Below are 144179 nucleotides of genomic sequence, written 5' to 3' on the forward strand. Positions count from 1 at the left end.
TTGAAATAAAGGTGATTTAGCAATGTCTTAAAGGTTAGTAGTATTTCCAAAATACGTGCTGTGGCACAAGAACAAAGTCTTGAGTATGCTAATACTTACTTAGGTTGCCAAAAAGAGAGCCACGTGGGGTGAAAACTAACTTGGAAAATGAAAAAGGCTGGTTTTAGTCTCTGCTGTTGGCCCAACACTTGCAAAACAGTTTGATGCTATCTGTTTTCCTGACAGAAACAAAGAACTTTGAAAAATTGGCCACAATGTTACAAGTCCCCCAGGGGCCCCAGCACTTCTCCAGGACAGCTCCGCTCAACCAGTGGGGCTGCCTGCTCACCCGACAAGCGGAAGGGCCCTGCGAGCGTGAGCCCTCTGCTCACCCAGTCTGACTTCAATGCTGGAGAGTCTCAGTCGCCCCGTGTTTAGCAGCATTGTCATTAAGGAGGTGCCTGTTTCTATGCAGATTCTTTAAGCAGAAGTATATCTTGAGTGAAATGCACAAAAGACAATGGTGTGAAACAAATGGAACTCATTAAACAAAGTAAGATGGCAGACAGCCTAGGCAGCTGCACATGAAATGCAGCCAGAAGTCAGAACCTTGTGGTAAAACAAAGAACGATCTCGTGGGCTGTGTGTGGGAACTGTTTAGTTTCATGTTTTCCTAAGGCACGACCACAGTTCTTCTACATTTGTTTTGGCAAGTGCTTTTTTGTCTGGAGGATCATAAAAGCAGGCAGAAGTATCCACCTAATGGCATGTTAAGGTAAGGAAAACACTATTTGGATTAAAACTAAGGCAAGTAGGTGAAAAAAGGACAAAATTTGTACTGGTTTTAAATTTGTACTAAGGCTACTTACTGAATACTGGGAAAATGACAGAAGTGTTTAATATCTTTGCATAAGAAAAAATGAGCTTCCTTTTGAAGCTCATGGCAACAATCTGAAGTTTATAATAATGTATAAGCAAGAAAAGTCATAAAAATGCTAATGGTGTAGAGCTACAAATATGGTAATATATGAGCAAAGGGGTCAAATTAAGTTTTTAAACCTGGACAGGTGTTATGTTTGTGAAAAGTGATATGATTTGTTATACATTCAAATTCAAATTAGCACGAGCTGCCTTACAGTGAGATTTCTGTTTAAACTGCAGTTTAAAGTGCTGTTTTTCAGCACTTTAACTTTTGGGAGTTCTGTTACAAGTTCAAGTAAGTTAGAACTGTTCTCAACCCTTAAATCTATTTCCTTCAGAAAATGAAGGAGCAGGTATTCTAAATAATAAGTTTATGTAAATAGGATCCTGACCATTTAGCTCTAGTTAACACATTTTCTCTGAAAACTGGAAAATATTGCATAATTTAAAATGTCAGAGTATAATGACATTCACTGGTAACCTCAAATAAGTTATGCTGGGAGGATGGAATATGGGTAGACCAGACCATGTTTGCCTAACCATAAAAACAGTAACGACTCGGAGATCTGCAAAGATCAAAGGAAACAGAACAACCACCTTCAATGTCTGCAGACACTGCATTCTGCATAGGTGTCCTCATCGCCTTCATAAAGGCTGTAAGATGACCCTCCTGCTCTGATTGGCTGTGGCCACCCACAGACAAGCCAGAGCAAGGATGTGACAACCCAGTGGCAGGTCTGAGCTTGCTTATGACACCCTCTGATTAGCACAGAGGCAGACGGTAAAAAACTACCAGAATCCCACTGATAGCTCTTTAAACAAAACAAAACAAAACAAAACAACCTTGGAAAACCAACTGTCATGAGGTTACTTGGACAAAAATACAAATCAAGGCTGACACGGCTAAGTACTAGCTCATAGCTGGTCTTCTGGAGACGGGTGTTGCCAATATAGTGATTTCATTATTTAACCAAATATTAGAAAGTATAATTTACATGCAACCCTTGTCAAAAAAAGAGGAAATAGTAAATTTCCTATGATCAGCACAAACTGTTAACCTGTTAAAGAAAAGCCCAATTTTTCTAGCATTCAAGTATACACAGACATATCACGTCTGTTTCTTTTTAACATCTTAGGGTGAGGATGAGGAGGACAAAGGAGATAATGACGTAGGCTAAGCATCCAGTGAGCCCCATTCCTCATTCTCTGTGTGGCTGGCAGCACCAGTCAGAGAGTCGCTCCTCGGCTGTGATGGTCGTGATGTATTTGAACACGTAGATCTTTAAGGATCTCCTCATTCCTTTGACCAGGCCTACGGCAGGTATGTTTTTGTTTTCTTGGTGGAATAATTTATCTGTGCTTCCTGACAGGCTCCAACAGGATCACTGGCCAGATTCCGAAGAGAAACTGTTTGGAAACAAGTCAGGACAAAATGAAAGAAGGTAAAAGTGTTCCATATTATCCCTGAAAAATGGGGAAAAGCGCACGGGCTAGGCCCACAGTGCCTGGTAGGTTTGCTAGTGATTGTCTTGGTGGAAGTACCTGAGCACAGCATATTTTTCAGGCTTGCACCAGATTTCAGAAACTATGTTTATTTAATTTATTTAAATGTATTAAGCATCTATTTGTCAAGCCTGGAGCTGGGAATTAAAATAATCTCAGATCCTTAAAAACAACTCTGCAATGTAGCTATTAACAAGTCCATTTTACTGTTGAAGAAACTAAGGCTTAAAGAGAAAAGTCTCGCCCAAGGTCATAATGCATTAAGTGGAAGAATTAAGATTCAAGAGTATCTGGTTCTGAAGCTTGTACTCACTCCCCTACCTTTCCACCCTGTCCCTTTCTTCCACTCCACCCACCTTCCCAGTATCCCCTCTCTCCCAGTGCGCGCACACACACACACACACACACACACCCTGTGAAGTAGACTCACCTTCACTTTTGGCCTGCATCTCAGGTAAAGTGTTCTTGTATATACACTGAAAGAAAACAGGAGGGGAGAAAGCTCTTCATACTGATTTTTAATCCATGCAAACTGGTGTACTGACAAATTTAACCATAGTGTCTATGTATAAATAAAGAATAAGAAACATTGGTATATCTTTTATTCTTTTAGCAAACATATATATATTTAATCCTCACCCCTCACCTGAGGACATGTTTCCATTGATTTTAGAAAGAGAGGAAGGGGAAAGGGAGGGGGAGAGAGAGAGAGAGAGGGAGAGATACCAAAGTAAGAGAAAAACACTGACTGGTTGCCTCCTGCACGTGCCCCAGCTGGGTCTTAAACCCACAACCTAGGCATGTGCCCTGACTGGGAATTGAACCAGCAACCTTCCAGTGCACAGAACAATGCTCCAACTGAGCCATGTGACCAAGGCTTAGCAACCACTTTTTCTGTGCACCTACTCTGCACAGGACACTTGGCAACATGCTAAGGGAGACAGAGGAAGGATCAGCTCTCAGACTGTGACCTCAGGATGTTGGCAGCTCACTAGGGAGCATTTCATTCACGCCACATAGGATGCAGGTTATGGTTGCTCGTTTCTTCTTTGAAGATATGTGTAGCAAGGATTAGAATATTCTTAGAATATTTTGGAAATGGTTATATCAGCTCTACAGGATTACAATACAGGTATAAAATAAACAAAGATAACAGAGCTTTTTTCATAGTATCCTTTAAAATTAATCATCTCTGAAAATATCAGACTCTAGTATCAGTGCACACAGCAAAGGTAATTTTAAATTTACTGTGAAAAATTCATTAAAATGTCCATAAATACAGCATATATAGTTTTGTGTACAGCACACTATTTAAATGTGTTTGAATAATAACATACAGTGTATCATGTATGAATGTGTAAGACATAATGTCAGAGTGTGAAAAATGTTCTCTTTTATCTAAGATTTTACTTATTTATTCTTAGGAAGGAAGGAGAAAGAGGAGGAGAGAAGCATCAATGTGTGGTTGCCTTTCACATGGCCCCCACTGGAGACCTGGCCCACAACCCAGGCACGTGCCCTAAGAATCGAACCAGTGACCCTGTGGTTTGCAGCCCAGTGCTCAATCTATTGAGTCACACCAGCCAGGGCAAATTTTCTCTCTCTCTCTTTTGAAAGATTTTATTTATCTATTTATTTATTTAGAGGGGAAGGGAAGGAAAAAGAGAGGGAGAGAAACATCAATGTGTGGTTGCCTCTCATGAGCCCCCACCAGGGACCTGGCCCTCAACCCAGGCATGTGTCCTGACTGGCAATCAAAACTTCAACCTTTTGGTTCACAGGCCCATGCTCAATCCACTGAGCTACAGCAGCCAGGGCCACATTTTTTCTTTAAGAGAAAGAAAAGGCAAAAGAGCATGTATAGTTGAATTTGTGCAATTTCATGCGGCTATAATGTCACCCTACCCAAAACTAGAACTGTAAAGAGGAGCATCAATATTATGAAGAATACTCTACTATCTTAAAATATAACCCCTCTGGCAGTTAATCTCTAAAGGAAAGTTCCCACCTTTTCCCTTTTCTTTAGGAAAGAATCCTGAACTGGAGCACAGAAGCCCAGATTCCAACGCTTGCTGTTACCTCCACCGCTCCCAACAGTACCTACAGTAGTGGGGCAAGCATTGACCCAGAGCTTTCTATACATTTAATTCTTAAACAACCTACCAGGTGGGCATTATTGGTCTTGTTTTGCATATGAGAAACGGTCTCAGAAAGGTCAAATATTCCATTCAAGGTGCCACATCTAGTAAACGCTAGAAACAGGACTTGAATTCAGGTTCTGGCTCCCTGTAAACCAGGAGAGTACACTCTGGTTGGCCAGTGACCTTGAGCAAGTCGCTTCTCTGGGCCTCAGTTTGCTCTATCATCAAATGAAGACACTGTATTGATGACTTCTAAGGTTTCCTAGACTGACTTGGGGAGACAGAGAAACTCTGGGCTCAAGTCCAGGCAATGAATGACATGAAGATCACGTGTGAGGTACGTGACTGCTCTGAGCTCATCTTTCCTCATGTATAAAACATTTCCTGCCTTACAGGACTGTCCTAAGGGTTAAAGGAGGTAATATTTATCAAGTGCCTAACCCGGGTGAGGTTATGAGCATAAAGTTCAAACTTTTTATTATGGAACACTTCAAATATAAATAAAAGCACCTATCACATAAAATTGTTAAAAATCTTCTTATCCTCTCAAATTTGTAGCATCTGGAATGACATTTCCTTTTACATTTCTGATACTGGTTCTTTATGTATGGTCTTCCTCTTCTCTTCTCGTTTAATCTTACCAGATATGTCGGTTACTAAGTTACTGTACCTCAGCTCCAAATCTGCCCTTCCACACTGTGTGTGTGAGGCAGGAGCTGAGTCCACAAACCATGTTTCTGCACTGACAAATCTGACAAATGCTCCCTGACAGGCTCTTCTGAGAGAGGGCACTCAAGAGAGACTGCAAAGCTACAGGAGAGAGAAGGGACTTCTTCCTTCCTGTTTTATTTGCTTTTTAAAAGTATTTTTTTAAATCCACATCCATTTTTTTTTCATTGCTTTAGAGAGAGAGGAAGGGACAGAGACAAACATCAATGTGAGAGGGGAACACTGGCTGGTTGCCTCCTGTCTGCACCTGGACTGGGGACTGAACCTGCAACCTAGGTATATACCCTCCCCAGAATTAACCCCACAACGCTTCGGTTACAGAACGATGCTCCAGCCAGCTGAGCCACACCAGCCAGGGCGTTCCTGTTTTATTTTCACGAGCGGCTGTTCACTTGTGGTTTCTGTGAGCGCCATCCTGACAACACTTTGTCACTGTGGCAGCAGCTCTTCGTTCCTGTAGCAGCAGCGTCCTTGAGAGGCCTGGGTTCCCTCCCAAGGGGGTCTCTCCTCTGAGCTCAGATACCAGCACCAGCTGAGCGGTACCTCCTCTTCAGACTTCAGTGTGGAGACCCTAAAATCTTCAGCATTCCTCCTCTCATAGGATCTGTGTCCCTTCTATTTAAATGTGTGACTTTGACCAGTAGAGTATGGAGAAAGCAACACCACATGTACTCTGAAACTAGGTAATAAAAGGCCCTGCTGCTTTCTCCTGGTTCTCTTGACACGTTCCCTCTGGGAGAAACCATCTGCCAGGTATGGAGGCCGATTACACTGAGGATGAAGAAACCACGTGCAGGCAGCTCTAGTTTATAGCCACAGCTCCTAGATGACAGCCAGTATCAAATGACACCCCAGGTAAGTGAGTCATCTTGTACATCTGTCGCACCTGGAACTCACAGATGACTGCGTCCTGAGCTGACATCTGACAGCAATGCTATGAGAGACTCCATATGAGGACTGCCTAGCTGAGCCCTTCCAAATTCAAGACCCACACAACTGTGAGCAAATCAAACTGGTTTATCTTTAACTGATAAGTTTGGGGTTATTGTATGACATTAATAACTGAGATGTGCCACCCCAACTTTTTTTCCTGGAACTCCAATGAATCTCATTTTATCTTCTACTTCTCTTATCCTCAATCCCATATTTTTGTCTCTGCTGCATGTAATTTTTCCTGATCTTCCACTTCACTAATTCTCTCTTCAATTGAGTTTCATCTGCTATTAGTCATGTATATTGAGTTTTGCATTTTTGTTACTTCAGTTTTCATTTCTAGAGATTCTTATTTGGTTATTTTAAAAATCTGATTGAAAAAGTTTCCTTTTCCTTGAATTCATTTTTTAAGTTTGATATATTTCTTCAAGCATAGAAATCAATATTATTTTTATAATCACTGATAATTCTAATATATGATTTTTTGCAGGTCTCTTTCTATTATACTATTTCTGTTGGGTTCTTGCTCACGGTGTCTTATTTCCTTGTGTGCTTGGTTATTTTTGACTGTGCACTAATTACTTTTCTTAAAAATAGCTTCTGAAAGTTCTTTGGACACTGTGATGAAAGAGTCTTTCTTCAGAGAGATTTGCTATTTGCTTTTGCCAGACACCTGGGGGAATAACGCAGGTCTAAGACAGCCTTCACGGAAGTTAATGGCGCGAGGTTCTCCAGTTCACTTAGGTAGATGGGCTGCAAATCTTTGTAAGAGATGAATGATGGCCATGACTTCCTTCTTTTTCTTGCTCTGCTCCGTACCAGAACAACTTACTTTTCAGTCAGTTGAGGGTGAGGTAGAAAGTAAGTTTACTCCTGTTTCAGTCAGCCTGACGTGAGGAGGTCTTTCATCACTCTCTTCCTTGGGCTAGCTCCTTCCCTTTGGTTATCCCTAGGCATCGATTTCTGTTCCCTTTGCTCCACAAAGCCATCAAAATCAAAGCTTATATTTGATGGATTGACAAAAATTCTGCTGGTCCAAAGCAAGTGTGGTGTTCCTTTTTAGGTATCTTCTTTCTCTTGACTTTGATTTATTAATTTCTTTTAATCTTGCCAATCTTTGATGCTTTGAATATTTTATCCAACACTTTTAGTTGTTTTTTAGGAGGATATTTGTCTAAATAACCTAGGCTGGCATTACTGCAAGAAGAACTCCCATTCAATATAATCATCTGAATAATCTATGGAGTAAGTAGTATTATTCTTATTTAATAGATCAGTAAATTGAGGCTTAAAGCCAAATAAATAACACAGTTAGTTCAAGATTGTTACACAATTATGAAGTGATGGAGCAAAGATCTGAACTCATATATTTTTATTCTACTGTGTTAACTGTCTGAAATAAACATTTGTACAGTAGTCAAGTCTTTTAAAAAGAAGATTTTATTTATTTATTTTAATCAGAGGGGAAGGGAGAAAGATAGGGAAAGAAACATCAATGTGTGGTTGCCTCTCATGCACCCCCTAGTGGGGGACCTGACCTGGCCTACAACCCAGGCATGTGCCCTGAATGGGAATCGAACTGGCAACCTTTTGGTTCAGAGGCTGGCGCTTGATCCACTGAGCCACACCAGCCAGGACTGAGGGCTAAGTCTTAAAGGGCATGTGTACTATACTATTATCAAATCATCCCTTTGAAGTAAATATTATTATTCACATGCTCCATTCCATGTACCCATAGAATCAAAATTTCCATATAACTAATGTTTAGCATCCATTTTTAGGTTAGTTATTTAGGGTGGAATATATTCTATTCTTTCTTTCCTCCTTTAAACGTCACAGTAAAAATATTTTAATGTTAATAGAAAACAAAGAAAAAAATTAACTCAAAACCCTGCTACCAAATCTAATCAAAATGCTTCATTTTTCTGCATTTACATTAAGTGTTGTCAACATGCAAATTAATGTTTACACAGATTTAAATATTGTATACATAATTTTTGTTTCACTTAAAAATGAAAATATCTTTCTATGTTGCTATATATTTTTCATATTTATAATTTTAAACAGCTGAGTAAAGGACATACTTTAGTTTATGATTCTGCACCACTGGGTAGTTTCTTTTATTTTTCTCCTATTATTTGTTGTTATTATTATTTTTTAAAGTTTTTAAAGGATTTTATTTTATTTTTAGAGAGAGGGGAAGGGAGGGATAAAGACAGGGAGAGAAACATCAAATGGTTGCCTCTCACACGCCCCCACGACTCGGGCATGTGCCCTGTCTGGGAATGGAACCAGCAACCTTTCAGTTCACAAGCTAATGCTCACCCCACCAAGCTACACCAGCCAGGGCTATTATTGTTATTATTTTCTTAAATTAAATAACATTGTGATCATTTCTTTTGTGTTTACACACCCATGTTCATCATTTTGGGTTATTTCTTTAGAATAAATTCTGAGGATTACAACTGGGATAAAAATATAAACATTTAGCTCTGGCTGGCGTAGCTCAGTGGATTGAGCGTGGGCTGTGAACCAAAGTGTCGCAGGTTTGATTCCCAGTTAGGGCACATGCCTGGGTTGCAGGCCGTGGTCCCCAGCAACCGCACATTGATGTGTGTGTGTGTGTGTGTGTGTCTCTCTCTGTCTGTCTCCCTCCCTTCCCTCTCTAAAACTGAATAAAAAAAATTTTTTTAAATCTTAAAAAAAAATCTTAAAATATATATAAGCGTTTTATTTTCATTTATACATGTAGTGTTAAATTTCTTTCCAAACAGGTTGCATTAATTTACACTGACAAGTGATGTGTGATCATACCATGTGCACTGCAACTCAAGCATATCCAAGGGAACTTCAAAATACTGTATGGATATAAAACAATCCTGTTACCAGTTAGATGATAATTTTTCTATTTGCTCTTTTACTACAAATACCTAAAAAGAATGATCTGGAGGCCTGGCCTTATCCCCCACCTTTTTTTAATTTAAAAATAGTTTCAAACTTATAGGAAAGCTGCATAATTGGTATGAAGAATTCCTGTATCCTCTTCTGTAAGATCCCTAATTGTTATCACTTAGCTACATTTGTGTTATACACACAAACACAAATATACGTGTATACATGTGTATCTATACCTTAGAGAGTCTTTGTATGACCTGATGCCCATCAGCCCTAGACATTCCAACGTGTATCACCACAAAACAAGGAAACTCTGCTAAATTACCACAGTACAACTGTTCCAATCAGGATAGTAACATTAACACAATACTACCATCCAAGTCAAGGCTTCATTCAAATTTTACTATCTCAACAATTTCTCTTTTTTCTTTTTGATCCATGTTCCTATCCAGGAACATGCATTGCACTTAGTTTTCAGGTCATGTCTTTAGAAGTCTTTCATTGTCACTCATGTACTTAATGGTCTTAAAGGAGTACAGAACTTTCATTCTGCCGAAGAACCTTCAACCCGGGTCCATTAATGTTTCTCATGTCCAGACCCTGGCCATGCACTTTTGGCAGGAATACTACAGAAACGATGCTGAGCTCACCTCAGCGCATTACATCAGTTCATTACTATATTCTCCTGCTCCATCACAGGCATTGTTAACCTCAAGTGCATGGTCAAGTTGCTTGCTGCCAGTTTTCTTCACTGTAAAGTCACTGTTTTCCCTTTTGTATCAGTATGTCACGGGGAGACATTCTGAATTATGCCGATATGTGTTCCTCATCAAACTTCCACCTACCAGCCAGAGCACCCGCTGATAACTAATGCCTATCAGCTATCGCGAAGATGGTTGCCAAACGGCGATTACCTGTTTCCATTGTTCCTTCTACATTTATGAGTTGGCATTCTTCTTTAAGGAAAAGCTTTTGCTTCTCCTCATTTTTCATTTACCTATTTATATTAGTATACACTCATGGATTCCCATTTTATTCAATAGAAACTCTTGCTATTTAATTCTGATACTCCAATTATCTTAGCTTTGGCCAATGGGCCAAAGTTTGCTTTCCGCTTTCATAGAGGACACAGCTAGGTAATATATGCATGTGTAAACACAGGTATACATACACATTTATAATACATACAGCATGTATACATCTAACTTTTTCTGTATCTGAGAGAATGTGTGTGTGTATAAATATATACACACACACATACTCAGGGTGGGACAAAAGCAGGTTTACAGTTGTTCGAATGGAAAATAATACATTATCAAATAATAACCATTATGTGTATGTGTGTCACACATTCATTAATTTATATCAATACTTTAAATTCTAATCTTACACCCTCAGAGTTCCTTCTAGCTTTTTCTCTTTCATATTTGTAAGTCCCTTCTGAGACTGGAGAAAACAAGCTTTTGTTATCCTCAATATATTCACTTATTGTTAAATTCACTGATTTCCCATCCCCAGCCACCTCCTCCATCTACCTCCTCCACACACCTTCTGCTCGTCACCCTGCTTCCTTGCCCTACACAGTGGCTCCTTTCCCATCACCACCACATTTTCTTGGAAGCTCGGCATGCTGCTGCCACGGACCCCTTTTCCTCATTCCTTGGACATTGAATGCGACTGTGTCTGCACACCACTCCTCCCCCCTCAGTGCTGCCTTGAAGGGTTTCCACACCAGCAGTGAGGGAAAAGTGAAAGGAAATGGGAAAGTGGGAAACCCTAGTCTTTTAAAATAGAATATAATGAGTATAATTTCATTTCTTCTTGAGTACTCATTATAGATTCTATTGTATTATACTGTGATAATGCCCTTGGGGCTTCTTGGGCAGTGTAAAGGTGCTAGGTTTTTAATTCTTGGGTTTTATTTATAGTTATTCTTGTTTTTGCTTTTCTATTCTGTCAATGTCCACAAGCATTTCCTCCCATATCCTTTCCCTTTTAGATTAGATATGTCTCATGTGCTATGGGTTGAGAATCCAAACAATCAATGCAGTAAGAAGTTGCCAAAAGTGAAATAAATATGCTTAGAGTCAGAGTTTAAAGAGCTCTTCCATGATTAATAACCTTGAGCTGTTCACGGCATGAATTCGGTAATTCCTATTGAGCTGCACAGATGTTTTATTTATATCATCCTCGGGTAGTTAAATTTTTGATAATTCAGGTTGCCTAAACAAGTAGTCTCCCAGTAGTTGAAATGCAAATGTTATTTTGAAGAGGTGTTCTAAAAATTTCACTTGAATTAGAACTGCACCATCTTTTCACTCCATGGTCTTACCAAGATCATGTCCCTGTGTCATCTGAGTTAAATATTTATTAATCTGGATTACAAAATCAATTATGGAATGCAAATTGAGTGATCATATCAACAGTAATATAGATGAATCAGTTTTATCAATTAACTGATAAAATCAGCCAGGCTGCTTAAGTACATTTTCACATTGGTTCAAAGAAATAATTTCTTCCCCTTTCTACAAATATTTCAGCTCTCTCAATTCTTGAGAAGAATTTCAGATTAAACAGCCTGATCTCCTAGTAAAGAGATCAATATGTACACATTCACTCATTAAATCATTTAACAATATATACCAAGCACTACTACATGACAGTATTGTTCTACACATCTGGGAGTGTAGCAGGGAGTAAGATAAATTCCCAGTTGCTCTCAAGGAGCTTACAGTCTAGTTGGGGGAGATAAACAATTAAATAAATGTATAACTGGTTATAAATGCTTTGAAGAAAAATATGGCCCTGGCTGGTGTGGCTCAGTGAATTGAGTGCCGGCCTGCAAACTGAAAGGTCTCCAGTTTGATTCCCAGTCAGGACACATGCCTGGGTTGTGGGCCAGGTCCCCAGCTAGGGGCGTGTGAGAGGCAACCGATTGATGTACCTCTCACACATCAATGTTGCTCTCCCTTTCTTTCCCCCATCTCTCCCTCTTTCTAAAAATAAATACATAAAAATCTTTAGAAAAAAAAATATGGCCTGATAAGGGGAGAGAGTGACATGGAAGTACTGTTTGAATAGGGTGATCCGAGAGAATTTTCATTTCATTTTTGCTGTTAGTGGCTGACCTCCAGTAGACTCTTCACGGGGGAGCAGGGAAAGAAAAGTAGCACCCAACTTATTTCAGGGAGGGAGACGAATTAAGCAGGGGACTTCAGATACTCACACTTTTCCAGACCTCTACTCAGGGGATCCAAGTGCTTTTCTTTTCTCCCTAAGTGTATTCTTTAATGCTGACCAGTAAGAAATGGAAATATTTATATCCTACTTGTGTTAAGATGCAGATCCTGTGTCAGAGGGGAAGGGGCTTGTGTAAGGTCACCCAGTGGCAGGGGCAAAGCTGGAACTTACGTTCCTGCTTCTGTCTCCAAGATCCTATTTGAAGAATATAAAGAACAAAACAAAACAAACAAAAAAACCCCACTCAAATACTAGGGTTAAAAAGTCTATTTCCTACCTGAAAAGGATGTGAAGATATGAACCAAGGCCAGTCAGAATATGCCACCATGCATGAAACTGGGTGGTCACACCTACGATAGGTGGCACCTTCTTTCGAAAGTCCCTGTGAGGAGAGAGGGAGAAAATCACCATTTAAATTTTTTAAAATATTCAGTAACTAATGCTGACAGTCTTAGGGCATTCTGAAATACTGTTCTCAAATACAGCGATTATTTAATTCCCTCAAGTCTGCTGTAGTCTGCTGTACTGTTTTCCAAAGTGTATTTTGAGGAACAGTATTCCTAGCAAAAGTCCCACGAAGAAATGACTCTGTGGTCAAAATAAATGTGGGCAATAGTACAGAGTTCATTGTCCTCTTGGAGATCTGTGATGCATATTAACAGATTAAAATTTTTGAAACATTCTACCAATAACTAAAAGAGTTTATCTTCATCTCCCCCCTCCCCCGCCCCAGGTAACCTACTTATCCACGGGACCCATCCTTCAGGTGTCATCTTATTTATGCCGTACGGAACAAACGTGCCCTGGAGCACACCTCGGGAACCACTGGTCTACGTGGCTTTTCACGCAGTTAAGGAACTAGATACACGCTTTTCCTATGCTCTGCATACAACCTTCATCTTAGAAGTGCACCACACAGACTATAAAGTCCTTTTGTATCTATTATTGTACTTCACAGTGAATTTCTGAGGTGGCTATTATTAGCTTTGTCTTACAGATTAAGAACCTAAAATTCAGAAAAATTAACTGAATTGTCCAAGTCACTCTGCTAGTGGCACAGTCAAGCCTAAAATTCTAGATCTTTTGATTAAGTGTATATACTATGTTAATATTCTCATTTATTAGAAGGAAAAATCAACATGAAACACTAAGTTATTTCTCTAGATACCCCATGAATTTTTGGGACAATTACCATCTCTAAGAACCTACTTTGTTTCTCAGTGGCTCTCGCCCAGGGGATGACGACTGACTTACCTCAGCAGTGTAAAGGCTCTAGTGGGGCCCCTGGTGGGTGTTACCAGTTCGGAACCATTCAGTTAAATTTCAGTTTCTAAGCAAGTTGTATTACTTGTTTGCTTACGTACAGTAAAGTCTACATTTACTTATCTAACTTTGTATTATGAAGAATTTCAAGTGTGCAAAAGTAGGCAAAATAATAATGTACCCATTATCCAGCTTCAACAATAACTTATGGCCAATATTGTATTAGCTGAATTCTTGGCCACTTCTCCCCATCACCCTATATTATTTTGAAGCAAATCCCAGAATTTGTGTCATTTATCTCTAAATGTTTAATATGTATCTCATAATGATTAAAACAGCTCTAAAATAATACCATTTTCATATCTAAAATATTAATAATATCTTAACATCACCACATCCTCAATTATCAAAGTCCAAATCATCTCAAACTTTTAAAAAATATCATTGCTAATTCATTTCAACTTTTTAAAAAATGTCTTATTTATTTACTTTTAGAAAGAGGAGAAGGGGGGAAGAGGGAGAGAAACATCGACCTACTGCCTCTCGCACACCCCCAACCAGGGGACCTGGTCCACAACCCAGGCGTGTGCCCTGCCTGGGAATCAAACTGGGGACCTTTTGTTTCACAGGCCAGGTGCTCAATCCACTGAGCCACAACAGCCAGGGCTCAATTTTTTTTTTTTACAGTTCGTTTGTTTGAATCAAAATCCAAAACAGGTCTACCCAGTACATTTGGCTGACATATCTCTTAAGTGTCTTTAAATCTCTATGTTCCTTCTCCTTTTTCTCTCCTCTCTGCAATTTATTTGCTGAAGAGACCAAGTCATTCGCCCTGTAGATCTGCCACTGTCTGAATTCTGTTGATTGCCCCCCCATGGTGCTGTTCAATACATTCCTCTGTCCCCTGTGTTTATGCAAAACCATTAATTCACAGAATTTTGAGTTGGAGGGACCCACTATTTTAATTTATTTTACATGTTCATTGTAATAGAAATTGAGGCCTAGAAAGATAATGTTTTAGTAACAGACCAGAGACCCAAGATGCAAACTCCAGTCAATACACAGTTGCTGACAAGATGAAACAAAAGAAACATGTGCCTTTCTTAGAAAATAACATCAAGCATATTAAAGTACAAAATTATATACATGTATTTCATATCCTTATTTCAGAGCATTCTAATTTCTTCAGTAAAGCAAATTGGGCAGATTTCAAAGACCCAGTCAACATTTAATTAAAAATCCCTGCAAATGTTACAAAATATTCTCAGGTCTAAATTTTTAATTTAAACAAGTCTTCCCAGAATTTAACTTTATTGTATTATACATATCTTTTTAATTTCAACAATGGTAAAAATTCACGTTGGGACACTAATAATTCTATATGCCTATGAAATTCTGCTTAATAGATTGCTCCCAAAATATTTCTCAAAGATTGAAAATATATCTTACCTCAGTGAATCACAAAAGATGTTATCTACGTTCCATAATAAAAATCCAAGTAAAAATATACCCAAGGATGTATAACCCAGTCCTCTAAGCCACGGGTAAACCCTATGAGAAAATAAAAAAACACAATGAAATTTTGCCAGCTCATGTCATGACCAAAGCTTGAAGTCATCCCTTTCATGGGAAAGGAAAGGTTTTTGTTAGTATTAAATGCAAACCTCTTTATTAGATTCTCTAATACACTTGGCTATTACATTTAGACATTAAAAGGTGTGGAGAGAGAATATGCCTCTAAGATTTGGCCAGGTGCACCAAGGAGGAAATCTGAGGGCCCCCAGTAACTTCTAGTCCCACCGAAGTGCAAGGGGAGGGGTGAAACAGAATTAACACTGAGTCACCTGTTCTGTGTCAGGCACTGGTAAATTAGACACACACTACACACTACACACACACACACACACACACACACACAAGTAAAATCTTCAAATAAACCCTGTGAGGCAGGTGTTCTTTTCATTTCACTGATGAGAAAACTGAAGCTTGGTGAGTTAACTAAAATATTAGCAGCTTACACACACACACACACACACACACACACACACACACTTTATAGTTGCAATGAGGTTTCATTGACTCACATTAAAATGCACACATTTAAAGTGCACGTTTGATGAGGTACATCCATATGTACCCAGGAAACCAACATGAAGCTCAAGATGATAAATATATCCACCACTTTCAAAAGCCAAGTTTGCATTTCTTTTACAATGTGACATAAATTGAATAATACAGTATATCCACGTTATTGTGTGTTTTTTTTCCGTTTGGTGCAATTATTTTGAAATCCATCCATGTAGTTACATATATCAATACTTCAGTTCCTTTCATTACTGAGCAGTACTCTACTGTATAGATACACCATAATTTGTCTGTCCAAATATTAGTGGACACTGTGTTTGTTCTTTTTTACTGTAACAAATAAAGCTGCTATGATCACTTATAAATAAGTCTTTTTATGGATATATGCTTTCATTTCTCTTGGGTAAAAAGCTAGGAGAGGAATGGACGGCTTGTAAAGCAGGCGAATGTTAAACTTTCCAAGACGCGCTAAACTGTATTCCTAAGTGACTATCATTTTACACACCTAACAGCTGTGTACTAGTGTTTGCTGTTCTACATCCTCACCAACACTCAGTATGGCATCAGTCTTCTTTGTTGTTCTAGTAGGTGTGTGGTGTTGTTTCACGGTGGTCCAAATTTGCATTTCCTTAATGACTAATGTAACTGAGCATCATTTCATGTGCTAATTTGATATCCATATATCTTCTTTGATACTTTGTTGAATCTCTGCTCATTTAAAAAATTGTCTGCCTCACTATTGCATTGTAAGAGTTCTTTATATATTCTAAATATAAACCTCTTGTTGGATATATATTTTACAAATATTTTCTCCAACTCTGTGACTTGCCTGCCATTTTCTTAAGTGTCATTTGAAGAACAAAAGTTTGCTATTTTAATGAAGTTCAGTTTATTAATATTGTCATTAGAGTTGGTCTTTTTGTGTCCTATTTAATAACTCTTTGCTTAACCAAGCCTACAAAGACTTCTATATTTTCTTCTAGAAGTTTTATAATTTTAGATTTTACATTTAGGAATATGAATCACTTCTAGAATATTTTTTTTTAACTTTTAGAGAAATGGGAAGGGAGGGAGAAAGACAGGCACGGAAACATCAATGTACGAGAGATACATCGATTGGTTGCCTCTTGCATGCTCCCAACTAGGGACCTGGCCCACAACCCAGGCATGGGCCCTGACTGAGAATTGAACTGGTGACCTTTTGGTTTGCAGGCCAGTGCTCAATCCAATGAGCCACACCAGCTGGGGCCATTTGTAATGGTGTGAGTTTAAGTTCATTTTAAAATAAGAATATCAAGTTATTCAGCACAATTTGAAAAGACTATCTTTTCCCCACAGAATTACCTTAGAATTCTTACTTAAAAACTGGTCAGTATGGATGCATGGGTCTATTTCTGAATGGGTCTATTTTTGGATGTTCCATTGATCTATAATTTCATTCTTACCAGCAATACCACATTGTCTTAATGTAGCACTGAGGAAAACAAGTAGTATAAATCCTCTAACTTTATTGTTCTTTTTTCAAAAGCTGTTTTGAAGGACAAAAGGACAATAGCTGTTTTGGCTATTCTAGATCCTTTGCCTTCCCATGTATATTTCAGAATCAGTTTCTCAGTTTTTTCCCAAAATCCTGCAGAGATTTTATGATTTGCATTGAACTTACACATTACTTTGGGAAGAACTCATATCTTAACAATATTGTTTTCTATCCATAAAATGACACATCTCTCCACTTATCTATGTCTTATTTAATTTCTCAGCAAAAAAAAAAACAAAACCCAAAAGCTATGTTCATAATTTCCAATGTACAGGTTTGCATACAATTGCTAAATTTAACCCCAAAACATTTGACATTATTTGATGCTAGTATATAAAGGTATGATTTGTGAATACTGACTCAAATCTTGTGACCCTGTTGAACCCCACTTATTGCTTCCAGTCTTTTGGTACATGTCCTGGGATATTTCCCGTACATGATCATGTCATTTGCAAATATTACATTGGATGGGATTCTCACCAGTATAATGTTGAACAGTAGTGGTGATAATATATATCCTTGTTTTATTCATGACTTTATAAAGAGGCTTTTTTTAAAACATACAATGACTACAGGAGTTAGATGCTGTAGAGTTTACAGCTTAGAAAGTTCTCGTCTATCATGAAGTGTGTAAAGGGTTTTATTTTGTTTAGTTTTAGAGTATAAATAGCTGTTGAACTATAAAAATGTTTTTTCTAAATATATCATCATGTAGCTTTTCTTTTTTAATATGGTGAATGACAAGGTCAAATTTTCTCAAATATTTTCCTATAACGATAAATATTCATATATAAATGAATGAAAAAGGTAATAAAAATCATCAGGAAAGCACAAGTCTGACTGATAAAGGTTCTCACAGAAGGTGAGGTTCAGAGAATCATACTCTGTCTTCAGCTTATTTCAGGGGTTTTATCACAGCCCCATTTGGGGACAGCAAGAATGAGTTCCAGGAAACAGAAGGCATCTGGTAGGGCTGCCGTGTGGACCAGTGCTGAGACATGACAGAGGTATGATCAGTAAGAGCTGGATACTATTTCTGCTTCTAAGCTTACTTACCAGGGCCAATCTTCAGCTCTCAGGAGTTCAGAGCAAGCTCTTCTGTGGGGTGAAATGCATGTCTGGTTATCTGGGCAGCAGGGTGCGCAGGAGAGAGCGAGAACTTGATCAGCACATGGTTGGTGCCAGCTAAGTACAGATATGATTCTGGGGACAGACTACCCATATACTACCAGGTATGAGTGTATAATAAAAAGGCCCTCAATGCATCTGTCAAGTTACACCACTTCCTTCTTGACTGGCTGCCCCCTAATGAGTACCTAACACCTGACAAATCTTTTCCCTTTGCCTTCAAAATCGGCTTCACCTATCTCTGTGTTGAATTTTCTTATATACCATGTCTTCCTCTTTTCTGGTTTATTCTCTTATTTTTCTCCAAGTTCCTGAGCAATAGTTTATGGGATATACTTTTTTTGAAAACTTGAATGCAAGAAAATGTATTTTGTCCCATATTTCATTGATATTTTGGCTGGCTACAGAATTCTAGGTTAGAATTCTATAATTCCAGCTTCCGGTTTTGCTTTGGGAAGTCCAAAGCCGTTCTGATTCCTGATCCTTTGTATGTATATCTACCTTCTGACTGTAAAATTTATGAAACCTTCCTTGTCTAGAATTCTGACACCTAAATAGGTATGCTTTCACTATTATGCTGAAGAGCCAAAGGGTTCTTTCAGTGAGAGAATATTTTCTTGATTTATTTGGGTGACATTTTCTTCCCTTCTATACTCTCTGCAGCCACCCTTCCCTTTTGTTGGCACTTCTATTCTGGCCCGGTAATATTTCTAGTTTCCTCTACTCTTCACCTCTTTCTCATCACCCTGAAGGCCCCCAGGGAGTGTGTGTTTCTCTCTCGCTCTGCTTCTGTCCTTTCCACAGTGAAGCCCATGGACTTGAGGAAACACCCTGCTGTCTCCCCACAGCAGTGGCAGAGTGAACCCAAGGGTCCTGAGGTCTTGCTCCCTGTCCGGTACCATGGTTTTGATGCCCGTCCTGTGGGTGGGTGCTTGCTGGTAAATGGGGTGGTGGGAGTGATGGGGGCTGCTAAATGTGGGAGGGGGTATAATGCATTCACAATGTGTGTTCAGAAAAAGGGATTCTAGTGGCTCTTGTAGTTGTACCTTTCAAACCCTTCAGTACAATTTTTTGCTTTATATTTTTAAAATTTTGGGGAAGGAATTATCTGAATGTTCCTTTTTTATAGCATCTTACTCTTGATACAGTATATTTCTAGAAATATTAAGGAGTTAACACTTGTTCTTGTTTTATCATTTTTGAAGTCTTTTTCCTTCGTGCATAATTTGTCTTCTCTATGTTAATTTTTCCTCATTATGTGTTTTGACCTCTATCTTTCATACTGGATGCATTCCTTATATGTCTGACACTGTTTCCTCGTTCCTAAGAGTCGGAAACTAAAATGGTGACAACAAGCTTTAAGCATATGGTCGAGGACTTGAGACTAATATCCTTCACCGCAGAGTTAAGTTGTTAGGCCCATGGTTAGTACCTTCAGGTCTTCCAGGATGCTCACATTCCCTAAAATAAGCAATCTTCCAATTTTCTGCCCACAGGTCTTGGCATTCAGCATTCAGAACGCATAAGGTCACCCAGCTTCCCTTATTTCAGTATGGTATTCACAGGCTCAGTTGTGCTGGTAAAGTCTAACCTGGAGACATCATTCACCCTTTCCAGAGAATAAACCTCCAGACTTCTGCAGTTGCTCAGTGATACTGAGTGGGTGCGGAGACCTAGTCATTTAACACTTTCTTAAAGCTTTTAACCAATCCTCTTTATTTTAGGTCTCTGCTCCATCTCCTTTTCTGAACTGCTTGTTGCTGTTAATGCCTGATGCTTGAGAAAATCCTCTGATGAAATTGGGGGATCTTGGCTTGGGATTTGGCCTTCTTAGGTTAGTTAAGGCAGTTAGCAGTAATTCATTTACTTTCCAGCTTCTGCCCTTATAGGTCCCATTCTTTATTTCTCTTTGGGTTTATTCTGTTGACCTATTTTCTAATTACTTAAGTTGGATGCTTAGTTCATTATTCTTGAGCTTCTTTGTTTCTAATGTAAACAACTAAGGCTATAAATTTCCCTCTAAGAACCACTTTAGCTATACCCTACTTTGATTTTTGTAGTAGTTTCATTATGGTTCCATTCTAAGCATTTCAATACCTGTATTATGATTTCTTTTTTTTACTTCCATTGAAAGTGTTATTTTAAGTTTCTAAAATGTATGGGCTATTTTGACTAATCCTGCTTTAAGTAACTGTATGACAGTCAGAATTGGTATGAAAGATACCAATTCTTTAAGGCTTTTTAACCTGTTTTATACCTAGCATCTTTACATTTATAATCATTCCATGCATGCTTGTAAAGATCATGCATTCTTTAATTGTTGACTGTACTAGATCATTTTGTTATTGTTACTCAAATTTTATCTATATTCTTGTTTATATTTTTAAAAGTATTTTATTTATTTTTAGAGGGGAAGGGAGAAAGAAAGGAAGAGAAACACTTATGTGTGGATGCCTCTCACTGGCCGCCTGCCGGGAACCCAGCCTGCGACCCAAGCATGTGCCCTGACTGGGAACGGAACCAGCGACCCTCCAGTTTGAAGGCTGGCACTCAATCCACTGAGCCACACCAGCCAGGGCTTGTTTATATTTTTTTATTCCGAGTTACTGTGTTAAAATAGCTCAGCATAACAGAGCACTTATTTCTTTTTTTAATTGCGTCAAATTTTTCTTAAAAATTTCCATTTTTTCTAGTAAACAGGATTTAACAATACACGTTTTAAATGTCTTAAATATTTTTGTCTTTTGTTAAAATGGCTAGTCCTTTTTGTCAGTATTTGTATAGTATATATATATATATTTTTTAAAGATTTTATTTATTTATTTTTAGAGAGGGAAGGGAGGGAGATAGAGAGAGAGAAACATCAATGTGTGGTTGCGGGGGGTTATGGCCTGCAACCCAGGCATGTGCCCTGGCTGGGAATCAAACCTGGGACACTTTGGTTCCCAGCCCGCGCTCCATCCACTGAGCTACACCAGCCAGGGCTGTATAGTATATTTTTAATATCCCTTTCTTTTAAAATTACTGTCTACTTATGTTTTAACCATGTGTCTTATGAATAGCACACTGCTGAACATTTTTTCCTGTTTAACAGTCTTTCTTTTTAATTGCTTAGCTTTGTCCATTGATATTTACTGTGACTACCGATATAATTTGAATTATTTGTAATCCTTTATTTTCTGCTTTACATCTGTCCTGACTTTTCTTTGCTTCCCTTTTCCCACTTCTCCTGATTTCTTTTGGCTTCAGCTTTCATAATCCCATTTAATTCCTTTGTTTTTTTTTTTAAGTTATTGTAAAATCAATTACTGGTTACCAGAAATGGGCATGTAAAATCTAAAAATAATCACTGTAGTACCCTCTTCCTAAATTAAAAAAAAAAAAAAACCTCAAGAACCATGTAACTAAGATTATCCCCTTGTATCACATATTATTATGTCCACCCTTTAGTTCCATTTTTAAAATCCTTCAAATTAGGTTATTATTTTAAACAATCACAGTATTTTGTTTAGAAGGTCCAACAGGTTACTATATTTTTTTCTCTCACTGTTCTTTCTTGTATCTCAGATCTTTCTCCTAAAAAAATGTCTTTCAGAAGGTCTTTTAGTGAGGTGTATTGGAAAACTTTATTTTTTGTCTCAAAATATCTTTATCTTACACTTGTTCTTAAGAGATATCTGGGTATACGATTCTGAGTTGATAGTTGATTTCTCCCAGCACTATGAAGGTAACAGTCTACTGTGTTTTCACTTCCACTGTTGCTGTTGGTAAGTCTGCAGTAGACTATTTGTTATTCCTTTGTTAGTAACAGGGCATTTATCTCTCCACGTTTTTAAAATCTTCGACTTTGGGATTTCAGCAATTTCAGTATGCTTTTTTAGGATTCAACTCTATTTAAAGCAGGAAAGATTTTAGTAGTTTCAATTCCAACAGAAATGCTGAATGAGCAAGATTTCATAAAATCACTCTCCAGGAGTGATTTATGAATAAGATCACAGAATTATCTTGCCAAGGAACATTTGTTTTTTTCACGCTTAGAAGCTGGAAAATTGGGAAGCCTTTGGACAAACCATTGCATCCAACATCATGCCATTTTAGCTATGATTCACAGATCAGGAAGCTGCCATCACACCTGCTTGTTCCAGAGCCACACTATGCACACACTAGAGACACAACAGTAAACTGGATGCCCGTCATACTGCCTCTTCTCTCCCCCAACTGGACTCGGTTCTGAATATCCCAGTCACAAGTGAATACATGTAAATGGCAGAACCTGAATGTACCTGGAACCATCCCTGCAAAGGAAATACTGGAAATAAACGTTTAGCTCTTTAGCATCTACATTATAAGAAGGATGAATGATGCTGAGGGAACTAATCTATCACACTTGCCATACCTGAGAAAGATTTCTTTTCATTTATCTTGCTTGGAAATTGTTCTTGGAGCTGGAAAGTCAAGTCTTTTAGCCGTTCTGGAAATTTCTCACCTATTATCTCTTTATTTCCCCAATTTTGCTACTCTCTCATTTTGGAACTGCAGTTAGAGGTGTTATTTCTCTGTGATGCTTTCCAGATTACTTCTGTAGACTTGTCTTCCAATTTAATTAATTCTCTGTTCAATTCTGGCTACTTTTAACTTATCCATTGAGATTTTTAGCTCAATGATTTCTTAAATGTTAGAAATTCTTTCATTCTTTTTCAAATCTGGAATTTCATTTTTGATAATCTACTGTTCCTTGATCACCTTTTCATTTTCTCTTTTATTTCATTAAATATCTTTAAAATACTTATGTTCCAGCATCTGATTTGGAGAGTTTATTTCTGCTGTTTTCTGTTGATGACTTTTGCTTATGGTAGCTTACTTCCTCCTCCAGATTTGGAATTACTAATTGTGTGCACATGTCTGGTCACCAATTTGTTAAAATCCTGAGAGGCATACATCAGGGGTACATTTCTTGGAAGATAATTTGCTTTTGCTTCTCTAAGATACACTTTGGTTCTATGAAAGTTGGATCACCCTGAGTTAAAAGTTTACACTTGGAGGTGTCCCAACAATGAAGGTTACATTTGAATCCCAAATTTGTCTCAATACAGAATAGTGATTATGAATTTTCAGGAAAGTAATTTTTTCCTATCTAAAATTGAGGATGAAAGACAAGTTACTAAAGGGTGTATTTTTTTCTAACCCAGCCTTTCACTAACAATTGATCTCTTTGGTGGTCCTGGCTTTGTGTCTGCACGTGCGGCGGTGGGGAAACAGTCCCGACCGACCGCCCATCTGGTGTGCCCCAGGCTCTGTCTTCTCCCTCTCTGTGAGCCTTTCAATCTAAGCCTGATTTCCTGGTATCCGCAGGTGATTTCAAGTTGATCACGATCTCAGAACTCATTTGTCAGCCTAGTTTGCAGCTCCTTCTTTGGATCTGATGCTCCAGAATTTCCTTTATGTTCTTTTGAGTTCAGCCATGAATTTAACAGGACGTTTTATCATTTATCCAAAATTTCTAGATGTTTTGTTACATGAGAGATTTTCAGATATCTTATCAAACATATTAAGAGAAACAACAATTTTAGAGTTTCAATTTGACTTAAAAAGTCCTTACTAATAAACATTATTCTGAGTTCCAGGGGTCGCCAAGATAAACAAGACTTCAAGGAACGTACAGTGTAGTCACGCAGACAGGTAAGTAATCAATGAACAGTGCTAAATGAAATAATCACCAAATAGAGATTTAAAGAAGCTGTGGCAAGGCAGATGGAAGAAAGATGTTTTCATTTAATAGGATTTACACTGTTACATACTTTTTATAGGTCTGTCATTTGTGTTTCTAAAAGTATTTGTATCCTATCTATCAGACATGGTTTCTCTAAGGTGCCTAGATTAGGAACATAATAAACTGGGAACTTGTGCTTTTGAGATGGAAAAGTTATACTTTCCCCTTTTCTTCCCACGAAGCACAATTATATATAAACAAACATAAGACTCTGAAAGATGACGAGAAGAAGGCAGACTGGTTAAGGATTCTGAGTAACACCACAGTAATACGTTCCAAGCATTTCATTTTTGCCTCACATACCTCAGAGTTAGAACTGAAGAAACGAGAAACCCAGAAATGCCACTAGCCACAGACAAAAAACCTATTACTGTAGCCAAAGGAGCAGGAAAGAAGCATTTTAGCAAGACAGAAACTTTACTTGCTCTTCTATAGCCAAATGCCACAGAAAAAACTATGGCCCCACCACCATCCACGCTGCAAAGTCTGACTGGAAGCCCAGATTTCCCTCCTTATCTGCTGTAAGAAGGTACTCCAACCTCCTTCCAGGCTAAGATCAAGCAGGGTGGGGCTGGGACTTTCATCCCCATCCCGCAGTAATGAGCTCCCCACTCCCTACAGAGTCAGTGGAGACCACATGGGGAGCCTGGACTTCCATCCTCATATGGCAACAAAGGGTACTACTTCTCTCTCCCCATGGTGATATGTTGGGGAACACATGCTGGAGAATCAGAACTTTCACCACCGGCCAAATGTAACACAGTCATATCACTGAGGTGTCAGTGGAGGCCACATGGTGAGCAACAATTAGGCACCCCTGCCCCTCCAAACCCGGGTGGTATCAGAAAGGCCTAGTAAAGAAATGGGAATTCTACCCCAGCCCAACAGTAATGAGAAGCTCCTTTCCCCACTGTGTGCCCAGAGAGGCCTAGGAGGAACCTGACACCTACCAGTATTTGGCAGTAACGGGAGGGCACTCAGAGACCTGTGGGACTATAACAAAAGACCGAACATTCATGCTATTGGTGTCCTGGAAGGAGAGGAGAAAGAGGGTACAGCTGAAAAAGTACTTGATGATATAATGGCTGAAAACTTTCACATTTGCTCAATGCCTCCTACTCCCCAAAAGAACAGCTATTTTAAAAACTATAAGCCCATAGATTCAAGAAGTTGAGTCAACCTCAAACAAGTTAAACCCAAAGAAATCCACATCAAGACATATCATAGTCAAATATCTGAAAACTAAAGACAAGGGAGAAAATCTTAAAAGCAGTGAGAGAAGCCCTGGCTGGCGTAGCTCAGTGGATTGAGCGCAGGCTGCGAACCAAAGTGCCGCAGGTTCGATTCCCAGTCAGGGTACATGTCTGGGTTGCAGGCCATGACCCCAGCAACCGCACACTGATGTTTCTCTCTCTCTCTCTCTCTCTCTCTCTCTCTCTCTCCCTCTCCCTCCCTTCCCTCTCTAAAAATAAATAAATAAAGTCTTAAAAAAAAGAGAAAGCAGTGAGAGAGAAAAAACACCTTGCCTGTACAACTGGAGGAAAACAATTTGCACGACAGGATTTCTTACTAGAAAACCTGAAGCCCAGGAGGCAGTGGCATACCGTTTTGCAAGTACTGCAATAAAGGAACTCTCAACGCAGAATTCTACATGCAGTGAAAATATCCTTCAGGAATGAAACAGAAGCCAAGACAGTCTCTGGTGAAGGAAAACTCAGAGGTTAAGTTGCTAACATATCTACCCTAAAAGGATGACTGAGGAAGTTTTCTAAACACAAAGGAAATGGTGAGAGGATGAATCTTGGAATGTTAGGAAGGAAGACAAATGAAAAGAATAAAAATATCAGTAAATATATTTCCTTTCTTGTTTGGAGTTTTAATATTGTTTTTTTATGGTTGGGGCAAAAATCATAATACTGTCTGATGAGGTTATAAATGCATATAGAGAAAATAGTTAAAATAATATATTTTAAATGGAACAGGGAAAAGGCACTGCTATGAGTTGAATTCCCGCCCCCCTCAAAAAAGGTATGTTGAAGTCCTAACCCACAATATCGCAGAATGTGACCTTATTTGGAGTTAGAATCACTGCAGATATAATTAGTTAAGATGAAGTTATACTGGAGTAGGGCAGGCTCCTTACCCAGTATGACTGATGTCCTTATAAAGACATGTGAAGACACAGACACAAAGAGAACACCATATCGTAACAAAGGCAGAGACTGGAATTATGTAGGTAAAAGTCAAGAAATGCCAAAGGCTGACAGCAAACCACCAGAAGCTAGGGAGAGGTACGGGTGGATTCTGATACAGGTTTCAGAGGAAGCACGGCCCTACTGATACCATGATTTCTGACTTCTAGCCTCCAGAACTATATGATTTGAAGAAGTATTCTATAGCTATGGTAAATAAGAGAGGGTGGGATTGGTGAAGAAACAGACACATAGATCAATACAACAGAATAAAAAAAACCCATAAACAGATCCACATAAATACACCCAAATAAACTGTGAAGCCCTGGCTGGCGTAGCTCAGTGGACTGAGCGCAGACTGGGAACCAAAGTGTCCCAGGTTCGATTCCCAGCCAGGGTACATTCTTGGGTTGCAGGCCATAACCCCCAGCAACCGCACATTGATGTTTCTCTCTCTCTCTCTCTCTCTTTCTCTCTTACTCTCCCCCTTCTCTCTCTAAAAAAAATAATAAATAAAATCTTAAAAAAAATAAAATAAAATAAACTGTGAGAAAGGTATAAGAGCAATTCAATGGAGAAAGGATAGCCTTCTCAGCCAGCAATCCTGGTGCAGCTGGGTACCAATAGGTAAAAAAACAGACATCGACCTATACCTCACATCTTGAACAAAAACTAACTCAAAATAAATTATGAACTTAAATGTGAAATATAAAACCATACAAAACTTTTAGAAAAAAACATAAGAGAAAATCTAGGATTTGGCACAGAATCCTTAGACTTAACACCAAAAGCATGATCCATAAAAAAAAAAAATTGATAAGCTGGACTTCATCAAAATTAAAAACTTCTGTGAAAGATCCTGTGGAGACGGTGAAAAGGCAAAGTACTGGAAGAAAATATTTGTGAGCCACACATCTGACAAAGTTTCAGTATCTAGCATATGGAAAGAACACTCAAAATGGAACTGGAAAAACAAAGACAGAATCAATCCTATTAGAAAATGGGTAAAAACACAATGGACATTTCATCAAACAGGATATATAGATGGCAAATAAGCACATAAAAATACATTTGACATAATTAGAAATTAGGGAAATGAGAATAAACAATACAATGAAATATCAGTACATACACTTAAGAATGGTTAAAATAAAAAACAGCAACGACACCAAATGTTGGCAAGGATGCAGAGAAACTGGGCCACTCATACACTGCTGATGGGAATGTAAAATGAGAGAGCCACTCTGGAAAATAGTTTGGCAGTTTTGAGAAAAACTAAACATACAATTACAATACAGCCTAGCAATTCCATTCTGGGCATTTATTCCAAAGAAATAAAAATGTATATTCACATGAAAACATGTAAACAAATATTCATAGCAGCTTTATTTATCATAGTAAAAAACTGGAAACAATGGAGGTGTCCATTTAACAGGTGAATGGTTAGACTGTGGTATATCTATATCATGGAATACAGCTCAGCAATAGAAAGGAATAAACTATTGACACACTCAACAATTTATGTTAATCTGCAGTGAATTATGCTATGTGCAAAGACCAATCCCAAAGATTACATATTATATGATTCAATTTATATAACATTCTTGGAATGAATACAAACTAGAAATGAAGGACAGGTTAGTGGTTGCCAGAGGCTAAGAAAAGAGAGTGAAGGGATGGGTAGGAGAAAAGTAGATGTGACCATAAAGGACAACACAAGCATCCTTGTGTTGACAAAATTATTCTGTATCCTGGACTCTATCAATGTCAAACGCTGGTTGTAGTATTGCACCATAGTTTTGCAAGATGTTTACCACTGGAGGAAATTAGTAAAGGATATGAATTTCTTACAAATGCATGTGCTTTGCTTCTACAATTACTCCAAAATAAATAAACCCATAAATCACACTATTTATTGAGCACCTACTATATGGGCAGGACCTATGTAAGGTACTCAAATGAATACATTATTTAATCTTCATAAACTTTATAAAGATTATGCCTATTTCCTAAATCATTTTTCTGTAACACTGGTTCTTTGTGACATTAACAGCCTTCTTTGAGAGGTGTTCTATAAAAAGGGTTTCTTAGTCAAGTAGTTTGAGAAACAAAATTTTTTTTAGTGTAGGATGTTTTTTAAAAGATTTTATGACAGAGAGGGAGGGAAGGAGAAAGAGAGGTAGAGAAACATCAATGTGTGGTTGCCTTGTGTGCGCCCCCTAATGGGGACCTGGCCTGCAACCCAGGCATGTACCCTGACTGGGAATCGAACCAGTGACCCTTTGGTTTGCAGGCCTGCACTCAGTCCACTGAACCACACAAGCCAGGGCTAGTCTAGGATTTTTAAAAGCCTTTAATATAACAATGTACATTACAAACAAAAGGAGGCCATCAGATATAATTTTCCTCAAATTTCTTTAATTTTGGAACTCTTGTTTTCACATGATGCCTATTAATAACTTGCTTAAAGAAGTAGTATTCCTTGTAATTATATTATAATAAATGTTGGGTTATAATTTTCAATCAATATCCCTGCTGGAGTTCGGTTTTAGCTATTATTTTAATTTAGGCTATAGATTTACTGCCTGAATGTACTCTAACCATAGTGTTGATGATCCAAACTACTTACCATGTAACAATATAAATAGATCGGAGTACTAATGTGAAGACCAACATTCCATACATGACCTAAATAAGAAAGAAAAAATGGAGTTAGTAAAATCATTATTCTTTTGCAAATGAAGTATATTTTGCCTACAAAAATAGCCCTCCCGATTAAATGTAAACATCATTACGTTTTAAAGAACAGAATTTCAAAAACTATGTAATTATATAATTAACAGTCATGCTAACTTTTGAGGAAAAATTAAGAGCCTTCCTTATGAATAACCAGAATCAGCAGTTCTATGTCAATTTAAATATCTGCTGAAACCTGAACAAATGCTGTAATTTTGCTTCACACTTCCTAGACCCTTCCCTTCTCTTTCGCTTCACTTTCAGCAAATGATTCTACTTCCCATTTTATAACAGTATAAATATGAACTCTTTTAAACTCTTCTTCCAAATGTTTCTGTATTCACAAATGTGTCTTCTCCCTGCTCTCTTTCTCCCATTCCAAGTCTGGAAAGAAACTGGTGCCCGTTTCTTCTTAAGTAAATCTAATCTGGGTTCTTTATTCCATGTATGTGCTCCCACATGTTCCTAGACCTGGCTCCATCAGCTAATCTCTTCTCTCTACTGGGCCCTGTGTAAGTACTACTACCTGGAAAACCGAACCCAGTGGAAAAAATCAAACTTTTAAATGTGTGAACTAGTAAATACAAAAATTACATGGAATACAAGTTACATGTACTTAACAAATGCTTATAAAGACACCAGCCGGGAGAGTGTCACTCAGGACCCCGGTGAACACCCAGAGTGCTGCCGGTGTCCTTCCCGGTGCAACCCTCTTCCCTCCTCTTCAGAGGAAACCGTTTTCCTGCCTTTTATGATAAGCATTTTGCTTTTCTGTACATATTTACTAACTTAAACTTGTCTCCTAAATATGCATTCTTAAATAATATTTGTTTTGAATTTTAATTGAATTTCAATTTACAACAGAATATTGTAAATAGACATGTCTTTGTCTTTTTTAAAATCCAATTATGTTGTGTATGTAGCCTTAGCTCATTCATTTTTGGAGTTATATGCTATTTAATTGGATAAAAATGCCACAATTTATTTACCCATTCTTATGCTGATGGACATTCTTAGGTTATTGCCAGTTTCATTGCTATGAACATTCTTATTCACATATCCTAGTGCACATTTACACAAAAAAACTAAGTAAAAACAGTATTAGATTAAAGCCTCTTAGAGTCTGACTACCAGCTGAAATCCATAACTGCACCTGTGCTGCTCTAGTGATGGACACGAAAGGCCTGATCCCTGCCCTCACAGCAATTACAATCTAGAGAGAAGAGAGAAGCAAGCAATTAAAATGCACTATTTTAACTCTGCGATGGGGACTGCACAAAATCCACCTAAAAGCGTAGAAAGGCTGCCTAATCTAGACTTATGCAGATCAGAGAGACTTTCATGGAGGATATGATGTTTAATCCCGTAACTGAAGCATTTTCAGGAGAAGTATTATCGATTAAAAAGGAAACATTAAGAGAAGGTGGAAGAGTGTAACTAGCTCAGCTCATATTCTGGGGACTAGAAGAAAGTAAGGATGTCTAGAATATATTTTTGAAACAAGAGTAGGAAAAATGAAATCTGGCTCTTTAAGTCATGTTAACAGTTGGACTTTTACCCTAAGAGCAGTAGGAAGACAATGCAAGTTTCAGCAGTAGTCCAGCATGACCACTCATGTATTTGAAAGAGGTTCCTGTCTTGCTGGGTGGAAAATGACTTAGAGGAGGCCAGACTGATGGGGAAAAAGCCAAAGACAAGACATTGCAGTAATGTAGGTAAGAGACAGGGCCTAAACTAGGGCAGTGTCAATGGGGATGGAGAGAAATGTACAAATTAGGGACAAGCCCTAAGGGACATATTTAGGGCTCAGACAGAAATTTTGATATGGGAGTTAGAAAGAGTTGGGAAAGTCAGTGATGGCCTGATTTATAACTTGAGCAGCTAGGTACACGGTGAAACTGTTCAGCAGGCTAGATAATATCTGAAGAGAAGAAAGACTGAGTGGAGAAAAACAGTGCTTTCATTTTTGGGCATGTTCGGAATTTGAGGTACCAGTGAGATATCCAAGTAGAGATCTCTAGCAGTAGTTGGATATCTGGGTCTGTAACTTAGAAGAAAAATCTGAGGTGAAGAAAGAGATGTATGAGTCATCAGCATACAGAAATCAAGAGGAATAATTCATCAGGAAGTATGTTAAATGTATCAGATATTGGATAAGGAAGAACCTGTACCCTACCAGTACAGTGGAGCTTTTTCAAATTAATTTTCTTCTTTCCACAAGCACCTCCACCCTATATACATTCTGCTTCTCCCCAAGGAATCTGTGGCAAACTCTACTAGTGGCAATAGTCCATATCCATTCTCTGCTTCTGTTTTTTCTTTTTTAATCCTCACACAAGGACATTTTTTCATTGTTTTTAGAGAGACAAAGGGAGGGGAGAGAGAAAGACATCAATGTGAAAGAGAAACATCGACTGGTTGCCAACCTTCATCCTTTTGGTGCATGGTACGATGATGCTCCAATCAAGTGAGCCATACTGGCCAGGCTCTCCTTCTGTCTTTATGGAAGACTGATTTTATTCATGTGGCAATATGTCTAGCTATAAAAGCTTGATTTCCCAGGCTCTCTTGCAGCTAAAGGTGGTCATATGACCTTCAAAACTTTTTCTATACAAATTCTAATATTAGCCATTTTAAAATTAAAAAGATAATAGAATACATACTTTTCTGCTCCTTGTAATTTTCATGTAAAAATATTTTACAAGGAATTTCTTTATCTTTCCATATTTAATAAATTTTTCAGCCTTCAAGTTCCAAAGACTATAAAATATTACTAGTGTTTTCTCTCTGCTAAAGCATCCTAGAACTAAGCTGTGTGTAAACTGGGATCGGGTATTTATCCTCAAGAAACCTATCACCCTAGGAAAAAAAGCAGGTTGTGTGTTTGTTTATCAGTAAAAAGAAAACTAAAGTATTTTAAGAAAAGCAGAAAAAAATAAATGTTGTATTCTGTGAGTTGCACTAAGATGGAAACATTTGAAGATGGATGAAACTGAGAGGTAAAAGGGGGCAAATTAAGTGGGACTTTGGAAACCACAGAAATATAGTAATTATTTTGATGATAATGAGGGAGACCAACTTTCATTATTTCTTCAGAGTTAACATTATTCTCCATGACTCATTCCTTATGGTCTTCCATTCCATAGATTAAGCCAAAACACAGGCAAGAATTCCAAATAAAGAGCTGGTTTATTTTTTTACCAAGTCCTATTGAACAATGAATGATAGCCACTAGGTGGTCATCATTCAAAGATGAAAAGACACATTACTCTTTTCTTCAGTGGGCCCAGTCCAATAGAAACATGTTTAATCAAATCAAGCCCTTGGATCTGGTTTCTAACTTCCATTTTCCAATAAAAGGGATCAGGGCTCCATGGAGATTTGGCTGATTCCAGGCCTGGTGCAGAGAAAGAACAAAATGGAGTATCTTGCACTGAAAAGTAAGAAATACTCAAAGAATAATGAAAATACGTCAAAAAGATACAGAAACCAGCTTGAAAGGGCTCCAAGGCCAAATCTGAGACAGTTTGTACATCAAAAATCAATAATGATAGTAACAAATCATAACCCATTGGATAAAATAGGAATGTAGAAGTCCATAAAGATAAAATAAATACATTTAAAGTTTAATAATTAGAAGAATGTTCATCACTCTGAGAGTCCTTTTGTACAAAGCTCTTGTTAACTGTGAAGGTACAAGAATAACTTCACAGTGGAGAAGGCTGGTAGACAGCATCTTAAGGTCGCGCCCCAACATGTGTATGACGCACTTTCAAGAGGCTCGGGCAGGGGGAGCTCGTTCTACTCTTCTAGCAGTTTTTCTGTAAGTTTGGTGTTGTTTAAAAATAAAAGTACAGTTAAGTCCTCACTTAAAGTTGTCCATAGGTTCTTGAAACTGCAGCAAAACGATGTATAACAAATTTTACTATAGGCTAATTAATATAAACAAGAGTTAAGTTCCTATAGCATCTCATCAATATTATCACAAAAAGACAAAACAATGTTATTTGAGGACCCGCTGTAAACAATAAAGAAAGAATTCCATACTAACATACTAGAAAAATTCTTAGCTTCACGTCTGAACCTCCTGAGGGAGCTCAAGTCTCTCACTCTGGGAGAAAGGCACTCAGCCCACCTGTGGTCAAGAAGAATTCAGCAGAAGGGAAGGTGAGGTAGGGATTTGTGCATAAGGTCCCTAGTTAAAGTCAAACTAGGCTAAGAGGCATTTTATTTGGGGACTTAATATAAGTCAGTCTGACATGATAAGGTTGGTGTTTCCTATAAAATTAAATGCTGGTTTAAATACTAATAAGCTAAATGTAGATGTTACTACACTTAGTAATATAACTATAAAATAATTGCACGAGTCTCATAAGGCAATGTGGTCTATTAGTAAAAAACATCGTTTTTTCTAATTCTAATTCTAATTCTGCCCCAAGTATACAGCTTCCTAATTCATCCCACTTTTTTTTCTTTAAAAAATTTATTTATTTTAATATATTTTATTGATTATGCTATTACAGTTGTCCCATTTCCCCCTTCACTCCCCTCCACCCTGTGCCCCCTCTCCCACCCACATTCGTCCCCTTTAGTCCATGTCCATGTGTCATACTTATGAGTTCTTTAGCTTCTACATTTCCTGTACTATTCTTGCCCTCCCCCTATCTATTTTCAACCTACATTCTATGCTACTTATTCTCTATACCTTTTCCCCCTCTCTCCTCCTCCCACCCCTACTGCTAGCCCCCCCTTGTGTCCTCTATTTCTGTGGTTCTGTTCCTATTCTAGTTGTTTACTTAGTTTCTTTTGGTTTTGCTTTAGGTGTGGTTGTTAATAATTGTGAGTTTGCTGTCCTTTTACTATACATGTCTTTTCTTTATCTTCTTTTCTTAGATAAGTCCCTTTAGCATTTCATAAAGTAAGGGCTTGGTGATGATGAACTCCTTTAATTTGACCTTATCTGAAAAGCACTTTATCTTCTCTTCCATTCTAAATGAGAGCTTTGCTGGATAGAGCAATCTGGGATGTAGGTCCTTGTCTTTCATGACTTGGAATATTTCTTTCCAGCCCCTTCTTGCCTGTAAGGTCTCTTTGGAGAAATCAGCTGACAGTCTGATGGGAACTCCTTTGTAGGTGACTGTCCCCTTATCTCTTGCTGCTTCTAGGATTCTCTCCTTCGTTTTTACCTTGGCTAATGTAATTATGATGTGCCTTGGTGTGTTTCTTCTTGGGTCCAACTTCTTTGGGGCTCTCTGCGCTTCTTGGATTTCTTGGAAGACTGTTCCCTTTGCCAGTTTGGGGAAGTTCTCCTTTATTATTTGTTCAAATAACTTTTCCACTTGTTGGTCTTCCCCTTCTGGTACCCCTATAATTCGGATGTTGGAACGTTTAAAGGTGTCCTCGATGGTCTTAAGCTTTTCTTCGATTTTTTGAATTCTTATTTCATCATGCTCTCCTGCTTGGTTGATTCTATCTTCCTTCTGGTCCACTATGTTGTTTTGAGACTCAGATTCCTTCCTTTCACAATTGGCTCTCCTCCGTATGTCTTCCTGCATCCCTTTTATGGTAATCTGCATTTTTTCATGTAATTTGGATCCAAAGTCAACCAGTTCCGTGAGCTTCCTGATCACCAGTGTTTTGAACTGTGCATCTGATAGATTGGCTATTTCTTGGTCACTCAAAAGGATGAGTCCTGGGGGACTGATCTGTTCTGCTGGAAACATGTCTTATGTCTTTCCCTGTCTCTCCTATTATTTTACTTATTTATTTATTTTTTCTCCGGTCTGGTCGCTCTTGTTACGGTGGGGGGCAGAGCCTTAGGTGTTCACCGGGGCTGGGCGCCCCAGTCGCTAGCTTGTGACGTTGCATGTGGGGGCAGGGGCGGGAGCGGGGACAGGAGGGATCAATGGCGACCCTTCCGTTCTCCTGGAGTCAGACACTTCCCTGGGCTTCTGGGCCGTGAGCTCTGCCCTGGTCCCCAATCGCTGCCCCACTGATTCCCCAAGCCGCTGCTTGCGTACTCAGGGATCACCACTGCACCGCTGCGCTCTTGCGTCCCGGATTGCTATCGCGCCGATTTTGCGCCAAATTTCCCGACCTACCCGCGCCTGCGACCTGCGCCAGCCCCGCGCCCACTCGCTCGGCTCGTCGTCCCCTGCCAGTCTGGGTGTACGGGTCTACTTCAACTTCTTGGCTGTCCGACTTCCATTTAGATAAATCCTCTGACAGTTCTGATATTATGACTGCAAATCATTGTTGTAAAATATTGTAGTTCTGTTCTTGGTTGTGCGAGGAGGTACGGTGCGTCCACCTATTCCTCCATCTTGCCGGAAGTCCTCGTCCCACTTTTAAGTGCCAAAATTATTGAAATAGACCTTATCATGTCATGCCTTTGTCAATGGCAAAAGTGTAAGATCCAAACTTTAGCACAACATTTTCACAGTCAGGTTCCAGTCTTCCTTTCTCTTCTCATGTTCTGCAGGATTTTATATTTTAGCATAGGATTTCTCAAATAGTCCCCTGAATACTACTGTGCTGGGAGATGTTAAATGATATTCTATAAAAAAGAATTCTATAGTCCAATAAATTGTGCTCAACTGGCATCTGCTGTGCGAAGTCTTCCTGAAATCCTTCTATAGATATTACTTAATCTCTTTTTATTCCCAAAGTACTTCACTTATATTTGACTTTGGACAGTTTTTAAAGTTGATAACTGAATTCTGGTTTACCTACAGCACAGGCAGCAAACATGAGGCCGAATCGGCCCTCCACCTTGTTTTATCCAGCCCAGAACCTTGGTTCTACTCGGTGACAGCACCGAGCTCCTTGCGCCTAGTTAAGGAGTAGTTACATTTGCACAGTCCTAGAATTACATTCGGCCCTTTGAAGGCAACTGAGAAGCTGATGTGGCCCCAGTGAAAACGAGATCGACACCCCTGAGTCCTAAAGTAAAGCAGAGCTATACTTAAGTTTTACATATTCCGTCTTTACATTTTTTCTAATAAATTCATCGTTGCATTAAAATCTAAAATATGTAATAAAATTTAAATAACATTTTTCATTCTAATAACATATCTTTCTGATAATAAATTAGATTCCACAGTATACTGCCACAAGGACATCATCACATCATAGAAGACATCTGGGTTTTAATATTAAAAAGACCTGAGTTAAACTCCCAGCTCTGCCGCTAACTAGGTGAGAAAACATGGGCAGATAGACTCAACCTTTCTGACTCTCAGTTATCGTACCTACAAAATGAAGATGATAATTTTATACAGTTTGCTGATATTTTTAAGATAATAGGTAAGTCAATCCATATAAACTGTATGAAAGAATATATAATACTCAGCACTTAGCAGATATTTAAAAATGTCAGCTTCTTTTCCAAGTGTGCTTACATATTAATTTCCTTACATCTCTAATTTGTAATAAAATGGCACAAATGAAACATAATAAAATTAAACAAATCTGCTTACATTTCTGCTTTTCAAACTGTTGTGTCCTTTCTTAAAAACCATGAAGGCCAAATTAGAAGGGAATAAAATACTGACCTGTCCCCTCTAGAAACAATCTCTAGGAGACATCTACTTTGGCAGGAAGACTTTAAGCCACAGTACTCTTTGAAACATTAGATGAGCTTGCATCTGAGATACTCAAGTATTGATGGGTCAATTAGCTGCTCAAAGAGGGTCCACTGACTTCTTAAATGCTCAAATGCTCTTTTAATCTAGTTTCATATATGCTTTTTTGTTTCCTTAAGATACATTGATATTTCTATTGAATGTGGCATATTTGTGTATTGTACCCTTGGCACAGCTATCAAATTAAATAAATAGCATTTGGCTCTCTTTTGGAGATGTTTGGACTGCCTTATATTTAATATAGTAAAGTAGAACTGTTATCAGTATTTTCTCCTTCTGGGAAGCTAACCTGATTAGCAAGCCAATCATCCCAGTTGTGGCAGATACTTTTAAAGTGTTTATTAACTTTCCTTCTAATAGCATGCCACTACATACCTCTCTAGGTCCAACTCACATATCTCCTTTCGAAAGCTTTCCCTGATTATCACAGGCAAAAACTTATGCATGTCATCTTATGCCTCAATATGTACTTTTAGTACCACACTATATTGTTTATTTTTGTGCTTTTGTTATTTTATATTAATTATTTTTATATTACCCTTGTGAAATAACTTCTATTTTTTAACACTTTACAGTTGAGGAAATTGAAGTATAGGCACAGTGAAATTTGTTCATGGATAACAAAGTATCAAGAAATCAAAGTGATAAGAAATCAAGATTCCAAACTCTCAAGACAGAGCTCCTTTATATTAGACAATATTGCTTTCCCCTCCTTTTCCATTATGTTCAAGATTTTGAAAGTTATTGTAAATCCGGTCACAAACTCCAACACAATTTTCCACTTAAGAATTCCAAAATAACTTTTCTAAGTTTCTATACCTAAGAACATCAACAGTTAGAAGCCTGTCAGCTTAGTCTCCAGGCAGCCTCCCTTCCTCCTGCCATCCCGGCCCAGCCTGGCAGCCACCATGAGGGTTTTCTATGTTTTGCTGCAGCCTCTCTGCTTACTCTTCTCCCAGATGGCCCCAGGCATTGGCCTTCTGACAGGCTATCCTACAGGTATCCAGGATACCAATGTGCCACTTTTCCCCGTGCCCACTCTACGCTGGGACTGAAGGCACCTGTTACAAAGGGAGGGCCAAGTGTTGCCTCTGAGCTGGGAGCCATGGGACAAGACCAGACGCCATGCGAACGATTTGTAAGCATTGTTTTACTTTTAAAAAAGACCTTTAACACATTGTATGCGGGAAACGTATTTATACGTTTTACGTTGACTGGTAGTAGAGCGCGCAATAAAAACTACCCGCAAACAATGTGTTAAAATAAAAACACCAACAGTTACATGAAAGAATAAAAGCCATACTCCAAACTTTGACAAATAGAAAAATCTCAGAAAATGCAATTTTCTTTAAAGAGCAATACCTTTGTTGTTTTTAAACACTAGAATAAGTAATAATTTAGCTGTATGCAATAGATGTACCTTGTAATCCTCTCCTGAGTCATCTAAGCAGACAGACCGTGCCCTTGTCTACATTAGCACTGTTTTTACATGTTTATTACAAGGTATATATACCACAAATATTATTTTACAAGTCTGTTTTCCTGACCAGGTAGTGTGCACCTTGAGACGAGCAACTATATCTTATTTGCCTCTGTATATCAGTATTACTTAGTGTTTACTGAGTGTTTAACTATGTGCTAAGCATTTCTTGTATGCATTATCTCATTTAATCCTCGGACAATTTTAGGAGATTACTATACCAATTTTAGGTTGTATAATAAGCTCCTTAAGAGCAGGGACCTCTTTATTTCATTTACTAATATATCTCCTGTGCCTAGTATAACACCAGGCACTTATAAAGCTCAAAAAGTTCTGTAACTTACCCAGGGCATACAGATAGTAAGAGAACAGACTAGATTGGAATCCAGGTCTGCCTGACTTTAAAGTCTTACTTTGATTTCAACTTCTAGCTCGGAATTTAATACTGAGAAGGTACACAGTGGACATCCAATGAATGAATTAATGTGTTCTACCTTCAGGCTGCTTATCCACATCACCCTAGCATCCCTCTGCTTCTTCACTTCTCCTAATTTTTAATCTCTAAGCCTAGGATATAAGTCATAGCTATAAGCGTTCATTCTGCCTCCTTCCATATCAGCAAACATTACCATTCTACACAGAGAAGAAAATATTTACTAGTGGAAAAACACATGGAAATTGCAGCATAGGAAATTATATGAATAGCTTGTTACTTTTATTATATAAACATAATGTCAAATAGGTTTAAACACAAAATGGAAAACTGATGGTCATAAACTTACAAAAATTAACCTCAAAATTTCCAAAAAATTTTCTGGTAGTTGATTTGTCTTTCTTATAAATGCAAATAAAAAGTTATAAACACTGAGCTATTTTTTTTAAATAAATAAACTTACTTGATTTTTTTACACTATATCAATAAATCTTTCTAAATAATGGTATCACTTCAAACTATAATAAACAGGGAAGTGAGTTGGAGGTATCCTCTCTGTCTGTAATACCTACTTTAGTATGTCTACTTTCAGCTGGCCTGTAGAAAAGCAAGGCACAATAATGTGGTTTTGGAATTTATTTTAACAAACCGATTTCTGCCCTGGCCAGGTAGCTCAGTTGGTAGAGCATTGTCCTGATACACTAAGGTTATGGGTTTGATCCCCAGTCAGGTCACAAACAAGAATGAATCAATGAATGCATAAATAAGTAGAACAACAAATCTCTCCCCGCTCCTTCTCTCTCTCAAAAATATAATCAATAAATAAATGTATATAGTCTGTTTTAAAAATAAGTGAAAGTTATAGAAACTTATTATATAAGCACAAAGCATTCTAAAACTACAAGGGCTCTGATAATCCTGAAGTGTGTACTTATTTCTTTATTTTTATCTGCTAGTTTGTTAAAAGAATGGTGACAGGAATTGAAGAAATCTAGGTTACAATCCTCCTGGCTCTGCCTCTTAATAACTGTGTAACCCTGGGGCAAATTTACTTATTATTTCTAAGCTCATTTTCCTTATAATGTGGACAATCCCTAATTTGCAGGACTGCTGGGGAGATGAGTCTGTGTAGTAATGAGCATAGTGCCGGGCGCATGGTGGCACTCAATAAACCGTAGCTAGCTCTCTTTAGTTAGGGTCTGCTACTTTATTTCATTCTGGTTTCATTATGAGATGCATTTAAATCATTATCTCCTACAGCAGAGTTTCCCATGTTTGCTCCCCTCAATTTAAATAAACTTCCACCTCAAAAAACTTATTAAAATATATAATAGGGGGAAATATTCAAAGACTTTTCAGTCTACCTTTCCTACAAAAGAATGTCACAAAAAAGACTTTATATATTTATGTGCACCTAAGGCTCCCTGTCCCCCCCCCCCCCCCCCCCCCCCCTGCTTATAAGAGCACCGCTGTGGCTGCATTACCGACTTCCAACAGCCAGGTGGGCCTGGGCATTGATGGTTCCAGGTGGATTCCTGTTACCTACAGCTGGCTCCTGTAGGCACTTGAGTTTGCAACCTCTGTTTTCAACACTGAGTTTTCTTAGGATATCTACCATTTCATTTTCAAAAGTTGTATCTATTTATTATTTACCAGAAAAGGAAAATAGAAGGCAGAGAAGTATGGTTAACCAGTCAAATTTGTAATAATTTTTAAGAATTACCTGATGGAATACAGGCTCCTTTACCTTAAGGTAAACCTGTAAAATATTAAAACACATGTAAATGAAGCACATTATGGAGGGGGAAAGAAATCCTACTGCAACAATTCTGCATATCCCAAACCTCTCCTGCTTTCCTAGTCCTGTTACTTAGACCCGACTCCAGCCATATCAATCCAATCAGATTAGGTAGCATGCCACAAGAGAGCTAGTACCTACAGGTGGGTCTCCCCTGGTACTAGCTCTACCATGGTAAACTACGTGTTTTAAAAACGGTTGCAGATGACTCGGGCCTCTTGGCCTCTGCATCAGCATTAAGGAGGGGCAAAAATGCAGATACTCATGATGGCTGAAGAGGTTATGCCTGACAACCCTGTTCTGCAGCAGGAAGAACACTGACTTTAGAGTTAGAGACATAAATTAAATTTCAGACTCTACCACTCACTTGCTGCAAGCAAGTATAAGTGGCACCACAACCTAAAGACTAATTTTCCCTTATTATAGTGGGAATAATAATGTTATGAAATAAGAAGGTAAAATACATGGAAGTGTCTAGCATAATAGGTGCTCTATAAGTGAAAACATCTAAAACAAATCTCTTGTGCTTCTGCTTCCCAAAACCTCTAACTCAACTCACCTAGATGTGTTCCCAGTTACACAAAACCTAGTTTTAGGCTCCTGAGTGGTTAAGTTCAATGTTTATTCAAGATTTAGCATGCATTTATTGCATCATAGGAGTATGCCTTTAAAATGACACGGTAAAGAGGAATAAAAATTCAAATCATAATCTTGAAATGACTCCCATCACTTACAAGACAAAGTCTAACTTTCAAAGCCTTCTGTGATCTCACTCCTGCCTTTCTGTTTGGCTTCACTGCTTTCCTCTTGTTTCTTTTTCATTCTAGGCTCCACAAAGCACAGTGCTTCCCCAAATGTGCTATATTCATGTTTCTGTATCTTTAAACAAGATGCTCTTCACTTTGTTCAGAAATCCTCCCCTGCTGGCAAACACTCATCTTTCAAGATTCAATTCAAACTGCACCTCTTTCTTGAATGCTTTTCTGATTCTGTCTCAATTCAGCAAAAGCAACCACTTGTTTTCCTCTGTACCCTCATTGTCCAGGTATACATGGTTCTATGCCTACAGACAATGTCATATAGTCTATTTAGAAATGTTTCACCATGCTCTTGCCCAAGAGCCTCGCAAGCTTCTAATCATCAGTTAAAACCCAGTTTAACCCCTGGCTGGTGTGGCTCAATGGATTGAGTGCCGGCCTGCCAACCAAAGGGTTGCTGGTTGGATTCCCAGTCAGGACACATGCCTGAGTTGCGGGCCAGGTCCCCAGTAGCAAGGGGCACATGAGAGGCAACCAAACACTGATGACTTTCTCCCCCTCTTTCTCCCTCCTTCCCCCTCTCCCTCAAAATAAATGAATAAAATCTTAAAAAACAAAAACAAAAACAGCTTAAGTGCTTCTCTATGGTACGTTCCTTGACCCACCCAAGAAATCTTCATTGAATATTCCTTCATTTCATTCTTATATAACTCGTTTTTGCCTCTATTACTGTAATTGATCATCTTTTGAAGCAATTCATTATTTATATGTTTGACTTCCCTACTAGAATGTACTCCTTAAGCAAAGCAACTGCTTCTCAGACATTTTTGTATTTTCTACTGCCTGATATGGTAGTCTGCAATAAAAGTTTGTTGAAACGAGTATCTCTCTAGATAAAAGGCAATTAATTCACTTGTGGGGGAAAAGAAGCTATCTCAACTTATTAGGAAAATGTTAAAAAATAGACATATTAGGCTCACCAAAGTAGATCTAATCTCTCTCTCTTTTTTACCAAATAGGAGGTAATATATCTATGAGAAAAAGTTTATTTTTTCCATTGCTACTGAACATTAGCCTTTTTATTTTTTCCCTTTTTAAAAAAACAGAGTTTAAAAAATTTGTTTCAACTTTTTGTTGAGAAATAACACCTAAATAGGAATTTAAAAAGCAGTATTTGTGAGCTGTGTATAGAAACATTTCAGTTTGAACAGCATGAAGCTAACACTGGAAGCAAAATGTGCCAAACTTCATAAATGCCTAGTTGACATGCTCAATCTACTAGATGAAACATGACTTACTGTGGTTACTATTAAACTGAATAGACCTAAGGTAAAAAGCAGGTGGTAGTTTACTGAGCTCTTGATCTTGAAACATTCAAACCTTAAAAACAAAAAAAGAAAATGGCTTTAGAATATATAACTAGGAAAATAAAACACTGTTTTACCATCTGCACATGAGCTTCTGAGTCTACTGATGCCCATTTCTTCCACCCATACCCTCACCTTAGAGAACCTGTACTGTCTACAGCATCCAAGAGTCACGGGGACCAGGAGAAGGAACCTTCCTTAAACAGGCCAATGAGAGGCTCTCCCCTGAAAATTTGGAGTCTGGTGGCTGGACTACGGCATACTATTATAGAAAATATCATTCTATTACAATTGTCTATTTACTCACCTGTCTCCCCAACCAGACCATGAATTCCTTGTGTGCAGGGATAAACTCTTTTTTCGATATATCTAGTCACTGGGATAGTATATTCAGTAAGTAAGTATGAACAAATACATGACCATCAGTTAAGTGTCCAATGTTTGAACCCACATTTCAGTACAAGCAGCAGGAGGGTTCTCTCAGTTTACTAATTAATTGGCTGTGGGAATTGGACCCAACTCCTATTTCCTTTCCTGCAAAGAAGGGTGGTAGCCCAGGTGATTTCCAAGATCTCTTTTATCTTTAAATTCTGGAACTTCATGACTTAGTAATAAGAGCTCATCTGAAAGTATTTTTTCTAGATCAGGGTAGCAAACTACAGCCCAAGGGCAATTTCTCGGGCTAAACCTGTTTTTTTCTAAAATATAATTTTACTGGAACAGTCACACTCATTTGCACATCTAAGCTAGAGAGCAAAGTTGAAGAGTTGCAACAGAGATCATAGGCACAGAAAGGCAAAAATAATTACTATCTGACCCTTTACTGAGAAACATTTCAGAAGAACTTTTAAAAAAATATATTCTTTGAACTATTCTGAATTTTACATATCTTTGGAAGATATTCTTGAGCTAGCAATGATGATCATATTGAAAATAATCAGATTGCTATCACATGAGGGGCTCACAGATGTCTTAAGTATTAGTGCTAGGGAACAGAACATATACTTAGAAGGTAAAGCTATTAAACTTATAGCTCAGTTTCCAAATCTGACACTTACTAATTACATGACCTTAGGTAAGTCACCTAAGCAAAAGTTCTACTTATATCTGTGGGCGGAAAAGAGGTCCCACGGAAAGTAACTTCATGGGGAATCTGGTCATAAACTCCTAAGTGATCAGGTCATGGTGGGTGGCAATGCCCCAGGCACATGACTTTTTAGTAAAAGGTTTATCTTTGCCATAAGCAAGCCCTGTCCATTGTTTCTGCGCACCTAGGTTAACACACCTTCGAAATAAGCTTAACCACACTTAAGAAAGCACCTAATCTTGTAAACTATCCAATCCCTGCCTTGCTTTCTCCGATCTTTATGTAATCTTCCCTCGTTCCCTCTTTAATTACAAATGGATAAAAGAAACTGCAAAACCGTTATTCTTGGAGCATCTGAGATCTTGCTTTCCAGCAACTGTCATCAGTTTGGGCTCAAATAAACTCCTAAAAAACCTCTTTACAGGCTTGGACGTTCCTTCCGTCAATATATCCTCAGACCTAAGTTACTAAATCTGCCTGTGCTTCACTTCGGCACCTGTAATATGGGAACAATACCCATTTACCTTACGCAGCTGTGAGACTCAGAGATGATTTGGTATCACTAAAACAATTCCAGGTACAAAGTAGATGAATATTATTTTTATGGTATAAATATAGAATATTTATTTAAACATGTATACAATCATAACTCAAGGAAGGGCAAATGATATAGCTTAAGTCAAACTTAAGTAAGAGTCTAAATTGGCTGTAGGGTATTGAGAATAAAAGTTAATAAACAACATTGTAACTTCCCAGAGACTATACTCTCCACATTAATATCACAAGTATCATAATCTACACTATTACAATCTCTCAGTAATATTAACTGAGTTATATAACTTAATTCGCTATGAGGCCAATATGAATTTTACAATATATCAAACAATAGAATTTTACACCTAAATACTTACATGCAGTACACAAACATACAACAGCTGTAAATCATTGGGAGTTCATCCAATAGCTATAAGAAACAAAGGCAAAGAATAGGACATGAATACTGTAGAGCTGTAATTATATAAATCAAAGTGAAACATGGTTAAAATGGTCACCTCATTATCTATTATGTTTTACTAATTCTTTTATATACTTATTATTGTCTAATTTACACTGTTCATTTTTTTGAATAAGCAAGCTTATCCACCCAGCCACCTGTCCTAATATACATATCCAAGTATAATGCAGGACTCATGAGGCAGCTCAGATCATTTGGTATCACAAACTATAATATCGTATTTCCAGGAAAGAATGATGTCCACCACGTAGAGGTCTGTGGGTCCTATCAGTATTCTTTTGCATTTATGTCCTTTCCTGCAGGACTTAAAATCAGTAAAATGTCCACTAACATACACAGGAAGAGGTATTGATGGTCAGGGAAGTCACTTAATCTGAGTAACCTATGTCTCAGGAAAATAATATTATTATTAGCAATAGTAATTATAGCTATTATGATTAAACTAGAGTGAGACACTAAGCTAAGTGTTATAGATAAGTTATTGCTAACCCTTAAACCAATCCTAAACCCAATCGTACATGTGGGGAATGCCCTGAAGGGAAAAAGCATAGATGTGGGAGGAACAGCCACTCGGCTACAGCAGTCCACACTAAGGAAAGTTGCCACTTGAATTCAGGTAGCAGAACTGGGAACAGACATAAGTGAATAGGCTTGAGAAATACTTAGGAAGTAAAGTAAACATGGAGTTGTGGTTGATTTGATACAAAGGTGAGGGATGCCAATGATGACTCCCTAGTCTTTTGCCTAAACATTTCAGATGATGGTAATACAATTTACTCAGATTGTGAAAACAGAGAAAATTACAAGAACAATTTTCAATATGTTGAGTTTGAGGTATCTGTGAGGCAGCCAGGTGATGTCAATCAGGCAACTAGAAATACAAATCTGTAGTGGAAAAGAAAGGTCTGGACTCCAGATTTTGACTGCATGTTTATTTGTTTAAAGAACTAAATTGAACTGAGTATATGTTCAATATGTTCTAAGAACACAGATTTTATTTTTATTTTTTAAAGATGTTATTTATTTATTTTAGATAGAGGGGAAGCGGGGGAGAAAGAGAGGGAGAGAAACTCTATGTGAGAGACCAACATAGATCAGTTGCCTCTTGTACACATCCCAACTGGGGATAGAACCTGCAACCCAGGCCTTTCCCTGATGGGGAACCGAACTGGCAACCTTTTGCTTTGCGGGACGATGTTCAACCCACTGAGCCACACTAGTCAGGGCAAAAAGAGCACAGATTTTAAAATCTGGGTGATACAAGTAGAATAGTCTTATTTTAAAACCATAAATAGCAAAATTAGGACTGGTAAAAGAGCACAGGGTTCCAGAGCAGGGAGGGGTATGGATCTGAAGATGAATCTGGAGAGGTAGGCAGGGGCCAGATCACAGAGCCTGAGGTTCACCTTTATAGGCTTGAGCTATAAAAAGTGACATGATGGGAGAGCAGAGACTACATTTTACGTATCTAATCCCCAGCACTTAGGCAAAGCCTAGCAAATCTCGCCCAAAGAATAAAAGCAATTAGTTTTGTTTGTAGGAAGAGTTACTTCTGTTCCAGTGTGACAAATGGATAAGGAAAAGTGGGAACACCAACGACAGGAATCTGGATTGGAGATGATGGACTAGGGTAGCGGCAATAGAGAGAGCCAGAGGCAGATGTATCCGAGAGTGAGTATGAAGGTTGAATCAAGAGGTGTTAGTGGTTGTAGAGGTGAGACAGGAAAAATTAAAGATGAATCATAGGTATCTGGCTTGGGCTTTCAGCGTAAGATGGTTTTATTCACTAAGATAGGGAACAAAGGAGAAAGAAAGGTGGTATTTATAAGTGGAACATCTATTGTTTATAAAGTCTGAATTAGCTTACATTATTACCTAACATTTATGCTATTTTTATTTTTGTGTTATAAATAAAGTTATAGGTGAGCAAGCATTTTTCTTTGGTTTTATTTTCTAGGATAAGTAAAATTTTCTCATTATGAGAAATAGCTAAATGCATTCTTTTTTTACTAGCATTTATGTTTTTTAATATCAAACATATGTTCCTTACAGAATACTTGGAAAAGGCAGAAAAACACAAAGAAAAAAATTAAGAAACTGCCTTTAATTTTACCCTCCCCAAGATTATCAATAACTGTATATTTTGATTAGTGAAAGCAAAAAGGAATGAGTTGAATGAGTAAATAAATGAAAAAGGTCTGGGAGAAGACTTCAAAAACTTAAGATCTTTATGCTCCTGCCACGCTCAGCACAAGACACCGTCCTAAGTCAGATAAAGGAAAAAAAGAATACAAAGCAAAAGTCAGACCCTAATCTTGTCTTTAACTTCCTGTGTAACTTTAGTCAAGTCACTTTCCCATGCTTAGGCTATTTTTCATTTATGAAATTTGTAGATTGGACTAAATTTTAAAAACCTCTTCTCATATTAAAGCTCAATGATTTTAAATTGTCCTTTGGTACCTTTACACCCCTGTATTTGAAGGCCATCTGTTCACTCTACCCCATCTCTAATATTAGTTTTCCTCAACCCCATCTCCAAATGCATTGCTCCTGGCTAGCTGCCACAAGAATATAACACATGAATACTGAGAAAGTAGGTAGTCGTGCTCAAAATGTTACCTTTCACAAGGGCACACATAACTCAATAGTACTCAAACGATTGAATCACTAACAATGGGTCAGTAATGGTGGTTTCAGATGTTTGGACTGGCTAAAGAAAATTGAAGGGAATTATTATTTACTAAACATTTATTTACCAGCTCCTATGCTGGTATTGTACTTTCACATATGCCAATCAACTGATCCTCATAATACTCTTAACAGGTATTATCAGATCCATTAGATAGATGAGAAAACTAAGGTTCAGCAAGATTAAGTGGCATGTCTACACTCAAACAGCCAGCAAAGGGGCAGAATCAGAACTGGAACCTACGCAGCCACCTAAACATAATAAATCTGAAGAAAATGCCATTCATGCTCTAAATCATTCTCAAGACAGAACTGTCAATATTTTGCTTGAGTTCACTTTAGGCAGAGCTGGGCTTCTAATACCTCTATAGCTATGACAAGCTAAGTTCAGGCTTGCAGAATGGTTTATTGATCACCAGAGCCAGGTAAGTGGCAGCACTGTCATTTCTTACTTTACTTCAGTGACTTTGTATAACAAATGATGGCCTAACATAGTCGAGTCAAATTTATTCTGAAAGGAGGCAACACAGGGAGCCATTAAAGAGATGGAGAAGTCCTTCGATATTGATGATTCTTCCCTCCTCCTCAGTCACTGGGAAAATGGGTCATGTCATTTCTGCCTAGTTAGACGAGCACATAAAACCATAACTTTGTAGTCCAAAAGGGGAAGAAAATAAGGCATCTGTATAAGTTGCCCATGATAAAGTAGTATTATAGTGATGACAGAGCACAGAATCAAAGATCTCAGGATCAAAGGCCATCTTGTCCATCCAAATGTGTGTTATCCTGCTAACAACCTTGCCAACAATTAAGATTATATGCCAGTCAAAGTGTGTCCCACCTTTGCTCAAAATCCATTAATGGCTCACAGAGGATAAAGTCCAAGAGGCTTAGATCTGTCCTCTGGTTAGTTTTCCAAAGCACATCTTCATGTTGTTCATGCCTGTCCCAGAGCAGGTACTGGATAATTTAATACATATTAGCTATTATTACTGGCAGCACTACTGCCATCATCACCACATACTGCCAATTCCACGGCTACAACCATAATGTACTACCTGCAGTACCCTGAGGTACCAGCCATGCTCTCACATCTCTGCACGTTCTATCTAGATGGCCTAGCAAATTCCTACTCATCATTGACAGTGCAACTCAAAACACATGTCTGAGTCATCTGTGTGAAACCCATTCTCTGCTCTTCCTACCCTAAACAATTCATTTCTTTTTCTATTGCCATAGGACTTTGTATGGCCCTTTATCACTGCATTGTCTTCGCTCCTAGGCAAATAACTCCCTAAAGAAAAAACATCATCTTTACCTGTGCATACCTGTTGCTCAGGTACCAAATACAAAATTTTGAACTAATTAAAGTGTTTGTTCAGCCTGTGCTTGGGCACCTCCAAGCACAGAGGACTCAAGATCTCCCAAGGCAGTCTTTGCCATCTACTAGCTCAGACAATTCTTCCCTATGCTGATCAAGATGTCTCTTCATCTTTAATGCCCCTAGGACCACACGGAATAAACCTAATACTGTTCAGCAAGTCAACCTTTAAACACCGATTCATAAAACATTTATGCAGTGCTATATGGCAACCTGTGATATAAACAGGGGATATACCAAGGTCAACCAGAGAGAGTCCCTGCTCTTATATAACTCACATTTTGATAGAGAAGTCAGGCACATACATAGTGTATTTATAAAATAACACTGATAGAGCAGTAACAGAGATGCACAGAGTGTTATGAAAGAACATATGACAAGAACATGTCCTGCCCTGGGGCCATGGAAGGCTTCCTAGAGGGGCTGCCACCTTGCCTGAGACTTTAAAGAACAAACAGGAATTGTCAATGGGAGAGGGAAATGCAAGAGGGCCAGGCATGAACAAATGCACAAAATAGAGAGACTAGTGATTAAAGCTCAGTGTGGGTCACTGAGCATGTCTTCTGTTCTTCCAGCTAAACACAGTCATGTACTGACCACACAGTGACATTTCCCTCCATCATGGAATGAATATATGACAGTGGTCCCATAAGATTATAATGAAAGATTAAAAATTCCTATCACCTAGTGATATTGTAGCCAAAGTTAGGCCTTAGCACACACATTACTCATATGCCTGTGGTGATGCTGGTATGAATAAAACTACTGCATTACAGCACACACAATTACAGTAGTAGGCTATACCATCTAGGTTTGTGTAAGTGCACTATGATGTTTGCACAAAAATGAAATTGTCTAATGCATTCCTCAGAACATATTCTGATGCTAAGCAGCACATGACTGTGTTCCCAGTTCCTTCCCCTCAGGCATCATGACTAGGTTTTTACTGCTCTCACCATTCTGGTGTCTTTTATCCAAACACATGCTAGGTTAGTCCGCAGAACTGGAAGCACTCTTCTTGCCACGATCTGATTAGCACACAGTAGGCGAGACTTTCCCTTTGCTCACTCAAATGCCTAGCCTTGCCTGACGTCTTGTCTCAGCACATTCATCTGGTTGTTTCTTCATATACATGGGACAGATAAATAAATAGATAATATGGGCTTCAGCAAAACAGAAAACCTTTTTGCTTCAAAGGATGCTAGTAAGAAAAAGCAGACCTGGCTGGTGTAGCTCAGTGGATTGAGCGCAGGCTGTAAACCAAAGGGTCGCAGGTTTGATTCCCAATCTGGGCACATGCCTGGGTTGCAAGCCAAGTCCCCAGTGGGGGCCACATGAGAGGCAACCACACATTGATGTTTCTCTCTCTCTCTTTCTCCCTCCCTTCACCTCTCTAAAAATAAATAAATAAAATATTTTTTAAAAAAAGGATGCTAATAAGAAAAAGAAAAAAAAAGCCCACAGAATTTGCAAACTATACATTTGATAAGGGTCTAGTATCCAGAACAAAGAACTCTTACAACTCAATAAAAAAAGCAAGTAACCAATTTTTAAAAATGAGCAAAGGGCCATCTGAACAGATATTTCTCTTACGAAGATATACAGATAGCCAATAAGCACATGAAAAGATGCTCAACATCTTTAGTCATTACAGAAATGCAAACCAAAACCACAGTGAGATACCACTTCGCACCCATGAGAACAAAATAATCAAAAGGATGGACAATAACAAGTATTGCCAAGGATATGAAGAAATTGCTGGTGGGAATGTGAAATGGTACAGCCACTTTGAAAACAGTCTGGTAGCTCCTCAAAAGGTTAAACATAGTGTTACTATGTGACCTAGCAATTCCACTGCTAAGTATCCGCCCAGGAGAATTGAAACATATCCACAAAAACTTGTATATGGATGTTCATAGCAGCATTATGCACGAAAGCCAAAAAAATGGAAATAATCCAAATGTCCATTAATTGACAAATGGATAAACAAAATGTGGTATATCTATACCATGGAATATTAGCTGGCCTATATAAAAGAAGATAGACACAAAGGTCACATTTTGTATGCTTCATTGCTAAGAAATGCTCAGAATAGGCAAATCCATAGAGGCAGAGAGCAGACTAGTGGCTGTGAGGGGCCGGGTGGTAGGACTAGTAGAGAGTGACTACTAGTGGGCTTCTCTCTGGGGTGATGAAAGTGTCCTGGAATCAGATTCTGTTTGAATGTCTTTAATTTTTATAGATTTTTTCCAAGCTCCTTCATGTTGCCATAGATTCTTTGTACTTCTTTAAAAATAATTTTAGTATTTATATTGTGTTTTCCCAGCCAGAAAACATAAGATTTTTCTGTGCTTGATTAGGTCAGCCCAGTATCTTATCATTTGCATATTCTCTAAGTCCAGCGTGGCATGCACGACAGACATGATACTTTCTTATAAACATGTGTTGAATATTAAAATGAATCTAAGAATTCTTATACATTTAATATAGCTACAATTAATAATTCATAGACTGCTGTATATACAGACCCTTCCAGAATTAACACTGTCCAATACTAGCCTTACGTGGCTACTGAGCACTTGAAATAAACCTAATCTAAGATCCACTGACACTATGAGATATAGATCTGATTTTAGGGTATGAAGCATTTCATTAATACATTCATATTAACTACAGGTGGAAGTAATCCTTTGGGTATATTGGATTAGATAAAATACATTATTAAAATTAATTTCACTTATTTTTACGTGTTTTTTTATTAGCGTGGCAACTTGAAAGTTTTAAATTACATATGTAGCACACATTATATTTCTATTAGACAGTGCTGTTCTAGAAGTTTCTGGGTTAGTGATGAGGAAAAGAGAGGTCAAAGATTGAGGACTAGATATATAGCGTCCTTAGAGAACGGGCAATAAATAAAAATGCTTGCATTAGCTCTAAAACTTTGCTAGCTAGAAGAACCAGACCATTCAAATGGACTCCATAAGAGTCAAACATGAGGGAATGCAGACATATAAGAATAAAAATATATTATTTTGAAGAACTGATTATGTCTTTTTAAGATGTCTCTATCGAACTCTACTCTTTGATCTGCTCTAAAATTGTACATACCTACTCAGAGGGATCAAAAAGTTATACCCTCACTTGTCATGGACCACTTTTTGCTTGCCTCCTTAACTTCATTTAGTCAAGCTGGATCCTTTGGCCTGAAGTAAAAATGCCAGAGATTTCATTTTTTTCCCAGTCTCTTGTCTTAATCATCCTCTAGCAACATGATCTTTTCTCAAATCTGAAGTGTCTCTGGATTAGGAGAAATAAGCATTTCATCAATTTTGTCATTACTGACCTGCATTTCATATTTCAGAGTCATGTGGAAGCACCAGGATCCCATGCCTACCACTGAAATTAAAACAAACAAACAAAACAATTAGCATTAAATTCTTTGGAGGTGGCCAGAGTGACTTCAGAAGACAATAAGACATTTCAAAGCACTGAGCTGTTTTTTTAAAAAATTTTATTTATTTTTAGAGAGAGGGGAAAGAAGAGAAAAAAAGGGAAACATCCATGTATGAGAGAAACATGGATTGGTTGGTTGGTTGCCTCTTCCATGCCCCTAACCAGGGACCTGGCCCATAACTCAGGCATGTGCCCTGACCAGGAACTGAACCTGCAACCTTTCGGTCTATGGGAGGACATCCAACCCACTGAGCCAGCCCAGCCGGGACTCAAAAGCACTGAGTTTTAGGGAGAATAAAGTTTACGAAATCTATGGCAGGATATAGTAGACTGTGTAGAAGCTCTATAATTAATGACATTTTGGTGTAGAATAAAAGAAATACGGTGTAAGTTCTCTTAAATTCCCTCTAATACCTGATTTACTAGTTTAATCAATATTCTCCATCCTTTCTTTAAAATATATTACCTGATGCTCAGGGTAAGCTTTAATGCCATGGATGGTTAGCTATTCTTCAGTACTTTGCACATCTGATCCAAATAGCTGAAATGTATGCTTACTGGGAGTCAGTCAGCTGTGTTTATTCTCAAACCTGTTTAATGCCACTGTATTTAATTATCAGAACTATGACTGCAAAAAAAGCTACCATTTCTACAAAAACTATTTTGAATGCTTAAAATGCATTCAATACAAGTAAGTTGCTAATAAAAATTGCTGTTGAAATTAGCTGTGGGTAAGATATATGTCACAGATTAGGAAAAATAGTAAAAATCTAAGATTCTACATTCATGTCTCAAAGTTCTTTCCAAGTGCCTCTATTTTAAATAAACTGCCTTCATTTTAGGGTTTAAAAATGTTTTTTAAAAGACTAAGTAGTACTCTAATTAGAATCCTATATTCAAATCCCATGCCCCATACCATATAATTGTCAAAGATGGTACAACTACGTTTTAATGAAAATAAACCTTGAAGGTGGGTATATATATATGTTTTCAATAATTATATGCCTTGACTTTTTAAAAATCAACTGACCAAATATCAGCCCCTATCACTTGTGGTAATTGAGCTTCTAATATGATTTCTTAGCTTCTGTCAACACACGTTTACTAAGCACCTCTTATTTGTCAAAGTCAGTTACAGACACTGCAGGACAAAGATAAGGCCCAGCCCTTGGCCCTAGTGAAGCCTATAGTCTAATGGAGGGTACAGGCTGGTAACCAGAAAAGGCCAGTACAAGGAAGGAGGTATGGTACAGAGATACGCAGAGTACCACGGGCGCACAGAAGGCGGGCACTAAGAAAGTTAGAGTCGTGCAGATACCAGGAGACTTAGCCTCAAAGATGTACAGGGGTCAGTCCGACAAACACAGCAAATGTGGGCGTCACCAATAATTAGTACAAAGCCACTTGAGAAAAATTTCAAACTCTTTGTTACTCTTGCTTTTTTTTCAAAAAGAAAATCACCACACAAATGATTAGATTCTTTTTAGTGCTCAAAATGAGACAAGAGAAGTAAAATGTTATTGTACTTGATTTATTAAAGAAATGGGGAAGCAGGATGGTTGGTGTCTTTTTGCGAAAGGAGAAATTAGAAGGTGCAACGGTAGGTAAGCTAATGGAAGTATAAAAATAAACACTGTGAATTATTTAAAGTCATACAATATACTATGAAGTAAAAAAATAAAAATAAAGTGAGGTGACTATGCACCCTGTACGGGAGACTGGCCGCTTAATCACACCTCACTCAAGAATCCAAACCTTTTCAAATGTTCTCTTGGTATTGTTTATATATAGTGCAAAAGTCTGATTTTTTCAGCACTCTATAAAATTTCTTTTCAACAACCCATTTAAAATGCCAAGTAATGTAATAGAACAGCATCACCTTCTTCCACACAATATTTTATAGTTTGATACTTTAAAGCAAACCACCAATATTTGCTAAAGTTTACCAGCTTAATGAAGATACCATTTATATACAAATTAATTTATTGAAAGTGCACAATTTTTTAGTATGTTCATAAAGTTATGCAACCATCATACCTAATTTTAGAACATTTTCATCACCCCAAAGAGAAACCTAATACCTATTAGTAGTCACTTTCTATTTCTCCTGATATCTATCCCCTCCTCAGCCCTAGAAAACCATCAACTTACTTTCTGTCTCTACAGATTTGCCTGTTCTGAACTTTTCATATAAATGAAATCATACAACAGGTAGTTTTTTCTGTCTGCTTTCTTTCACTTAGAATAATATTTCAAGGTTCATTCATATCATAGCATGTATTGATAATTCATTCCTTTTATGGATGAATAATATACCATTGCATAGACATACTACATACTACATTGCATGGACATACTACATTCACTAGCTTATGGACATTGCTATAAATTGCATGTTTGTGTCCCCTCTAATTCATATGTTGAAGCCCCTAACCCCCAACATGATAGTGTTAGGGGGTGGGGCCTCTGGGAGGCAATTAGGTTTAGATGAGGTCATGAGGGTGGGGCCTCATAATGGGATTAGCGTCCTTGTAAGAGGAAGAGAAAAGACCTCACTCCGCACCTGCAGGCAAAAAATAGGCCATGTGAAGACAGGGAAAATATTCATCTGCAAGCTAAGAAGAGGGCTCTCAACAGGAACTGACTAGACCAGCACCTGTAACAAAATAAATGTCTGTTGTGCAAGCCACCCAGACAACTTCAGCTAAGCCAGATGTTTAGGATTTCACATTTTGGCTATTATGAATAATGCTGCTGTAAACATTCATATATAGGCATACCTCATTTTATTGTACTTCACTTTATTGCCCTTCACAGACATTGCATTTTTTACAAATTGAAGGGAAGACCCTCCACCAGTGAAGACTACAACTCACTGAAGGCTCAGATGATAGTTAGCATTTTTTTAGCAATCAAGTATTTATAAATTAAGGTATGTACATTGTTTTTTAAGACATACTGTTATTGCACACTTGATAGGCTACAGCACAGTGTAAACAAAGCTTCTATATAAAGCTTTGCTTTATTGACTTGCTTTATTACGATACTTGCTTTACTGTGGTGGTCTGGAACCAAACCAAACCAACAGTATCTTCAAGGTATGACTATAATCTAGACATGATTTAAAATATACAGGAGAACTGGAGTAAAGACAGTTTATTTGATAATTGTTGCTGGAAAAATTGGGCAGGAACATGCAAAAACATGAAACTAGGCTACTGTGTGCCATCTACAAAAATAAACTTCAAAATGGATTAAAGACTTAAGTGTAAGATTTGAAACCATAAAGCTCCTAGAAGAAAACATAGGCAGTAAAATCTCTGACATTTGTCTTAGCGATATTTTTTCTGCTTTACATCCTTGGCAAGGGGGAAAAAAAGGAAAAAAAAAAAGAAATGGGACTACATCAAACCAAACTTTTTGTACAGCAAGAGAGACCATCAACAGAATGAAAAGATAACTTTCTGAATGGAAGAAGATACTCATCAATGATATATCTGATAAGGGGTTAATATCCAAAATTGATTAAAAACTCATACTACTGAACATAAAAAAAATAACCCAATTAAAAAGTGGATACAGAAGACTGAATAGACACCTCTCTAAAGAGGCATACAGATGGCCAACAGACATATGAAAAGATACTCAATGTTGCTAACTATCAGAAACGAAAATTAAAGCCACAATGAGAGTTCACCTCACACCTGTCAGAATGGCTATCATCAATAAATCCACAAATGACAAGTGTTGGAGAGGATGCGGAGGAAAGGGGACCCTCGTGCTCTGTTGGTGGGAATGCAGACTGCTGCAGTCACTGTGGAAAACAGTATAGAGGTTCCTCAAACAATTAAAAATGGAACCACCTTACAACGACCCAGCGATTCCACATCTAGGTATTTATCTGAAGAAATCCCAAAAAAAACAAATTTGAAAGAATATATGCACCTCTATGTTAATTGCAGTGTTATTTATAGTAGCCTAGATATAGAAGCAACCCAAGTGTCCATCAGTAGACAAGTGGTTAAAAAAATGTGGTACATATATGCAATGGATATTACTTGATTATAAAAAAATGAAATTTTACCATTTGAGACAGCATGGAACGACCTAGAGGGTATTATTCTCAGTGAGATAAGAGAAAGACAAATACCATGTGATTTCACTTATACATGGAGTCTAAACAACAAAATAAATTAACAAAATTCAAACAAACTTGTAGACACACAGAACCGACCGGTGGATGCCAAAAGGGAGAGGGGTCAGAGAATGGAAAGAGGTGAAGGGGTGTAGAAGTACAAATCAGTAGTTTCAAACTAGTCACGGAGATGTGGGCCACAGCAGATGTGGGGAGTACAGTCCACAGTGCTGCCGTGACTGTGTGTGGGGCCGGGCGGTGCTGGAGGTATAAGCTGGGGTGGGGAACGGGGCACTTTGTGAGATGTGCAGTTGTGTGACCATTGTACTGTACACCAGAAATCAATATAAAATAATGTTAAACATAAACTGTAACTGGCAGAAATAGTACACAGGAAGATGTGCAGAGGCTATATGCAAATACTAATGCCATTTTATGTTAGGAACTTAAGCATCCTCAGATTTTGGTATCTGAGGGGGATCCTGGAACCAACCCCCATGGACACTGAGGGACAACTGTGTGTGTGTGTGTGTGTGTGTGTGTGTGTGTTAACGTGACCGGTTTTTCATTCTAAAATACATCACTCTGGTTACAAGGGAGAACAATGTATATAGGGGTAGTCTCCCAACTTTGACAGTAAAAAAAATTTTTTTAGCAACCCCATAAATGTATAGTATTTATAAACTGCATACTACTGTGGCCTATGGTAAGGGACCTGCATAATTTGGCCTCTGCCTAAATCTCCCCAACCTCATATTCTGCCACTTTTCCCCTTCACTACTAAAAATATTAGGGGAAAGTGAACAGGTAATTATAATATGGTATATTAAGTGCAACAACAGAGATGTACATTGTATTGATTGGGAGTACAGAAAAGGGTCATCTAATTCTATCAGGGAGCTGAAGAAGGTTTAAAGAATGGCTTTCTAGAGGAAATAACACCTAAAATGAATCCTGAATGACAAACATGGTGAGAGCTTAACAGACAAAAGAGGCAGAGATGTATACAAATATGTTACTAAAAACAGTGAGTAGGTGGACAAAGCTAAAGTATAATGCACATGTGAGAGAGTTGTGGAAGATGTGGCAAGGCAGAGAATCCAGATTGGGCTCAACCTGCCAAGAAATACAGATTTTCAAATTGGTTCTTTCTTTAAAGGAAAAATGGCTGAATTGAAAGAGGCCTACCTGGCTAGAGAAAACTGGTGAAATTTAGCACAGTAAACCAGTTTTCAGCATTGGCATGCTATAATTTATCAATAGGTGCATATTTTCTGAAATGTTATCTAAATTGACACAAATAAAAAAAAATTCAAGAATGGAGAAGGTGAGTTATTTAGGCCAAGAGAACAAATGTGAAATATGTGAAAGTTAAACAATAGTCATTGATCCTTAAATTACACAAATTACAAATTCTGGAGATACACAAATCTAAGCATTTTTCTTTTTTTCCTCTTGCGTGCAAATTGATTGACCCAATCACATGGAGAATTGACCCAATCACATGGAGAATTAACATAAGGGTGACTGCTAGCCAGCATTTTATATAATGTTTCCCTTGAAAAGATGGAGTCATCAAAGTTAAAATAAATTTCACACTTATAGGAATTATCCAGAGCATTCCAAAAATCAAGTAACAGGGACAAGTTTTCTTCCATGGCCATGGCTGGAGAGAAAACCCAGGCAGTCAAAACAGTAATGGAATTGGAATAGAGGTCAATGTCCCATCTGCATCTTCTAATTAAATGTTCATTTCACAGCACTTGACTGCAGTTTTAAGAGCCTCTCAGGCATATAATAGAATTTCACTGTGTTGGAACCTCTTGATTAAAATATTTTGGCATGCTACCAGTCAAAGTTTTCAAGGTTACAACAGAATAAAGATATGTTCTGGTACATATTTATTTTGACTGTAGAAAGAGTACAGAGTGGCTCTGGAATCAGACCTTAACTAGAAGCCCAGGTCTATCACTTTACTACTTATCAACCTGAGCAAGTTGCTTAAATCTCTTTGAGACTCAGTTGACTCATCTGTAAAGTAAGAATAACGATGTTGGACTTGGAAGATGGCAGCTTTGTTGAAGGGAGTGTAATCCCCTTCCTCTATGCAGGGGAGAGAAACTATGCAGCGGCTCTGTGGAGGAACAGAGCAAGGGGCCTAGGATATCACAACATTTATGAAAACAGGACATCAAAAATTATAGCGGACATTGAAAAACCAGCCGGTAAGGAGACTGCTTCAGGATAATAAGGACCCAGGGATTAACGCTGGGACCAGGGAGGTTGCAGCCCCCAGGCCTGGTGCTCTCCAGTCTGCCTCAGGGTACCTGGGAGAGGGGAGTCACTGCTCTCTCCCCAGACAACAAGGACTGAGTAGCACCAGGGAAGGCCTTGTTGCTTGAAGGCACAGAGAGGGAAGTGAGACTGAGGGACAGTCACACAGGGGCTGAGAGTACCCACCCATAGCTCTGGGAAGAGTGAGTGCCCCAGCCTGGGCGACCAAGGGCAGCCTGGCCCTGTGCCCGCGCCCCCAACCCGGTAAGAATGCGGATTTGTGGAAGACCCAGACCCCACAGCCCTGAACAAGGAAAGGGCACAGATGTTCGCGGGTCTCTGGAGCCTGTGGTGGTGAACTCGGGGGAGTGCATGCCCCTTCGGGATTCCCAACTCGCACACTGTGAACCCAGAAAAGATGCAGCGCTTCGAGGGTTCCTGGAGCCCACAGCAGGGAATTTGGGGGAAGGGCGCAACCCCTCTCAATCCCTGGAGTTTACAACGTGAATCTGGAAAAGACTCGGGTGCTTCCCAAGAACACAGAGCCCGCCACAGAGAAATTTGGAGGAAGGGTGCAACCCCTTGCGATCCCCAGAGCTTACATGGCGAACCGGGAAAAGACGCAGGTGCTCTGCAGGCCCAGAGCCCAGGAGACCGCGGTAGTGAGCTCTGGAGAGCGTGCTTGGGAGCGCCCATACCCATACCCAGGGTCCTGTGGGACCTCAAAATACAAAGGATTGTAAGAAATTACTACAAAGAACTGTATGCCAAGAAATTTGAAAACCTAGGGGAAATGGACAAATTTCTAGAAAAATATAATCTTCCAAAACTCAATGAAGAAAAAGTGGAAAGCCTGAAGAGACCAATAACAGCCAATGAAATTGAGGCAGTAATCAAAAAACTCCTGACACACAAAAGCCCTGGACCAGATGGTTTCACAGGAGAATTCTACAAAGCATTTAAGGAAGAGCTAACACCTATCCTCCAGACTATTCCAAAAAATCCAAAAAGATGGAAGACTCCCAAACTCTTTTTATGAGGCCAACATCATCCTAATTCCAAAACCAGATAAAAACACAACAAAGAAAGAAAACTGCAGGCCAGTATCGCTGATGAACATTGACACTAAAATCCTCAACAAAATACTGGCAAACTGCATCGAACAATATATTAAAAAGATCATACACCATGACCAAGTGGAATTCATTCCAGGGATGCAAGGATGGTACAATATTTGCAAATCAGTAAATGTAATACATCACATAAACAAAAGCAAAGACAAAAACTACATGATCATATCAATAGATGCAGAAAAAGCATTTGATAAGGTACAGCACCCATTTATGATAAAAACACTCAGCAAAGTGGGAATAGAGGGAGCATTCCGCAACATAATAAAGGCCATATATGAGAGACCTACAGCCAACATCATATTCAATGGGCAAAAATTAAAATCTTTTCCACTAAGATCAGGAACAAGACAAGGTTGTCCACTTTCACCACTTCTATTCAATATAGTACTGGAAGTTCTAGCCACAGCAATCAGACAAGAAAAAGAAATAAAAGGCATCCAAATCAGAAAGGAGGAAACAAAACTGTCACTGTTTGCAGATGACATGATAGTGTACGTAGAAAAGCCTATAGACTCGAGCAAAAAACTGCTTGACCTAATAAATGAATTTGGCAAAACAGCGGGATACAAAGTCAATATCCAGAAATCAAAGGCATTTCTGTACACCAACAATGAAACAGCAGAAAGAGAAATCAAGAAAAAGATCCCATTTGAAATAGCAAAAAGAAAAATAAAATACCTAGGAATAAACCTAACCAAAGAGGTAAAAGACCTGTATTCAGAAAACTATATAACACTGAAGAGAGAAATCAAGGAAAACACAAACAAATGGAAACATATACCGTGTTCATGGATTGGAAGAATTAATATCATCAAAATGTCCATACTACCAAAAGCAATTTACACATTCAGTGCAATACCTATTAAAGTACCAATGGCATATTTCACAGACATAGAACAAACACTTCAACAATTTATATGGAACCATAAACGACCCCGAATAGCTGCTGCAATTTTGAGAAAGAAGAGTAAAGTAGGAGGGATCTCAATACCTGACACTAAACTATACTACAGGGCCACTGTAATCAAAACTGCCTGGTACTGGCATAAAAACAGGCACATGGACCAATGGAACAGAACAGAGAGCCCAGAGATAAACCCAAGCCTCTATGGTCAATTAATATTTGACAAAGGAAGCAGCAATATAAAATGGAATAAAAATAGCCTCTTCAACAAATGGTGTTGGGAGAACTGGACAGCTACGTGCAAAAAAATGAAACTCGAGCACCAACTTACACCTTATACAAAAATAGATTCAAGGTGGATAAAAGACTTAAATATAAAACGTGACACCATTAAAGTCCTAGAAGAGAACGTAGGTAGGAAAATCTCAGATATTTCATGCAGAAACTTTTTTACTGACTTATCTCCTAGAGCAAGGGACATAAAGGAAAGAATAAACAAATGGGACCTCATCAAAATTAAAAGCTTTTGCACAGCTAAAGAAAACAGTATCAAAATAAAAAGAGAACCAACTGTATGGGAAAACATATTTGCCAATGATACCTCAGACAAGGGTTTAATCTCCAAAATATATAAAGAACTTACACGGCTCCACTCTAAGAAGGCAAGTAACCCAATTAAAAAATGGGCAAAGGACTCGAACAGACACTTCTCCAAGGAGGACATACAGAAAATCCAAAGACACATGAAACGATGCTCAATATCGCTAGCCATCAGAGAGACACAGATTAAAACCACAATGAGATACCACTTCACACCAGTCAGAATGGCCATCATAAACAAAGCAACAAACAACAAGTGTTGGAGAGGCTGTGGAGAAAGGGGGTCCCTAGTGCACTGTTGGTGGGACTGCAGACTGGTACAACCACTATGGAAAGCAGTTTGGAACTTCCTCAGAAAACTAAAAATGGATCTGCCTTTTGACCCGGCAATTCCACTGCTGGGACTCTATCCTAAGAATACTAAAACACCAATTCAAAAGAACCTATGCATCCCAATGTTCATAGCAGCACAATTTACAATAGGTAGGTGCTGGAAGCAACCAAGATGCCCATCAGTAAATGAATGGATCAAAAAAACTATGGTACATTTACACAATGGAATTCTATGCAGCAGAAAGAAAGAAGGAGCTCCCACCCTATGCAACAGCATGGATGGAGCTGGAAAGCATTATGCTAAGTGAAACAAGCCAGGCAGTGAAAGACAAATACCATATGATATCACCTTTAACAGGAATCTAAACAACAAAACAAAACAAAACAAAAACTAGCAAAATATAACCAAAGACACTGAAATAGGGGATAGTCTGACAGTGACCAGAGGGGAGAGAAGAGGGAATTTCAGGGAGGAATGGGTAGGGTTTACAGGAACAAATTTGGAGGACACATGGACAAAAACTAGGGGTGGGGGGGGTAATGGGGGGGAAGGGGGGAGGGTTGGGTGGGTGGGCTGGAATGGGAGTAGGGGGGAGAAAACTGTACTTGAACAATGATTAAAATTAAAAAAAAAAAAAAAAAAAAAGAACAACTAGCTCACTGGATTGAGCGCTGGGTTGGGAACCGAAGGGTAGCAAGTTCGATTCCCAGTCAGGGCACATGCCTGGGTTGTGGGCCAGGTCCCCCTATGATGTTTCTTTCTTTTTCTCACTCCCTTCCCCTCTCTCTAAAAATAAATAAATAAAAATAAAATCTTAAAAAAAAAAAAAAAAAGAACAACAGTAGCCAAATGAGGAGAATGTTTGGACTGCCTTGCCTTGGTAGGTTAAGGTATGTCCAACAGAATGGAGCTAAAGCAATGACAGACATGATAATAACAGAAATGAGACAATATCATGATTTCATAATTATCATTCAATTATTGTCTTATTCTGGCTCTAGTCTAAAACACTGAAACATAAGCCACAATTGAGGCCACCTTCCTACTTTTACTTTCCTGGCCAACTCATTCGCTCACTTCCTACTCACTGACTACATGGGTGACTTAGCTGTCTGTTGTTCCTGCTTCTCTGGTTGGGCCTGTTGCTGGGTTTGGCTACTGGGTTGGACATGTTTAGTCAAACTGCCTTCATAGGAAAATCGTAACAGCATACGCACAAAGATTGAGAACTATTAACTAAAAATGAAAATACTGTTTCTGTTGGGTGATGGGATGACAGGGATTTTACATTATTTTCCTAATTTGTCTTTAATGTTACTGTCACATACTTTTTTAAAATGTAGAAAAAAGATCATTGATGTTTTTGGCAATGTTTGGAAAACTGGGACTAAATAGGGGGAATAAATAAATCAGTAAGCAAGTAATAAAATGATTTCTAAAGGTACTTTCCTCAGCACATTGATTTTATATATATTTCATTACTGTATAATTGCTATAACCTAAAATGCTATTAATCTAGTATGAAGTATCTCACTTATCTCTTGACAAGAGGCATAATGTTAAGATCATTTCAAATGACTTTGATAATAAAAATCTGTAATAAACTCTATCCTGCTCTAATTTTTTTACTGTTTTACAACTCATTTTTCTTGTTGCCCATTAACTACTCATTTAAGTATTGTACAACAAATAAGTTTATATAACTACAAATAGGTTTCATTGTTTATTTACAGATCACCTGCCCTCAATGTAACATAAGGTCTCTGGGGACAAGGAACCTGTCATTTTTGCTTTCACAAAATATGTACCCAAAAACATTTGTAAAGAATAAGTAAACACATTTCTATTTGAAAGGAATAAGATAAACCACAATTTGTGATTTGGGGAGTAAAGAGAAAAATTAAATCACATGGAAAAGACTTCGTTTGGCTTGGTTCTATTTTAGATAATGCAGTTTTAAATTACTAGTGTAAAGCTCAATGATTTCAGCCATGTGCCATCTAGTGATGGGAATATGTTCTGAGAAATGTGTTATGCAATTTTGTCCTTGTGCAAATACCACAGAGTGCACTTACACAAACCTGTATGATAGAGCCTGCTACATACCTGGGTTATGTGGTATAGCTTATTGCTCCTAGGCTATAAACTTGTACACATTGTTATTGTACTGAATACTGTAGGCAATCTTCACAGAATGGTATTTGTGTAACTAAACATATCTAAACATAGAAAAGATACAGTAAAAATATAGTATAAAAGCCTTTTTTTATATGGTACCTGTGTAGGGCACTTACCATATAAGGAGCTTCAGGACCGGAAGTTGCTCTAGGTGAGGCAGTGACTGAGTGGTGAGTGAGTGTGAAGGCCCAGGGCATTACTATACACTACTGTAGACTTGATAAACTCTGTGCACTTTGGCTACACTAAATTTATAAAAAATAGTTTTCTTTCTTCAATAATAAATTAACTTTGGTTTCCTGTAGCTTTTTACTTTATAAACTTTTTAATTTTTTTAAACTTTCAACTATTGTAGTAACATTTAGCTTAAAGCACACACACTATACAGTTGTACAAAAATATTCTTTTTTTAAAAAAAGATTTTATTTATTCATTTTTAGACAGAGGGGAAGAGAAGGAGAAAGAAAGGGAGAGAAAAATCAGTGTGTGGTTCCCTCCCAAGTGCCCCCTACTGGGGACCTGGCCCACAACCCAGGCATGTGCCCTGACTGGGAATTGAACTGGCAATCCTTTGGTTCGTAGTCCACTCAATTCACTGAGCTATACCAATCAGGGCCGTTTTCTTTTTTTTTATATCTTTCTTTTGTAAGCTTTCTCTATTTTTAAAAGTTTTACTTTTTAAAATTTTTTGTTAAAAACTAAGACACAAAAACACACATTAGCCTGTACCTACACAGTGTCAGTAACATCGATATCACTTTATTCCACCTTCACACCTGGTCCCTCTGGAAAGTCTTCAGGGGCAATAACACACATGGAGCCGTCATCTCCTGTGACAACAATGCCTTCTTCTGGAACACCTACTAAAAAACCTGTCTGAGATTCTCCTTGGAAAATATATCTGTGGTGGTTTGCTTGGTTTGTTTCTTTTTTTCATTATAGATTTGTTTATAAACAGATAATGTGCTATGAACATTTCTCTCTAAAAGTGAAAAACTTTTGGTGTTGGGGTCCAAGTTTTCAAACTTTTTAAGGAGCTTGTTGAGAGCTGCAAAAGGTTCCGCTAAATCCTTCACTGTGAACTTTCTTGAGTGTTCTTTTTCTCCTCCTGTGGTTTCTTTCCCTTCCTTTCTCTAACTATGTGTTCCTATTTCAGTTACAACAACTTCTCATTAGTCAGTTCCTCAGGAACCACCTGTAGAAGCTCCTCGATGTCATCCCCATCCACAATCAGGCTTAAGTTATTAGCCATCTCAACCACAGCCTTGTTGATTTTTGCAACCTTCTTACCCTTGGAAAATCCTCTGAGGTCATGAATGAACCTCCTGAGTGTCTTCTTCTACGTGCAATTCATATTTTCCTTGGTAACATCACTCCTAGCCCAAGTACTCATTGCTTCAGTCAGAGATGTAATCCTTCCAAAATTGCATTAGTGTCTTCCTCAGTTGCAGCAATAGCCAGGGCAAAAGTCTGCCTCAGATGGCAGGCCTTAAAAGCTGCTATAACTCCTTTATCCATTGGTTGGATCAAAGAAGTGATGTTTGGAAGGAGAAAAGCCACTTGAATATTGGGTTAAAGATCACCAGTAGAAGGAGGATGTTCAAGAGCATTATCAATAGCAAGCAAAATCTTGAAAGTTATGTTATTCTCCAAATGGTACGTCCCCATTTCCCTGGCACAGCAAATCAGGAGGGCATCTTGGAAAAGGAGCTGGACTGTCCATGACTTGCTATTGCCTCTGTAGTACAATGGCAGTGTGTGCTTACTGACATGCTTGAGGCCTTGACATTTTCACTGTGCCGGACTACAAGCAGTTTCAATTTGTATTCTGCAACATTGCTTCCAACTGAAACTATTATCTGGCTTAAAAGCCTTGAAACCTGGCATTGACTTGGCCTCCTTATAGATGAAAGTCCTTTCAGGCATCTGTTTCCAGAATAGGGAGGTTTTCATCCATATGGAATATTTGCTCTGGCAAGTAATTTTCCTCCACGATCAGCTTATCTAGAGTTTCTAAAAATTCTTCCGCTCCCTTTATATCAGCACTTGCAAACTCACCACTTACTTTCACATTATATAATGAATAATGATTCTTGAATCAATTAAACCCTAAAGCTAGCAGTAAATTCAGCATCATAGTCTGGTCCAGCCTTTTCTTTCATCATCACTAACAAATGTTTTACTTTGGCCATGAACGCCATGGTGCTGAGGAAGGTGTACTTCTATATTTGCTCTTCAATCCTGTCTATTAGAGCTTTCTCTAGTTCTGATGTAGGCCCTTCTCAAACTTTTGTTAGTCTGGTTGCCTTCAATAAAGCAGATCCTTTGACAGTTTCTGTCACTCTGTTCTTAAAACTGTAGCTATTGTGGAATGGGACATGCCTGACTAGCAAGCAATAACCGTCACTGCGTTTCCATCTTCATAGCCCTCGATCACTTTTAATTTTGTTTCCAGGTTAATCACTTGCTGTAGTCATTAATGGTAACAATACAGCATGAGGTTAAATCAATCACAAGAGAAAATGATGCAATCAAGAGACTCAGTAAACACAGGATGAGGCGGCTGACAGTGTTAACACAGCATAATGTTTGACAGCAAACTCCTTTTTTGAAAGAGTACACTGTAAAATAACCATAAAGCTATAGCCCTGACTGATGTGGCTCACTGGGTTGGGTGTCATTCTGCAAAGCAAAAGGTTGCCTGTCGGTTCCCAGTCAGGGCACATGCCTGGGTTGCAGCCCAGGGCACATGCCTGGTTGGGGGCATGTGGGAGGCAGCTGATTGATGTTCCTCTTGGTTACACATCAATGCTTCTCTCCCTTTCTCTCTCCCTTCCCCTCTCTGTAAAAATAAATAAATAAATAAATAAATAAATGGTCTTTTAAAAAAACCATAAAAATATAGTATAATAAATACATAAACCAGCAACATAGTCATTTATTATCAAGTACGACAGTTGTGTGTACTATATTTACAACTGGCTGCACAGCATCGACACAGACATGTGAGCAATGCTTTGTGCTCCATTATGATGGTCACAATGGCATTAGGCCTAGATGATAGGAATTTTTCAACTCCATTATAATCTTATGGGACCACTGTCATACATGAGGCCTGTGTTGACCAAAACATTATGTGATGTATGACTGTAAAATCATATAGATCCGGGTTCGAGGTATGTCTTCACTATTTACTAGCTGTGTAATCTTGGTCAAGGTACTTCTCAAACACTGTATTTATAAAGTGAGATTGAAGAGTTCTTCATAGGTTATGAACAGTTAATATAAATTAATGTACTTTCCACAGAACCTGGTATATAATAAATGTTCTATGAATAATAATTGTTGTTTCTTCAAACCCCAACAATGTTAATAGCAAATGTTATGGCCTCATAAAAATTAAGGACTAAGCCAATATCACATGAAACTTGCAAAATTCAGAGTCCTAAAGTCAAACACTAAATAATCTTAAAAAGAAACAACATGAAGACCCAAAATGGAGTCACTTGTGCTAAAGTAAAGCCCCACTGAGACTTAATACCTAACCTAAATGCAACTTCAGCCTCTTCCAGGAGTGGAATTTTAAACCTAGCAGTCTTGAATTTCCTGGTCAGCACTACTGAGGTAATCTGCCTCGTAAGACACCCGCTGCCTTCCCCTTTGGGAAGGTGACTTTGCCTGAGGTAATACACTCTTTTAACTTTCTTGTCCTCCCCATGACCATTTCTACCTATAAAAGCCTTCACTTTGTGCAGCTCCTCAGAACACCTTTGTATTTACTAGACAGGGTGCTGCCCGATTCATGAATTGTTTAATAATGCCAATAAGATCTTTAAATTTACTTGGTTGAAGTTTTGTTCTTTAATAATCGTAATCAGGCAGGCAGAATTTAGCTCTAAACAACTTGTCTTTGCTTTCAATTAATTGTCCTAGTTTTATTATGGATCAGGGAATAGTAAACTCATTTGAATTCTTCATCATCTCTCTGTATACAAGCAGGGATAATTTTGCTGGTTTTAAAATATTTACTTAGCCCTGGCTGGTGTGGCTCAGTGGACTGAGCAACAGCCTGCGAACCAAAGGGTCGTTGGTTGGATTCCTAGTCAGGGCACATGCCTGGGTTGTGGGCCAGGTCCCCAGTAGGGGTTGTGCGAGAGGCAACCACACATTGATGTTTCTCTTCCTCTCTTACTCCCTACCTTCTCTTCTGCCTAAAAATAAATAAAAACTTTTTAAAAATGTTTACTTAAATACTAGGTTCTTATTCCTTCTTCAACTTCCTAGTAAACTTTACTGAGACCTATTAGAAAAATAATCAGAGAAGGTATCTTTGATTCTTCTGTTGATCTGTTATGAGTACCTCTTCCTTTTATAAAGTGTGTATACCTGGGGTATAATACAGTAGAAAAATAAAGAAGAAGAGAAAGATAGACAAAGAGATTATGTGGTTTCAAAGCAGCTCTAACTGGGATGGTGAATTAAATTGAAATCATGCTTACTGGGAGAACTGGCAATTGCTATGAGACACAGGTGGGAAAAAATATGAAAAAATGTTTTTAACTCTTAATTTCCCTAATTCTTTCTCATTTCTCAAATTGAACCATTTGAGAACAAATTGCAGGGACTATGACCTTTTACCCCTAAATACTTTAGCATGTGTCTCCTAAGCAGCGACATTCTCTTATATGATCACAGTACAATGATCAAATTTAGGAAATTTATCATGAATGCAATATTATTATTTTATATACAAACAGGTCACTTGTTTCATAGTGCCCTCAGTTTGGGTCTCTCTGAGTTTTTTCTCATCATCTGATGCATGTTGTACACTTTCAGTAGTAATACTGTACAAATGGTGTTTCCTTTTCAATGCCTCACTCCAGGAAGAACCAGTTAGTTTATACCATCATTAATGACGTTCAATTTAATTACTTGAATAAAGTGTTATTGGCCAGATTTCTGCATTGTTACCATTTTTTCATTTGTAATTGATGAGTCATCTGTCAGAAGATACTTTCAGGATGTATAATTATCATGTAATTATCAATCCACATACTTTCACTCAAAATTTTTAACATTCACTGATGACACTTATCTGAATCAGTTACTATGATGGTAGTTGCAAAATGGTTATTTTCCTTTTTAAAAAACCCTGTCATTCTGTTTATATGTATAGTTGGTAATTCTACTCTTTAAAAAATGCTTTTCCGACTTCCAGCAAGATGGAGGCATAGGTGGACACACCGTACCTCCACACACAGCCAAGATTGGAACAACAACAATTTAGAGGCAGAAAAACACCCAGAACTGACAGAAAACTTACCTGAATGGAAGTCAGATAACCAAGAAATTGAAATAGACCCATTTATCTAGACCGGTAGGAGGGGCAGAGACAAGCAGCTGGGTGTGGGTTGCGGCAGGGAGAACAGGGAGAACTGGGCACATAAGGCAACCAGGAGCGCGTAAGGCATCTGGGGCACGCAAGATCGCAGCAGGTGGACCCTGAGCATACAAGCTGCGGCTGGCAGACCCAGTGAGCTGGCAATTGTGGAGCAGGGCAGAGCGAGCAATCAAGGATCCCAGGGAAGGGACTGAGGTCCCACGGAGAAGGGAGCTACCGCCATTGTTCCCTCCCGCCCCCGCCCCCGCCCCCACATACAAAGTCACAATCTAGCAAGTGGGGTGCCCAGTCCCAGACCACCTAAGGCTCCGCCCCTCCCCGTAACAGGAGCGACCAGACCAAAGGAAAAAAAAAGAGAGAGAGAGACAGAGAGAGAGAGTGAGATGGCTCAAACAGAAAAACAAATCAGTGCCCCAGAACTCTTCCTTTTGAGCAACCAAGAGATAGCTAACCTATCAGATGCGCAGTTCAAAACACTGGTGATCAGGAAGCTCACAGAATTGGTTGATTTTGGTTGCAAATTAGATGAACAAATGCAGGTTACCAAAAAAGAAATGAAGGAAAATGCACAGGGAACCAATAGTGATGGGAAGGAAACTGGGACTCAAAATAATAGAGTGGACCAGAAGGAAGAAAAAAAACAACCAAACAGGAAAGAATGGAGAAATAAGAATTCAAAAAAACAAGAAGCTTAGGAACCCCCAGGACATCTTTAAACATTCCAACGTCCGAATTATAGGGGTACCAGAAGGGGAAGAGGTAGAGCAACAGATTGAAAATGTATTTGAACAAATAATAAAGGAGAACTTTCCCATTCTGGCAAAGGAAATAGACTTCCAGGAAGTCCAGGAAGCTCAGAGAGTCCCAAAGAAGTTGGACCCAAGAAGAAACACACCAAGGCACATCATCATTATATTAGCCAAGGTAAAAATGAAGGAGAGAATCCTAGAAGCAGCAAGAGATAAGGGGACAGTCACCTACAAAGGAGTTCCCATCAGACTGTCAGCTGATTTCTCAAAAGAGACCTTACAGGCAAGAAGGGGCTGGAAAGAAGTATTCCAAGTCATTAAAGACAAGGACCTACATCCCAGATTGCTCTATCCAGCAAAGCTTTCATTTAGAATGGAAGGGCAGATAAAGTGCTTCTCAGATAAGGTCAAGTTAAAGGAATTAATCATCTCCAAGCCCTTATTTTATGAAATGTTAACAGGACTTATCCAAGAAAAGAAGATTAAAAAAAAAACCATGTATAGTAAAAGGATAGCAAACTCACAGCTATTAACAACCACACCTAAAGCAAAACCAAAAGAAACTAAGCAAACAACTAGAACAGGAAAAGAACCACAGAAATGGAGATCACATGGAGGGTTAGCAACAGGGGAGTGGGAGGAGGAGAGAGGGGGAAAAGGTATAGAGAATAAATAGCATAGATTGTAGGTAGGAAATAGACACGGGGAGGGTAAGAATAGTATGAGAAATGTAGAAGCTGAAGAACTTATAAGTCTGACACATGGACATGAACTAAAGGGGGAAATGTGGGTGGGAGGGGGGTACGGGGTGGAGGGGAGTGAAGGGGGAAATGGGACAACTGTAATAGCATAATCAATAAAATATATTTTAAAAAATGCTTTTCCTTCTCACACCATTTGTTTGTTGATAGTTAATATGAAATTGTGAATTTTTTTTTACCATGTGCTATAACTTGATACTGTCATTTTTTATTTGGAAGCTCAAATTATCCCAGTTTTGCCAAACTGCCTTCTATGTCATTTTAACACAACCCCCTCATTTTTTGAGCACTTACGTACTTTCTGGCATGACAAAATGTTCCAGGCTCATCTTGTACTTTCCCTGCCTCATCCCAAGAATCAGCCATTCAGCCATTTCTTCAACAAAACTTGATTCCTTTTAGTGAGGAAAAATGTTTACAAACCAAGGCCTCGACACTAGATGTGTGCATTGCTACCTAAGCCTCATTGTTTCTAGGTCCTTTCAGAGTACAGAATATGTGGAATCTTTATTTTTTTTAATCATGCTGATATCTCTAATTCCAATTTAATACCACAGAGTTCTTCCTGGCCTTCCTCCAACCAAATTTATCTCATTTCTTCCAAGAGAAACAGCCTTCAACAGTATCAGTACATTTCCTCATTTGCTTAATCCTAAAGTGCATACAAAAATAACTTCAGAATTACTATACTCATACCACCAACAATAACTGTACAGTAAATAAAGTTAGAAAAGTAAAGTTCAAGATTTCACTGAATTTCCTTTTGTATTCAAACTGGAGATGAGTAATGAGACTACCATGCCAAAGTTAACTGAATTAATACTTTCACTTTCTCCCATGTGGTTATGTTTTCCATTTGATAAACAATATAGTACATTTTTATCAAGATTTTATATTTTTAGAGCAGTTTTTAGGTTCAGAGCAAAATTGAAGAAAAGATACAACCATTTTCCTTATAATCCTTGCACCCCCAACATGCATAGCCTCCTTTATTACCAACACCCCCCACCACAGTGGTACGTTTGTTACAAATGATGAACCTACATTATTACACCACTGGCACCTGAAGTCCACATTTTGCATTATGGCTCACTCTTGGTGTTGCACATTCTGTAAGTTTGGACAAATACATAATAACACGTATCTACCATTATAGCATAACTAATAATAGTTTCATTGTCCTAAAAATCCACTATTTATCTTTCGCTCCCCAGTAACTCCTGGCCATCACTGATCTTTTCCCCTCTCTGCATGGTTTTGCCTTTTCTAGAATGTCATCAAGTTGGAATCATACAGAATGTAGCCTTTTCAGAGTGTCTTCTTTCACTTAGTAATATGTCTTTAAGGTTCTTCCTTCATTTTTTCATGGCTTGATAGCTCACTTCTTTTTGGTGCTAAGTAACATTCCATTGTCTGGAGGTACCACAGTTTACTTACACGTTCACCTACTGAAAGACATCTTGGTTGCTTCCAGGTTTTGACAATTATGAATAAAGCTGGTAAAACGTCTGTGTGAAGGTTTTTGTGTGCACATAAGTTTTCAGTTCTTTTGGGTAAACAGCAAGGGGCATGCTTGCTGAATCACGTGACTATAAGTTTAGTTTTTTTCAGAAACTGCCACGGTGGCCACACCATTTTGCATTCCCACCAGCAATGAATGAGAGTTCCTGTTACTTCACATTCTCACCTGCACTTGGTGTTTTCAGTGTTCTTGATTTTGGCAATTCTAATAGACATGTAGTAGAATCTCACTGTTATTTTAATTTGCATTTCCCTGATGACAGTTGATGTGGAATATCTTTTCATATTTTTTTATTCATATATCTTCCTTGGTGAGGTGTCTGTCTGTTATACAGGTTGTTTCATTATTGTTGACTTTTATATTTATATTTTATATACAAAGAGTTTTGTGCATATTTGGGATAACAGACCTTTATCAGGTGTGCCTTTTGCAATTCGTTTTTCTTTGTATTCAAGTTTAGCATCTCTCCCTTAATTTCCCCTACTCCTATTCTGGTTGTTGTAATTATATTTTTTGAATATGTAAAATTGTAACATGGTTCCAAAAATAAAAATAATACAAAGGTATACACAGAGAAGTGTCACTCCCTCCTCTATCCTTTCTATACAGCCCTTAGAGTAACCAATTTAATTTTTTTGTGGTTCACCTTTCTATGTCTCTTTCTAAAAAACTAAGAAGTTAATTAAATATATTGAATATTTAGTAAGGGCTATTTAAGAAAGGCAGAAAAACAAGCAAGAGAATCAAAATGAGATAAAGAAATAAAAAGGGTCAGAGAGAAAGGGATTGAAATGGAAGACAAGCAAAGATTTAATATATATATAAGTGGAGTCTCTGAAGAAGCAAAACAATGAAACAGAACTTAAATTTAAAACTAATTCTAGAAGACTTTCTGAAAATGAAAAAAGACCAGACTCTATACATTGAAAGGTCTGTTTTTGCCTTATAAAGCTGACTTGGAATGGTCAACTCTGAAATGCAGTCTAATAAAACTACTAGATTTTAAAAGTGAAAACGTCCTCAAAGCTCTGGGGAAAAGACAGATGACTTCAAAGAGTAGGAAGATGAGGCTCCCTGTAGACCTCAACAGCAGCATACAAAGAAAGGTACCCGTGGAACAGCATTTTTAATGCAAGACAAGGATTTTATATTCCAACCAAGTTTATCAATTCTAATTTTATTTATTTGGGGGGGGGTGATATATATGTTATTAGTTTCTAAATTTTTGACTTATTCTTTGAGGCTATTTAATTCAGAAGTATTGTGATACAATTCCTTTTTGCTTTACAATTACTTGTGGAGGAAGAATGTCCATGAGGCAAAAGGTTTTGATTCTCATTTTCTCTCCTTAAAAATTTTGTATGGATGTAGACTGCTTTATTGGGGTCCATTTTGTGAAAAGAATAAAGGTTTGGGGTGGCTTAAAAAATCTGTAGTTCAAGACTGCCCCCTACTGTCAGAATAGTGAAGTTCAGTATCCCTTTTCACACATGTACTTATTGATTCAGGGTATGTGTAGGGGAAGGGTCTGATGTATTTTGTAGTTCTTTTGTTTCAGCAGTATCTTAATTCCTCCCTCTGACTTCCTTCTTTCCCTTTACTAACCCATCTCCAAAGGGTAACTCCCCTTTTCTATTTATCTCTTTCCCAGAAGTAATATATTTCCCAAATTGCCACCGTAGGCCTCAAGACTCTTGCCTTTAGCCAGTACTGTGATCTATCAGGTCTTAGACAGCTTTCAGAAATTTTGTATTTATGTGAAGTTTTATCTTTCTATTCGGTATTTCTGTCAGATTTAGGCCCTCAACTCCTTTCTCTTCTTTTCCATGTAGTTTTCAAATCTCCCTAAGTCTAAAACATCAAATACAGTTCTGTTAAACTGTGGTGTTTATTTTTTATTCAAAAACATTTTGAAGTTCATAGTCTTCTTTTTCTCCTAGGAAGGCTGAAAGTGTGGGTTAAGTACAGTTTAATTTACATTATTTCTTTTTTTTTAATTTACATTATTTCTTAACCTGTATGGTTTTCAGGGAAAATGAGTGGACAAATTCTAACTAGGGAGGCCACCATTATCCTATGACAACCTGGAAATCTGTCAGATCTTTTTATCCCTATTGTTATTAATTATTGTGATTGTGATATTTTATAAACATCCTTAACATACCCCAGGATTTAAAGCAAAGGGCTAAATTTGTGGACAAGTCTTCCTTTTGAAGAAAAACCAAGTAATTTTCTTAAAACACCATGCAAAAACAAACAAATTCAGAAATCAAAGTCTCTCATATCGCCCTGACCGGTATGGCTCAGTTAGTTAGGCATCCTCTGGCAAAATAAAAGGACACAGGTCCAATTCCCATTCAGGGCACATGCCTGGGTTGCGGGTTCAATCTCTAGTCAGGGCACATATGACAGGCAACCAGTCAATGCTTCTCTCTCACATCGATATTTCGCTCCCCTCTTCTCCCTCCCATCCCCTCTCTCTGAAAATAAATAATAAAACCTAAAAAAAGTCTCTCATACTAGTAAAGTGGAATCTGATATGATACACTATAGCTTACAACTTTGTGGTAGTTAGAAGTCCTTAATGCTCACATGTAAATAAAGTCTACTTTGAGCTAAAATAAAAGAAATTGTGTTTATTTAGAAAGTTATATAAAAGAAATAAACTAGAATCCATGTTCTTTGCTATTTTTGTCTTTATGGTGATAAGGCAATAACATGACACAGTGATTTTCCCATCTGGGGCTCTAGTAAAGTTCATTCATCCATCTACCCAACATTTATTGAGGACCATGAAATTGCCAAATAATAGGGACACAAAGGTAACTAAGACAAGCCCTTGCCTCACAGGAAGTAAAGGAATATATGGAAGTTGCAGAAGATTAGATACAGTACAGTGTTTACAAAAAGTCTAAAAATATGTGAACCATACTATAAATACTTTTAACAATACATATGCATGCAGTATAAATATAAAAATGTGGGAAAATGATAATTAGATTCAGTATAAAAGTTCATTCTGGGAGGTTGAGGTGGGAGGATGAGGGGAATAAAATCAGGTAGAAAAAATAAAGGAAGCTCCAATTTTACCTATAGTGTATTTCTTTAAAAAAAGAAAGAGTAAGATCTGAAATAATTGCAAAGTGCTAAGATGCAACAAAAGTTGATAATAAGATACATGGGTTATCTGTTACATTACCTCTAGTGTTTTCTGTATGCTTAAAATAGTTTGTGATTTTAAAAATGTGTTCAACTGATTCTGGGCACAATACTTTCAAAATTCCAAGTAAATGATTTTTCAACATTGGAGCTGAGGTCCAGACAAATAGCAAGATTTGTGAAGTTGTAATTCAGAAGTTTCGGAACATGTTGTGTAATGACACAAAATTGAAAACCCATATTAGGAATGAGTGAGAAAAACAGCCTGAACACTGTACATCATTTTGTAGATGAAGTGTTGTACGTACCTGTGAGCGCTAAATAAGAAGCGATGTACCGCTTTTCCAGTCCATCTCTAACACTTTGAACTGCACCAAAAATCGGAGGTATAATCATAATCAGGTTACTCACTGTATTCCCTATAAGAGAAAACCACAAGGAGTTAATTATGTTAATCAATACTACTTTAAATAAAGATATATATACTTGGCCCTCAACAAAATTAAACAGATAAGTTCTCAGAAAGATAGTGGAATGACATTTACATGGTGCTAAATGAAAATTTCTTAAAAGAATGCAAGTAAAATAAAGATACCTTCAGACAAAGGAAACTAAGAATTGTCAACCTGATCATCCACTAAAGAAAATTCTAAATTCTAAAAGTAAAAAGAAAAAATATCTCAGAAAAAAACCTCAAAGATACAGCAGAAAATGAGTTGGGGAAGGCAGCCCACATCAATGCCAGTGAAAGAATGGTCCCTGGATACACAGTATGACAAGATAAAACACAGGACTGAGTTAGTTTTGTCTACCGAATTAAACAGCAACAAATCACGGCTTGCATTTTGCATTTCTTTTTAAAATGTCATTTTTACGGTAATGTTTTTAGTTTCTAGTTTCTGTTTCTAGTAAAGCACGAAAGGCAATGACTCTTAATCTGATCTTTGTTCTTCTCTTTACAAAACAGAGCTTAACCATGAATAGCAAAGAAACAATTAAAAAACAACAGCCCAAATAAATAGTAAAATGAGGAAGGAAATGGCTAAACTATTTTATAAATTGATTCTGGGCAGAATAAGTAGCACAATACATTCAAAATTCCAAATAAATAATTTTTCAACATTGGAGCTGAGGTCAAGACAAATAGCAATTACTGGACACACAGAGAACACTCTACCCTACAGCAGCAACACATACATTCTTCTCAAGTGCATATGGGACATTTTCCAGGACAGTCCATATGTTAGGCTATAAATTAAATCTCAACAGACTTAAAAAGATAAATATCATCTAAAGTATCTTCTCCAGAGAGAAGAGGAAATTTCAGGGGAGAATGGGAAGGGTTTACAGGAGCAAATATGAAGGACACATAGACAAAAACTGTGGGGGGAGGGCAGGGAATGGGAGTAAAAGGCAGAAAACGGTACTTGAACAATGATTACAATAAAATAAACAAATAAAAAAATAAAGTGTCCAGCCACAACAAAATGAAGTTAGAAATAAATAATGAAAGGAAAACTGGAAATTTTCACAAACTTATGAAAATTAAACAACATATTTTTTAAACAACCAATGGATCAAGGAAGAAATTACAAGGGAAATCAGAAAATAGAGAGGACTTCAAATGAATACACAATAGAACAACATTGATAGAACACAACAAAAGCAGTGGTAAAGGGAAATTTTATAGCTATAAACACTGACATAAAAAACAAGGATCTTCAAGCTGATTTGAAAGAATGCTCTTTAGGAACATGAAAATATACAACACACTGGTAGAGGTAACTATATAGTCAAATTCAGAACACTCTAATACAGTAATATGACAGTGGATTAATCACTCTAGTATAAAGGTAAAAGGAAAAAATTATTAAAACTAACTAGAGCTTACAATAATTTGTTAATGAATACACAATAAAAAACAGGTAAACTGTGATATCAAAAACCTGCAAGGCTAGAGTTTTAGTATGGGAAGTTCAGTTATCAGCATAAAAGAGGCTGTTATATGTCAGCAACATGGTAATCACAAAGAAACAAAAACCTAAAGTAGATACACAAAAAAATTAAGAGAGGGAATCAAAGCACACCACTATAGAAAATCACCAATTCACAAGGCATCAGGAGATGAAGAAAGGTGTAAGGGAACTACAAAACAACTACAAAGGCATTAGGAGTCCTCAGTAGGCATTAGTAAATCCTAACCTATTAATAATTATTCTAAATGGCCCTGGTTGGTGTGGCTCAGTGGATTGCGTGCCGGCCTGCAAACCAACAGGTTGCCAGTTCGATTCCCAGTCAGGGAACATGCTTAGGTTGTGGGTTCAGTCCCCAGTCTGGGAGTGCACAAGAAGCAACCAATCAATATCTCTCTCTCACATCAATATTTCTCTCCCTCTCTTTCTCCCTCCCTTCCCCTCTCTCTAAAAATAAATAAAATCTTTAAAAAAATTTACAGAATAAATAAATGATTGGCTGGATAAAGAAAACAATTTTAAAAAATAATTAAATCTCTAAATGTAACTGGATTAAATACTCCAAGAGGTTCACTTCAGCTTTAAGGACACACATGGACTCAAAGTGAAGTGATGAAAAAGATAAGCCATGCAAATGAAAACCAAAAAAGATCAAGAGTAGCTACTCTTATATCAGATAAAATAGACTTAAAATAGACTTTAAGCCAGAAGCTGTAACAAAAGACAATGATCACTATTTAATAATTAAAGGTTAATTCATCAAAAGAATATAATAATTGTAAATATATACGCACTCAACATATTAAGCAAATACAGTTCTGAAGGAAGAAATAGACAACAATATAATAGTAGGGGACTTTTAATACCCTACCTTCTACAATAGATAGATCATCCAGACAGAAAAGCAATGCAGTAGACTCCCTTAAATTCCAAGACACCTCCCTCCCAAAACCACGAACACTATGTTTTTTTTTTATACATATATACCTACGATAAAGTTTATAGCTACTCTTTGGCATATCCAAATTGCTAGCATCACTACTCTTGTGCTTTGGGGCCACTATTAAGTAAAATATGGATTACTTATGAGGCAGAATAGTAAGATGGGTAAGTAGAATGGGGAGACTGAGACAAGAAAATTAAACATGGCCAAACAGCGTGAGCAACTTACAGCCAGCCGGTGAATCGCAACAACTTACCTCCCCTAACCAAGGGTCAATGGGTTATACCTCTTCTCCCTAACCAAAGAATACATAGCTTAAATCTCTCTGGTCTAGGAGACAGAGAACAGAGAGCCAATTAACATCATTTGTGCCAGGTAAACCCAAGGACAGATGAAGTCCGGGGAACAAATAACAAAAACCCCATTAAAAGCCAGAGAGACTCAAGACAAAAGTAAAACAGTATAGCAGATCAAAAAATATTCCCAAAACCTCACTATGTGCTCATTCTGACACATCACCATATTAAAAATGTACCTGGAATCCTGGCTCAAGTGGCTCAGTGGATTGAGTGCTACCCTGCGAATCAAAAGGTCACTGGTTCAATTCCCAGTCAGGGCACATGCCTGGGTTGCAGGCCAGGTCCCCAGCTGGGGACATGCAAAAGGCAACCAATTGATGTATCTCTCGCACATCGATGTTTCTCTCCCTCTTTTTCCTTCCCTCCCCATCTTTCTCTAAAAATAAATAAAGTCTTTTTTTTAAATGTACCTGGAAATCTAACAAATATTCTGTCAAAACCCTCCCCTAAGATCCTCACTCACAGAAAAAAGATAAGAAGCTCTCAGAACAAAGACGTAGGGAGAGCTCGCTCTAGAGCATACCCATGCTTCTTCTTGGGCATGAACTTTTTATTTCCTCCTCAATTCCAAGGGTCTCAAGGAGACTTGTGGCCGGGGGAGCAGTGGGCAGTGGCAGCTCGACCGGGCTCACCCCCTGATCCTGTCTCCAGGGCGCCTTTTTCTCTGACTTTCCAGTGAGCTAGCAGCAGCCCCACCCTGGCTCACTCCTTTCCTATATAATGTTTCTAGGGAGCCAAAGCAGACTCACCTAGGCTCTCTCCTGTCACTTCTTCCACCCTAAATCCTTCCTTGGTTTCACTGTCCACAGCCTTAATAAACATACTCTCAAAATCACCCGGATTTGTGTTGTGAAAACTTTCCTACACTAAGTCAAGAATCCACACACTACCGGCAGGCCAGAGGCAGACCCGCTCCTGGCCAGTGCCTGTCTGGTAACATATGAACACAAGCAGTGCAATAGCACCAGAGTTGATCTGGTAAGTGAGACGGCTACTAAGTGACTAATGGGCGAGGAGCCTATAAAGTGCAGATATGCTACATGAAGAAATGATTCACAGAGCAGGAGAGTGAGAGTTTTCATCATCATGTTACTCAGACAGCATTCAACTGCAAACTTATGAATTGTTTATTTCTGGAAATTTATTTCCAATATTTGCAGACTGCAGTTCTGAAACTGTGGAAAGCAAAACCACAAATAAGAGGGAACTACTGTACAGAAAAGCTGGACTTCAACTATACTTGAGACCAAATAACCCTAACGGACATACAAAACATTTTACCTAAGAGGAGCAGAATACACATTCCCATCAAGCATGTATGAAACATTCTCCAGGATAGATCAGATACATCAAATGACAGATCATAAAACAAGTCTTAGCAAATTTAAGAAGACTGAAATTACACAAAGTCTTGAGTTAGCCAAAAAGTTCATTTAGTTTTTTCCGTACAGTGGCTCTAGTAGTGCTCAGTTGCCTTTAACTTTAGTCGAAACAATTTTGTTAGAGTGTATCGTGACAGCTATCATATTAGTGTTTTTTAAAAACATCAAAATTGGTGAATTTTTGTGCAGCCATTTTAATATTAAAGAGTGAAAACAGGTACACAACATTTTCAGCATATTATACTTTATTATTTCAAGTAAGATAAAAACGCAACTGAAATGTAAAAAAAAGATTTGTGCATGTATGGAGAAGATGTCTATGGAGAAGGTACTGTCGCTGATCGAACGTGTCAAAAGTGGTTTGCAAAGTTTCTTAGTATTATGGACATTTTGGCCAAATAATTCTTTTCTGTGGGACTGTTTAGCTGCACCCCTCTACCCACTAGTAGCAACATAGCGGGAGATAACCAACATACTCAAAATATCCAAATCAATAAAGTTACTGGTGAAAATGAAAAATGTCTTTTATTTTACGGAAAAAACTAAATAGACTTTTTGGCCAACCCAGTATCTTTTCCAACCACATGATATAAAACTAGAAATCAGTAACAGGAAGAAAACTGGAAATTCATACATGTATGGAAGTTAAACAACATAATACCTGAACAACCAATAGAGCAAAGAAATAAAAATGTAAATTAAAAAATATCTTGAATCAAATGCAAATGAAAACACAACATACCAAAACTTAGAGGATATAGCTCAAGAGGAAAGTTTATAGCAATAAATGCCAACATTAAGAAATATCTCATTCCCAGTCAGGGCACATGCCTGGGTTGCAGGCCACGGCCTCCAGCAACCGCACATTCATATTTCTCTTTCTCTCTCTTTCTCCCTCCCTTCCCTCTCTAAAAATAAATTTTAAAAAAATCTTAAAAGAAAAAAGAAATATCTCAAATAGACAACCTAACTTTACACCTCAAAAAACTAGAAAAAGAACAAACTAAGCCCAAAGTTAGGAGAAGAAAAGAAATGAAGATCAGAGTGGAAATAAATGACCTATATCAATTTCATGTCTTCAAACTAAGAGATGATTTTTTGGAAAGATAAACACAATGAACAAAACTTTAGCTAGACTGAATCAGAAGAAGGACACAAATAAATAAAATCAGAAATGAAAGGCGGCATTACAACTTATACCACATAAATACAAAGGATCATGAGAGACTACTATGAACAATTATATGCCACCAAAAAACCTAGAAGAAATGGATAAATTCCTAGCTATATACAATCTACCATGACTGATCAGGAAAAAAAGAAAATCTGAATGGACCAATAACAAGTAAGGAGATTGAATCAGTAATCAAAAACCTCCCAACACAGAAAAGCTGAGGACATGTGGTTTCACTGACAAATTCTACTAAATGTTTTTTAAAAAATTAACACTGAAACTTTTCAAACTCTACTAAAAAAAAAAAAATAGAAGACGGAGCCGTGGTCTGGTGGCTCAGTTGACTGGAGAGTTGTCTTGTACACCAAAAGGTTATGGGTTTGATCCCTGGTCAGGGCATATACCTAGGTTCCAGGCTTGGTCCCCAGTTGGGTCACATATGGGAGGCAACCAATCGATATTTCTCTCTCTCACCAATGTTTCTGTCTCTTATCAATGCCCCCCCCCCGTCTCTCTGTCTCTCTCTCTGTCTCCCTCTCATCTGTCTCCCCTTCTCTCTCTCATACTCACACATTCAATAAACATATCCTTGGATGAGGATTTAAAAAAAAAACAACTAGAAGAGGGAATACTTTCAAACTCAGTTTATAAGGCCAGAAATACCCTGACACCCAAGCCAGATAAGGATACTACAAGAAAATTATAGGCTGATATCCCTAATAAAGGTAGATGCAAAAATTCTCAACAAGATGTTAACAAATAGAATTAAACGACACATTAAAAGAATCATACACCATGATCGCCTCGGATTCATCCCTGTGATGTAAGGATGATTCAACTGTGAAGTCAATAAATGTGATACACATGTTAATAAAATTTAAAATAAAATTAATCTCAATAGATGCAGAAAAAGCTTCTGACAAAATACAACATCCATTTGTGATAACAATGCTCAACAAATTGGGCATGAAAAGAATACACCTCCCACAACAAAGGCCATATATGACAAGCCCACAGGCAACATTATGCTTAAGGGTGAGGGGCTGAAAACTTTTCTTCTAACATTAAGAACAAGACAAGGGTCCTGACTCCCTCCCACTAGTCCAATTCAACATAATACTAGAAATGCTTGCCAGATCAATCAGGCAAAAAAAGGAAATAAAAGGCATCCAAACTGTCTTTGTTTGCAGATGATATGATCTTACAGATAGAAAACTTAAGACTCCAACAAAAAACTGCTAGAACTAATCAACAAATTCAGTCAAGTTGTAGGATACAAAATCAAAATGCAGACAACAGCTGTTTCTATACAATAAAAATAAAACATCTGAAAAGGAAATAAAGAAAACACTCTCATTCACAATTTCATCAAAAACAATAAAATACTGCCCTGGCTGGCGTAGCTCAGTGGATTGAGCGCGGGCTGTGAACCAAAGTGTCGCAGGTTTGATTCCCAGTCAGGCCACATGCCTGGGTTGCAGGCCACGGCCCCCAGCAACTGCACATTGATGTTTCTATCTCCCTCCCTTCCCTCTCTAAAAATAAATAAATAAAATCTTAAAAAAAAAAAAGCTTCCGAGATTGAGACATGCAAAATAGCATAACTTAAAAAAAAAAAAACAACAAAATACTAACAAATTTAACATTTCACTAAGGTGGAGGCAGATCTGTATACTTCAAACTATAAGACTTTGATATCCCATGTTCACAGATTGGAAGAATTAATATTGTTAAATTGTCCAAACTTCTCAAACCCAACTATATATTCAGTGAAATACCTATCAAAATTCCAAAGGTGTTTTTTATAGAAATAGAAAAAAAATCCTAAAATTTATATGGAACCACAAAAGACCCTGAATTGCCATAGAAATCCTGAGAAAGAACAAAGCCGGAGGCATCACAACTTCCTGATTTCACACAATACTACAAAGCTATAGTAAGCAAAACAGTATGGTACTGGCAAAAAACATGCATACACCACTGGAACAAAATCAAGGGCCCAGAGATAAACCATTGCACATATGGTAAACTAATATTTGACAAGGGAGCCAAGAACACTCAATGAGAAAATGATAGTCTCTTCAATAAATGGTGCTGGGAAAATAGGGTAACCGCGTGCAGAAGAATGAAACTGGACCTCTATCTTACAATACTCATTAAAATGAACTCAAAATGGTTTGAGACTTAAGCATAAGACCTGAAACTAAGATTTCTAGAAGAAAATATAGGAGAAAGGCTCCTTAACACTGGTCTTGGCAATAATTTTTGGATATAATACCAAAAGCACAAGCAACAAGAGCAAAAATAAATAAGTAGGACTATATCACACACAAAAAACTTTTGGATATTAAAAGAAACACAGGGGAAAGTAAAGGGGGGGAAGAGGGACAACTGTTACTGAACAACAATAAAAAATAAAAAACCCTATAGGAATGACCAAAAAGAAAGGAAACAATCAACAAAATGAAAAGTCAACCTACAGAATGAGGGAAAAATATTTGTAAATTGCCTGATACAGTGTTAATATCAACTCAATAGAAAAAAAAAAAAGCAATCCAATTAAAAAGGGACAGAGGATCTGAATACCCATTTTTCCAAAGACAACAATAGATGACCAAAAGGTACATGAAAGATACTCAACATCACTAATCAACAGGGAAATGCAAATCAAAAGTGGCTACCATCAAAAAGACAAGAGACAAGTATTGGCAAGGGTGTGGAGAAAACGGCTCACTGTGCATTGTTGATGAGAATGTAAAGTGGTGCAGTATCTATGGAAAACAGGATGGAGGTTCCTCAAAAAATTAAAAATGGGACAACCATCTGATCCAGCAATCCCACCTCCTGGTATATATCCAAAGGAAATGAAAACAGGATTTCAGAGATCTGTAACCCCATTTTCACTGCAGTGCTTAATGAGGTAAAAAACACAGTATCTAGCATCCAATCAAAGATTACCGGGCATAATCTTTGGATAAGATTAGATAAAGAGGGAAGAAACACACCCATAATGAAAAAAATAATCAACTGAAACCAATCCACAATTGACAGAGATGTCAGAATTGGCAGACGGATTAAAACAGTTCATATAAAAGTCTAGAAAAACAAACTAACCCAGAGCATCAGAAAACAGATCAATAGTTGTGGGGTAGGGCTTAGGAAGGGGAGACAGTGGACTGAAGAAGGAGGACTTATAGAGGGACATGAGAAAACTTGGAAGTGGCCCTGGCTGGTGTGGCTCAGTGGACTGAGTGCCAGCCTGTGAAACAAAGGGTCGCCAGTTCGATTCCCAGTCAGGCCACATGCCTGGGTTGCAGGCCAGGTCCCCAGTAGGGGTAGCATAAGAGGCAACCACACATTGATGTTTCTCATCCTCTTTCTCCTTTCCTTTCCTCCTCTCTAAAAATAAATAAAATCTTAAAAAAAAAAAGAAGACTTGGAGGTGATACATATGTTCACTATGTTGATTGTGGTACCATATTTTTCAGACTATAAGATGCACCCCCTCCCCCCGCTATTTGGGAGGAATAATGGTTGTTAATGCTGCTGTTGAGTTCTGTTTACATTTACATTGGTGAAATATTATGTTACTTATATTATTAAATATTTTACCGCATTTTTTGCTTCAAAATTTTTTTTCCTATTTTCCTCCTCTAAAACCTAGGTGCATCTTACAGTGTGAAAAATATGGTAATAGTTTCACATGACATACATCAAACTTAATTTGTACACTTTAAATATATACATTCTATTGTATATTAGCTATACCTCAATAAAGCTGTTTTGGGGTTTGTTTTTTTGTTAGTTTTACTTCTAGAGAGTAGAATTGGAGGGTAGGAAGAAAAGAGTCATGGAAAGTACTGCTTTCTGGATGTAACGAGTCTTAACACTAGTCAGATTTTTATCTACTTTTTAATATTTTACTTTGATAAAATAATTAAATAAATCTTTAAGAAAGGGCATAAAATAGTTGGAGGTAGTTTCATAGATGTGATAAAGATTTGAGCTAGACCTTGAAAGGAGTGAAAGGAACTAAAATCTACTGATAGCCTAATAAATACCAGGTACCAGGCCTCACATTAGACATGTGCTAACTTATTTGCTCTTCACAACAACCTTGTGACGTATTATTATCCCATTATACAAAAAATAAAGTCAGGCTACAAGATTATATAATTTACCCAAGTTCTCACAATAAGCAAATGGTGGAGCCAAGCTTTTATTCCAGGTCCATCTGTCCTTACAGCCAACGGTGCTCCCCCTAAATGCGCTAGCACAAAGTTTGCACAAAAATGTCCTTATTAATATGTTTTACATTATATCAAAGAGTATTCCAAATTCTACAAATAGCAAAGTAATTTGCCTAACTGGAGCATGAAAACATAAGGTGTGGACCCAGACAGATTAAAAGTTATATTTCCAGCCCTGACCAGTGTGGCTCAATTGGTTGGGCATCGTCTCACAAAGCGAAAAGTCACCGGTCTGATCCCCAGACAGGGCACATGCCTGGGCTGCAGGTTTGGTCCTGAGTTAGGTGCAAGAAGCACCCAAATGATCTCTCTCTCTCACATCAATATTTCTCTCCCTCTTTTTCTTTCCCTTCCCCTCGCTCCAAAAGTAAATAAATAAAATCTTTTTTAAAAAGTTATATATCCAAACAACAGTTATCAATGGCTTTAAGTAAACCTGTAGAACACAGGTGGCAAACAAGGCCCATGGGCTGAATCTGGCCCTCCACCTTGTTTTATCCAGACCGGCACCTTGTTGCAGCCACCCAGTGGTGGCTCCGAGCTCTCACTTAACTGTTAAGGAGTAGTTACACTGATACAGTCCTAAAGTTACATTCGGCCCTTTGAAGGCAACCACGAGGCCAGTGTGGACCCCGGTGAAAATGAGTTTGACATCCCTGTTGTAGAAAATGTTGAACACTGTGTCATTCAGGAGAGCCCCAGGAAGCAAACTAATAAAAATCTGCCCTGGCTGGTGTAGCTCAGTGGATTGAGCACGGGCCTGCAAACCAAAGGGTCACTCACTGGTTCAATTCCCAATCAGGTCACATGCCTGGGTTGTGGGCCGGGTCCCCAGATGTGGGCACGTGACAGCAACCACAGATTGATGTTTCTTTCCCTCTCTTTCTCCTTCCCTTCCCCTCTCTTTAAAAATAAATAAAATCTTTAAAAAAAATCTTTATTGATGAAAGAGACAAAGAAATTGAAACCTGCCCAATAATACATGTAATATTAAATTCAGCTTAGATATCAATATTATGGGTGTCAGAAACACATTTCAAATGACCTGGAAGCAGGGGATTTGGATAGCTACTGGACATCTAGGTCAGATAAAGATGCTACAACCTCTGTATCTCTGTTTAAAGCTAAGTAAACATAGTATTAAAGATATTTTTGACTCCTGAGTCACACCTCAGCATATACCTGTAACTGCAGCTGTGAAGCTACAGATATTATTTCCAATAGCATCAAAACATGTCACACAGCCAGGTACAAACCTAACAAAAGATGTATAAGACTAATAAAACTCCCAGCAGGTTTTTTGGATACAAATTGATAAGCTGATTCTACACTTTATATGAAAATTAAAAAGGCCAAGAAGAGCCAAGACAACAACAAAACTAAAGTATTTACACTATTAGATACGAAGGCCTATCTGCAAGGATAGACAAACAGAACAATAGAACAGCTAAGATTTCAAGAACAAACTAACATTTATGGTCACCTGATTTATGACAAACATGGTCCTGCAGTGCAGTATAAAGAGGATGGTTTTGCCCTGACTGATGTGGCTCAGTCGTTTGGGTGTCATCCCACAAAGCAAAAGGTCGCTGATTGGATCCCTGGTCAGGGCATATGCCTGGGTTGCCGGTTTGGTCTCTGGTCCCCAGTCAGGGCACGTACCAGAGGCAACTGATTGATGTTTCTCTCTCACGTCAATGTTTCTCTCCCTCTTTTTCTCCCTCCCTTCCCCTCTCTCTAGAAATAAAGAAAATCGTAAAAAAAAAAAGGCCTTTTCAGTAAAGAATAAGGGATCAGTTTGGTATTTACATGGAAAAAAAATGAATCTGGATAGCAAGCTTGTACTTCTTACACAAAAATAATTTCCAGATGTACTGCAGATCTAAATGTAAAAGGTAAAACAATATAACTTTTAGAAGAAAACATGGGAGAACATCTTTATGACCTTGGAGTGGCAATGAGTTTTTAAATACCCAATCAAAAACAATTGACCACAAAGGTAAAACAACTACAAGGTCAAGAAACTAAGGCTACAAAGTTAAATAAGACTATAAAGTCAGGAAGAAAAAAATAAAATATTTTTCAGAAAGCTAATTTAAAGAATAATAGATATAAAACTGCTTTGAAAATAAGGGGCTATATAAATGTTAGCTAAGTTAATTTTACTGAATAATGCACATAAAATGATCACAGACTATAAAACTTTGGTTAATAAGTATTAGTCAGGGTCCAATCAGAAGAGATAAACCACAGAGTAATTTAACTTACAGAGGAAGTAATTTAACTCACAGAGGAAGTTTACTTTAAGAAGTCATTAACTGTAAGAGTGAATTGGAGTAACAAGGGATTAGATAGAAGAGTAAAGAGAATTCTATAGAATATAGGAACAGCAGATGTATGAAAACAGTCACTATCCATAGGATGGACATAGAACACTAAAAGAGGTCCCAGGGCTGAGATCCAGGCCTTGTTGGACAGTGCATGACCTTGTCTCACCAAATACCAGAGAAATTGCCGTGACACTATGTCTATACGCTTACTGAAAATCTACCCTTTGGAATTTATCTTTTGTCTACTTTTCCCAGGTGCCAAGGCAAGCTGATCACATGGAGGGAGGGGGCTACTGCCCACTGGGTGCTGCTGATTGAGCGCTCTGCAGGAGCTGGCCCTGGAGAAGCTGACCAAGCTTCAGGATCTGGGCACTGAGAGAAGGAAGCCTTGGGCATCGTACGAGACAGACGCTGGATAAGCCGCTTACCTGCACCCTGCAAGGCCCAGGCACTGGTAAAGCCACCCAGCCAGCACACCAGAATCAGGAAAAAAAACCTTCCTTTCTGCCCCCCACTGACAAAGTTTTATATCCTCCCAGCTGTCAAAGGAAACATTTAAAAAGGACCCAGGTCCATTTTCAAAGAGCAACAAGTAGTGAATTTGGAGCTACGTTTTCACCAATTATGGCTGGGTCCAACTATGGGTGGTGAAGGTTCCCCAACCAACAAAATGACAAAATGGATGTTTTAAGATGGTGAAACAATGAATTTTTTTCCTCTTCTTTCTTCTATATTTCCTACATAAAATGTGGTTACATTGGTTATATAATTTAAAATTAAAATATAATATAAATGAATGGTAGAAAATAACTAAATTATTTCTACTAAGAGTTTAATTGGGTTTGGGGTACCCCCAGGAAATTCAATTAAAAGTATTTTTCTGGAATTAAAATGAGAGATTTAGTCATATACTAAAACATTAAAGTTAAAAGTATTTTTCAAGGGAGAAATCCTGTTTTTATAATAGGCTTAAGGGGGTAGTCAAAAATCTGAAAACTATGATTTTTATACTCCAAACACAATCCCTTTGTATTCTTTTCCAAAACAATAATTATAAATGAGGTTGACAACATTTCAGTAACTTCAGGATGTGTAAATAGGTAAAGTCATCCCTTTCAAGCAAAAAGAAAACTCAAATATCAAAAGTATAGGGGACCCAGACGTGAAGAGGGGTGAACATCAGACACACTCAGGATTGACTTACCAAGACTCATCTTACCTGAGAAGGAAGCCTAAAGGAAGAGGAAAGAAAGAAGAGCCAAAAATGGCTCTTTACTAGGGCTGCAGTCATGGAATTCTGTCAGGAGGAGTGGGAATGCCTAACCCTGCTCAGAGGACCTTGCGGGGGGTGGGGGAGCAGGCATGATATTGGAGAAGCAGGAACCTTCTCTCTCCAGGTAAGGGTAACTTCTCTCAAGAAATTGAATGACTTTCTTCAATTAACACTTGAAGGATGCTTTGAATCCTTTTTTAAAAATATAGTTTATTGATTATGCTATTACAGTTGTCCCATTTACCCCACTTCGCTCCCCTTTGCCCTGCACACCCTCTCCCACCCACATCCCCCCCTTTAGTTCATGTCCATGTGCATAAGTTCTTTAGCTTCTACATTTCCCATACTATTCTTACCCTCCCCATGTCTATTTTCTACCTACCACCTATGCTACTTATTCTCTGTACCTTTACCCCCCTTCTCCTCCCACCCCCCTGTTGCTAACCCTCCATGTGATCTCCTTTTTTGTGGTTCTGTTCCTGTTCTAGTTGTTTGTTTAGTTTGTTTTTGTTTTTGTTTTAGGTGTGGTTGTTAATTATTGTGAGTTTGCTGTCATGAATCTTATCTTTTAAACTGGGTTCCACAAAAGCTTCACATGGTTCCTGTTGACCCACATCCCGGTATCCCCTGTTCGCTGGCTACAGTAGCCTGCTTACGTTGCTGATGACCTCTCTGCACACCGACCTCCCCCACAGCAGTGACAAAAGTAGCTTCCACAACCACCTGCTACTAACACTGCCCTTCAGTAGAATTCATTCCCCACTGTGTGTCATTAAGTTATTTTGCCCTAGACGTGGCTTTTGTTCTGATGATTGTTGTGAAGTCAGAATTTATTAATCTGGATAAGTACATATTAATTTCCACTTATCCATAATAACATTATATATACACTACTCTATAGAGTCAGAGCATCCCTTGCCTCATTTCTCTTTATGCTAGCAATTGTGTTAAGAGATACAGATACATGATTTCAGATCATTAGAGGAGGCCAGCAAAACCAACTCTATTATTTTTATATAACAAACAAACCTCAAAAAGGTTAACAAGCCAAAATTGATACTTTTCTATTTTTTAAATATATTGTATAATTGACACTTCGGTTGGTATGTTATTTCTTTTTAGCTAATATAATCGTATGTCCACCAAAGCTGAGACCTTGACAGAGGCCTGCTGCAAACAAACTCCCTCCAACAAATTCTTTGTCCTTCCTAGCAGGGGCTCATCATCTCACGCTCATGGTAACCCTCCACCACTGTATTCTTGACAGTTTCATTGCATCTGTGCATGTGTCGACAGAGTACATTCATCCATTCTCCTCTTGATTGCTATTTCCAGAATTACGCTTTTTATACCATGGAATATGTATGTAAAACTCTCTTTAGCGAATGCCTACTAACAGAAATTCAAGGACATCAAATTTGATAAATTCAGGGCAAATATTACAACAGAGTTAAACCTATATTCCCTCCACCGTAACACACCGACTCTTTTTTTATTCTCTTCCATTCTCCACCCCATGGTACATTTCTCTCAGAATGGGTTGTGATTGTGTCACATTCTAAATTAGTTTATCTTTCTTCTAAGATAAGACTTCACCTGTCCTAGCACACTTACATTTTTATAAACGTGCAAGCCATCTTTCCTCAGATTGTTTATCAGTCTGGAGGCAGCACACTGTTACTTTTTTAGCATACTAGTTTTTAGCTCCTGGACATCCAAGTTTTCTCAGAGCCCCCTACACTCACGCCTTCCCTCACAGTGAATAAAGGCCTTTACTCTTCCAGAGCACAGCTTGCTCAAGACAGCACCATGGTCTCGTCAATGTATAAAACAAACACTCAAGGAGTGATGATTCAGATGCCATTATACAGGAGGAGCAGCTCAGTGACACCGTTAGTGACACAGTGCCACTCCTATAATTTTCTGGAAGCATTTCTCTGTTTGCGCTGGGTTTTGCTGTGATCTTTGTACTCACTTCTTGAGTGGGTACTGGTGCTTAGTGCTTAAGAACATGCGATGTGACCCTGTGGGCTCTCAAATTTACTTTCTGTTTGAACTAGTGTTTCACACAAACCCTCTGGGCCTACTGTTTTTATCTGAAAGACTGATAATTTACCTCAAGAATATTTCAATATGTTAATGATGTTGGAAGGCTTAGAATAATGTGTGGCAGGCATATAGTAAGTACTGAAAAGTTACCTTTGTTTACTAAGATTTTTAAACTTTCTCTTATGTTTAACATGTGATTGACCTTTGGTTGCATTATATTTTTCTGAATTCATTTTGCAATTTGTTCCATATCGATATTGTCTCCAACCTCAGTTAATAAATGTTCAATGCACACACTCTGTAGTACATGTACTTTGAAACTGCAGAACTGCATAAAGGCTGCTCCATGGTTAGAAAATTGAGCTCCCTATGGCTATTACTTAACTGCAGGCATGAAATCATAATTCTTATTTTTGGACTGTCTTCCCCAGTTCCTAGGCTTTAATATATTATGCGTTTACCTGAACTAAATATTTCAAAGTTCAATGGTTCTTAATGTATTTTCTAATTCTTATGTTATATATTCCTTCTGGAATAAAAGTCCTTTCATTTGTTCTGAAGGAAGAAGTCTTTAAGATTCCACAGGTTATAATTGTTTATAATTCCATTTACTTATTTACCTGCTGAATTGTTATGGGTATCTAAAATGTTTGATGTATTTTTATTACAATTTACAGATAATGGTATTTGAATATCTATTATATGTTATGACTCTCATACATCAATGGCTAATGTCGCAAAATGCCCTTCCACACAAATATAGTTCTGTTATAGGAATTCAGAACAATATTTTGTTATTCTGACAATGGTGTTTTGTTAAGTTCTTATTTTCTCAGTACAGCTTTTATTTTGTAATTGCATGTTGACATTTATTTATATTAGGTATGTTTGTAGAGATTATTTTCCCTTACAATAATTAGTGCTGTGTTTTGTTTTTATGTGGGTATAATAATTATGCAGTAAATATACATTAATAAAATATTGCTTTCCTTCAAAAAAAGTAGAGGAAAGAAAGGGTGTAAATGGCAATGTGCAGAAGAGTAAACTTCAAACAACTCTGAAGACACAGCAGGAGGATGTTTGCCTGAGCCCGACAGCAGGTGGAGCCAGTGTGTTCAACAGTCTTAGCTCTCCCAGGCCTGGCAGAGGACACAGAGCCCGGGGCAAGTGGGTAGGCAATTTAGAGCTCAGTTGTATTTACAATTGTATAACCACCACCCAGAGCTAAGGATAGGAAAAAAAAAAATAGAAGCATTAAAACCCGGTGATGCTAAAAAAGTGATCCATATACTGTTTCATGAGGAGCCCTTCTGCACACAGCGAGCAAATGATCTAAATGAAAAAAGTAACTGGTTTGAGTCTTAAAGAAACCCAGTACTTTCTTTCTTCAAAGCATTTTGTGAAATATTTTACTTTATAGACAAATGTTCAAATAATGTTAAAAATATCAGAACTTCAGAAAACAGGTTCAGAAGAACTTCAGAAGATCATCTAACTTAATCTCCTCAATTTATAGTAGGCAATATTTTGTTCATATCTACTGCCACCTGCTAGCTGTATGAACTTGAGCAACTTTATGGTTAAGCTTTAGTTTTCTGATCTGTAAAATGGGGAAAGAAACCCAATGATATTTAAATTATTTAAATAATTAAATATGATGAAAGCAATATACATGACCGAATAATGCATGTAAAGATAATTTCTGATTGAAAAGAACCAATGAACATTATACAGGAACTTCCACAATCTTGCTGTGTTAAGAATTAAGTGCTGCCTGGAAAGTGCTGCCTGGGAAAAGTCTTCATACTTGAACTAGCTCAAGAGCAGTTTTCACAAGGGGGAAAGTTTGCCTTCCAATCCAGACAATAACAAAGTTGCAGGGCACTCTGGTTCATCCAAAGTTAAAAAAAAAAAAAGCACATAAATGAGTGTTATAGTACTAGGCACTCCTTAGTATCTTTTAAGGAAAACTGATACCAGAATAAAAGCAGGAAACCAATACAGGTACAGTGACCTCACTTAACATCATTGATAGGTTCTTGGAAACTGCAATTTTAAGTGAAACAACAAATAATGGAACCAATATTATCATAGGCCAGTTGATATAAATTAAGAGTTAAGTTCCTATGGCATATTTCTGGTCATAAAAACATCACCACATTTCTAAGACTCAAAAACACTTCTAATATTAAAATTGAAATAAATGTGAGCTATACATAGATCTAAGAAAGATGAATAAAACTAAGTAAGAACATTCTTTTCCAACCCACTTATTCCAGTTCAGGGTCACAGGGCCTGGAGCCTCTCACAGCAGCTCACGGAGCAAGGCCGGACCCAACCCCAGAGAAGAGAAGCTGCCCTTGCATCGCAGGGCTGCTCTCACCCACCCCGTACTCACTCAGGCCAGGGTAGTGCGGACACTCTGGTGAGCCTAACTACACATCTTTGGGATGTGGGAGGAAAACAGAGTGCAAGGACAAAACTCACACAGACATGGGGAGAAAGTGCAAACTGCACACAGACCATTGGCCCTGGAATTGATTTTTTCCCATCATCAAGATTATAATGAAAAGACACCGAATGAAGCAACTTCATTCCAGAATCTACTGTCTTACTTTAAAGAGTGATAAACACAAATTCAGTTCAATTTGAGAAACATTTGTTAAATATTTTCTATGGGCAAGGCACTTCCCATGAGAGACAGGAAGAAAGGTTAGTAAGTAAGCATATACAGTTTCATAGGAAAGATAGATAAACAACCAGCAAGCAAGCATGGCGGGCCCAAACAGCATAAAAACACACTCGGGGAGGGAGGGGGCCCAAGAGGGCTTCAGTAAGGAGGTAGCACTTGAGCTATGCCTTAAGATAACAAGAATTTTTTTATCACTACTAATACAGGAGTCATTCTATTCTCTTCAGCACACATACATTGGCTGCAAAAAAATATTATATGAAAGCTATTTTGTTACATTAGTTTTTAAAACATACATTACACGTTTACTTTATTGCATGTGAGTTATAACAAAAATATTGTAAAACCACATATTATAAAAATAGAAATGTTCGTATTAAATTCAAGATGATCTACAATTTTAGGTTTGGGGAGAAAGGCCACGTACATAGTGGTGAAGAGAGAAGAGAAGAACTCGGGAGCTCCACTATCAGTTAGAGCCCAGGTAAACTCTAGCCTAAGAAGATGGAGATTATATAGGAGAGGAAAGACAACAAAAAGAGCATTATGTGAATATAACGATGCTTTAAATTTAAGGTTCAAGGATGAGAGCTGAACAGTGAGAATAAACAGTTAACAAACAGATAAGCATGATGGAGAAGACAAGAGTTAGAAGAAAAAGGGAAGTAAGATGGTTTTGAACTCCCTGGAGAAATATCTGGTGAAATGAAGATTCCTGATTCATCCAAAGGTCAAAAGGGGGAAGTTTCAAAACCATGCTCAGGATGAAGAGGCATCAGTAAAATAACAAAATCTGAAAATGATTATTTTGATAATCCCTACTTCCTCTCTATTTTTATTAAAACTTTTTCAGTGCCCAATTCAGTTAGGTAAGTTTTGCCTTGTCACCCCACGGAAAATGATCACTCCCTCTTCTGACCGCACTTAATGTTCTAACCTCTCATCTGGCACTTAGCACAGATAGCACTTTTTTCACTGAAGAAGAATATAGGTAAATAAATGTCTTACCTACCTAAGTTAAACAATATGAAAGAGGCAACCATGGAAACAAAGATATAATCACACCAACAGCATGTTTACTAGGAACAAATTAGCTAAATAACACAGGTCTCACAATAAATTCATTTGATATTGCGTTTAGTGAGTTATAATCTATGGAAGACTTACAAGTGCAGAAGCAATAACAAAAACTGCTAGATAGGGGTCATTGGTATTTCTTGTAAGAACTGGTTTCTGGCCCAATCCATCATAAAGACAGATAGATTCCTGAATATGCACCTCAGAATATAACATCATTTGGGGGCTCTTTAAAGTTGCTGGAGAAGTTCCAAATAACTAGGATATTAAACTGGCTATGTAATATAAAGTTACTGATTGACTCTTCCTGCAGAAATGGGTAAAGAAAACAGGGAGAACTGAAATTCATTAAATACCTATTTTGTACCAGATGGTATACAACATGACTGTTGTTTTAGTTTTAGAAACTGTCAGAATAGTGTAACAAACATCCACCTCCTAGAATTTAATATTTACATTTAATATTTACATTTAATGCCTGTATCAAGCACTTTATTTTAATAAAGGAAATAAATTATTACAGATAAAGTCAAGGTCAACCCTATCTCCAGTCCAATTCCCCGTCACACATTTCCAGAGGTAATGGTTAGTTGTTAATTTGGTGTGTATCATTGTAATTCATTTACAAATTATTTTACATGTGTATCCATAAACAAAGTTTTGCTATGCTGTGTTTTTTATTTTTTTATCTAAATAGGATGACTCTGTATATATCATTTTTCAAATAGTTTTTATCAATAAAAAATATGATTGAGAGATGCATCAGACAGAAAATGTAGTTCATTCCTTTCAACTGCTCTCAGAAGAATAAGGTAAATTACATTTACTATATAGTTTATAGTATAAACTATAGTATAAACTATATTTACTATATATAGCTTAATATATATAGTATATTTACTGTAAAATATACTATATATATTTATTCCCATACCAATGGACATTTTAGGTTGTTTCCTGTATTTTTCTATTAAACAGTATTTCAGTGAACACCCTTCTTTATGTACATTTATACAAGTGTCTTACTTTGTGCTTTGAATGCATATAGAAGAGTCTTCCTAGTTGGGGAAAAAGAAAAGTAGAAGAGGAAAGCAATGGAAAGGGATCCTGAGCTACCACAGGAGGGAGAAGGTCAATGCACAAGGGATGGGAATGCTCATCGCAGCAGAGCTCCCCCACACCCATCCTCACTATCCCTGTGTGTGATAAAAAGTAAAGTGGAAAGTAAAAGGATAGTTCATGCTAAGTGTATCATTTTACATGAGGGGTACCAAGAGATACTATTTTACTCATAACAGATAAATGCAGATTCATTTTTTTTTAATTTACAGGTAAGCTGTGATATAGAACTTTTTTAAAGTTTATCTTATAAATCACTTTATAAGACATGGAAGTGCTCATTAATATTCATTAAGTGAGAAAATAGGTCACAAAATACCACATAATACACAACCATATTTTATTTAAAAATATGAATGTATAAATGTAGAAAGAGAACAGCTGGAGGATATATGGCAAATAATTAACTGGCTATAGGAAACTCTCCATTAGGCCACAGGTGAGGGCTGATGGTGAAGTGGTGACACATACAGTAAGAGCTGGTACCATGGAATCTAAGTCACCTATATTTGTGTTGTTTAATTGTGTCTCATGCACCTGCCTGGGCTGGATCCCATTTTTACCAATCTCATTTTATAATGGAATGCTGAAGAGAGTGATTACTGGTGCTTTTCATTTCTTTTTCTGCTTCTTTGTATTTTCTCTATTTTTTTGTCACAACATTGTAAAGAGTTGAATTATTTAAGTACTTCCCCAAGTGTAAATTATGACCTCCATGAAGATTTTACCACAGTTTACTCCAGGCTTAGTTTTGTACCTGGCATACTGAAACTAAACAGTATCTGCTGACTGATTCACAATGTTCTACAATAGGAAAGTAATTACTTTCTACAGGAAAAATGAGAAAAGTTGTTTTCACAAGGGAAACCCATATAAATATAATATCAATTTAAAAAAATACAACCTGCCCTGGCTTGTGTGGCTCAGTGGATTGAGCACTGGCTGTGAACCAAAGGGTCGCTGGTTTGATTCCCAGTCAGGGCACATGCCTGGGTTGCAGGCCAGGTCCCCAGTGGAGGCCATGTAAGAGGCAACCACACTGATGTTTCTCTCCTCTCTCTTTCCCTCCTCCTCTCTCTAAAAATAAATAAATAAATAAATAAAATATTTAAAAAATACAACCTGCTTTCTTCCCATGACAGGGAATAACTTTAAATATGCAGGGATATCATCATAAATATTCCCTAAACAGATTTTTCATTATAATTAAATGGATGCTTAGAGTGGTGGCTGGCACACGGTAAGTACCAATAAATATGAGCTGCTATATTAATACTATTGTTTAATATTATCTAAAAGGCCACAAAAGGAACTAGTTTTCCATGGAAATCTGTGTATTTTTTAACTAACAAATAGTCAGTAGGTCTCCTTGAAACTTAGCATGAGTTCTTAGAATTTAAATCTTCCCAGCTGCCTAGGGCATAAGGAATTTCATCAGATCTAACTGTTGAAAGAGTTGTTAAATAGAAGAGGAAGTACATAAAACTTTTTAGCAGTGGTAGGGAGGTCACCAATGAGGATTTTAAAAACTGTCTGTGCTCCCCATAGAGCAGGGCCCATTATCTGAACCAACTAATAAATTAGATCCTCTTACTTCCTGCTAAAATATACTCCATTGAAATCCCTCTACAGCCCTGGCTGACGTAGCTCAGTGGATTGAGCGTGGGCTGTGAACCAAAGTGTCACAGGTTCGACTCCCAGCCAGGGTACATGCCTGGGTTGCAGGCCATAACCCCCAGCAACTGCACATTGATGTTTTTCTCTCTGTATCACCCTCCTTTCCCTCTCTAAAAATAAATAAATAAATAAATCTAAAAAAAAAAAAAGAAAGAAAGAAAGAAAAAAGAAATCCCTCTACAAAGTACCAGATTTCCAAAAGCTAAATGTTAATACTATGTGCAAGTGGACAAATCTGTTTTTAGTAGCTTAGAGCAACAGTTCTCAAAGTGTGGTCTGTGGACCCTGTCAGGGGAACTTGAGTTTTCCTAGCACTGAGCGTTGTTTACCTTGCTCCCTGCACTGACATCTGCACTGATGGCACAAAAGCAACGGTGGGTACAAACGCTGGCACCTCTGCACCAATCAGGGCAGTACCGACTGAACTATACTATAGTCATTGTATTCTTCCCCACCACCACACAGTCAGTCTGTTTGTTTTTAAATCCAATTAACAATGCCTTTGATGAAGCCTTCTATTTTGAAGCCTTTTAACAATGCCTTCCATTTTGATGAAAATAAAAATTACTAATTGTATTAAATCTCCACTCTTGAGTGCACATCTTTTTAACATTCTCTGTAATGAAATGGGAATTTTCACAAAGAACTTCTATATACTTAAGTATGATGGTTGTTTCAAGGAAAAGCATTTGTGTGATTGTTTTGAGTTGTGATCTCAACTAGCTGCTTTTTCCATGAAATGGCATTTCGTGGAAATAAGTTAAGTGGGGCTGCCACTGTAAGAAAAATAACAAGCAGTATTTTTACCAATAATAAAATTCAAGTTTCTCAGCAAAAATTAGAATTTTTAAAGACTTGCATCTACCACTGTGAGTTTGAGAACTTCCCAATACTTAAAAGACTTCTCTAATGAAACCAGAGGTGCTATATTAATATATGTGATCTTTTGATATTATGTCAACATCTAAAAGACTACCTCAATAGTGAACCAGTATTTTCTGTATGACTGATGCATGATACCATAAATCACACATGCATAAAAATCCATTCTAAGTGCAAGACAGACCAAAAGATTTTAATGTATACATAGTACAAAAAGTTTATTGATATGATCTCAGATTCCACGTTTCAATTAACCCTAAGACTTCCACTTGTAAATTTTCGGTATACTGTCAAAAAGAACATCAACAATTTTCTGAAAAGGTGATTATTTAAATAATTCTCCCTTTTCCAACTACATATAACGGTGTAAAACCTGACTTTCTTTATACACTTCAATCAAACTAACACATTAGGACAGATTAAATGCAGAAGCAGATGTAAGAATCCAGATGATTTCTATTAAGCCAGACACCAAAGAGACCTCTGAAAGGTAAACTATGCCACTTTTATTATTAAATTTTGTTTTGGTTATTTTCCATAAAATCATATTATACATGTTAACATATAATAGAATTATTCTTTTTATTTATTTATTTATTTTAAATATTTTATTTATTTTTATTTTTAGAGAGGGAAGGGAGGGAGAAAGAGAGAGAAATATCAATGTGCGGTTGCTGGGAGGTCATGGCCTGCAACCCAGGCATCTACCCTGACTGGGAATCGAACCTGCGACACTTTGGTTTGCAGCCTGCACTCAATCCACTGAGCTACGCCAGCCAGGGCAAACTATTCTTTTTAAATGAATTAAAACAAATATTTAAAATTTTTCTCAGCTTTAATTTCTAATATGGTAAATATCAAACACAGATAAAACACATGAATAAAAGCTCTTTGAGGGTTCTCAATTTTTGAGATTGGAAAGGGGTCCTAAAGACAAAATGCTTGCAAACAGGAGAGTAGAGCACAGTCTATCACAGGGTCAAGCCAATCTTCTATTCAGAAAAAAGCCAGAATTAGAGGGTGAGAGGGGTCTACTTTAGCAAAGTTACCATAATGCACCCCTGGCTCAAAGATTTCCTTAGTGGGACAGTACTGAGAAAGCCTGAAGGGGGATTCCATGAGTCTTTTTTTGTGCCTTTTAACCATGGTATGGGGGGACCAAAAAGGAAGGATGACACTTCATTAAAACACCAGATGCAGCTGCAGAATCTTGGGGTTTAGTCCAATAGTAAGGATCCATCAGACAAGTGAGTTTTCTGGTTTTGCAGCTTGGCCTACAGGCAAGCCACAGTCATAATAGTGCAGCTAACCTCCAGAAACAAAATCCTCTTGGCCTAAGGAACCAGGGAGTGGAGCCCAGGGCAACCACTGTCATGGGAAAGTGAGGGGAGAAACACAAATGAGAGGGGGTCAAAAAGGGAGTCCCTACTTCTCTGTAGGAACTCTGCTCAAGTCTCTGGCAGACCTTTGAACCATGCATGCAGACAGCCAACTCAAAGCAGCTTGTAGCTGTGGTTGGAGAAGTGAGCAGGTATGTTTGTTTTTAACATGGCAAATACTGACAGACACAAACTACATAAACAAAAGAAAGCTCTTTGAAGTCTTCAATGAAGTTTTCAGAGTATAAGGGGTTCCAAAACCAAATTGTCTAAAACAGGTCTACAGGACATCCTATTGTCTACAGCAGGGATCCCCAACCTCTGGCCAAGGACAGTGGCCTGTTAGGAACCCTGCTGCACAGCAGGAGGTGAGCAGCGCTGGAGTGTGAGGGAAGCTTCATCCCATGCTCCCCATCGCAGGCATTATCGCCTGAGCTCCATCCCCACTCCCCCACGTAGGTCCCAGTTCTTGGAAAAATTGTCTTCCAAGAAACTGGTCCCTGGTGCCAAAAAGGTTGGGGACCACTGATATATAGGATAAAACTGAGACTTGCTAAGATGTCATGTAAGAGCTTTAATAAGATCTTCTGTCCCTAAATCATTTTTCCACTACCACCACGCATTCTAAGCACAACCACACAGATTAATCCATCCTCCAGGACAGCTTTGTATTTTATAATCTATAAACTTGAACATACTGTTCCCTACTTTAGGTGTCTATAATTAAATGTATCAAAAATGTTTTATGTTTTAATTGAATTTAATTTAATTTACTTGTCCAGGCACTTGTGTTAGACTTTGGCAAACTTCTAGTCATTTAACACTAATTTTACTTTCTCAGTAAAGTTTTAAATAAATAGGGAAGAAGCCACCCAGATACCTTTACATAGCTACATGCTTACTCCTCTAAATGCCAGCCAGTACCACCACTTGGATGATTTTTTATTTTTTCTTGTCTAGACAACTAGACAATCTCTAGTTGTCTAGGATGATATCTCACTCCTCTTGGTATTCCAAAAGCATACCATAGACCTTGTGCACAGTAGGTGTTTCAAATGTAATTGTGTAGGAGAGAGTCAATTTACAACTGAAATGGGAAAGGTCTATCCTTATTTCTGGGGACATATGGATATCTGGCTCTTAAACGAGACAAGCTCAGTTGGATTTATGATATGCTGTTTAAAATCCAGTTTGTGAACCAGTTTGTTTATGATGGTTTTCACCAGATACAACTGGTTAGCCAGCTTCACTTGACTACATACGACCAGAGCCCCATAAGAATACTCCACTGGGAACTTCTGCTTTACGTGCTCCTAAACCCCAGATCTGTCACACAAATCTTGGCGGTTCAATCCAGAGATGAAACGGACCTGGTGTGAATTAGGATCCTAGGGAGTTTTGCCTTGATGTCCCCCACATCCTCAATGCTTGTCTAACCTCTCTTTCTTTTGTGGCACCATATCCTTGTCCTTTAAATAAAAACCTTAGCCCCGCCTGGTGAGGCTCAGTGGGTGGACAACAGCCTGTGAGGTCACCAGTGCAATTCCAGGTCAGGGCACATGCTTGGGTTATCAGGAGGCACTGACAGATGTCCCTTTCCCTCTCTTTCTCCCTCCCTACCCCTCTCTCCAGAAATGAGTAAATTAATATTTCTTAAAAATAAATAGAAGCCTTAAATGAATAATGCTCTTATGGAGACTTGTGAGTCCTTTCAAATACCCAAACTTGTGAAATCTTCACAATAACATTTTCTATACATTTTCATGAATGTAAAAATAAGCCTCATGGTCCACCTCAATCTTAGTCTTAGTAAATCTTAGTCAATCTTAGTAAAACAAAAAATTTTATACTTGTTTTATGGTTTACAAATACTATCACATCCACTAACACTAAATTCCCAAAGTAACCCTGTAAAGGGTTTACACCATTTACTAGAGAAACTCAGGCTCAAAAGATTAAATGACTTGCCCACAGTCCCAAAATCAGTAAGGGACAGAAATGGGACCCCACCTAACAATTGTATGAGCTGCCTCCAAAGTCTTCAGCAATTACACGCCTCTGCTGTACTTACAAGGTTTAATGTTCTATCTTTGTATCCTGATGAGGCTTACTGAAACAAGTCACAAAGGCATCTGCATTCATCTATTTATTAAAGAGGTTAATTATAATATATAATATTGATGCCAAAAGGTTGAACACATTCATTTCTTCACAATTATATTAAGGGGTTTAGGCACTGTGTTAGGGAAAACTTACAGTTTTGTGAAAACATGAGACATTTCAAAGCAAAAAAAAATGAATGTGTTTTCAGTTCATGGATGAAAAAAGTCTGAATTTAATTGTATGATCTGATATTTTAAATTCTGAAGAAAGTCATTAACCAGTATTTTTATGGTACTTCAGAGTATACAAGGTCATTATTCAAACCTATTTCAAAAACCAATTTGACAGCTAAGGAAAGCAGAAATCGAAACTAAGTAATTTGTCCCAATACATACAAGATCACACATAGCTTGTACAAGGCAAAGTCAGGATTCAAGTGCAATGTACTAATCTACTGTCTTTCCACTTTGTAAACTACTGCTCTTATTCTTGTACTGATTTCAATTTAAATGTCCCATTTCAATTTTTTTTGTTTAAAAAATGCACAAAATAAAAATAAGTAACACATTTGCTTATTACATCATAATAATAACTTAAAACTTTGAAGTTAAATAATTTAACTGCCTTAGTGGTGATTTTATTCTCTTCCTAACTGATGATTATAAATGTCTCTTAAATATTTATTGAATTACATATATTTAACCTGGTAATTTCAAACAGTTTTTTGGCAAATAAAAATCATTCATTTCTTTTAGTCAGACTCCAGATCAACATGAATAATGAAAACAAATAATTAAATTTAGACTTGTATATTTAAACAAGAAAAGCTATCTGTGCCGTGGAATTCTCTTTGAAAACGTTTAATTGTTAATATTTAGCAGTATCTCATCCTTTAACAGTGTAAGCAACTAAATATTTGTTTCAAAAGAACACATTAAATAAAAAATAGGTTTCTGAATACATTTCACTTAACTTTAATTCTCAAACAGTGTTCAATTTAAATCAAACTCCTAGTTCTACCCAAATCCTTTGGACCAAGTTCCACTGGACCAAGACTTTGATCCTGGGTATTCACTGCCTAAGTGTCAGCTTTTAAAGTTCTGAAAAAAAGCCTGCTTAAAGAAAACCAGAGAAAATGACTTAGGTCAGCGAAGACAAGTGTAGCAAACAGAGGTTTCTCTGTGATCCAACTAAAATAGCAGCTGTTACACCCACACACACATATATAACTGAAATATTTCCATGGTCTTTCCCATTAACCTTTAACCAAAATAATGAATTTTTAATGTTCAAACTTAATTTTGACTTTATTTAAAGAGAGAATGAAAGCGAAAAATTACACAAATAATTTTTTAAAAGGCAAGAGTCCTAATTTCTATTGAGTTGATATGCCCAAGATCATGTTAGTGATTTTATTTATTTTATTACATGGATAGGAAGAATTAACATTGTTAAAATGTCCTTACTACCCAAAGCAATCTATAGAATCAATACAATTCCTACGAAGATATCAGCAGTGTATTTCACAGAACTAGAACAAATATTCCAAAAATTTATATGGAATCACAAAAGAACCCAAGTAGTCACAGCAATCTTGAGAAAGAACAAAGTTGGAGTAATCATGATACCTGATATCAAACTATACCACAAGGCCATGGTAATCAAAACAGCACGGTACTGGCATAAAAACTGACCTACAGATCAATGAAATAGAATAGAGAGCCCAGAAATAAACCCATGTTTTTATGGTCAATTAATATTTGACAAATGAAGCGAGAAAATACAATGGGGTAATGACAGTCTACTCCACAAATGGTGTTGGGAAAACTGGACAGACGTTTGCAAAAAAAACGAACCTAGACCACCTCTGTACAACCACATACAAGAAAGCCCAAAATGGATTAAAGACTTAAATGTAAGACTTGAAACAATAAAAATCCTACAAGGAAAGATAGGCAATAAAATTTCAGACATTTCTTGTAGCAATATATTTTCTGGTATGTTTTCTCAGGCAAGGGAAACAAAAGAAAAAATAAATAGGTGGGGTTACATCAAACTAAAAAGGTTTTGCACAGCAAAGGAAACCAGCAACAAAATGAAAAGATAAACCACTGAATAGGAGAACATATTCACCATTTATACATGTGACAAGAAGTTAATATCCAAAATTTATAAAAAACTTATAAACCCTGCCCTGGCTGGCGTGGCTCAGTGGATTGAGCACGGGCTGCAAACCAGGCATCGCAGGTTCGATTCCAAGTCAGGGCACATGCCTAGGTTGCAGGCCATGGCCCCCAGCAACCATACATTGATATTTCTCTCTCTCTAAAAAATAAATAAAATCTTAAAAAAAAGACACTTACCAAAAAAAAAAAAGAGCTTATAAACTCAACACCAAAAATCCAAACAATCCAATTTAAAAATGGGTAAAGGACCTGAACAGATAATTCTCCAAAGAGGATATACAGATGGCTAATAGACATATGGAAAGATGCTCAATGTCACTAATGATCAGAGAAAGGCAAATTAAAACCACAATGAAATGTCATATCACACCTGTCAGAATGGCTATCATCAATAAATCAACAAACAGCCCTGGCTGGTGTCGCCCAGTGAATTGAGTGCAGGCCTGTGAACCAAGAGGTCACTGGTTTGATTCCTGCTCAGGACACAGGCCTGGGTTGTGGGACAGGTCCCCTGTTGGGGCACATGTGAGAGGCAGCTGATCAATGTTTCTCCCTAACATTGATGTTTCTCTCCCTCTCTTTCTCCCTACCTCCCCTCTCTCTAAAATAAATACAATCTTAGAGATAAATAAAAAACTAGGATGAAGATGAAAAGTTAAACATATTAAATAATTTTAAAAATAAAGCAAAAGAGTATTAAAATCTATTAAGTTTAAATGCCTTAAACCAAACTAGTGACTTTATTTACATAATCTCTTTTAATATCAAAAAATCACTTCATGCCCTGGCTGGCATGGCTGAGTGGACTGAGCACCAGCCTGAGATCCAAAACCTTGCTGGTTCAATTCCCAGTCATGGCACATGCCTGGGCTGCAGGCCAGGTCCCCAGATGGGAGTGTGTAAGAGGCAACTGATTGATGCTTCTCTTGCACATCGATGTTTCTTTCCCTCTCTTCTTCCCTCTCTTCCCCTCTCTCTAAAGTAAATAAACAAAATCTTTTTTTAAATTACTTTGTGAGGTGGGTTTATCATTCTTATTTTATGTATTAGGAAACTGAGCTACAGCAAGATTACAAAACTTGCCTAACTATCATACAGCTCCTAAGCAGGAATACCTAAATTCAATTTCATGTCATTTCCCTTTAACAAGCTGTGTGCCTCCTACCACATCATGCAAAAAGAAGAAGCAAGAGAGAAGAAGACAAAAGAGCCACAATCATTAATGTTTGGTCTATACTAATAATTCTTAAGAGGCACTCAAATCATGTAATTCTGGCTACTATACTAAACACATCTGAACCTCTATAGAATTTATTCATTTGTCATCTGTATGACTAAAGAAATGATACTGTCTAAAGACAGTTCCTTCACTGCTATAATGAACCCCTTGTCTTCTATGTTATTTACCTTTTCTAATGTCTATACTTATACCCTAGGTAGAACATAACCTATTGGGGAAAAAGTCCAGCATACAACTTTGCAAAGTAATATACATACAGTAGGTATTTAGTAAATATTTGTTGGTTAAATACTTTGTAGTCAGTAAGCAACTGAATAGTTGATGATATGATTAGCCTTCAATGAATATGGACTTAAAGTTCTGCTTTTGAAGTTCAGTCGGGAAAAGTATTCTGCTTTAATGGGTCATGACCGAAACATACTACTAATTATCTGAATTGGCTCACCATTTATTTGGTAGTCTCCATTTTATCAAAATGGCTTCAGAATGACAACCAGGCAAAAATAAATCTTTTTTTATTCTATAAATTACAATAGGCAGAATATGCCAAGCCATTCCCCACTAGTTTAAGTAACATTTATTGAGAACTTAATCTACACTGTGCTAAGTGTTGTGGATACAGAGGTAAAGCTAAAAAAATTTTTAACTGAGGTAATACCAATCTACTGGACAAAAAAGACATGTACACAAGTAAGTACACTATTGTGTGAAGTATATACACATCACTCATTCAATGAATACTTATTGAAAGCTTCATACACTTACAAGCACTGTAACAAGCACTGGGATACAACAATGAACAAGACCCTAGAGCCCTTGACCTCACAGACCTTGTGATCTAAAATGGTCTCGAAGATTTCCCAAGTCCCCAGAAGAAGAAATTCATGGTCAAAAATCACAAGAGCACATGAGAAAACATGCAGCTGTAAAGAAAAAATCAGTAAAACAACAAGCAACAAAGACAGACAAGCAAAGATGAAAGACACTGAAACTAATGGAAACAGAATATTAAATAAGTATGTTTGATAAGTTTAAAGTAATAAAAGAAAGGAACAATAAATAAGGAAGAAAAAAATATCAATTATCAGGCAGCTTTGAAAAAGAAACAACTGAACCTTTAGAAATGAAAAACAAAATAATTAAAAATACTCAAGAAAAAGGTGAATTTAGCAGAGAAAAAAAAAAGGCTTAATTAACCACACAAAGAGAAATGAAAGGGATAAAGCAGGACATTCCAGCCAGAAAAGATAATGTGTGCAAACACACGAGACCACGAAGCTGCACTGTGTTCAAGAAATGAAAGCTGAATCAGACTGCTGACATACAAAGTGCACATGTTTGCAAAAGCAAGCTATTAGACCAGAAAAGTCATCAAGGGCTAGAGACTGTGAAAGTCTTCATACACTATCCTCTGTATTCCACATGCACCAATACTGATGAGCTTAAGTTCTTATTTTACATACCTGTAAGTACACATATTTATATATTACATAGCAAACAGTATTTCCAGTTTTGAAATATGTAAGTCCTTAGCTAAAAGAAAGTCAAGAAACGGCAGGCAACCCCCAAATCCTCTCTTTAGAAATGCCTAGATATGCTGGATAAAATTTGATAAATATGTTTTCAAATGCACAGCTGAGCTCCCAAAAGACTGAAGGTAATTCCCAGAGGGTTAACCTACAGCAGGAAGAGGCAGGGCAGTGACTTGCTGGTCACAGTACCACAGGGGGTTGAGTTTCAATGCTCACACAAGAATAGATGAGGCCTTGGACCATACAAGGATGGGAATTGGATCTGAGATCATAAAACTGAGATGCTTGAGGGGCTATCCACTCAGTAGCTAAGTGAAATAGAAAAGTAACCACCCAGATTTCCAGTCAAGATGAAGGCATAGGTAAACACGCTTTGCCTCCTCACACAACCACAGAAAAAATTACAATTCAGCTAATGGGAGTCTTCCCTATTCAAACTCAGATGAGACCACAGCACCAGCTAACACCGTGATTGCAGCCCATGTCTGTTATCTTGTGAGACTCTAAGCAAAGAAGCCAGATAAAATGAGGGGGAAGGGTTATCAGGAACAACTATAAAGGACACATGGACAAAACCAAGGAGGGGTGGAATCAGGGGAGGGAGGTGGTGATGGCTGGGGTAGCAGGGAGAGGTGCGGTAAAAGGCAGAAAACTGTACTTGAACAACAATAAAATTAAAAAGAAATGGAAAAAAATTAAGATAGTTTAAAAAAAATTCACATGCTTTAAAAAAAAACAACCCAGACAAGCCAGGCATGCACTCCTAACCTATAGAAAGAGTGAGATTATAAATGTGTTAACTAAAGCCACTAAATTTTTGGTGATTTATTATGCAGCAAAGAAGACTAATACAAGGTAGAAATAAATGCTGCACAACAATAGTATATGTTAGGAGGAGCATATTCAAAGTTAAAGTAGGTTTTTTATCTAAAAGGAGAGACAAGATAAGTTTTGACTTTAAGTCAAATATGCCTTTTAAAAAATTCTAAGTAACCTTTAAAAGAATAGAACTAGAAAAGCAAAGGATTTGTGCACATCTTTTAAAACCACCACAGCTGACAAGCTGACTCTAAAATGTATATGGAAATACTTAAGAACTAGAATATCCAAAACAATCTTCAAAAAGAACCAAGCTGAAAGACTTACATATATACTATTAAGCTGTATTTATCAAGACTTTGTGGTAATGGTATAAAGATATACAAATAGATCAACAGAATAGAGAGCCCAGAAGCAGACCACTATGTAGTGTCCACTGATTTATGACAAAAGAGTGAAAGCAATCCAATAAGGAAATAAATGTCTTTCAGCCAAAGATGCTATAAGTAGATGTTTATATGAGAAATAAATAAACCCCAATCCCTACTTCACATCACACATGACAATGAAGTTGAGATGCATACAGACCAAAATATAAAGCTATAATTATGTATCTTCTAGAAAAGAACACGGAAGAATATCTTCACAATTGGAGGGCACACAGGTTTGTGGATAGGATCAGGAAGGAAATAACCATAAAAGAAAAAGCTGACAAATCACAGACTCCATCAAAATTTAAAACTTCTTTTCATTAAAAGGCACATCTAACCCTGATTGGCATGGCTTAGTGGGTTGAGTGTCGTCCCACAAACCAAAAGGTCCCAGGTTAAATTCCCAGTCAGGGTATATTGTATACATGGGATACAGGCCAGATCCCCAGCTTTGGGCATGCAAGAGACAACCAATAGATGTTTCTCTAGTACACACGCTTCTTTCCCTCTCTTCCTCTCTCCCTGCCCATCTCTCAATAAATAAATAAATGAATAATACAATCTTTTTTTAAGGCACCTCTAAGAAAATGAATAGACAAAATATAAACAGGGAGAAAATAGTCACAAAACATCCATCCAATAAAAGAATTTATGTCCAGAATATTCAAGGAGCCCCTACAACCCAATAATAAAAAATAACTTTTTTTAAGCAACAGATTTGAAAAGGCATGTCACACAAAAAAGATATTCTAATGGCCAAGAAGCACATGAAAATGTGCTCAACATCTTTAGTCATCAGGTAAAAGCTAATTAAAACTATGAGCCCAGAATGAATAAAATTAAAAAACAATGACAACATGTTGCTGAGGATATAGAATACCTAAAACTTCCAGGATGGGCATGAAAAATGGTACATCACTTTGGGGAAAATGTCTTGCAGTCCCTTATGAAACTAAATATAAACTAACCCTATTATCTGGCAATTCCATTCCTTGGAATTTACCTGAGAAAGGTGAAAACATGTGTTTACAGAAAGACTTGTATAATAATGTTCATAGCAGCTTTATTCATAATAGCCAAAACTAGAAACAGCCCAGGTGTCCATCAATAGGAGAATGGATAAACAATCTATGATAATATTCATACAATGAAACATTACTCAACAACTAAAAGGAACAAACTACTGATATAACAGCATAGATAAATCTCATTTCTCACAAGCATGAATCTTTAATGGATTAATAAAGATTTTAAATGTTTTCAATTTTAACTTCTAATACAGTAAATATCAACTGATTTATCAGAGTTCTTCAGTGTCTTCAATAAATTTTAAATGTATAAAGGGGTCATGAATCCAAAAAGCTACTTCTGATCTAGTAAAAGTTGAGTACAGGCATGCCCTACAATCTAACAATTACACTCCTAAGCACACACTGAAATTCTTAGACATTTGTGTGGGCCACAAGAGGTACAAGAATGTTCACAGCATTATCTTTTATAGCAAAACCTGGAAACAAAACATCCAATAACTGAAGAATGGATAAATATATTAATACAGTAGAATTCTAAACAACATAAAAATAAATATCCACATAAAATAAATATATAAGTACCCATACCCACCAACAAACAATTCTCAGGAACATGTGTAATACCAAGGACCATAATTTGAGTGAAAAAGCAAGTTGCAGAATATCTATAAGGGACAATTTCACTTAAAATATAAAATATAAAACAAGCAAACCTAAACAGTGTATTTTTAGGAGTGCATAAGTGGTAAAAATCTAGGAAATGATAAATACGAAATTAAGGATAGCTAGATCTTTATTTAATGACTGCTCTTAACCAAAGTATAGTGCTTCTTTATCAAAGTCATAATTCTCTTCAATTGTCAAGCTTTAGGTCTGACATTCCTAGAGAAGTGAAAGAACAGAGAACATATATCTGATGGGCAAGACTAGCTGAATCAACTCCAGTGATCTAAAGGATATCAGACAACAAAGCAGACATGCCCTCCTGTCTGCTTAAAAAAAAAAAGTGGGGGCAAAGGGGTATAACTGTTACCCACCAGGTAATATTTTATTTTAGGAACACTATCTTATCTAGAATCTCTCCTTATCATTGTGTATGAATGAATAAATGAGTGAACGTCAGTCATAAAAATAGTTCTTGGAGCAGTACCTAGATCTTAACACCCACAATTTTGGAGTTGCATTCTGTTCTGGCTATATCCAGGCTGCCTACTTGCTATTAAAAGCAGCTTGCTCTGAAAAGTTAAAGAACTTTAAGAGCAAGAGTGAAACACCTACAATAAGCCAAAGATTTTTCTAGCTCTGCAACTGAATTATTTCAACCTGAAGTATTTACTTTCATTGGCTAAAACACCTCTTTTGAATCTCATGAGTAAATTACAGAGATAAATGAAACACATAAAATTCTTTAAAGTCTTCAGATAGAAGGGCCATAAAAATATGAAACTTTATTATGGTTAAAGTCTTATCATCTAAAAATAAAAGGTATTGTGTAATTTGGTATACTCTTGCGTTTACACAACAGGAAATCAAAATTGTTTCAAACTCAACTTCAGACACTGGTTCAGTGACCTACTGCTGAATAACAACCAGCCCATAACTGCATGGCTTTAAAAAATAATTTATTACTATCTCTTATGGCAACAGCATGAACAAAGAAAAGTGCATAGGAGTGTAAGTATAAATGTAAATAGTCTGTTTTGGCAGGAATACAGTATAAGCAGAGAACTTAGGGAGCACAAGGAAAGAAGAAAGACTAAAGAGTTCAGAATAAACTGGATACCATAACAGCTACAACTGCATATTCACCACAATGGCTAAAATTAAAAAGACTGACACCAAATGTTGGGAAGAATGTGGCTCAAGTGCTGTGTACGTAAAAGACACAAACAAGCCCTGGGCAGGGGGTCCCCTTGGTTGGGGCATTGTTCTATACATAAAAAGGTGGGCTCAATCCTGGGAAAGGGCACATTCCTAGGTTGTGGGTTCTATCCCCAGTCAGGGCACATAGGGGAGGCAACCCATTGATGTTTCTCTTTCTCATCAATGTTTCTCCCTTTCTCCCTTCCTCTCTCTCTAAAATCAATAAAAATAGTTTCTAGTGAGGAACACACACACACACGCACACACTTTGGAAAAGAATCTGACAGTTTCCTACCCTGTAACCCAGTTATTCCAATCCTAGGTATTTACCCTATGCAAAATGAAAATACACATACATAAGAAGACTTCTACAAAAATGTTCATAGCAGCTTTACTTATAATTGCCAAAATTTGAAAACAGCCCGGTGTCCAGCAAAAGGAAAATAAAAAACTGTGGAACATTACTTAACCAATAAAAAGGAATCACCAATATATGCAATAACACAGATGAATCTGAAAAACATTATGCTGAGTGAAAGAAGCCTTACACCAAATAGTTAATATTATATGATTCCACAAACATGCAGTTCTAGAACTGGCAAATCTCCACTTTACTGAGAGTAATCTTGACTTAAAATCAACTGATTGTAGATGTTAAGCACATGATAAAATACCTTCACAAAATACCTGGGGGAAAAAAATCAGAACATTTTTGCCCCTGGGGGAAAGAGGGAAAGTGGAGGTGGGGATTAACAGGAAAAGGGTATGAGGAATTTTCCTGCTGGATGGTGATGTTCCATGTCTTAGTAGGGGTTTTGGTTGCACAGATGTATGTATTTCTCAAAATTGAGCAAATATACACTTAAGATTTGTGCATTACACTGAATATAAATTTTATACCAAAAGAAAAAAAAATAATTGAACTTTAGTGATATGTTGAAGTACTTAAGGGAAAGTGTACAGATGTCTGCAAATTTACTTTGAAGTGTATAAAAAAAATAATGTGAAGTGATAGATGGAGAGAAGGAATAGATAAATGGATAGAAAAGTGATAAAACAATTATAGCAAAATGTTAATAGTAGAATCCAGGTAGGTGAACAGATATTCGCTGCAAAATTCTTCCAACTTTGTTGTATGTGTGAAAATATTCATTTTTTTAAAAAAGATTTTCATGCCCTGTTTAGAATTTGGCCTTTATCCTTTAGTCAATAGAAAGTCTTTAAAGAGAAACAGAAGAAACTAATTCTTAAGGAGTAATATGTCAAGGTATAAAGAGGTATCCACTGACTGAGAGAATGTAGCTACAAGTGACAACGGGAACAGCACAAAAGCAGCTAGGTAAAGGTTGTATGGCATCTGTTACTCCAGCTGACTTTCCCACTGAAAACACCTAAAAATTCTGGTATATTCACAATATATTCACACTCAAATGAAAGAGAGAAAGAAAGGAGAAAGGAAGAAAGATCCACTAAGGTGAGGAGTCCAGTAAGAGGCCTCACCAAATTAAGATTTACTCTCCCTGCTCCACGCCCCTGAAACTCAGTGTTTGATCCTGAGACCCTTCAACTGACCGGATGAAGCCTAGCCACTTTATTGAGAGTAATCTTGACTTAAAATCAACTGATTGTAGATGTTAAGCACATGACAAAATACCTTCACACAACACCTGGATTAGTCTTTGATTAAATGACTGGATACTAGAGCCTAGCCAAGCCCACATATAAAACTAACCATCTCAGATAAGGACGCCACAACTATAACAAAGCATGATTTATTTATTTTTATTATTTTGATCCCAATTCAACTAATATTTACTGAGCACCTAATTTTACCAGGCACTGCACTGTGTGCTTACACAGGTATCATGCCATTTAATTCTCATAACCCTGCCAAATATCATTATTCTCATTTCATAGAAAATAAATTGATACACATAATAATTAAGTGATTTGCCCAAAGTCATAAGATTCAATAAAAAGTTCAGGTAGAAATCTTCATGCTGAACTCAAGTAAAACAGGTAGGACTTTCATGTCACCATAAACTGCTTTTGCTGTCTCTTTGGGGCTCCATCATTTTTCAGGGTCCTAAAATGTTTCTTCAATGCCTTTACTCCTTTTTTAAATATTTTTTAAAGTTTATTAACTGATATTCAGAGGGGAGGAGGGGGAAAGAAACACTGATCGGCTGCCTCCCATACGTGCTCAGACCAGGAATAGAACCTGCAACCTTGGTATGTGCCCCAACCAGTAGTGCAACAGGATGACGTTCCAACCAACTGAGCCACTCGGCCAGGGTAATGCTTTTACTTCTTTTAAATGAAAGAAGGAGAAGGGATTAGCAAAAGAACATATATGCATGACCCATGGACACAAACCACCATGTGGTAATGGCCTAAATGGTGGGAAGGGGGGCATAGATGGCAGCTGGGTAGAGGTGAGCAAGTAGGGAAAAAGTGGGAACAACAGAAGAATAAAATACAATAAAAAATAAAAATAAAAAATAAATGCTCCATACACTGCCTAAGTCTCCAAGTGAGGTATTTTCCCCCCTGACTGTAAACAGTTGACAGAGGGGCAAGGGTAGAGCCAAAAATCAAAGAAATAACTTAAAACTTTAATCTGAAATAATAATGTACTGGGTCAGACTTTCATTTAAATCTTTACTATTCTATTTATTCCAGCTCAGTAGAGTTCCCCAAGTTACGAGATGATTTGTTCTCCTTATTTACCCACACATGAATTACTCTTCCATTAAAAAAAAGAGTCAATCTTTTCTTCCAACATGGGCTACCAAATAACAATTCTTCCTAGTTAATATCTTGTATGACCTGAGCAAATGCTAAGTCAAGATAAGACTTCAAAATGTAATTAGCCTTCGAGTATTACTAAACTCTAATTAGTAAACTATAGACTTAAGTCTAAAAGGTGTTTGGTTTGAGCTTAGCTAAGGTATTAGAAGCATGTAAGATTGAAAACTTTCTGAAATGAAAATGCAGTTAGTTCAATTTTAAGTTCCAATTTTGTGGATTGCCCAGGACAATCATTTTCTAACTTTGCTCCAGATGCGGTATTTTCAGCCTGTTGCTGGGGGTGGGGTATGGTGTGGGGAATGAACACCTAACTTCGTTTTTAAAGTTAGAAACCTAGGTTCCAGTACCAGCCCTGTGACCCTGAACAAGTCAATTATCCTTTAGAATGCGGTTTCCTTGCATACAAACAGAGATAACATCTACACCTCACAAGAAAAAGGAATTAAAAATGCTTTCTGAACTGTAAAGCCTTGTTTCTTATATACAGTCTCCAGGCCAGCAGCCCTAGAATCACCTGATAGCTTATAAGAAATGCAGAATCTAAGGCCACATTCCAGACCTACTGAATCAGAATTCACATTTTAACAAGATCTCTAGGTAATTCACGTGCACATTAAAGTCACTAACAATATAGTATCAACAACACTTGACATCCTCCTCTTCAGCTCAACCATTTCCCATACTGAGAAACTACTAAACGTGGATTCTGGCCTAGGTTTCACCACTAATCTGCAACATAATCTTGGGCAAATCACTTCAATTCTCAAGATCTTCCTTCTTATGTGTAAAATGAGGTTTCACCACTAGTTCCCAACCAGAGGATCCTGGACCCTTGGAGTCTGAAAAGTGGTAATCCAGGGAGGCAAGATAGTAAGGTAGCTAAGAGCGTAACTTTGGAACCAAATGGCCCCTGGATCACTTAGGCTCTGCCACTTAACACACTTAACAGTGTGTGACCTAGAAGAAGTTGCTTAACCTTCATAAACATCAATGTCTTCAACTGCAAAATTAGAATTATTAATAGTACCTACAACTCAGAGATCAAGCAGTATACCACATGGTTACAAATCAGTGATCTGCTAGGTGACTCTTTCCAGGTGATAGAAATAGTCTACAACTTGATTGGGATGGTTGCACAGATGTATACACCTTGCAAAGTTTTGCAAACTATACGCTTCAAATGGATGCATTTTATTGTAAGTAAATTATACCTAACAAAGCTAATTTGAAAAGTAAATAAGAAAGAGGAAAGAGAATGTACTCTGGAGTCAGATTCTGTGAATTCAAATCCTTGCTTTGCCTCTTGCCAAAGTGGAAAACTTTGCACAAATTATTTAACCCCTCTGTGACCTAAATTTCCACATCTATAAAATAGTACTAACAGAATCTAACTTAAAAGGGTTGTTATAAGGATTACAATAAAGGTTCTTATAAGATAAGATATATGAGAGCTTTGCACACTAAGTGCCCACTCTTATTATTATTTCTATTGGCTATTTTCAATATTTCAAAAATCACATTTATTCACAGTAAGGATGCAGTGAAGATATTATGCAGCTCTGCTCTGAACTTATACCAATTATGTCAATACATTAAGGTAATCAGTGAGTGTAGGTCAATACGGTGTGATAACAGTGACTAGATCTCCTCTGACTGACAGTTATATGTGCCTTTGATTAATTAAAATGGGGTAAATACATTCATAATTACAATTTATGTAGAAATAATAAATTAGAAGAGGCAACTCAACTACATGCTTTGCTACCTGTACAAGAACTGAACAACAGATGTGCAGTAGCTAATCACCAATAGACTTTGCCCTGCCGTTTTATCCCTAGTTAGCAGTTTAGGCAGAGAAAAGAGAGTGGAAAGGGACCTAAAAAAATTTTAAAAAGTAAAGAAAAAGAAACACAGCAATGAACTATGAGCAGCTAGATGCCTTGAATGGCATCATGTGTATGGCAGAGGCAGCTGGTTGAAGCCTCTCAGGTCTTGTCTGGCAGTGGCAAGAAAAAAAAGACCCCTTTGCCCCACCTAAATGAATCTCATAATAAAGGTCGAAAAAGTAAGGGTTGCCCTGCTTTTCATCTGCCCAATTCCTGAGAAAAGGATGGGAAGAGGGGTAGCAAGCTTGTGAGAAAGGACAGCAACTACCTAGCTTTTATAACCCCTATAAAACCCACAGTTACGAATTTTAAAATATATTTTAGCTTTCCGATAAATAAACCCTCCATAATATGTCAATTCTTCGATATTCTTCTTTCAAATACATTTTTAGTAATGCATTTCCCTTGAAAATAGGAAATGCCTATTTGAACTTACCTGTTTATACTGCTGCTAGCCTGTTAGCTGCTTTGATCAGAGTATCTTCACATAGTTTTGTACTCTGAGTCAAGGACTAAAAAAAAGTGTTCAACAACTATGTGCTGAACAAACAAGACATTCTGAAAATTTTTTCGCTAGGTAATTCTCCTCAAAGGTCATAATTAAAGCAGAGCATTCACTTCCATTTCCCTTTAGGTAATATTTCTTCCATGAAACCAACTACACCTGAAACTCCACTTCCTGTAGACAGTATGTCTTGCTAGAAAGAGCTGTGAGACTTATATTTGAATACTATTTCTGCCACTTAATAGCTATATGATGCTGAGCAGGTTACTTCTCTAAAACTCAGTATCCTCAGCTAAAAAAGGGGAATAACATCATCTACTTATTACTTCCTAGGAATGTCCTGAAGATTAGAATTACACAAGCAGTCTTCACTTGGCAAGGTCCTCATATGCACAAATTTCAGTCCCCACAGTTTAGTTAATACCAATCCCCCAACAACACAATTCAAATTTCAGTTACTTACAGTATATTAACTGCGAGTAATTAAACATAGCACTACAAACTTTGCTACTAGACCTTCAGTCTGCAAATCACATGTAAATAATAGAAGCACATCACCATCAGTGATTAACCAAGTCACTTCTTTCATAGTCTGTTGGTGGATTTGACAAAATAAACTGCAAAGGAACAACAGTTAGGCTGTTGGAGAACTTCTCATCGGCAACAATAAAAGCCAGGACATAATGGAATAATATTTTCAAAGTGCTGTGAGAAAAATCTCTCTCTGCCTAAACCGCTAACTATGGATAAAACATATCTCTCTGCTGAAACTACTAAGGATAAAACATCAGGGCAAAGCCACTCGGTGATTAGTCACTGCACATCTGTTACTCAGCTCTTATGCAGACAGCAAAGCATGTGGCTGACTTGCCTCCTTGTTTCCTGGTGATGAATGTATGTGACATTTTGCAAAAATGAACAATCAAAAGAGAGAACAGGCCAACAATGATGAAAGTACAGCAAAGGAACAAAAGTGACAATGTTAGAAGTGAAATTCCAATCATTCACAGGGTGATAGAAGAAACAGATGACCATGACAATGTTGACCCCACTGTCGTTTGAGAGACTCTAGGTATGCAAGCAGAGGAACTTAGTGAAGGCAAACTTATTGACACAAATAAATGACACAAAGAAAATGGTTGTGAGAAAAGTATGAAGATGGACCAGAAGGGACACCAGCAAAAAAACTTAATATTAAAGGAACCCTCAGAGCTGTTTCACAATGTGGAAAGTACAAAGAATAAAATGCTGGGAGCTGATTCAAACTTAGAAAGGAGTATAACAATTCAACAAGGCATAGAAAAAATACTCCTTCCATATCACATGTTATAAGACAAGAAGGCAGGCACTGTTCAAGCTACCCTTAAGTTCTTTAACAAAAAAATAAAACATTTTAATCCTCAATGTACTACATAAATATTAGTTTTACTATCTTTTTCATTTTTCTATATATTTATAACCAACAAAAAAAGGGTTTATAATGTATGACAAAAATTTTTAAAGGTCACAGAACAATCGTAACTTTTCCCACTAATTAAGATCACTTTGCCAGTTTTAACTTGCATGGTCACTTATGTTGTCATTTATGTTGCACAATGTGTTACAAAGTGAGGACTACCTGTACATATAACTTCTGGCACATCAAGGTGCTTATTATTTCACAACTAAAATCTTCTACCCTTTCCCCTGGTCCTTATAATCTGCTCAAACAGAAAAGAAATTTGAATTCAACTTGGCTGATGTTAAGAAGATAGCTTCTAAAACCCATTGCCATATCTGAATATGCAATTCCCTAAACTCATCTTTATGTTATCCAAAACACACCCACTGTAATGCTGAAAGATAGGATTCTTGAATAGTTATTCTCTTTTTCCTTTGTGATAGTATACTATTTCATGCTTGTCCTCATCCCTTGCATGGAGAATATTAACTAACAATGAATATGATAGAAGTAACATGGTATAGTAGCTCTGGAGTCAGACCTCTACTTGAATACTACCTCCACACCACTCTTTGCAACCTTCCTTCTTAGAGTACAACCTTACTACTTACTTCAATTTCCTAATCTGCGAAATGAGGATAATAATGCCTTCTTTTTGGAGTTATGGTAAAGACCAAAAGAGATAAGATATATGAAGCACTCCACAAAGTGTGGTAAATAGGAGGCACTTAGATATAGTTATTGTCACTATTCTTACTATCCTCAATGTTTGTATCATTAGTTTAAATATTAGAATGACGACAAAGTTGCACTTGTTTTAAAAACATCATTATTAATCAACATATAGTTCACTTGCTGGGTAAGAAAACTTGACCTCAACTTCCTCCAGGTCATTTTTTTCTCCCAAGGTGCATGTGCAAAGGGTGGCCAACATTCACTCATCATCTTCTTGCAACCCCCGATTCCTATGTCAAAACCCGCCCTGCAGTCTGCTCAGAGCTTCCTCTTCTAAGGACATTAATAACTAAAGCCATTTCCCATTTCTCAAAGCTATCTGCCAGAACAGTAGTATCTAGTTCACATGACTTAACTGTCAGTTTTCTCTTTTCATTCTAACCCTTAGTTCTAAACTAAGAATCATTACTACCTATAGTGAGTGACCCATAAAGATGAAAAGAACCTAAAGGCCAACTAAAGCTGACCCACCCTTTTCTCTACTAAACAAACAATTCCCCCTAAAATATTCATGTTTTGAGTTAGTTAAGCAATGTCTGTTTTAACACTTTCAGTGTCAAAAAGTCCTCTACCTCAGGAGTCAACCCATTCCAAGATGCCCCATCTTTAGATAAAAAGCTGCCTATGTTGAAGCAAAATCTCTCCTTACAGTTAGTTTCCACCCACAGGTGCTAATTCCAGATTATAAGAACTACTGAAAGTTTAACTCTGTATGACAGCCCATCTAACTTTTGAAGACCCTGGAGTTTCTCTTCCATCTCCAGTTCAGAGAGCATGGTTTTACATCCCTTCCCTCGTGGACCTCCTCTGGACCAGGGACAGGCCTGCCAACACCATCAAAGAAACCGGTAAAGCGCTTCCTTTGCCAACATTTAAACTGCCAAGTACTTACCCTACAAATGATTCCTTGGCCCACATTTTCACCATTATTTTTAAAATATTAATTTAAACCAGTAGTTCAGGAAATATCTCAGCCTCAATCGTGGTATAAAGGGAATGGTACTAAAGTCCTAAAACTTCAGCACGAGTTCTGTTTACCTCCTTTTTTTTTTAAAAACTTAGCCAATTACTGGAAACCGAAATAAATAGGATCAGCTGGTAGGAAACCCTTCCCTCTCTTCTATAAGTCAAAAACACATGTCTGGGAGAAGGACTCAACAATGGGAAGGTTAGCTAAAAAGTGTGCTCCACATCCTGAGAACGTGGAGCAAATGAAAAAAAGGAAGTAATAGACAAAAATATTCTCTATCCCTCGCCAGAAGCAGGTGCCTGAAGAAGTATCAATCGCTGTGCTCTCAAAACATGACCAAAGTAAACAACAGAAAGAGAAGTGTCCGATTCTTCCTGTGCTCTTCCAGTCTGGCAGGAATGCTCATCTGGGGAAACACACACACACCACACACACGGCCCGGGGAAAGGGGGGCAGTGGTGGCCGTTAGGGGCAGCAGCTGAATGAAGTGCAATCAGGGACAGCAGTGTTCTCGGATGACCCCTAACCTTTAGGCAGTCGGAGAGGGGGCAGAGCAGAAGGCACTTGGTCCCTTGTGTTCTTGGGACCCTGGCACCAGCCGGAAGGTAGAGACTAATGAGATGCTTTGCCTTCTACCTCTGGCGCAAACTGAGAGTTTAATAGTTGTGCTCAGGTACTTGAAGATGTCCGAGGTGGGAGGGAATGGAGGTAGGGGGTTGAGACCCAAACCGTTTCCTGGAGGTGACCGAAGAGGTCTAACATTAACAGAGAAAGACCTTAAGAATTTTCACGTATGGGGGAGGGGAGATTAAACGGAGATCTGTTCCCTTCTGTGCCCTTAGGGTGGTGGCAGCAACAGTAGGAGCAGGTGTCCCCCCCCTCCCCCAACACGTCCAGACCCCGGCGTCCTCGGCGACACACTCGACTCCCATCCGGTCCCTCCATCTGCAGCCTTTCCATTCCTGCCTCCCGGCCAGGGCTCCCACTCTACTCCCCGCGGCCGGGCCTGCTGCCTCCCTGGCTGCCAGGTCCGCCCTCACCCTTCCTCACACGGCGGCGTCTCCCTCGCAGCCCGGCGCCCTCTCTCCCACCCTCCCGCCTCAGGCCGGGGCCCGGGGCCGGAGGTCGCACTCACAGAACTCGGCGATGTACCAAGTCACCGCGTAGTTCTCCTCGCACCAGTCCAGCGTGGAGGTCGTGTGGCCCCAGTAGCCCTCACGGTCCGCGGCCGGAGCCATCGCGCGCGCCGCCGCCGCCCAAGACGCTCCGCTCGCTGCGCTGGGTTCCACGGGCTCCCAGGCGGGCTCCGGCCCTACTCGCGCGCTCGCCCCGAGCCGCCCGCCCCCTCTTCCCGGAGGGGCGGAGCCTGGCGCCGTCACCGACAGAATCCTTCAGGGAGGCCCCGCCCCCTTGCGCCTGGAAGCGGTCTCGACCCACCCCGCGCAGGGTCCTCTACGAGAGGTCGCTGGGGTTGTCCTGCCCCTTCCTTCCCCAGGAAAGGGTGTGATCCCGAAAGGCGGTGGGCGGTGACTGGGGCGGCCTGCCCCGCCTCGACACGCCCTTGGCAGTAGGTTCGGGGTTCCTGATAGCCTGAGGCGGTTTTCTGGCAGGATGTGTTTGAACCTTCATCTGCATGCGTAGTTCCATTTAATTGGGACGGGGGTGGGATGAAGCCTTCAACCAAGCCCTGGCTTGACAAAACCTGTGCAGAAATGCACCTCAGCATCTTCCTGTGGCTGCAGGCCTCGAAGGAGGCCAAAAACAGAACACACCAAGCCCCCAGGATTCCCCGGAAATACACTGATTTTTCACTCAAGGTATAAGTAAGTGTTTCTTGGAAAACAAAGGGAACAGGTAACAACAACCTTGGATTGAAAAAATAAATAAATATGGGCTTTGAGATCCTAAAAAAGAATGCAGCCAGAGCAGGAAGAGTTTACCTGCTTCCCTTTGGGCTCCCAAGGCCAGAGGTATCTATCCTCTAATTATAATTGTGCCGTACTGTCCACGCAACCAACAACCTCTCCGACTTCCAGCCTCAAGACTCAATGCTCCACAGAGCTGCTGAAGGGATCTTTTAAAACACGAATGCAACTGCCCCTACCCCTTGGGTTCAGCTACACCAAACCCAACCCTAGCTTGCAGTATGCTAGGTCCACTTCCATCTTCCTGCCTTTGCTCCTGCGGTTCAGCTGGGACCTCCTTCTTCCCTTCCTCATTTAGCTAACTTCCACCGGCCCTTCAATATCCAGCTTCTTGAAGCTCACCCTGACTCTCACACCCAAGAGTTCCCTTGCCCTTTGTTAACATCCACCCGTGATACATCCAAATTAAAGAGTTTGCTTTCTATTCTTGATAAAGAGTATAGTGAAGGGTGATATGAATGCTGTTTTCCAAAGAAGTAAGTCAGCCAAGTGTAATCAAAGGTAAAAGAGAAAACAAGGGGAGATGAGGAGTCCACAGCTTCCTCATAAATTGACCCTAGCAGGTGATAGATGCAGAACCTTTATTACAGGATGCAAAACCTAGAAATAGAAGTTGTGGGTATTAATAGAAATAGTACGATATCTGAAATTGCTCTTTTGCACCTCAGACATTGAGCTTCTGCTATATACACAGCCCTTGGCTGAGTGTTGGGAACACGGGAAGTAAATAGGAAAGATCTAAGAGGCAATCTCTAGACAGATAAAAGCCTATGAGGTGTAGGAAAACTATTTCTAATAATTTTTATCTCATTCTCTAAAATTTCTGTTTTGTTTATATTTTTAATACATGTAATGATCATAAGTGTATATATACATTTTACAAATCAATAATATGCATATATTTGTATACTCAAAATGAAAATGCACACTCAAAAGTGATTTGCTGATGAGATTGCAATAAAAACAGTGTAGAGGCCACAACAATAGAGTGTGATAATACTTTGCTAGTAGTAAACCCTAAATTAGGATGTTGTGGGAGCCCCTTTGTGGAAAGAACCCCTCACTCAGTCGAGTGGTTCAAGGCAGGAAATGAGGCCTTAGCTAAATCTATACCCTGCATATTGTTCATCAATTGTGGGGGAAAAAGATCTATGACCAGGACAAAATTTAGGAGAGAAAAATTCTCCTGCCCAAGAAAAAAGGTGTACTGCCCAATACCACTCAGAAAACACAAAGGAGATTTCCCAGTCCTTCAGCAACATCTATTGTTCTTTCTCCCTTTTCTAAAAATCTTTTCCTCTTTGAGTATAAAAGCAATGCATGCAAATGTAAGGGACCCAGAATAGCAAAACCGATCTTGAAAGTGAAGATCCAAGTTGAAGACCTCACACTTCAAGATTTCAACACTTAAAACAAAAGCTACACTAATCAAGACAGTGTAGTACTGGCATAAGGACAGATCAATGGAGTAGAATTGAGACTCCAGAAATAAACCCTTATATTTATAATCAATTGAGTTTCAACAAGGATGCCAAGACAACTCAATAGGGAATTGTCTTTTCAACAAATGGTGCTGTGACAACCGGATATCCACATGCAAAAGAATGAAATTAGGCTCCTTCCTGACACAATAAACAAAATTTAACTCAAAATGGATCATAGACTTACATGTAAGAGTTAAAACAATAAAACTCTTAGAAGTTTAGATAAAAGTAAATCTTTGCTCATATAGACTACCAAAAGTATGGGTAACAAACAAGTTAGATAAATTGGACTTCATCAAAATTAAAATGTTTTTTGTTTAATTGGTACCATTAAGAAAGTGAAAGGACAACCCAAAAATGGGAGAAGTACTTGCAAATCATATGTCTGATAAGGAGACTTGTATTCAGAATACATAAAGAACTCTTACAATTCAATAAAACACAACACAATTAAAAAGTGGGCAAAGCATCTGAATAAACGTTTCTCCAAGGAAGACGTACAAATGGCCAATAATCACAAGAAAAGACATTCATGTTTGCCATTAGAGAAATACAAATCAAAACCACAGTGAGATGCCACTTGTCACACACTAGGATCACTACAATCAAATAAGAGCAAGGGTTGACACAGATGTGGAGAGACTGCAAACCTTTGGTATTGCTGGTATGTAATATGCTGCAGTCACTTTGGGAAATAGTTTGGTAGTTCCTCAAAATGCTAAGCAAACTTACCACATGACCTAACAATTCTATCCCTAGGTATTTATGTCCATAAAAAGTTGTATAAAGATGTTCATAGCAGCATTATTCATCATAGCCAAAGAGTGGAAACAAAACAAATTCCATCAACTGATGAATGAATTCATAAAATGTGGAATATTCATACAATGGAATATTATCTGGCAATAAAAAGAAATAAAATACTGACACATGGTATGACATGGGTGAACTTGAAATGTTATGCTGCACCAAAGAAGCCAAACACAAAAAGGTACATGTTGAATGACTCCATTTGTATAAACCAGCCAGAACAAGCAAATCTATAGAGATAGAAAGTAAACTAGTGATGGCCCGGAGAGGGGGTGGGAGTGAGCACCGATGCGTGCCGGGCTTCTCTGGGGATGATGACAGTGTCCTGAAATTAGACTGTGGTAGTGGTTGCACAGCTCTGTGAATATGCAAAACAAAACAAAACCTTGAATTATGTAATTTAAATTGAACACAGAATGTTTTAAATGGTTGCACTATATAGTACGTGAATTATATCTTAATAAAGCTGTTATTTTTAAAAAGCAATGCATTCTTATGTTGGAAAATTTAGACTACACCCCAAAAAGTGTAAAACATAAAGGAAATCACTCATAATCCCACAAACTAGCAGTAACTATTGTTAACATTTAGGTGTATTTTCTTTCAGCATTTTATCTATGGATTTGTTACATGATAATGTTTATATTGCCTTTACATTTCACATTCTTTCATAAGCATTTCACATTCCATTTAAAAATCCATGGAAGTATATAGTTATGTCATATTCAATTTTATAGGTATACCACAATTTAATTATTATCGATCGTGTTACTATTCCCTTACTAGTGGGTATTTAGGTTATTTCCAATACCTATATTTATTTTTCAACTAACAAATGAGAACCCAATTTTGAAAGCTTTCAACCACATTTCTATTGAAAACCTTTTTTACTAGTTCCCACAACAAAGAAACGGATATGTTTTTTCACATTTTTGCTGTTACAATCAATGCCGGCCTGAACATTCATCTTTACAAATCTGATAAGTATGTGCAAGAGTTTCTTCGGCATATTGCCTATGGATGGAAGAATCTGCACATTTTCAAATTTATTAGATAATGACAAATAGTTTTCTAAAATGTTTTTACCAATTTACATTTCCACAATAAAATTATGCTTCACCATATAAAATGTATTTATACAATAAAAGGATACTCCACAATAAAAATACATAAAGTCCTGAAGTTTTATCACTCAGAGGTAACCACTAACAATATTTTTATGTATAACTGGCCAAACATTTTTCTCTGTGTGTGTTTTGTTAAAACACATACATGTCTTTTTTATTTGACTCAAGTTTTAAAATACAGGTTATTTTTGGATCTCCCTATTTTCACTTACTCTACATGATAAGCATTAAAGAATAAATGTCTTCTGCATCTACTGATGCTTATGCATCCAGCTGTATCAGTAAAGTAATCACCATTCCCGATCACAGGCCTTGAGGTTCAGCTGCCACCTCCGTGGCTGGACCCGGGGCCGCAATCCTTAGGCAGTTAGTGCTTCCTTCTCCTTGCTCCCCAGTACCTTGTGCATTTCCCAGCCTCTGCCTTACTGCCTGCTGACTAGTTTGTACCCACAAGGCAGTTACGAGTTCCTGGAGAAAAAGGATCACCCATATTTTTCAAAATTTATTTTCTTCTTTTCATTGAACTTAGGGAGGTGACACTGGTTAACAAAATTATACAGGTTTCAGGCACACAATTCAATAACACATCATCTGGACACTGTGTTGTGTGTTCACACCCCAAGTCAAGGCTCTTTCCATCAACATTCATCTCCCCTAAAACCTCCTTCATCTCCTCCCAGCAATCGCCACACTGCTGTTCGGGGACGACCAATATTCATCTCTATGTTTCCAGTGCCCAGCACTGGGCCTCACGTGTGAGCAAACCCATTGATATTTCTCTGATTAAGTAACAAATCACTTTTATAAAGTAATCTGGCACAAAAGTTAATATTATCAGCTCTGATAGTTATTGCAAAAGAAAATCTCTTAATAAGCTATGATTTAGGTCCTATTAACATCTCTCAGCCTCAGTTTCTCCACTGAGAAATGCAGAAGCAGTAGTACCCACTTCGCGTATGGATTAAATGAAAAACTTAGCTGCTAAATATAGTACCTGAGAGATGGAATAAGATCAATACTTCTCATGGTATCGTGGTATCATTATTACTTTTAAGGAAGGAGAAAGACTCCTTGGTGAAGCATAGGAAATCATAGTGTCCACCACGCACAGGGGAGGTGGTGGGAACTGTTTGGCCCTGATTTTCCCACCAGCCAAGTTTTGTAAACTAAAATGAAACGGGTTACAGAGAACAAAAACATCAAATTCACACTTCCTATCTAAGTTTCCTTGGTCCCCAATCTCCTAGCATTTCCCCTGAAGCCCTTCCCTACTCCCCATGCCTTAGTCACAACCCATCTCTTGCTGTCTCTCCTGCATTATGCTAGACAATAGAAGAGGACAAAAGAGATCAATTTTAAGGATGGAAATGAAATGTAATAGTCAATTGTAACAGCTAACACTTATACAATATTTGCTCCGTTCCTGACACTGTTCTGAGTACTCTTCAGTACTACCTTTTGAGACAGGATGGTAAGAAGCTAGGAAAATTCCTTGGCAAGTGAAATAGGGAAACTGAGACAGACAGCTAAACAAACTGGTGGAGCAATTTACAGCCAGAGACAAAGGTCGCCTCCCCAGAGATAACAGCTAGGCCTCAGCTGTGTTGTAGCTCCAAGCCCAGAAAAGCAGCAAACCCAAGTGGGCAATGCCAGGACCAGCTGCAGTGACTAAGGACCCTGGCACTGACCAGTCAAAGGAGGCCAGGACCCTGAAAGGGCACACGTGGAAAACTGATGGAGTCTGCTGAAACCCTCCCCTAAGATTTCCCCTAAGGTTCCCACCCTTAAGAGAGAGATAAAAGCCTTAGGACAAAGGAGCCAGTTTTCACTCTTCTGCTAAGGAGCAGCCCGCTCCACTCCCTTTCCCCTTTCCTACCCTCATCTCTTCCCCCAAAGGCATGCGTCCCCTAAGCTGGTCTCAGGCTATCCCCTGAACCTGTCCCCAAGGCCACCCTTTCTCTGACTTCCCAGGGAACTAAGGCAGCCCAATCTGGACTATCCCGTTGCTTCTTCTACGCTCATCCCTTCCTTGTTTTACTGTGCCCAGCTTTAATACACGTATCCCCATAGTCACCTGGACTCATGTTGTAAAATCTTTCTGACCCAAAGTCAAGAACCCAAGCACTACAGCTGGCCCTAGGCAGACCCACTCAGGGCCAGCCCACTATCCAGTAACACTTTTACAATCTAATGACCCTACGAATGAGGGCTAGCTTTGGCCCTCATTTACCAATGATGAAACTGACACAGTAAGATTAAATGTTTCACCCAAGGGCACCCAGCTAACAAGCAGCTGAGCAGAGGCTAGAATCCAGGCGGTGTGGTGCCAGAGGCCATGTTCTTAACTACTGTCCCAAGCTAGCCCTGCACAAGCTCTGAAGAAGGGGCTGTGCAGAACAGAGAGGACTTTGGCCCACATTGGGTTTGCTTTCTCCCTGCATCCAAGCTGTAGGAAATAAAGCTGGAGAAGTCTCCAAGGACAATACCATTAGGGACTCAAGAGGTTTTAAGGAAGAGGTCAACATGGGTAAATTTGCTGAAAGGAGCACAAATTGATTGAATTGGGAAAGACTGAAGAAGACATAGAGCTACTGAAGAGATTTGCTGTGTTGTTAGGAAAGTTGTGATGGAGAGGAGGGGCCAGAGTTACAGATGTTAAGACGGTAGAATCAACTGGATTTGGAAAGAGATGTGGGGTGGGGAGGAGGGTTAAGGAGAAAAGAGGAAGCGGACTACTCCTAGGTTTCCAGCCATTCCCAGCTGCTGGAAGACCAGAAAATAAATCTAGCTGTAGTGGATGGATGGGGGTAGGTAGTCAGTGCAGGAGGCAGAGAAGGCATTTTTGAGCAAGAAAACAGCCTGCAAGGGCTCAAAAGGGAAATGTGGGCGGAGAAGGAGGCATTCAGCATGGCTGACTGGGTATGCAGAGATGGGGAGAGGTGAGGACAATAATCAAGGACCAAGAATGGAAAGAGTGGGGACTAATACATTGTGATGGGCATTTGGGCTTTATCCTACAGATGACAAAAATGTTCACGAAAGGGAATGACATGTTTCCGTTGTCAGTGAGAATTAGGTTCTGCCACCTGATCACAAAGAAGACATTCCAGGGACCCACGCCTGAGAGATTGTGGGGTGGCAAGATAGTTTGTTAGTGTAGAAATAGAAACTGCCCCTCATTTTCCAGTGTCCCATCTCCCTCCATCCCACCACAGAACATCAGAGCCAGAAAGAGAGTCAATGTCCAGAGATTTTGTGCTGTACCAGAATATAGTCCAGTCCAGCATCCAGCCAGCTTAACGCGTGTTTCCAGCTGCAGTCCACTGCTGTGCTGTGGTGTTCAGCCTCCCTCTGGAGGCTGTGTGTGGAGTCCCCACAGCCACAGGCATGTGGCTGCTATAGCCACATGGCTCTGGAGAGAGGACATGTGAATGCACCCAGAAGAGAGAGAGACAGAGAGAGAGGGAGAGAGCGAGCGAGCACAGGAGCACTTCATTGTTCCCCTGGGATTATAATTAGTTTGGGCTTGGGATGGACCAAGTACCTGTTCAAAAGAACCAATTAACTTCCCAAACTTTCATGGGCTTTTGGATAGGGTCCATTCCCCAGTTAGACTGACAGGCCTTTATGGTCCAGCACCTCCCCCTATGGTGCCGGTGCCGGAGGAGGGAAGGAAGGAGCGTTAGCCCCCTTGGCGGAGAATGCTGTAATCCCCTGAGGTGTGAAACTGTAGCTTCCTGGCCAGCAAGCAGGCTTCTGTTCCCCATTTTATTAAACTCAATGTCTGGTTCCCTTTAGCTCCCCTTCTCAATATCTAGATAAACACTGATGATAACATTTCCACGTGCTAAGGAAAACAGATTTTTGGTTTTGTATTTTTTTCTAAGAGGTTGGGTGGAGAAAAGAGAGGAATCAGGAAGATTGTCAGGTATATACTCTTAGCAAAAGATAGGCCAGTCATGGGGTTATAAATTGTAGCATAAAGAATATAGTCAATAATATTGTAATAACTATGTATGGAATCAGACAGGTACTAAACTTATTGGGGTGACCACTTTGTAAGTTATAGAAATGTCTAATCACTGTGTTGTACACCTGAAACTAATATAATATTGTATGTCATCTATAATTGAAAATAAAAAATAAAAGTAAAATCATATATAAAAAGTAATGTAAAGGAAAAATAGAAAAGAATACAACATTAGAAACATAGACAGACAGGTGAAGTTGCAGAGCAGGCCCTGCGGAAGTCCTCCCACTAGCCTCCCTGAAAGGGACTCCGGGACCCTCCCTTGTGAGAAACAGGAGAGCTGAGGTTCACCAAGTCAGCTCCTGGCCCCCAGCAAGCCGCACCCTGGGGGGTAAGTCGCCATCCTTGTGATCAGAGTCATCAGCCCTTGGTGAAGCACCTGGAAAGTTGTAATAAAATAAATTGCATGGGGTTGAGTATTCATTAAAGAGCCCTAAATGGGTTGTTTTGTATAGAATAAGGCTGTGGAAATGTCGACAAGAAAAAAACCTACAGACACTTGTGCTGCATACAGCAATTCCTCCTTTCAACATTGCCTACAAATGAGCCCTCTCTGGCCTTTCTTTCACTCACAAGAATTGTTTGCATTTGCACATATTTGGGTGCCTGGTTTTCTTGTATCCACCCAAATGCTTCCAGTTGTTATCTGGATGCTGACCCAAATCTCTATCTCTAACCCAGATCTGTCTCCAGAGCTTTAGCCCTTGAATCAATTAAGATCATGTTTTGCTGCAGGTGATAGAAAACCAATCCCAGTGGCTTAATTAAATTAGGATTTATTTTTCTCAGATGGTAGACAGCCCAGGGCCCTACCAGCTCCACAATGCCAGGATCCTTCTGTCTTTCCACTCTGCACCCTTTGGCATTGGGCCTACATCCTCATGGTCACAAAATAGCTGCATCTTATCTAAGCGTCACAACTCTCGTTAGTAGAAATAAAGAAAGAAGGATAAGGGTAAAAGTCAAATTCCAGTTGGGCCTGTTCATTGTTATCAGAAAAACAATAGTTTCTCTGGAACCTCCCCCCCAGTGGTGTCCACTTAGAGCTTATTGGTCAGAACTGGACCTCATGACCAACCATAGAGATTCTGGGAAGACTGGCAAAAGAGCCTAGGAGGGTGGGTAGTTTAACTGAGTGCAGCCCTGTCCCAAAGTTGGCTTCTATTAGGAAAGAAGAGAGAGGGGATATTGAATGAGCAACTAGCAGAATATTCCATAGACCTGCATTTCCAATTATCTTCTGGACAGTTCTACTTGGATATTTCATTAGGATCTCAAATTCAGTATGTACTGAAGTGATCTCATCATTTTCTCTTCACATTGGTTTCTCTTCCAGTGGTTTTTTTTTTACTGTAGTGAAATTCACAACCATTGACCCAGTTTGCTACAGAAAGAAGCCTTGACTCCTTCACATCCCCACCCATCCATAACCAATCGGTGGCAGTCTCTGCAGATCCTCCTGTCCATTTCCATCCATCCCTCACTGCCATTGCCTCGGTCCGGGTCATCACTGCCTGTGCCCTACCTCCGAGTTCTAAGGAAACTCTTGCCCTTTTCCAACCCCACAGCCTCCTCTTCACACTGTGACTGCCAGGGGGCTCTTTCTGAAATTCAAAACTATCAACACCCTCCTCTGAGTGTAAACAAATTTCAGTGATTTTCCACTATTTGTAGGATAAAGTCCAAACTCTCTGACATGACCGACAAGGCTCTTTGTGACCTGGCCTCTCCCCAGATGACCCCTGAAAGAGCCACTTGTCTCACTGCTGGGCTTTTGTGAATCTTTTCCCTTCAACTGGAATCTCCTCTTCCATTTCTGCTTCCTTGGCTGACTTTTCTTTATCTTTCAGGTCTCAGATCAGTGCAGGCTTCCTCCAGAGACTCTTTCTGGACTTGCCATTGTAACTTATCATTCTGCATTGTAGCCATCTGCTTACTTGGCTTCCTCACCAACAAGATTAGTAGCTCTCAGACTTGTAAGAATGTCAGAAACACTGCCTGGGGGTCCAGGAATCTGCATGCTGACAAGCAGCCTAGATGATGGTGAGGCAGATGGTCCAGGTACCAGATCTCGAGAAACACTGAACCAGGCTGAGCCCTGACTACATGTGAAGCAGTTTATATACACATTTTTTTCACCGAATCCTCATCATTTTGTGGGGTAAGTATTACTGCCCCATTTGCAGATGAAACCCTCAGCATTAACTGAATGAGTGATTTGATGGATGTCACGCAGTGACTAAGTGATGGAGCTCAAACTCAGACCCAAAGGCTTGCTTGCCCTAAGCTGATGTGCTTTCTCACCACACCACGCTGCCTTGTCAACTTCCCTTGCCTTGATAAAGGCTTCTTGGGGGAGATCCTTAACATAGTGGAAAAGCAGGAGCTCTCAAGTTAGAAAAGTTGGATTTAGTTTTGGAGACTTTCTGTGTGAACCAGGGCTAATCACTTGACATTTCTGGACCTTGGTTTTCTTACTTGCAAAATGGAGTGGCTATACCCCTGAGTGGCTGGACCGAGCAAATGGGGCAGTCTCCTTAAACTTGACAGTCTCCTTAAACTTGAAAGAGCTACATGGTTGTTAGTGTTTGCTAAGGGCTAGAATTTTTTAATGTCTCTGAAGAAGACTGCTCAGCAAGGTACCAGATGCAGAGTAGGACCTCTGCTTGAGCCTGGAGGAATGACGTGGGGGAGTGGCTTGGCTTGCCTAGAGCTGGAGGGCTTTCTTTGCACAGTATTTGGTACTTTAAAGCAGATCGGTAAACAAGAATTGAAATTAAGCCAAGCACAGCACGGGGAGAGGCTTGGTGAAAATTGATCTTAAGTACATACCATATTTTTGGACTATAAGACACACCCTTCTCCCCTAAATTTAGGAGGAAAGGGGGTGCGTCTTATAGTCTGAATGTAGCTTACCTGGCTCTCTGTGGGGGTGGGGGCTATGTTATTTATGTTATTAAATATTTTACTACATTTTTTGCTCCGATTTTTTCCCCTATTTTCTTTCTCTAAAACCTAGGTGTGTCTTATGGTCTGAAAAATTCATTATTTGTTCCTTACTCGGTGTAAGGGCCTGGGCTGGGCCCTACCGAGATAAAGGAAAGTGAAACAGGTCCTTTATAACATGAGTTAGAAGGTGCTAAATACCTCTAGAGAAGTTCTCTGGAACTGCTGTGGAAATAGACGTGATTGACCCAGACTCTTGCTCGAAGAGCGCGGATCTAGGAGAGTGGTGTGCTGCGGCCTGGGCAGAGGAATCGGGGGCGTCAGTGCAGGCGCAGCTGTGGGTGCCTGGGGTGAGAGGGAAGACGCCTGCCTGAATGCAAGAGGCTGAGAGCTAGGGAAGGCGGGAAGCAGTGGGAGGTGGGAGGTGAAGGTCCTTAGCTCTTGGTTCTAACTCGGTGGATGGTTAGCATCAACTTAAAACTTGGACAAGGGTGGGGTTTAGGGGTAGAGAGGAAGTGGACAGGGATGAATGAGGTTGGGAGGGGGAAACTGGTGGGACGCTGTGAGGAACAGGACAGTGGGGGGAGGGGAGACTGGAGGTGGGTAGGAGTTGCCCCAAGAGGAACTGTTTGCTTAGGGAATGAGTCAGAGGGTAGGTTTCTCCTCAGAGAGGATATGTCAGGACAGGGGGAGACTCAATGTATAAAAGTCTTCCATTTCTAATTAAACTCATATCTTTACTCACTTCAATTTTCTAAACCTCAATTACTTTTCCATACAATGAATCTAATTATATATCTGTACTTCATACGGTTGTTGTAAGGAATGAATTAAACCAAACCTGTAGCAATGTGTCCTAGGAGACATACCCAAGAGTGTTCCTAGCAGCACTGTGTGTATTGGGAAAACACTGGGATCATTTTAAGCATCCCTCAACTCAATGGATAAATAAATTATAATGTGTTCATAAAACAGAATACTACACAGCCCAGAAAAATGAATGAATTAGAAGTCTAGGTATCAACAATAACAAGTCTTAGGAACAAAATGTTGAATAAAAAATATGTCACAGGAAAATTTATATATTCTAATTCCTTTTATTTAAAATTCAAAACAGCCCTGACTTGTGGGTTGAAGCATCGTCCTGTTCACCAAGACTTTGGAGGTTTGGTCCCTGGTCAGGGCACCCACCTGGGTTGCAGGTTCTATCCCCAGTTGGGGCACGTATGGGAGGCAACCAATCAATGTTCTTTCTCTCTCCCAATCTCTCTAACATCAATAAACATATTTTAAAAATAAATAAAATTCAAAAGCCTGCAAAACTAAAATAACTCTTTGAGAATACAAACATGTAACTGTAAAGAAAAACAAGGGAGAAAGGCAGGAAATTCAGGACTGTGGTTACCTGTGGGGCGAGGAGGAAGGCAAAGGGACGAGGAAGGGGTGCGCAGGGGCCCTCCACGGTCACGGCAACGGTGATGTTCAAAAGCTGGTTTGGGGTGCAGGAGTTTTGTTGCAGCATGGTTTTTTATACCTTATGCATACTTTTTAAGCATTCTTTTTTTTACCTACTTAATATTAGTAAAACCAGTTTTAAAAACCTATCTCATATAATACCAACTACTATAAAATGTGTAATAGTTTTTTTTAAAAAAAACAGGCAAATTTAGGGAATTAACTTTGCATAATTTGTCTTTTGAGAATTATCTTCTGGCTTATTAGCCATTTGGCAAAGTGAGAGTTTGAAGAATTATTTGTTTGGGCAGCTGGCTTTCTGTGATTTGCTTGTTAAAAAATTGACCTAGAGTCTGGTGGTGGTAAGATCAGGGATACTCGAAGGAACAAGGGCGTGGGCAAGCCTGGAGCGGGGGAGGTCTGCGGGAGCCCTGGGCTCAGTACTGAAGAATGAATAAATGCTGAGCGGTCCTGTCAACTCTCCCCCTGAACAGCTCTCCAGTATGCCCGCTTCTCTCCACCCCCACAGCCACCCATCAAGTCCAGGCTCCTGGCATCTGGCCCAGACCACTACCATGGAGACCCTCCGGAGGGTCTGGCACCACCCACTCTGACCCCCTGCAGTGCCCCACACCAGAGTTGGGGGGGAAATGCTCACACAGAAGTCTGATCTCTTTTCCAGGAGACCAGTGATTTCTCGTGGTCCAGAGGACAATAATCACAGTTGTTAACCTCGTAGGTTATGGGGACAGTTAAAGGAGTACGTCCACCTAGAAGAGTGCCTGGCCCACTGTGAGTGCCGCACAAACGGTAGCGGTTATTGCAGTTACCAGGCTGTGCCCCACCCCCTGCCGCCACCTTGCAAGTCCTCTCCAGCTTTGCCTTGGGATCCCACCGCTAATGTCCATGTGCTCCCCACCTGTCTTTTTCATTCCTAGAATGCACCACGGTCCCTCAGCCTTCAGGCACGTGTTCTTTGGGACTTAGCCATGTGGCGACTTATTCTTTGAGGGACACGTTTTGGAGCACGTGGCCTGCTTTCCCAGACAAGTCACTTCTCTAGGGCAGGAACAGTCCAATCTCTCTCTGTTCCCAGCGCCAAGCATCTTTGTTAAAGAGAAGAATGGACACATTTGAGGGTCTGAAGAGTTGTCGCTAAGACCATAACTTGCTTATTTTCTGGCACCTTAAAGGTAAGAAAGCCACATTTCGCACTGCACTGGGCTATTGGCTGACTATGTAACCTGTTCACTGGCCCAGCATTTCGGGGGCTGTAGGGAATTTTCTGAGGACTTTGCCAGACCTTCACAGTGACCTTGGTCTGTTCCCAACCTGACTCCCTCCCCTCTGCTCCCCCGTCCCCGCTCACACAGTGCAGCTGGTTTGCAGTTGCCCGCATGTGCTGGCACTGTGAGTGCTCAGTGACCAGAGGTGCTCCATCATGACAAGAGCCAGGCACAGCCTGGACCTCCGTGTTCCAGGGAAACAAAGCAGGTAAAAGCACAGTTCACATCAACATAGGGCAATGACTGCAACCACAGGAATCTGACCGGTGCAGCGGCGGCCAAGAGGGTGTGTCTGGTGCACAGTGAATGCCCAGGATTTGTGGGGTGAATGGTTAGTGGGGGGCATGCAGGCAGTCAGGTATCTCCTCCACAGAGGAAGCTTTCATCAGAGCTGGGTATAAAGTCACAGGTTGCTGTTATCAGGTGGCAGAGGATGGGGAGTGGAAGTGAGGTGTCATTTGAAGAAGAAGAAGAAACAGCAGATGCCAAGACGCAGAGGCCTGAAAAAACACAGGGTTGCCGTGATATTACAAGGAGCTCTGCAGGAATGCAAGGAAGTATGTGGGGAGAAGGGGGAGGTGGGGAGCAGAGGATCAGACTGAAGAGGAATTCGGCTGAGGCTTTATTCTGTGGCCATGGGGAGCTAATGCAAGATTTTCAGTAGGGAAAGGCACGATGAGATTTTTGTTGCAGAAAGGTCATGCAGGTAGTCTGCGTGGGGCTCGGAAGGAAAAAAGAGAGACTGCCAGGAGGCTGTTGCAACAGTCCAGGTGAGATGATGTGGTCTGACTTAGAGGAACTGAGGAACAAGGCGCTGATTTGCACACAAGAGTGGACAAGGCTAGGTGACCCGTCTAGTAACTGTGTATTATGCACCTGCTGTGTTCAGGAAAACATGTGCCTGTGTAAGAGGAGAGGTACAGAGACGAGTGAGATACTTCCCCGTCCTGACAGTGGGAGGCCGACACGCATTTGTCCACCACATTGACTGAGTGCCCCCTTGGCTTAGGCACACAGATACAATACAAGGTCCACAGTGGCCAGGAGCAGTACCGTGTGCGAGGAGCAGTACCATGGAGCACTGTGGGAACTTAGGTGCTTCTACCTTGTGGAATTGGCAAAGGCTCAGTGGAGAGGCGGCATTAGAGTGGAACCTTGGGTTATGGGATATGTGGTGCTTTGGGAGGCCACTCTAGGCAGGAGGAACAGTGTGAGCAAGGGCACAGCAATGTCAAAGTCCAAGGAACTGTGACTCATTCTGGTGCTTGCACACACGTGTGTATGTGTAAGATTAGAGGGGGGGAGAGAGAGTGGACATGCAAGGGCATCCAGGGGTGGGCTGTGGTGAGCCTCAAACTCCAGCCTCAGGAGCAGGGGTGGCTGGGCCACCCCTAGAGGGCCACAGAGGCTTCTGGGCAAGGTAAGGGCGTGGTCTGAGCTGTGCTTTAGAAAGACAAATCTGGTACCACATCCAGTACAGCTGGAGGGACAAGCCCCTCCCTGGGTGGGGAGATCAGTACATGGTCATTGGCATAGCCACCGTGAGAGAAAATGATACTCTGGACAAGATTTTTGACAGAAAAAATGAAACGGAGACGACAGATGTGTGAAATATTGCAGTGGCATCCTACTTAAGGGTCCAGAAGTGTTTGTAATCTGCTCACAGGGCCAGGTTCTGTGCTAGGCACTGGGGGTGTGGGCAGAGTCAGGCAGTTAACAAGGATCTTGTTTGGCCAACTCACAGGCTTGCTGGGAGAAGAGAGAAAGGAAACATTTGTTGCCTTTGGATTAGGTGCCAGGTGTTACGCCAGAAACTTGATATATCTCACTGAAGCTCAAAGCTACAATCAAATGGGGTAGGTCATCTGCATTTTTCAGATATGAAAAGAGTCTGAAGGGTGATGTGAACCTGCCCAAGGTTGTAGTACCAGCAAATCAGGGGAATCCTCCAAAGACAGCGCTTTGTCTCCTGAACCAAGACTCTCCACTGAAGCCATTCAGACCTTTCTTGGATTCATTTTCCTCATTGCACATGTAGGTATCAGTAGTGATATTAATAACTAATAGTTTAGAGGTAATGAGAATTGTTTTAGGCACTTTATATATATGAACCAATTTAACACTTGCAATAACCTGTGAGTTTGATACTATTGTTATCCCCATTATATAGACAAGAAAACTGAGACACCAAGGGACTAATAATTTATCCAAAGTCAAACCACTGGTAAGTGGAAGAGGTAGGATTTGAACCTAGGCAGTCTGATTCAAAGCCCATGCTCTTAACCAATGTGTAGCCACCGTGAGATAACCAGAGAGATTCTCCTACAAAGACATAAATTAAATCACCTAATCTGCTAGTTTTACAGGATTTCATATCTACACATGTTTATTTTTTTCTTTTTTTTTAAAGAGACATTTTTTAAAAATTTTTAAAAAGATTTTATTTATTTATTTTTAGGGAGGGAGGGGAGGGGGGAGAGGGAGAGAGAGAGAGAGAGAGAGAGAGAGAGAGAGAGAGAGAGAGAAACATCAATGTGCGGTTGCTGGGGGTTATGGCCTGCAACCCAGGAATGTACCCTGGCTGGGAATCGAACCTGGGACACTTTGGTTCCCAGCCCGCGCTCAATCCACTGAGCTACGCCAGCCAGGGCTTATTTTTTTCCATTCAGCAGTTATTGATCTCGTTTTATGTGACAAATCCTATATTAAGCAGAGTGAAGCTCCAAGAATATCCAAGACAAGGGCCCACCCTCAAGTCTGGTAGGGAGACCAAAAAAAAAAAAAAAATGAACAGGTGCAATGAAGCACAGGGAAGCCGTCAGAGGGTTTGAGCAGAGGAGCGACGTGATCCTAACGAAGTTTTACCAGGAACCTGCTGCCTGCTGTGCAGACAATAAACCTTAGGAGAGTAGAGGTGGGAGTCAGAAGACCAGGGGAGGTTGGTGCAACTGACCAGAAGAAAGACGCAGTGGCAGCCTGGGTGGTTGCATTACAACCTGGTGTCACTGGTTTGGCTAAAAGCTCTGTTTTAACACCCTGGGGAGTAGGGACACCAGTGTTCCACCGAGTCTTGGCTTTACCACTAACTGACCTGGTTGGGTCTCTGGACAGGTCATTTCAGCTGGACCAGTGTGAGGTGCTTGGGTCAGGGTGTCTCTAAGGTTCATCTGAGGCTGGATGTCATTACTGTGCTTACCTTCTGCCAATGACTTCCTCTAGCTATCTAAACCCCTTGCCTCATAACCCATCTCCCACATCAGTTTCTGCCACATTTCTTATCTTTAATCACTCTGGCCACCGTGGCTTCCTTTCTATTCCTCAATTAGTTAAGCTGGTCCCTACCTCAATGCCTTTTCACCTGCTGTTCCCTCAGTGTAGGAGGCACTTGCCCTAGGTTATCACACTGCTGGGTCCTTCACAACCTGATTGCAGCTCAAATTTCATCTCAGAAAGGACATTTCTGAGGACCTTAACTTAGACAGATACCCCCTTCAAACCTGCCATACCTATTCTCCTAGTTCACGTTAGTCCTAAAACTTACAATAAACTGACATCATTTGATTTAGTTGTTCCCATCTTTAAGGACTGTCCTGCCAGTACAATGTCAATTTGATGTGACAGGTCGTGTGATTATGATTTCCAGTGCTCGGAACAGTGCACGGCCAGCACACAGTAGACCCTCAATAAATATTTGTTGAAAGAATGAGTGAATGAATGAACAGATGAATGAACCATCATTCAGTTTTTTGTAACACACAGTCTAGAACAGGATAATTTCCACTTCCTAAATAAAAAAATTAATGTACATGGTTAACAGCACAGACCTAAAGGGAAAAAAAAAGTGCCTTTTCCTGAATTAATCTTTTTTTTCTTGACATCACAGAGTCATGACTGTCCCAGTTGGGTAGGAGCCATCTCAGCTGCTTCAGAGTCAGGGAGACCCGGGTTCAAATGCCAGCTCTGTGGTTGCTAGCTCCACCTCTTGAGCCCCAGTTCCCACACTGTAAAACTGGGGTAATAATGCCTACCTTGGAGGAGGCATTAACTTAGATAGGAGATATGATGTGCCAGAGATACAGTTGGCTCTCAGTAAACGTTCACTTGTCCTCCCTCCGCAGAAGGACCATGTGGGTGTAAGCCTGCTTCACTCTCCAGGCTGTGACTTCCTGAGGGCAGTCTCGTCCCATATATAATGAACTAATGGAGGAACCCCTGCCAAGGCGCTCAGTTAGGCAGGTGGGCAACTGTAGCTCAGAGAGGCAGAGTGACTCTCTGGGTTACACAGCATGTGAATGGCAAAGTGTGGCTTTACTTAGAACCTTTAGCACCCAATCAATGTAATTTTTTAAAATTTTTATTTATTAATTTTAGAGAGAGAAGAAGGAGGGAGAGAGAGAAACATCGATTTGTTGTTCCACTTATTTATGCATTCATTGATTGATTCTTGTATGTGTCCTGACTGGGGATTGAACCTATAACCTTGGTGTGTAGGGATGATGCCCTGATCAACTAAGCTACAGGATCAGGGCTTGAGCTCAGAGCTTTTATGTCCCCCCATAGTCTGCTCCTCTGGTTTTATTCATTTGCAGCATTCTGGGTCCTGTTCTAGGTTTTGTATGCATTCACACAGCTCCTCAAGTCTCAAGGGGGTTTGTAGACTGTGAAGAAGCCTGTGCCAGAGCTAATAAACAAAGCTAAAAAACTTCATAAGCTTTATTAAACAGTGTTTACACTCAGGATTACTGTTGGCTTATAATGGTAAACTCTCTGAAATAAGTTCTTACTAACTGAAGTATAGGCAGAATCACACTATTACGTTTGCCAGCTCCCAACTGTACTTCTGTATGATTCACTTCAGTTCACAACACTTCCTGATTCTACCCCAGTGTTTGGCTTTGTGCTGGGCCCTGGACCCCCAAAGGCCAGTGAGCCCAGTTTGGGGGGATGGGAAGCAGACATGGGCACAGGCAATGACCCCATGATGTAATCTGAACAGAGACAGAGAGAAATGCAAGAAGCTAGGTAAGCACAGAGGAAAGGTCCCTAGTCCAACTTGGTAGAAGGCTGCAGGAAGGGCTTCCTGGAAGAGGTGACATCTGAATTTCACTTTTTCTCTATGTGAGGAATATTCTCTTGTTCTGGTAACATGAATTTCACCAAATCCATAAAACATATGGTTAAGGGGAAATGAGCTACCTCCAAACACTTTAATTTTTGCTTTTTGGATGTTTGAGTAATCCTGATTTGCCATGGGGTCCTGATCTGGTCATTTTTGTCATAATGCTCTACATATGAACCTCAAAATAAAACGAAGTAAAAAATCCTTTTGCAAAATCATGTGGTATAAAAATTACAGAGTATAACAAAAATAAGTTTTGAGCAGATCACTCAAAACCTGTGGGGCTTTGTGTGGACGGCCTTACAAAACCAGAGACCCAAAGTAACCACACCGAACAGTTTGAGTTTAAAAACTTTCTAACAAAAAGCAGGTCATGGTGAGCAGTCCTGTCCGAGGCTGGAATCCTTCCTGACAAAAGTCAGTCTTTACCTTAGTTGAGCCTGTCTCTTGTCTCTTTGCATCTACCGTAACATGCCAGGGGAATGCCAGATTTCCCTTTCCCAGCCCCTCAAAGCGCTGCACCAGAGGGAGAACACAAATCCCCTCATTATGGTCGTTACTGTGGGAAGTGTCGACTGTCAACTATTTTGTACTTATCTACGCAAGAGAAGTATGTGCCTCCGATTTTACCTTTTCATCCAATCCCAGAGGTCCTCCCTGCACCGTGGCTTCACCTTCTCCTGCCTTTCTAATCCATCACCAGTGGATTTCGTGTAACCCCCTTACCCCTCCTCTTCTGACCGTGATATATAAATTAAGGTGCAACACTGCAATTTTTCCGAAGCGTTTCTCAATCCCTTGAGGTTTTGCCTCCCAGCAATTGTTGTCAGTTTGGCTCAAATAAACTCATGAAAATTCTTACAGGTTTGCACATTTCTTACGTTGACATCAGTAAGGAGAACTCTGACAAAAACAGCACCGGGGCGAATCGCCAGCAGCCTGTGGACCCAGCCTCGTGGTCGCTTCCCCCCGCAGCCATAAACCTGAGGTTTGGTGCTTCCTCCCAGAAGCAGGACCTGGGTGGTACTCGCCTAACAAAGACTGGATGTATCAAAGTGAAAACTCTGAGCTAAGGTTTAAACTTCTTTAAAAACTAAAGTTTTTTTCACGAGTACTAGAGGAAGTGTCTCCACAGCTTCTCCATCTGCACGTTCCGCTTCCCCAGAGAGCCTCACTCAGGGGAAAGGATAGTGGTTCTCAAAGCCACTAAATCAGTGACAACTTGCACCAGAGAAAATTGTTTCTGCAGGATTTCCAGCATTTTTGTAAGGTCTTTGTAAGTAGCTACAGCTTCCTCTTCAGTTGTGAGAAAGCTGGTTTCCAATTGGTTCAAAAAATGAGCGGCTGCAATATATTGCATATGAGTCAGTATGACTTCCATATAACATGGACACTGTGCCCTCTCCGCCACTCGTGTGCAAGCTGTTCCTGTGGAAGGAACACCGTCAGCAGCACAGAGCGGTTTGAGTCTTCCTAGTGGAGGTATGTTTACGGTTCTCCAGGAAGCTTCCACAGAACCTCTGGCCTCTCCTTTCTTCCAGCCAATGGTCAGAGCCCACTCACCCTTCACCGTGCATGTGACTCCTTACAAGGGACACCCTTGTGCACTCTTTCCTTCAACCACATTGAGACGTGCAGGTGACAAGACACCACCCTTGCTGCTCCCTCTCAGAGCACGAGGGGGAAGGAATCAACCACTGCTGAGGGCTCCCAGGCCACAAATCTCGTGCCATACACCTACCATCTGCCACCTAATTTCATCCTCAAGGAGGGTTCATTTCCAGTTTGATGTTGTCTTCACTTTTCAGGGGGGCCGGATGCTCGGAGATGTTTGAGGTCACCTAGCTGAGGAGTGACGGGGAACCTGGCCCATGTGAAGACGATGCCCGGGGGCTTCCCCACCAGGCCTGGCTCAGGGAGCCAGACCATCACGGCAGCGTAGTTGATGAGGCTAGCCCGCTTTGGAGCAGCCCTTAAAACCCTGAGTGCCTTCCAGGCCCGGAGCAGGAAGCAGGTCTTAGCAGGGTCCTGTGAATGATGATTCCCATTTAGTGAACATTTATTATAAGACAGTCAGTGCACCAAATGCCCTGCAATATTCTCTCTCTAAACTTCTCCCAAGCCCTGTAAAACAGGGATTTTTAAACCCAATTTGCCAGTGAGGAACCTGAGGCCAAGAGTTCAGCAACTTGCCCCAGGGGCTGGTTCAGCAAGGGCAGGGATCTAAATGCACATCCCACTGACTCCAGTGAATCTAAGCCACTGGATCAATGGAGCCTGACGGGCCGAGGCAGCTTCCTGTTTGTCTCAGTGTCCCGGAGGCACCAGAGACCAAGGGCAGACCTGCACAGAACTTCCTGAGAGACTAAAACCCTCTTGGTGAAGATACACAGGAAGCTGAGATTTTAGCAGTTCAAGAAGAGGGTGACGAAGGTTTCGTTTGCGAGTGGACAGTACTGTCCATTCTGTCTCTGCCTGTGCCCCAGCCCAACCTTCACATGGAAGCTTCTTTCTGTCTTAAACCAACTGAGGGGGCTTCCAGGGAGCCATCCAGAGAATGTGGCCTGTGTGCCTTGACATTCAGCAGGTGTAAGGGCTGGTCTCTGATCCACACCTGAAAATGTCTATGGACCAGGGAGTTGGCTAGAGCACCTACTAGTGGCTGAATCAATGGCGGGGGGGGGGGGGCAGGGTGCTGTGGAAACAGCTCAGGTGCTGGCAGGATAAGGATGCCTGGGGTTTCCCATGGGCCAGATGGAATAGCATGGAGAGGATCTGGACTAAGAGGACCACCTAGAAGGGCAGGTGATTCTCAGAGCGGACAGATAGGAGCTGAGCTGAGAGGAAAGGCATAGCTTTCAGCCAAAGAGGGCAAAGCCAAGTCAAGGGACTGCCCCTTGGATGAGGAAGGGCTTTGAGGGACCCACAGACTCCCCCTCCTCCCCCATGACAAATGCAAACAATTTCACACGGCTATTGTGAAGAAGGGCGCAATGCCAAGTATTTTTAAAAAGATTTTATTTATTTTATTTATTTATTTTTAGAGAGAGGGGAAGGGCAGGAGAAAGAGAGGCAGAGAAACATCAATTGGTTGTTTTTCGTATCTCCCCAACTGGGGACCTGGCCCACAACCCAGGCATGTGCCCTGACTGGGAATCAAACCGGTGACCTTTCAGTTTGCAGGACGATGCCCACCCCACTGAGCCAGGGCCAATGACAAGTTTTATCTGCAACAGTCCTTAGACCATGTCTGTCCTTCACCTCTCCTCTTGTCCACTTGCATCTAACAGGGGGATTGAAGTGGGGGAGGGGAGAACAACATTAGCTAGAGAATGTGGGTAGAGGTGCTCAGCCAATCAAGGAGAACCATTTAGAGACCACACAGCTAGATATCACACCCCTTTGGAAACTCCCTCCTAAGACCAAGAAGAAAATCATTCAGAACAGTTGTTTGGGGTTTTTCGTTGTGATGAAACACACCATGCCTGGAATAAAATCACTTTTTTTTTTATATTAGTAAGCCTTAGTCCAATATACTTACTGTCATTATTGCTTTGCTTTGGAATGGGAATAGGAGGGGCCTATTGCTTTAAATTCACATCTGGGTAGACCGAGGTGCTCAGTTCCATCCCTCAGTTTCTGTGAGCACAGATGTTTTTGAAGGAAAAGCCTGGCTCTGGACAGGAACCTGTCCGTGCCATGACGAGAGGAGGCTGGGGCACTGTGGAGCCCAGCACCGAGCGTCAGCTTGGTGCACTGAGCAGGAGCTTCCTCGTACTCCCAGGAGACGGTGGAGTAGTGCTACGTGTATGCGGAGTTGAAGGAAAATGAGTGTCCCCTTAGGCAGGGCTCACAGATCACTGTGTCTCTGTGAGGTTCTCACGTGGGCAGTGCCAAGCTAACCAAGCCCAAGGGAGACCCCCACACAAACATCACTTTGGAATGAGTGGCAGGTATCATGTTGTTACAAAAAGATAGGTATTATTATCATATGTGCATTCATTTATCAACAGATACTTGTTGGCATCTGCTATGAGCCAGGAACTGTGCTCCATTCTTGGAAATATAATTTGCCAATTTAATAAGAGCCTTTCAGGAAAACGGGAAACATCACCTCACTAAATATACGTGCCAATTTCCAGTTATATCCCGATTTCAAAAACAATACAAGAAGAATAATCCTGTATTCTTCTTAGAAGAAGAGTACGAGAGGTGCGGAGCTGTGGCGGCTCTGTGGTAGGATTGCTTCGGTGCCATCCTGGCTATCACCAGGCCTCCCTCCAGAGCTGGACTCTGCACCTTGGCCAGGACCCAGCTGCAAAGCTGCCTGGAACCCTGAGAACCAAATGTCAGGTCCCTGCCAAGGCCCTGCCAGGCCATCTGGGCAAGCCCCGGATGGCGGAGCAGGGTGGAGCCCGTGTCTCCAGACGGCTCCTGTGAGCCACTCAGTTTCTGGAGGCAGTCTGAGACTCCCACTGGCACATCAGGCTTTGCTGGGACTAAACCCATTCAAGATGAATGATAATGAGATATGGTGAATTCCTTTAAAATTTTTTCTTTTCATTATATGTCATATG

At 39.0% G+C, this 144179-nt stretch overlaps 1 protein-coding gene across 1 annotated transcript; it reads right to left on the reverse strand.

Moving 5' to 3' along the window:
• Positions 1 to 1439: 1439 nt before the first annotated feature.
• ACER3 (alkaline ceramidase 3) lies at positions 1440 to 120748 on the reverse strand. Its single transcript, XM_028516494.2, has 11 exons — positions 120556 to 120748; positions 75617 to 75727; positions 52049 to 52101; positions 44530 to 44582; positions 42463 to 42544; positions 40332 to 40367; positions 28946 to 29004; positions 15054 to 15155; positions 12619 to 12723; positions 2834 to 2879; positions 1440 to 2307 (listed from the first exon to the last, which is right to left on the reverse strand). The coding sequence occupies exons 1-11, from the start codon at positions 120656 to 120658 to the stop codon at positions 2251 to 2253; spliced, it is 807 nt and encodes a 268-aa protein (XP_028372295.1). The 5' UTR covers positions 120659 to 120748; the 3' UTR covers positions 1440 to 2250.
• Between the last annotated feature and the right edge of the window lie 23431 nt (positions 120749 to 144179).

Source organism: Phyllostomus discolor, chromosome 6 (genome assembly GCF_004126475.2).
Source record: "Phyllostomus discolor isolate MPI-MPIP mPhyDis1 chromosome 6, mPhyDis1.pri.v3, whole genome shotgun sequence".
Classification (NCBI taxonomy): domain Eukaryota; kingdom Metazoa; phylum Chordata; class Mammalia; order Chiroptera; family Phyllostomidae; genus Phyllostomus; species Phyllostomus discolor.

What these genes read in the sequence shown, in the direction of transcription:
- ACER3 (XM_028516494.2), bottom strand. Translation starts at nt 120,658, where the DNA reads ATGGCTCCGGCCGCGGACCGTGAGGGCTACTGGGGCCACACGACCTCC. An exon ending in CTCTGAAATATGAAATGCAG is followed by an intron (nt 44,583 to 52,048) that starts GTCAGTAATGAC and finishes TGTTTCTTATAG; the next exon opens with CTATTGGATGAACTCCCAAT. An exon ending in ATCTTTTGTGATTCACTGAG is followed by an intron (nt 12,724 to 15,053) that starts GTAAGATATATT and finishes CTCTCCTCACAG; the next exon opens with GGACTTTCGAAAGAAGGTGC.